Source organism: Myxocyprinus asiaticus, chromosome 16, assembly GCF_019703515.2.
Source record: "Myxocyprinus asiaticus isolate MX2 ecotype Aquarium Trade chromosome 16, UBuf_Myxa_2, whole genome shotgun sequence".
Classification (NCBI taxonomy): Eukaryota; Metazoa; Chordata; class Actinopteri; order Cypriniformes; family Catostomidae; genus Myxocyprinus; species Myxocyprinus asiaticus.
Genome location: NC_059359.1, coordinates 39,368,993 through 39,487,016, shown reverse-complemented (window position 1 = coordinate 39,487,016; position 118,024 = coordinate 39,368,993). Strand labels below are relative to the sequence as shown.

Genomic DNA, 118,024 nt, shown 5'->3' with positions numbered 1-118,024 from the left:
AATTAAAAACCATTTTCTAACCTAGCTCAAAAGACTGACTTATTTGCAAATTGGGCATAGCTAGTTTTGATTCTCAAAAGCCAACAGAAAACACTGGACACATGACTTGACAGTGGAAATACTGAAATAAAATTATCTTCTTTTAACAACGTGTGCTAAATCAAAGCTAACTCTCCAGGTTTTCTTCAATCTGTATTTGCATGTGTGTCCTCTGACTGTTATTAATGCTGATTCTTATTCAACAGCAGAGATGGGTAGAGTAGCCAAAAACTTTACTCTAGTAAGAGTAAGAAAGTATCCAATAAAAGAATACTCAAGTAGTGAGTAACTAGTTATTTTCACATATAACGTAATGGATGTTTGCTATCATATATTCCAGTACATGATACACATGTAACATGCATTACAGATTTTTAATAATAATAAGAATAATACTATTAATATTATTGTAAATAATGGAAATTGTCATCATTCACCACCATGTTGTTCCAAACCCATATGCTTTCTTTCTTCCATGCATCAAATTAAAGCATTAGTTCACCAAAAAGTTAAAATGCACTCATATTCTCACCCTCATGCCATCCCAGATGTGTATGACCTTGTGTCTTCTGCAGAACACAAATTAAGATTTTTAGAAGTATATCTCAGCTCTGTCGGTCCATACAATGTAAGTGAATGGTGACCAGAACTTTGAAGCTCCATAGAGCACATAGAGGCACCCAGTGGCAGACTGGGAAGTCGGCCTGGGATTTTACATAGAAACTGGCCCAAAAGTGTCCTTTTCTGCATATCGCTGCCCCCTTCGGCATATCGCGGCACCATTTTGTGGCCCGTTCTGCATAACGCGGCGGCCCATTTCAGCATATCGCGGCCCATTCGGCCCCGTTTTGTGGCCGGCCATTCGGGAAAAGTCCCGGTTCTCCCGATGGCCAGTCCGCCCCTGGAGGCAGCATAAAATTAATTCATACGACTCCAGTGATTTTCAGAAGCAATATGATAGGTGTGGGTGAGAAAGAGATAAATATCTATAACTTTATAATATATAAAGTCCTTTTTTTCCTATAAATTTTCCTCCCTGCCCAGTAGGTGGCGATATGCACAAAGAATTTAATCGCCAAAAACACATGAAGAAGAATGTGAAAGTGGAGACTTTCACAGTAAAAAAGGATTTAAATATTGATATGTTTCTCACCCATACTTATCAGATCCCTTCTGAAGACAGACTGAACCAGTGTCATTTGAATTCCTTTAATGCTGCCTTTATGTGCTTTCTGAGCTTCAAAGTTTTGGTACCCATTCACTTGCATTCTAGTATAAACTAACAGAGCTGAGATATTCTTCTAAAAATCTTTTTGTTCAGCAGAAGAAAGAAAAAAACAAACAAACAAAAAAAACACATCTTGGATGGCATGAGGTTGAGTAAATGATGTGAGAATTTTCAATTTTGGAAAAATTATTCCTATAAGGAGATGTTAGACAGAATGCTAACCTTAATCATCATTTATGTTCACTGCATGTTTTTTTTTATCCCCCTCCATATTTTGAAAGGGAATGGTGAATGAGACTGTCAGTCCCTAACATTCTGTCTAACATCTTTTGGGTTCCAAAGAATACAGAAAGTTTCATGGGTTAGAAGAACATGAGGGCGGGGAAATGATGATATAATATTAATTAAGGGCCAAACTATCACTTTAATGATGCTTCTCAGATTTGGATGAATCTATCAATTAGAAGAGAAGTTTGAAAACCATTTTCTAGTAATTATTACGGTGAAAAACATAACATTAAAACATTAAACAGTCCCAAGTTATGTTTAATTATACACTGAAGCAAGATCATGCTTTATACATGCCTTCTGTCGTTATTTCACAGCTTTTTACATCCTGCGTGAATTTAGTTCAGTGACGATCCAACATTGTCAGTGTTGAAAAAATTTAGATAATTAGTTCTGTACACTAAGGGTAAATTACACCTTATCTCTGTGTTTGGAAGCTTGTTGTCCATAAGACAAAGCCGCCCGCATCTGTCAAACACTGTGCACGCGCCAACCTTGCACGTGCAGAAATGCTCACAATCACTATAGGCAGGGCAAAACATTTGCACTTAACGCAGATGTTTACAAGGATTTATACAGTTTGCACTGATATGTTGCAGCGCTGATATAAAAATGCAAACTTAGAAACTGAGGTCATTAGAGCCCACAGTTACAGATTCACGCTGAAAATGAATGAGTATCACCATGACACAGACAAGCCCACATTGTCACGATCTCTAAAACTTACCTCACCATGTTTTCATAAGTTAGAGCTGCAATTTAATCTTGAAATACATCCTTGTCTTGGTGTAAAATGAAGGCATTGTGTGGAGTGAAGAAATGTTTGTTTTGTACGCTTGCTGCTGTAGTGTTGAACGTGACTCGAGTGACAGCGTGCAGCTGTGAAGTTCCGCTGTCTTAAGAGTTCCATTCAAAAATCTCAATAAATTACACATTTATTAACACTTATTAAATTAAAACCAGTAGTGTAACAACAGGAACGCAACCCACTGTAACGAAGTAAAAGTCAATTCTTTTCATCAGAAATTTACTTGAGTAAGAGTGAAAAGTACCGACAATAAACCATACTCATAAAAGTACATTTGTTTCAAAAAGTTACTCAAGTAAATGTAACGGAGTAAATGTAGCGTGTTACTAACCACATCTGTTCAACAGATCTCCTTGCTCTTGCATGGGGACCCCTTCTGGATAATCTTTATATTTTTACTCTCTTTTGTCTTGTATAATCATGATCTGTTCTCTTGGATCTGGCTCTTGAGCAACCTCCATTCCTTTTCTGAAGAATATGTGTTCCTGCAATGTCTTGTCTAGGTTCAGGAAACAAGCAATACTTATTCAATTTCTGTTCTGCCCTGCATATGATGTGTCTCTTGTTGTAGTTGTTGAAATTGTTCTTGATGATGTTTGTGATGATGGTATTGCACAAAGCAATCTTTATTTAAGAGTAAGCTCTCTTTGGTGCCATATAACAGTTATTTCTCCAACATGACAAATAGATCATAAGACGAAATACAGTACAGCTTCTGCTATGTACAACTGTCATCATCATTTTTTTTTTTTTTTTTTTTTTCCAGTATGACATTCCCTTCTATCTATTATGTGTTCTAAAATGGCCTATTAAATTTTTACTGCTTGCTCAACCAAGTTCAATAAATGCACGTGTAGGGAAATGTGTAATTTTTTCTATGTTAAAATTATTTCTTGTGTTCCAGTTTAATATGCAGAGACAACTTCAAGTAAGCCATTTGTCAAGTCATTTCGAGTCATTTTTATTTGTATAGCGCTTTTCAGAACACACATCATTTCAAAGCAGCTTTACAGGAAATCATGCATTAACAAAAACAAAAATAAAAAAATTTAATTGTAATATCTATTATGTCTTACAGTGATCATTGTGTAGTTTGATTAAATATGATTGTAAAATGTGTATATAAATTAAATAATTAAATTATAATTGTATTTAGAACCCCTGTGAGCAAGCTGAAGGAGACTGTGGCAAGGAACACAAAACTCCATAAGATGTTGGTTAATGGAGAAAAATAATCTTGGGAGAAACCAGGCTCACTGTGGGGGCCAGTTCCCCTCTGGCTAAACAACATGAATATAATGCCAATATTAGTTATTTGTGTGCAGTGTAAGTCATGGTTTTAAGCTGTAAGGTCCAGTGTTTTAAAAATAAAATAAAATATATATTTTTTATGAACTTTAAGATTAATGACTAATGTCTTTAAAGTCCATCCTGGATTAACTGAAGAAGTTTACATAGATGCAATTGTCCTTTGTTAGTTGGCTGATGAAGGCTTTTGTTGGCAGTTAAATGATAGTCTATGTATTCCATATCAAGAGTGTAGTCCAACAATTGATGAAGTGATGCAGGCAGAGATCAATGATCAGGTACCTCGCAATTTAACCTGCAGGTCATTTTGGTGAGGTTCGGTGGGGTCCATCCTAAATCCAAGATTCAGGCAGTGGCATATGAAGTATCTGATGTCTTATAGTTGGAGTTGGCATCAGTTCATCCTCTGAAGTCAAAAAACTGAAGTGATGTCTGGCTAGCACCGGCTGATGTTTGTCGTCATCTGTCAGTGACACGTAGCAGTGGAGTCTGACACCAAGCTGGTTCTGTCTGGATCTGGTAACCTCGGGATATGAATCCCAATGTTGAGACATGGAAACAAATAGAATAATATTAGCACAGATGCCATTCAATTTTATGCAGAATTATGGATCATGATGAATGTTTCTGGTTCCGGCAGACCTAACTAAAGCAGCCTAATTGTGAGTTGAAGGATAAATTAAGTGTATGCCTGGCTAAATAGATGAGTCTTTAGTCTAGACTTAAACTGAGTGAGTGTGTCTGCATCCCGAACAGTGTTAGGGAGACTATTCCATAGTTTAGGAGCCAAATATGAAAAGGATCTACCTCCTTTTGTGAATTTTGATATTCTTGGAATTATTAACAAGCCAGAATTGTGTGATCAGTAATGAACGTGATGGAATATAATGTGACAGAAGGTCACTTAAGTACTGTGCAGCTAGACCATTCAAAGCTTTGTATGTAGTTAACAGAACTGTAAAATTAATATGAAATTTAACAGGTAGCTAATGTAACGACGATACAATTGGGCTAATATGATCCTATTTCTTGGTTCTAGTCAGCACTCTGGCAGCATTTGTGGGTTGATTTCACCTGAAAATGAGGCTTTCAAAGCATTCCTCTGTTTGTCTGAGCGGCCCATCAAGCGAGAAGTATATAGCTGCATGCGGAGCTCCAAAAAGGGTAGGGAGCTCCAAAACACCAGTAAAGATTTAGGGAGCCCCTAACCTAACCCTTTCCCTAACCCTGTGTGGAAGTGATGCCAACTTTTGGAGTTGGTGCAACCCACTTTTGGATTTACCCCACCCCCTTCATAAGTAACCCCTTTTGGGGATTCCACCCCTATTTGGAGATTTCTAGCCTGCAGCTATACCTACTTGCATCAAGCTGGCACAGCAAAATTGGCTCGACCAATGGTGCGAGTTTAGGGTAGGGCTATCTGTTTGTATAACCAATGGAAGAAAAGGGAGAGTTTTCTGGAATTACATTTTGTAATGCTACCATTTTTACACAATTCAACTTAAAACAAACAGTCTGCTCATCTCAGCTGGTTTTCGTGGATGAATAACTCTGAATAACCTGAGTCTATATGTAAACACTGAGACATTAGTATCCTGCAATTCTTCCTCTAATGTGGGCAAAACGATGACTAATATTCAGTTAATTTGTATATTCTGGATTTGTTTCAGGCTATTTTTGCACAACAATGCTGTATTGCTGACCATTTATTGGCTTCTTAATGTTTCCTATAAGCTAAAGGTGTGGTCACATTTATATTTGCGCTGCAAAATCCGCAGGGATGAAGAAGTCGTAGGCAGATGTTGAGCGCATGTGAATCCAGACAAAAAAGAATTTCCGAGCAGCCTCTTTTTAACGCTGCACTTTATACACTGTGAAAGTGATGTTAAAAAGAAACTCACCACTTAAATAATATTCTTGTCCATTGCAAATATTCAGTGTAGCTGTGTACGAAGCACCGCCCACACAGAGGTCTCTGCCAAACCAAGCAACTTCCTATTGGTCAACATGGCAAATTTGTCTGTCAAAGTTCCCCAAACTTGAACTCCACACAAAATCTGTGAAGAGTAATTCTTCACCACCAGAAGTCTATCGCACGAAATTCACGTTTGCAGGGATTCCCTTCATTGAAATGACTTTGCCCTGTGAAGGTAAATGTGGCCGTTCCTTTAACGGCCATTAATGGCTAAGTTTCCATCCCATGTGTTCAAGAGAACAAAATCGTCACTTCCGGGGAAATGTTTGCCACTGTAGCTTTTTTTAATTATATTTAATAAATTACTTGGTGTGTAGACAAAAACTCTGAAGAGCGTCATGCTTGCTAACGATCGGTTGGTAGATGTCTTATGTCTGAGAGCGACAGCGTTGTTGATGGCAGGAGTAACGAATCGCTAATGTGTGTGCGTTCTGCCATTCTTACGACTTTGGCATGCAGATCTATAAGATAATATTTTCTTTGTGCATCTAATGAAACAAAAGTGTCAATAAACCTGCTCTTAGGCACAGTATAAGTTTGTATTCGACTTATTTGCTCTGCAGACTCTAAGCAATCTTTGGTTTCAGCATTTCAGAATGACCAGACAAACTTTTAGATGCAACACGTTGATTACGCTGGGTAGTCAAGTTACCATGATACCATGAGAGTCAGATATTGTGGATTATAATATTCCACAGTAAGGAACTCATACAAATGAATCTTTTCAATTCATATGCTTTTATAGAAACTAGACTGTGAATCTATACACTGATTGTTGAACACAGAGTCAGTGCCCCTTTTTAAGCATATTTTCTGAGACATTTTGGCAGTCAATAAACCATCCAACCGAAAGGTCAGATTATTACATAACAAATCATCTAACACTTGATGAAAGGTAAAACTAGAGGCCTCTGTGACCTCTTAGGTAAATAATTGTTTTGGCCTTTTTCAAGATTACTTGTGTGCTCCTGAATTCTGCTTGTTCATTATGTATGACAGCCTCAATCTGAAAAACATCTTCACGGCTGAGGATGAACACTGGTGAACCGGCCGGAGACAGACGCAGACGCACACCTGAGCACAGATGGGAAAATGTGATCACTTAGGAGGTGTCATACAGGCAAAACTTCATATTAGGCAAATAAATGAGCTGATTTAAACACGAAAATGACAGACTAACAGTCATTGATTGAAGCTGATCAGCAGCTGCTGACACTTAGGAGATAATTTGGCACAAATGTGACCATCTGGAAAACATAAACAATTTAAACATACTACGGTGGCTAGAGGGGGGTGGGCTTGTTATAAGGCTTGGTAATTTGTGTAATGTATACCTTTGAACTCTGAAATGTAAAAAAACAAAAAACAAAAACAAAAATAATTAAAAAAAACGAGGTAACACTTTACATTAATGTTCCCTTTGTTAAAGGTTTATAAAGAGGTCCATTAATGGCTAATAATTAAATTACAAATGCATTATAAATCATTGATATACAGTTATAACAAGATAAATAAAAAACAACTTTCATGAATACTTGTCAAAAAGTGAGTATTGTTTACTTACATTTTATAAATGCTTAATAAATACTCTTATTCATATGTCTATTGATCAAAAACATAAAATGCCCTAATTCATGATTTATGTCACAATGCAGCAAAAACAGAGATTAAAAATAGGGATTATGTAATTTTGCTACAGTCCGCTGTGTCCACTTTACGTGAAGGTACATTTTCGGAGACTGCTAATGTTCACTAAGTGTTAACAGTTATTTATAACACGTGACTAAACGTGGCAAAATGACACACTATTTGGCTGGTATTAAACCCTTTTTATTCATGTTGTAATAACTGCATATCAATGATTTATAATGCATTTGTAAATTAATTATTATATTCATTACTGAACCCCTTTATAAACTCTTAACAAAGGGAATAGTAATGTAAAGTGTTACCAACAATTAATATGCTTTTGTTGTAATTTAAGGGAGTATTTTCAGAAATACGCTCTGGTCAAGCTCATGTTCTTAAATGCTATTAATTATTATTTGATTATTTACACAATGGCAAGAAAATGAACAGGATGGAAATAAAGAGCTAAAGTTAGCCATTGTTTAGTGAGGTAAATGCAACTATGGACAATAGTTTTGGTTTGTTTGTTTTTACAGACTCTGATGATGTGTTTCCGCCATATTTAGCAGTGTAAATTTAACAAACTTCTTTATATTTTCAAATGAAATGAAATAATATTTATTTTTTGTTTCTTGAGTTATATTACCAAGGTATTAGGCAATTTCTCAGTGAAGGATTAAGAGTTACTGTAGCTTATATTGGGGTGTCAACTTGAAGTTCCTTGTGGTATTTAAACCACTTTTGAAATTTTGATGTCATAATTTCTGAATATATAATAAACAGTATGGGAGATTGTTTTACAGGGAGACAAACTAACTAATACCATACAATGTCAAAGAATTCATAAACACAGTCAATTGCTCATTCTTATGTTTGTGCAGTTGTTTTCCCACTAAAAAATTATTTCACTTCCTGGAGGATGATGTCATTATGGAACTGGCTTTTGTTAGTTAAAAAGATATGTGTTAAAACTGTGTTCATTTTTTGTCCATTTAACAGGTAATTCAGTTGATTGGGTTCATTGTAACACAGTTATGACAAAAGAGTGGATTTGTTGAACATTAAGGTTAGACAGAGCAATCATAAGTAGATTATCAAAATGCTCACCTGTAGGGTAAACACAATAGTAGAGTTTTATGTTATGGAGATTAGCCTTTTCTTGTGAGTGCTAGCACTAGGATAGTGTCGCCTCGGCGCTTGTGTTGTCAAAGAGCTCCAATTATGAAGCACTTTGGGCTACACAAGAACACAGTGTAAATGCAGCCATTACTACAGCCAATAAACCTCCGCAATTACCCGTAATATTATGTCATGTTGCAGTGGTTGAATCTAAAAGCATATTTGCAAAAGACAAAAACAATATATTAATAGAATTACTTTTTATAACATATAGTAAATGTATGATCACATATTCCAGTTTTTTTGAAGAGCTGCTTTTTTTTTTTTTTTTAACCTTGGTTTTAACTCTGCTAAAGCACAGGAAAAACACGGTCCATGTCAAAAAAAAAAAAAAAAAATCATCATACGCTGTGGGGTTGTGTATGCCATCAGACATTAACACACAGAAAGGTAAAAGTTCCCAGACTAGCTAAAAAGGACATTTACTGACAAAATATTATATGAGTAACTTTCTGAAGTATTATATGTGTTTTAAAGAGCTAGCTAGCATAATCTATCTCCCAGATGAAAAAGGCGAGTAGAAAAATAAGGTACTATACTAGTTCAACCATTATCTTAAAATGAACGATACACTAGTGTAACATGAAAATACACTAACGTACACTCAGTTGTTATTAATTTGTATTAACCCAAATTAGGTGTGGGAGGATCGATATCGATACTTCTGATACTGATGTTATATCGAGAGGATCGATACTTAAATAAATAAATAAATAAATATTACACTTAAGGTTTTTAATAAATTAGTGATTTTATTATTTCTATTAATACTATTGTGTTTCATAGGACTCAAAGTGAAATAGAATGATATAAGCAAATGGCATATGATTGGATCTATTTCTCCTGTTCAACTAAATGCACTGTAATGCTGAAGGAAACATGCAGTCACAGACAGCGCTTATTTTATATTGATATATAAAATTTATTTATCTATTTATTTATTTACTTTTATTTGAGTAGGCAGACAAGTTATTATTATTATTATTATTTTTTAGATATAAATAGTATTTTAAAACAAAATTGTTATACAGCTTATTTGTAAAGAAATAATAATACGATTATTCCAAATGACTTAAGCCAACATTTGTTTTTCAATAATTTCAGCATTTGTCTCCAAACAGTCACAGACATATGTGTCTAATAATTTGCAGTTTAGGCCTATAAATGTAAAAAAATAAAAAATAAAAAAAATGCTGGCTTTTAAATATAAAGATAAATGGCTAAAATTACCCATTTTATCCTCACAAATAAAAAAAATCAAAAATACAATTTAATAGAGGTATCAGTATTGGTACTGATATTGGCGAGAATGGCCTTTATAGTTCCAACAATTATCACTCTGAACCATTGATGGTTGGATGGTAGATAGTAGAAAAGCACTAGTGATTTCCTCACTGGAGGTTGGCAGGTCGCTGTACTGTTGGTCGCAGTGAGTGTTCCTACTGCCAATATCAGGTTTCCCTAATTTTATTGGTGGGCTGCAAAACTGACCATAGCTTTTAAAAAATCTGATCACAAATGAGACATATTGCCAGTAATAATAAGTTTTCTTACACTAAAAATTTACATTCTGCAGGGGAAAGAGTTTGTATGTTGCTGTGTATAATCTGTCATGACCAAAATGCTAGATAATTAGAGCATGAATCACACTCACTCAAGATGTTGACAATTTGCAACATTTGTAACATTGCAATGACATTGCTTTCCATGTATCATGTTATTATATAGCTGTATGTGGGGCAAATCATTTAATAAGTAGACAACAGTACTAAAGAGTTCACCACTGCTTTGAGGTCAAATTAATCAAGTCGTGGCAGAATTCAAATACTACACTGCATCTTGTGACCACTGGAAAAAATGTAATGCTTTCTACACTACAACTGATACAACATGAAGGACAATTACAATTGTAATATTTATTAAGAAAACAGAAAATAACACAGTCATTATATCTCCCCGTTCATGGATCTATGTGAAGAAGTGCATGTGAAACATTAGTGAATGTACAGTACCACATCCACTCAAAGAAGACAATCTGAAAGCAGTAGGGTCAGAGGATTACAGTCTGGTGTCTCTGAGGCCCTCTGCTGGCATTAATGGTTTCCCCAAAAATCTTTCAGCAAGAACACTGTGTAAACACTGTACAGAGAGACTTCTGCTATATAGCAGAACACACACTGGGTCATTAGGTTAAAGGGTGATGCTTAGGCTTATGCTAATTGTATTGAGTAATTATGAGCAGTGTTTAATGTACAGTAATGCTTGAGAGCAGTGTGAGCACAACATTTTGGCCACATTCATTCTGTCCTGGATCTGATAAACTGTATATTAGTTCCCAAGGACAGATTATAGACCAGGCCCATTAATATTAATAATTAATTGTAAATTATTAATATTACAATATAATTATTTTTATAATCAGTTCCCTAGATCAATGGGAGATCAGTGAGCACGAGTGAGTGAGAACACCATACAGTAGCTTGGATCGCTGAATTTAATCAATCAGTGGTCATAAAAACTCACATCACAAGTGCATTACTGTGATTGACTTGAAATGTGGCTCAGTTTTTTGGAATTATAGTTTCAAATAGATAAGATAAAGCTTCAGTTAATGCACCAATAACGGTGCACCTTGGGTGACCATATTTTTTTAAGCCTTAAACAACAGTTTGTTTGTGCCTGGTGCCCTCAAACCCTTGTCTGAAATAATGAGAGCAATAACAGTCATTCCATAAGATGTAGTTTATTTGATCAAAATGAGACAAAAGTTTTCATAAGCATATCATATTAGAGTAACACTTTACATTACAGTAAAGACATCACAGTAATTAAACACTGTAGCAAAATGACAGAATCCCTCCTTAATATAAGTGTAATAATAATGTATTTATTAAGCATTTATAACATGTAACAAGTTAAAATACTCACTAATCATCAAGTATTGCACAAAGGTTGCCCTACTTTTCATGTTGCTATAATGACTTATAATGACTTATTAGTGATTAATGAACCCCATTATAAACCCTTAACACAGGGAATGTTTATGTAAAGTGTTACCCATATTAGTGTAATAGGTTTGAGCCAATTGGTTAAAGTGTTTCCGCTCTTTTCTAGGCAACTTCCCCAAATTTTGAACAGACTCAAATGCAAATTTCATAAATAAAAACAATATATTGACTCTGTGGATTTTGACATTTACATGTGAATTTATAGGTAAAGACAATGGGCCCTATTTTAAGAGCGCTAGCGCTAAGCGTAGCACTATGCCATAAGTCATATGCGCAAAGTCAATGGGGATGGTCATTAAGTTTTGGTATTTTCGTTTAAGTATGAGTTACATTGGTGGCCAAAAGTTTGGAATAATGTACAGATTTTGCTCTTAAGGAAAGAAATTGGTACTTTTATTCACCAAAGTGGCATTCAGCTGATCACAGTGTATAGTCAGGACATTAATAACGTGAAAAATTACTATTACAAATTGAAAAAAAAAAATTATTATTTCGAAACTTCTTAAACTACTTCAAAGTGTTCTCATCAAAAAATCCTCCACGTGCAACAATGACAGCTTTACAGATCCTTGGCATTCTAGCTTTCAGTTTGTCCAGATACTCAGGTGACATTTCACCCCACGCTTCCTGTAGAACTTGCCATAGATGTGGCTGTCTTGTCGGGCACTTCTCACGCACCTTACAGTCTAGCTGATCCCACAAAAGCTCAATGGGGTTAAGATCCATAACACTCTTTTCCAATTATCTGTTGTCCAATGTCTGTGTTTCTTTGCCCACACTAACCTTTTCTTTATGTTTTTCTGTTTCAAAAGTGGCTTTTTCTTTGCAATTCTTCCCATAAGGCCTGAACCCCTGAGTCTTCTCTTTACTATTGTACATGAAACTGGTGTTGAGCAGGTAGAATTCAATGAAGCTGTCAGCTGAGAACATGTGAGGCATCTATTTCTCAAACTAGAGACTCTGATGTACTTATCCTCTTGTTTAGTTGTACATCTGGCCTTCCACATCTCTTTCTGTCCTTGTTAGAGTCAGTTGTCCTTTGTCTTTGAAGACTGTAGTATACACCTTTGTATGAAATCTTCAGTTTTTTTGGCAATTTCAAGCATTGTACAGCTATCATTCCTCAAAACAATGACTGACTGATAAGTTTCTAGAGAAAGCTGTTTCTTTTTTGCCATTGTTGACCTAATATTGACCTTAAGACATGCCAGTCTATTGCATACTGTGGTAACTCAAAAACAAACAAAGACAATGTTAAGCTTCATTTAACAAACTAAATAGCTTTCAACTGTGTTTGATATAAGGTAAGTGGGTTTCTAGTACCAAATGATCAATTTAGCATGATGACTCAAGGATAAGGTGCTGGAGTGATGGCTGCTGGAAATGGGGCCTGTCTAGATTTGATCAAAAATGACTTTTTTTCAAATAGTGATGGTGCTGTTTTTTACATCAGTAATGTCCTGACTATACTTTGTGATCAGCTGAATGCCACTTTGGTGAATTAAAGTACCAATTTCCTTCCGAAACAGCAAACTCTGTACATTATTCCAAACTTTTGGCTGCCAGTATAAGTCTATGAGCAAGTGGGTTTGGTGAAATCAAGTGCACAAGGCATTAATTGGGTCAAGTGCAATTTAATTTGGAGGTTCTTCTCCAATTATTGCAGCATTTGCGTCCTATAATATAGTCCATTCCCTCAAGCACCAGCGAAATAAACAAAGACAGCACATTCATAAGAAGTTGGTAGCGTAAATGGACTGTATGCAATGAATTAGAAGAATAGAAATATGGACTTAAAGTGCATTATTTTGTGCATTAACTGCATCTTTTTTAAATGGGACACACTCCTTTTATACGCATGCAAAATGTAGTTCAGGCTCCATTAAATTATAGAAAATGCAAGTATTCTTTATCATTTTCTTCACTGCACACTGCATACTGCAAATAATTTTTACAGGATTTTACCAGATTTAACAGTAATTTCTTACAATAAAATATTGTTTTCAATATTTTATTATAAAACAATGCATATCTGTCACAACACAACAAATTACTGTGAAAAAAAATTGAATATCGCACTGCACTATGGGAAAATTATGTTTCGTTTGAAGTTTCGTTTGGTGTTTAGTGTTCCCTTTGGGTGGGATTTAATCTTATTTATTTCTAATTCATTTACTCCCAGTTGGTGCAATTGTGTTTAAAAACAGTATGGAGAAATTTAGTCAGTTTAGTGGTGACTTTTTGTCTGAATGTGATTTATAAACTACACTACATGATGCATTTGAAAGTAAAGAAATAGTATCATATTAAATGAACAATGAGGAAGGGATGTTGAAAAGCTACTTGATTTTTTCTTGAATTTCTTGATCCGTTTTACTGTGAAGTCACAGTATACACTAGCCTATTAATTTTAATAAATCATAGAAATAATACTGTAAAATATACTGTGAAAGTAATGCAACTAGTAGCCAGGAATTTACTGTAAACTCACACTATTTTTTATTTTTTTACAGTGTAACACACATCATGGCTAGTATTAACAGTGATTGTATCGGCACTTCATTCCACCGGTCATTTTGATTTCGAAAAATTACATTCCTTTATTGAAACATTGAAAAAATTAAACCAAAAATATTTCTAAATTCAAATTGCACTTCAAACTAAACTAAAATATAATAATAATAATAAAAAAGTGGTCAAATATAAAATATAAACATAATACATAATAATAATAATAATAATAATAATTGAAAAATTAACCATGACCTGTAGATAGTTTAACACAAATCTCATAAGCTTTTGTTTCATAAAATGGCTACAACAGTGATTGTCAGGGACATCATATGATGATCCACTATATTTGAACTTTATTACCACCTGCTGGTGGAATCTCCAAACTGAAAATGCAGAAACTGAGATTGGACTTTGCGCTAAAAACAGATGTGGTATTGAAACGTCTTGGCACAATGACCTAATTCACTGCAAAATAGCAAATTGTGCTTTGCACAACTTCATTACCACACAAAGCACATACATTTTGCGCACATACACCCACAGATAGCACAAACACTCCCACCCACAACCACTTGCGCTGACACGAACATTGCATTTAGAATTACCGCTCTCGTGAAAATTGGATTAAACATTTCGAACGGTCATAGCATGTAGTGCTGCGCTTTGCACACTTGCGAAAATAGAGCCCCCTGTCTGATTAACCTCCATGGGTGACGGAAATTAAATCTATAGTGACAGCAAAACACCTCACTTGTATATTTACATCTTTGTTGAGCATTTATCTGTCTTAGCCAGCTAGCTAACTTGAAGAATCTAAGAGGATGGCAGTGAACAGCAGCCAGCATGTGTAGTTAATATTATTACAACCATATTCTGCAAACTGATTTGCTGAAAGCAAAAGCCTTCTAGAATAAAAGTACTGGCTAATCAACTCACGCTGGAAAAGAAACAGATTTTTCTTCTCTGCATCATCATCCTGTTGAAAACTACTACGTCCCAGAGACAGTAAGTGGAAGCATATTAAGGATACTTAATTACTGATTAACAGCTAAAACCAATAAATATTTACATTTTCAGTGAATTATCGGGACACTGGAAAACATCTTGTTTATTCTGGCCAAGAACCATCTGCTTAGACAGGGAGGGGCCATTTGACTGTGTGACCAATGTTATTTTTATACATGATATTGTGTTTACTATTCAATATACATTTTTGATGTAGGTACGTTTCCGTGTAGCTTTAGTGCTAGGCATGGCAAAGCCAAAGTCACGAGTTCAAGTCCCAGGGAGCATACAAACAGACAAAATGTTCCTTCAATGCACTGCAAGCGGTGTGGATGTATCAGAAAATGTCATGCTGTCCTCTGAGGTTTTATTTTGGATTGAAATTCAGTTTTTAATACTCGAAGGGGTAGATTAATAGTTAGGTTTAGGTTAAGGGTTAGGTTTAATCAAATATGTATTAATGATTTTAAAAAAAATACTAGAATGATCTATTTGGAATGGATATACTGTATTCTGGGGTGTTTAACTGCACACATAAGAACTTGTAGTAAAGGAAGAGTAAGTGTCATATTAATCATCCACAACACATAAAGATTACAATAATGTACTGTGTGAGAAAACATCTGCGATTACACATGTAACATCGGTTCCCTCAGATGAAGGGAATGAGACATTGCTGTAAGCAGTATGGGGAAATTCTTTCCTCGATGACCTAGTTGAAACCCTTGTACAATAATGGCAATCTTCTGATTGACAGTGGTGATTTGAGCTCCACCCCTTTAGGCGCAGAGTCTGCCTATATAAACTGGCGCTCAGTCACCATTACATCAGATTTTTCTGACTGAGGGACAGAGGGCATCACTCTTTCCTCAGTTCACTGAAGTAGTAGTGCAGCTAGCTTTCACAATGTCTCATTCCCTTCATTTCAGGAAACCGAGGTTACACATGTAAGCGGAGATGTTCCCTTTCGATTCAGTTCATTCGACATTGCTGTAAGCAGTATGGGGAACAGAATTTCCCATTTCCGCACTATGTGATGCCACACCCCCAGGGGAAAACACTTAATAAGGATATGTATAGTGATATATATATATACATGGTTAAGGACAGGTTTTTTTATTTTGATGGGGAGTGCTTGTGACTTAGAATGGAATTATAATGCAGCTTAGATATAGTGGCTGTATAGAATATAACTGGTAGCCTACCTGTAACAGAGGGTTTTGGCTTATCTGCTGAATATATAAGTGCTCTAAACAGAGAGGACTTGTGAAGAGATGGATGCCACGTCTAGGTTGCAAAAACCTGGTGAACGTGTTTTGTGAAGAAATCCTGCTGCTAAGCATATGTCTTCTAAGGACACCACGTTTTTCCATGCCCATGAGGATGCCATACCTCCAACTGAATGCACTTTGACCCCAATAGGGCAATTTGGCATCCTCCGTAGGCCACTCACCCGTATTCTGAGGCTGCGAGAGACATGCCATCACCCTCATCATCTGAACCACCAAACGTGATGAGGCTGTTTGTTCTCACAGAGGGCCGGAGCTCATCACGCGCATATCGTACTGCTGCGTCGGAAGATTGAGTTGTTTGCAGGGTTTTTGCCCACGCAAGATCCTCCTCAAATCCATCCAGCTCAACCTCACGGCCCCGCCATGCCCCCTCAAGTGGTCTCTCAGGATCTAACAAAGAGGAGGCAGGTAGGAGGGCACAAAACGTTAAATCGTCTCTCAGAACAAGGGTGAATCTTGAGCGAAGCATCCTGACTCTTGTTCTGAAGGTGGGATGTGCCACTCGCATTCGGAACACTTGTGGAATGACATATTTAAAAAGACGCATTACTTGCAAGCGGCTCTTTTTGTGAAAAAGCCTGTAAATAAAATACTATATATACTGTATATGAATGCTGCAAGGAAGCGGGTAAGTGCTCGCTGAGGTGATGTGTGTTCAAAGCGATGAGCGTCTGTAGCGAAGACCTGTTAAACGAGAGCGTTTTTGATGGCGAGGTGGCGAAAACTTCACCGGAGCACACAGGGGAGCAGTAATCCTTTTCGCTGCAGGGGCAAGAGCACAGGCGACAGGGTAATGGTGATTGAGCGCCCGCTTATATAGGCCGACTGTGTACCTAAAAGGGCGGAGCTCAAATCACCATTGCCAATCATAGGATTGGCGTTATTGTACATGGGTTTCAACTAGGTCATCGAGGAAAGAATTTCCCCATACTGCTTACAGCAATGTCGAGTAAACCTAATCGAAAGGGAACCAGGTAAGCCTCAGCAGTTGAGAATTGGAGGTTAAGTATTTCTCTGCAATTGTAATCGCTGTAATTGTAATCAGAGTGCAAGACTGGAATCACACAATTTTGAAAAACAACTCCTACTGAAGTTGACCAAAAAATGTGCATCTTTGTTTAAACATGAATGCAGCAGAATGGTATACTGACAGCCCCTGGTCCGCATTCACTTTCATTGTATGGAAAAGAGCGGCATCAATATTTTATTTAATATAGCAAACATTTAATTTAATTTTTGGGCCAAATGTTTCTTTAAGACTCTCTGAGAAATCCAAAAAATCCATTCTAGTTTTAAGTTGCAGACTCAAGATTCACCCTTTTCAACAATACTTAGAATAACCATGACACATTAACATTTTATTAACATGCAAGTATTTCTAGGTAATGTCTATGTGCAGTGCTTCTTAGTATATCTGCTAGTGTACTAGTTTTCAACATCCGTCACCGAACCTTTGCCTAGAGATTTTCTAATTAACTACATTTCCAGAGTTGCTTTCCCCTGGCAGTAATCTTGCAAATGGTCATGTTAATGTACACGCAACACACAGTTGTTATGCAACACACCAAACAAACATGTTTTTCCAAGAAATATATTGGTTAGAGGAACAAATGGGTTGTCTTGCACATTAATTCCTTGGTGTCCAATTAGACATATAGTGAATGGAGACTCAGACCAGCTTTACTCGATTATGTGCTTTATGCATCCTTATCCTAAAGTGGTCATACATTAATGTTTGGATGTAGTCTGTTTACCTAAAAAATAAATAAATAAAGTTACTTTCTGGGGAACAAAATCAACATTTAATGAAATGAGTCAGTACCAACCCCTAATTGATAGTACAATATCGGCGGGCTTTACTGTAACGTCTCTGTAGAAACCAATGGAAATACACAGGAGTTCCCATGATACCAGCCGGGCGCTCGAAGTGGCTATGTGTTCAGTGCGTAAGGTGCCCGCTTGTCCTCTCCAAGACCGTTTTTCAGCATCTTTTCTATTTAGTCTGCATTTTATAGCATCTTATGACATGAGCATCCCATGTGATGTTCGTTTATTTTCCAGGAGAGGAGATCGCTTGTTTACACACTTCGGTTGACGTATTGTTTTGCAACTGCGTGTTAGTTTCACATAAGTTTGAATATGCATCGATTTTGCTTCGACCATGAGGATAATTTGCACAGTACCGCGTTGGAAATATAGCTGCAGGACTTTCATCGTGCCTCTCACAACTTTTTTCTATTGTTAACTTCCACATTGCGTGGCCATGAATGCGGAGAAGCCACACTTTCTGTCTCAACCTGAAGTCAAAAATATCTATTTCTTTCGGAATGGGGATCCGTATTTCCAGCCCAGGCGTTTGGTGATCAATGCGAAGAGAGTGTCGACATTCGACACACTGTTGCGGGAGGTGACGGGCGGCGTTCAGGCTTCGTTTGGAGCGGTGAGGAACATCTACACGCCGAAAGGAGGACACAGGGTAGACTCACTGGAACACCTGAGGAGCGGAGAACAATATGTGGCTGCTGGACGAGAGAAGTTCAAGAAAATAGAGTAAGATACCTTTAAAGTTGTAGATTTGACCAGAGAATATTTAGACGTGTTATGACATACATCTGTACTGAACTATGTTTGTACTGAATACTGCAGTATCCATCCATCCATCCATCCAATAAAACCTAAATGCACAAACCTGTTGTTGAGGTGCATTTGGTTGCTTTAATGGAAACTACTGTAACAAGAACTTAACAAAATCTGCAACTAATCTTTGAACATGTATTGCAGTCAGAACAGTTAAGGATTTTGTTTGTTTTCTAGTTATTTACAGATAGGAACCAGGAAGAAAAGAACACTTCAGCCCAATGGACTGGTAAGGACAGGCAAATATATACTTGATTCATACAGGTGAAACCTATGTAGATGTTTATCTTCACTTAACATTGTTTATCTTATGTAAAACCCCATGCAATCAAAATTGAAGTTCTGCGGCTTTTAGCTCTTGTCTGTTCACTTTGAGGTCTTCTATATATGCGAGTGTACTCCTACAATTTGACAAAATTAACTTTAATTAGCAGAATATACACATTTAAAATTTAAAGTCTTTCTCTTCCGGGGAAACAGACAAAACATATTGATGACTACACTGGTTTTTGTCCAATCAAATGCTCTCTTGAACAAAGGTGCCCCTCCCCCAATACCACCTGCCTCTAAATCGGAATAGCAAGCAACAAATAATGGCGAATCATGGACTGTTTCTCAGTGCTAAGAACGCAAAGAACGGACTTGTGTTCTCGCAAAAGAACGGACTTGTGTTCTCGCAAAAGACCGGTCTTGCCTAGCTACTTGGAAAGAACGAACTCGGAAGGACAGGTGGACATACCTGTAAAGCGCATCTATGTGAGTTTTGAGATGTGCTGTGATATGTAGATTCAACAACCTCATAACTATTTTCTTTTTCTTTTTTTCTTTTTTTTTTGGCGGAGGATGATGTTCTACGTGAAGAGTCCACAAGAATGTAAGAACACATAAGAATGCACATTGAGAAACAGCTTTGACTTAACAAAAGCCTTTTGGCTATTTAAAAAAGGCGGGATGAGCCCTGCGATATGTTCCGCCCAAACTACCTCTTTGAATAGGAAATAGATATTTCAATACAAGATAGAAAAATTTACTCGTTAAGCCATTTCATGGCGTCTTTTACACAGCCTGATCTCATGAAATTTACGTGACAGTGGCAACATTTTTTAAAACCAAAATTATGTGCTTCATTACACGTTTGGCTGCAGTTTCCCAGTGAAATGTCCAGCGGGGGACACCAAAAGTGAGTGAAATGATGTTGTAATCAGACGAGGGTTTTAATTATTAGATGGAGGTTTTAATGAGTAAAACGTACCTCACTAACCTAAAACTTTAACCTAAACCAATAGTGTTCTAAAAAGATAAGTGAGTGAATAGGTGAATAAAGCAGACATCCCTACCATAAACCAATGCCTAAACCTAACTGATAGTGTTTTAAAAGCAAATCCGACATTAAAAGCACATTTACTGAAGCAACCACGTAATTTCATGTCACTTCTGTGGCACTTTCGCTTCACTTTCACTTTAATTTCGAGTGTCCTTGGCTAAGCTCGAGGCTCTGTCTCCGAGTCCGAAGTCCAACAGTCTATCAGGTGGGTACCGCAGAAGTTAATCTCATTGAAGTATGTGTGTAAATGTAGGTGGGTCTGTAATACAAGTGTTAAAATTTATTGTTTTTCAAATGATGCTATAGAGTAAAAATGTTTGGATATAATAACACTGAGGGTGTGAGTGATAGAGTGAAAAATATCTGTTTATAAAGTCATAAACAGCCATAGTAGCCATGATATTATTAGTTGTTGTGCCATAGTAGTAGTGCCATAGTAGTAGACATAGTAGTTGTTGTAGTGCCTCTAGTGTTAATTTCAACTGGAAACTGCAGCAAAACACAGACAGTGGAACGTAAACTCAGTTTGCAAAAATTTAGTTATAGTATTGTTCATTCTATGAGACTAGGTTGCCTTTACACCTAATTACAACCCTTGTTATCTATTTTATCGAAAAAATAAAATAAAATAAAATAAAGCTTTTGTTCTAAAATTCATTGTAGCTATTCGTGACCATGCCAGGTGGGTTGCTGATGCAGTCATGTACAATGAAATGTCCCAGAGGACCAGGTACCATGAACAGACTGTTGGCTGATAGTCGACCCCAGTGAATAAAAGCATTGGCAAACAAAGTGAAAATCTTAAGAGCGTGTTTTATAACACAGTCTTTTTGCAATGTACAGTATGTTTTCAAGCATAAATAGCATACAGTAAGTTTCCCTTCACACATGCAGTGGGCCCAAAAAGTATTTGGATGCTTAAATACAAGCATCCAAATGACGCTCGTCAAAGAGTATCTGCAAACAAACCAAACTAGACCTTTTCTAAATAAATGAAATTCCCCTCAATATTTACACAGAGGTCTTAGCAGAGGAACATTAATTATGGACATGTTCCGCTAATGTTTGAAATCCAGAAGTGTCCAAATAGTTTGTCCAAAAAGTGTCCAAATAGTTTGAAAATTGAGCTTATGCTATCTTCCTTTAAAATAAATGCCTAAAATCTATTGCAATGACATTCAGACATTTTTAAAGCTTAAGTACGTAATTTCTTCGACACTAGCACCACCAAACAGAATTGCAAAAATCAACAATGTTTTCAAAAACTGCTTTCTGAATACGCCCCTCATCTGCAGTTGTTCAATCAGTCAGACAGTCCCGCCCCAAACTCACAGCATTGGTTAGGTAACGCTGTTGGGGCGGGTCTCAGCGGGTCCTCAAAACAAACACAGGCATTTTTATAGTGCCACAGAGACAGTGTTTACAGTTTTTGAGAAAATTAATCTATGAATGGCTTACTTACTGTATAGTTATCTCTGCTGATTAAGTTACATACTTCAGCTTTAATTGTCAATTAAGTGTCCAAATACATTTTGGGGACAGTGCATGCCCGGATCATTAGTTCATTGGTAGTTGAGCATACGGCACCTGCTTTAGTATTCAAGAAAAACCACCTGAGCGAGGTGTAATGTTTAGATACACAGTCTTTGTTGTTGTCCGGGAAGAATCACTTTGTCGTCGGCTCATTTGGCAATTCATTATTAACCTGTGAATTATTATCCACCTCCTTGGATGGATATTTTAATCAATGGCTTAGTCCCACTTTACAAAAAAAAAAAAAAGCCTGAAATCTGAATGACACTTCATATAGTCACTAGTTACAGCAGAAAAGAATGAAAAGAAGGAGAGAAAGTAAACAAGCACCGGGACTTTACTAGAGTCTTAGAAGTTTATGAACTTTTCAAGTCAAACAAAGTGACCTATTTTATCAAAACACTTTATTTGGAGGCAAACTAAAGGGCTGTTGCCGTGGTTATTGGTAATACAATGGCCTAATCATCATTAGGCAAGCTTTAACAGGCAAGCTTTTTTTTCATGATGAGTGCCACACTTTATTTGTATTGGCTCCTGATTGTCTCAATTACAGAGGCTCTTCAGAGAAAGACGTTCTGCTCTGTGGAAGCTTCTTTGCAGCCTGGCACTGACCCAAAGACACACTGTCCCTCTGCTCTTTACACAAGCGCCCTGCGGGGTTACCAGAGGATACTTCAGGGCCCTGAGAGACACTGAAACTGTAGATGAGAGCAATTGTCTGTCTGTGTTTGGGTTGTGCAAGGCCCTTACTTAAACACAATGGTTAATCTAACTCATGTCTGGCCCGGACAGCAAGTGAGCAGCTCTCAGATTTCACATCTTTAGACGATAATTGGGGTAGTCATGTTTTCTTGTGTCTGCATTGGTAACTGAAAACAATTGTGTTTGAATGCTGCATCTATGCCCCTAGTTGTCAAGTCCAAGACAAAATATATATATATGGCACGAGACACACTAGTGCGTGCTCTATAGATGTATTCAATAACTCACAAGGTGATATCTGACGAAACTGCATATGAACGCACACAACCCGACTGTTGCCAATGGCGACTAGATTTTAAATTATAGTCGAAATAAATTATTTTTGGTCACATTTGCGACCATTTTACTTGCGGTCTGGAGCCCTGCACTAAAGACAGTTACAAGATTAGACTGATGTCACTGTGAATTCGGTGAAATTGTTCAGCTAAATATCGGTCTGTGCTTATTGAAATTCAAAGCACTGCCCCCAGTGGCTGAAGCTGGAAGTGTTGTTGAACGTATGAGCACATATGAGCTCCAGTTTCCAGATGAAATCTCCATAGAGTGGCGCCAAAAGAATGTTGTAAAATAAGCTTCTTTTAGTTGTAAATAGGGATGAGATCGTTAGGAATTTAACGATTCCGATTCCTCTTAACGATTCCGGTTCCTTAACGGTTCCAGTAACGATTACAGTAGTTCTTTTAATATTTTTGAGGAAGAATTACTTGAAAATGAGAAATGCAGTTCTTATTGGATTTACTTTCCTCTGTAGTCTGTTGCCAAATGATGAGATCCTTTAATATTTCTACAGAGCAGATATAACAAATCAGAAGTAAATGTAATACAATTCTTGTAAAAGGTGTGTTTTCTGGATTTTTAGAGACATAAATACAATCCAATAATTGATCCTAACTAGGCTATATCTGGACTGTATCTAAACAAACAAGAAATGTGATGGCATATTTCATTCATTCATTTATATATATATATATATATTGTATTACAAATCTTGGTATCTTTAATTAAACATTGTTATATGAACAACTAGTCAGTATCTGCACAGCTTGATTAAAGTCTCACATGTCTAAAGTCACATGACATAACAGTAACAGTTCCAGAGACAGTTTAGACTGTGTCCTGTTGTCTAATGTTGTACTTCAACAGTTCTTATTTAACTCTGAGTTGGATATTCATAACTTGCACATCAGTGTAAGATTAATACTACACCGGACTAGACCGGAAGCACTATATGTTTCGTGCTCTAGATTCAAAGGACCGGCTCATCTAAATCGTTCTTTCAGGAATCGGACCAAACCAGAAGTGCTGTCTGTTTCACGCTGTAGATTCAACAGAGCCGGCTCATAAGAGATATTTGTCTGTGCGTTTTATGCTTTTGACCCAGTAGAGGGTAAAGCTGCTGCAGAAATGGGCTGCTGGAAACACTGCCAGAGTATTTCAGTATGGGGTTCCAGCCGCATCAGCAGAAAATGAACGCAGGGGAACTGTTAACAGAACCGAAAGTCACGAAGATCATCCGATTCTGATATTTTGTAAAGAATGGAATGAATGGAACCAGTTCTGAAGAAGATCCGGTTCTCGTTTCCCAACCCTAGTTGTAAATGATGTAATACAGTCAACAGGAATGCACCTGACCCCAACCCTAAACCTAACAGTCAGTGAAGTAAAAATTTAATCTTAGAGGGAAAATGAAACCTCTGAATCACGCTCATCATTGCTTATGTAAACGTGATTACTTGCTGGTTTCCATGGGACCCGAACCCAGAACATTCGGTAGCACAATGTTGATTTCCTGTGTGATCATGTTACCAAGATTCAGGATATCATCAATTAATTAGGTTCAGGTTTTTATCTAATCAATTATTCAGGTTGATTCAGTGATGCTAAATAATATTTTTGACTTGAATAAAACCAGTTAATTTAGATGTTACTACATAAAGCAACATTTTCAGGTTAACTTTTTTGTGTGTGTGTGTTTTAGCTACATTTTCCTCTGAGCCTCACTTTTTATTTTTCCCCTCTTCTCTTTGTGTAGTTGAAACCTGTGCCTCAGAGTCGCATAATAGTGTCTGCCAGATTCCTCAAACCCATCAAAGAACCTTGTGCAATATTGTAAGTATTGTTTCCTTTTAACAGCTTTTTTCATAACCCTGAACTTTAGACAATTTCAGTCCATAATTGCTCAGTTTGTATAACTGGAAACCTTGGAGTTAGCTTCGTTTTCAAAAGGCACAATTGAAGCAAAGTCACTTAAAAGCTATTTAGAAGTGTTGTGGTATTTCTGTGGATTTTATTTCAGATTGAATCAAATATCTCAATGGGGTCCCAAGAGGCTTAAGAAACTAAAGAACCCAGCACTTAGAAAACAGCAAAGCCACACAAAAATGTAAAAATGTCAGTGCATAAGACATTTATTTGAAGTACCCCCTGATATTTTAAGTAATGTTAACCTTTCGAAATATAATTAAATGTTACATCTTTGCACTTTATTTTTCATATTATTGTTATATTTGAATGAACATTTATTACATCTATTGTTCTTTTCTTATAATATGTATATATTTCATTTCATTTCATTCACCATTGCCATTTCTATCCCAATCAGAGATTGCACTACATTCCCAGTAGTAGGCTTAAAATTCACACACACACATGCACACGCACACGCACGCACACACACACACACACACGCACACACAATAAAAAACATCTTGTCAAATAGTCTGTTTTTATCTGTCTTTCTATAATGGTCTATTTTATTTCTTTATTTGCTTTAATTTCCCTGAAAATGTTATACATTTATTCCATTCCATTTGTGAATGTAGCCTACATTTGATATCTTGATATGATATAACCATTTTTTTAAAATTTCAATAATTAAAAATGTCTTTTAATTAAAGTAACAAAGCCAGGTCTGTAACAACCATTATAACCTGAGGTAGGGGTACATGTCCCCTTTCTTCTAGAAATATTTTATATTTATAATTTTTAGGAAATTATATATGATTAGCCTATATTTTAAGTTTCGGCTGCCGTGCAAGGAAATAGTATGTGGCCGCCTAATTGACACCTTTAAGACCCATCACAAGCCTCCGTCAACCGGTCGGTTCAGCAGTTAACAGAACCAGCGCACAAGCGGTTAACAGTACAGGCAAGGAGGTACAGCCATCGCCTATTGCTTTTCAGGACTACAGTGCAAACATTGTCAGATTAATAAAGTTTTCTTTTTACATTTATAACATGATTGCATTGCTGATAATGATAGGAATTATGCTACATCATAACTTTGTATGGAGAGTAGCACATAATTTACTTTTGCATTAAAATTTCCATTTCCAAGATTTTCGTGAGAGCGCTAATTCTAAGCACAATTTTCATGCCAGCGCAAAGCGCAAGTGGCCGTTTGTGCTATCTGTGGGTGTATGCACTGTGGGCAAATCACAATTTGCTGTTTTCCTGAGAAATAGGTAATTGCACTTAAGATGTTTTAAAAGCAGGTCGTATCTCAGCGCCAAGTCTAGTTTGGAGATTCCACCAGCAGGTGGTAATAAAATTCATGTCCAAACCCTGTAAATATAGTGGAACATCAAATGATGTCCCTGACAATCACTGTTGTAGATAATTTTTTTAAACAGACATGTATAAGATTTGTGTTAAACTATATATATATATAGGTCATGGTTTATTTTTCAATTATTATGATGTTTATATTTACAATAGTATTTATGATCTAGTTTGTATTGGTATTATTCCAGTTGTTGTCGTAGAGTGATTTTGAAGTCACAGCAAAATGAACTGGTAGGAAAAAGTTTAATTATATTTTTCTTTCGTTTGAAGTGTAATTTGAATTTAGACATATTTTTAGATCAACTTTTTGGTGTTTCAATAAATGAATTTATTTTTTCCAAATCTAAATTGACTGGTAGAAGTGAAGTGCATTCCGAAACAATTACTTTTAATACTAGCCACGATTTGTGTGTCAGTAGATGAAAATGATTAATAATACTCACATTCTCTATAATTTAACGGAGCGTAAATTCAAATCCTGACAAGAAGCACATTTTCCATGCTGATGAAAGGACCATGTCACTGTCAAAGAAAAATGCCTGACATTCAGCAAGGATGCATTTAATGCATAAAAGAAGTTAATTTATATTTTTATTCTTCTAATTCATTGCATACAGTCCATTTACACTACCAACTTCTTATGAATGTGCTGTCCTTGTTTATAACGCTGGTGCTTGACAGGGACTGTACTATATAATAGGATGCAGATGGTGGAATAACCGGAGAAAAAACTCAGAATTAAATTACAAGACCCAGCCCATTAGCGCTTTGCGCCAAACCCAATTGCACATAGACTTAACGCATGTTTGCACGACAATACCAAAACTTCATGACCATGCCCATTGACTTTTTACTTTGTATGACTTAAAGCATAGCGCTGCTCTAGGCGCTGTGTATGTGTGAGTGTGTGTGCGTGCGCGCGTGTGTGTGCGTGTGTATGTGTGAGTGTGTGTGCGTGCGCGTGTGTGTGTGTGTGTATGTGTGAGTGTGTGTGCGTGCGCGTGTGTGTGTGCGTGCGGGTTTGGGTGGTTTACGAGGAAATTTTTGTTAGGTTACAAACTGGTAATTACAAGGGTATTATGCTATAAATGTGGTTTATGAGGACATTTCTAGTGTCCCCATAATTCAAATTGCTTAAAAAACATACTAAATGATGTTTTATTGAAAATGTAAAAATGCAGAAGGTTTTTTTGTGAGGGGTAGGTTTAGGGGATAGAATCTATAGTTTGTACAGTATAAAAATCATTATGTCTATGGAGAGTCCTCATAATGATAGCTGTACCAACATATATTATATGAAAAGAACAATAGATGTAATAAATGTTCATTCAAATATAACAAAAATATGAAAAATAAAGTGCAAAGATGTAACGTTAATTATATTTCGAAAGGTTAACATTACTTAAAATATCAGGGGGTACTTCAAATAAATGTCTTAATATAGGGCCTTAGATCTATGTGATCTTTTTTTATCACTTTAAACCTATATGGTTTTATCTAATGCAATGACATATAATATTTTTTAAGTGTGATTTAAGTGTCCATATAGTTTATAGGGCCACTACATGTGTATATACCCATTTAGAACTGTCCTAAGTGTAATGGTAATGTTTTTGGGTGTGTCTAAGCACCAGCCAGGTCTGACAAATTAAACAATGGAGTTTGTGTGTGTCCTCCTCAGTGTTGTGGCAAATGGAGATGTCCTGAATCCAGCAGTTAGGTTTCTGATTCCGAACTGTGTGATTGGCCAGTTTGAACGTATTCTAGAGATGATCACTGAGAAAATGTGGCTACGAATTGTGGGGGGTGTGAGGAGGTATGCATGCATTAAAAATTAATGATTACCGTGTTTACATTGAGAATGTTGGTAGGTTGCATGATATGTACAGTGTAGTAGTAAAATTTGTTTATATACATAAATATATTTTTTTATATATACTGTGTGTATATATATATATATATATATATATATATATATATATATATATATATATATATATATATTATATTTATAAGAGAGGAAGATTTACTTAATTTTAGATTCACACAATTACTGTATCTTTTATTACAACTCTCCAGGATATTGTTCAGCCGTGCACTGCTCAAATATTTATTTGGATATTAAGTTCCTTTTCCCCATTTGTGCAAAGAATGCATATTATGCAGTATATCACCCTGGCAATATTTACTGAATTTAGCTTCTTAAATCTTGCATTTCAGCCTGTACACTTTTGATGGAACTCTCATTATGGAGGGAAAGAAGTTGGAAAATGGACAGTTTTATGTCGCTGTTGGCAGAGACAAATTTAAAAGACTTCCATACAGTGACCTCCTGTTTAATAAGCCCATTGGCATGAAGAGAGTTAATGGGTAAGGTAAAGCAAGATCAAGTATGGTGGTATTTTAATGCAGATTTAAGTTTTCTTTTTCATTTTATGGTCAATTTAGGTCAAAAGCAGCATCACTACCACCTATATATAAATACAGAAGACAAAATGGAGATGTGAGTGCAAAACATACAAAATACATTTGCGTAGGCTTTTCAGCCATTCAAGGGTTTTAATATTAAATGAACATTAATATAACATTTATATTTGTGTTTGCAGAACCACCTGAGTAAGTCTGTGGTGGGTGGCAGTGGACAGGATAAAACCAGTGCCCCAGCACAGAGCTCCAAAGAACAGTTATCATCCTTTGTCAGAGAGGTCTCTCAGGCCAGACTCATGACCATTCGCAAGAAGAGGAGTGGTCTCACAGCATCTCGTAGCACTCAGGAGAATGGTAAGACATTAAACCAAGAAATACAGGATCTACAGTATCTGCATGGGGTGTTTTTCTTATTCTGGTCAAGAACTACCCGCTTAGATAGGAAGATACCATCTGATTGACATGTAAACAACCACTTTATTTTCTAATGTTATTTAGGTATAAATAAATCTGAAAGTGTTTATACCACAATATATGTGTGGAGTGGAAAAAAAAGAAAGATATATATATATAATTAGAACTCCAAACACAAAAGACATTAGCAGAAATGTGTGCAGGTTTTGTGTTTAGATTTTCTGTCTGTCCAAAAGTAATGATTACTAATTATTTCACAGACATAACTCTGGAAATAAGAATAATTGCAGTTTATAAAAGCAGAATATACAGTTTTACTTATTGTATACATCGAGTCGTGTTTACCTGCTATTAAAGCGATAGTTCAACCCAAAATGAAATTTTTCACATCTTCTCATTCTTATGCCATACCAGACATGTGTGACTTTCTTTCTTGTGCTGAACACAAACAGATATATTTAGAAGAATATTAAAGCTCTGTTGGTCCATACAATGCAAGTGAATGGTGGCCAGAACTTTGAAGCTCCAAAAAGCACAAAGTCTGCATAAAAGTAAGCCATATGACTCCAGACTCCTGGCAAACGTTGGTAAATGCAGCAGCTTGTTTTTTGTTTGTTTTTTTTCTTCAGAAGCGCTCATTGTGGCAGTCTGTTAACCTGACATTGTTTACCAGCTGACTGATACAATCCTGTGCACAGACATTAGGCATGTGTGCTGATTTTTGACAAGTGATAGAATGGTTCACCCTATTCAGTCAGGATCTTCTGGCTGTTTTTGTGTTGTAGTTGTTGGGTCAGTGTTAATAATAATTAATATTCACTGTTAAAATGAAAAGATCGAAACACTGTTGGAACCTTTTGGAAAACCTCCATTGAGAATAATCGGAATTACAAAAAAGTAAAACATCCGGATCCGTTATGGTAATGAGAACATGGAGAGACAAATGTGCTTAATTGTCATGACAATTAATCTCAAACAATGAAAAATCATATGGTCCTTTAATTAGGCTTCACTTTTTTTTTTTATATGCATTAGAAGAAATATTATTTCTTATTTTCTTTGATTTGAGCCTATGGAGTACACACTGTATAATGATGCCTGCATGTAATGAACAGTGCAAGTCTCGGTAATGAGTGGAGAATTTAATTATTAAATAACTCTGAAACTGCAGCAGATCTGACTTTGTGTGTGTGTATGTGTGTGTGTGTATCCGTGTGTTGTAGATTAAAGTTCTTAGCATCCACCATTGTCTGGATAGTGGTGATGTAATTCAAAGATACTTATATAACTCATTCTCCTGTCTGACCAAGAGATGGCAGTGGTGGTCTGCGAGTGGGCTGTTGATAGCCCAGTCTTCATGTGCTTGCTGTGGCATGAGTGGGATTACATCATCATCATGTTTCTTCAGATTGCAGCCGGAGGTGTGAGATCAGTGCCATGCCTGACTGCACACATCTCATTCTTGAACATCCCATACAGTGATGATAATTCTGTACAAAAAGAACTTCAAAGAGAATGGCTGGAAATGATATTAGCTACAGAGCAGGTTAAGAAAAAATAAATCGATTTGTTTGTACAGGGATAGTTCACCCAAAAATGAAAATTCTGTCATTATTTACTCACCTTCATGTTGTTCCAAACCCACATGATTGTTACCGTTTCGTGGAACAGGAGAAATTTTAAATTCAGAATGACAGTTCATAGTACTGTAACTATGGCTGTCAAGGTCCGAAAAGGACAAAAACACCATAATAGCACAATAAGAATAGAAGAAGAAAGAAGAAAGCCTTTATTATTGTCACACATTATACATTTTCATATATACAGTGAAATTTCTTTGTTTTCACATAGACCACACGTCTACATTGGAATTCTAAAACCTTTTAAGTCATTTAAGTCATCTTTTTAACAACGTTAGCTGTGCTTTTTGTTTTTTTGGAGCTTGACAGTCGCTAGTTAGTAGTATATGCTTTCATTGTATGGAAATGAGCAGCATGAACTTGTTTCTCCTCTTGTGTTTCATGTAAGCATAACACTCAGAGGATGAGTAAATAATGACAGAATTAAAAATTTGGAATGAACTATTCCTATATATTGACATAGGAAAAATAAAGATCAGAAATAACAGTTCTGATAGTGAGGGGGTGACACCTAATGAGCTGCATTTGATTTTAAGAAGAGAGTGGTTGTAAGAGATTTTCGTTTATTATGCCGCGTCTGGGTGCATGTGTGCATTTGTGTGCTTGTAGTTAGAGAAGCGTCACTCCCTCATTAGCACTCTGGGGGTCTTGCTGGTACCCAGGTGGCTAATTGAAGCCTATTAAATCACCATGGCGATGAAGCAAACAAAAGCGCATCGCATCCTCTTCCAGCTTTCGGGTGGAGTTTCTGTTTTTAAAAGCTGGTTTCCCAGCCTGACCAGCTGACAAAAGCTTAAACCCTTTCCAAAACCAGTAAACCAAACCAGCCTGACCAGGCTGGGAAACCAGCTATAAACAGCACATCAGTTTAGGCTGGTTTAAGCTGTTTTTCTTTTATCTTTTTATCAGGGTAAGGACTGTTCGTGTGTGGTTTTAATTGCTGTGACTTGCTTGATTTCTAGGAAAATTCCACTAGGATTATTTTAGGTATTGATTTGAGTGGATTAGTGTAGACATAGATTGAGTATGGCAGAATGCGTAAACAAGCCAGCTTTGGTTAAGTTGTATCTGCTCATCTGTCATTTTGTGCACTGACTAGTCTTAAATGTGTTTTAAAGTAGCAGTGGTTTGCTGGAGACTTATTCAGTTGTGTAGAAGCAGCATTCAGCACATTTTGGTTTGCTCTAATTGAGTTTCATTATGGCTGTAGGCCACTGTGTGGGTTCTTCTAATTTAGTAGCGCATAATAGTAGGAGCCAGGGTGAGGAAGCAGGTTTGTGTTATTGTACTTCTCAGGATGTGCAAAATTACATATTTTCAAAATCAACTAGTCATTGGGTTGTCTGATTGATTAGTCGATTAGTTGTTCTTAAGGAAGCCCTGCATAATTAACTCAAACAATATTTCAGTCTGCTTTTAAGACTAACACATTTCAGTTGTATGACAAATTTCCATCAAATTAAACTGAGTAGGCATAATCTTTGAATGATGTACAAATTCAGAATTAATGAGAATTTAAGTTGATTATTGAGGAGATAGAACTTTTAAAAGTTAATAAACAAAATGTATACATATTAAACAGTTCGGTACATTTGTTTTGCCATTAATGAAACGAATTATATACTTGTCAAAGTTCATAATAGATTATATATCAAATTTAAACCATTTGTTTAAATCTGACTTTTTCCAAATACACTGGAAAAAAAAAAAATTTTTGTGGTTAAGTAAAGATAGCAGAAAAGATTAAGTACTTTCTACAGTGAATATGTTAAAGCATGAACTTGACAATATTAAGTACATTCTACGTTCAAACGTAAAAATTAAAGCTCTAGCTTATAAGTAAATATTATTTATGATTGTTTGTTATTTTTACAATTTGTCGTATTAATTCTGAAGTAGAATAGTTTGTCATATTTATTTGCTACTTTGAGTAAATTTCACTGGTAAATAATATAAGTACATTTTACTTACATTTTCAAAGCTGGTGTTCCCAGCATTAACTGGGCTTGAATAATTCATGAGCTTGCATGGCTTCACTGTTTGCAAGTCTATTTACATCATTTTATTGTTAATTTTGTTGTTACGTATTTATTAAAATGTTTGAAGTTACATATACTTCAATCAATATTATGTCATACAGTTAAGTAGGTTTTACTTAGTTTTATACCATTAATTATATAGTGCAAATTATTCAGTTAAACAATAAACATGTAACAAAATATAATAAATGCAATATAATATAATATTTATTGATTAAATACATTGATTTGTTAATTTAAGAAAAAGCTAAAATGTGACCAAAGTGAAGAAAAACTAATGAAATATAATTAATAAAATTAATATTTTCATAATGTACCTCTTAGAAGGTCCCCTGTATAATTAACAGCATTAGCTGTGAGAATGTCTTTCATATGTAAGCAAAATCAATTTGAACTGAAATATACCCATATGAATCAAATAAAAAACTGAATCAAATCTGGAAATCTGTATCAATACCCAGCACTACCATTAAGATTTACGTAGAAAAACTGTGTGCAAAACCTTGCGAAATAAAAATGAATTGATCTTGTAATTTTTTCAGTATATATATATATATATATATTGGGGTGGCCAAAAATGTTGGCACCATTGGTAAATATGAGCAAAGAAGGCTGTGAAAAATGTCTTTGTAAAGAATCTTAGTTCATGGGCAATGGAGGAGTCAGGAGACAGTGAACAGTTGAGGTTAGTATTTATTTCCGTCACACACAAACAGATCAAACATAAAGTAAAACGGCTCTCAGTGGCCAACTCAAATCGGGCTCATGGAACTGTAAGATGCAGTCTATGGCTGCCAGTCCTTCAGACAATAGTTCCTTGACACTCTCTCTCCCAAACTTAACCGTGTTACATTGGTGCCGAAATCCGGGAAGGAGGAGGGATGTGCTGTCGTGGAGTCCTCGTCACTGCCATCCACCCAAAGGAGCAGCCGCAGCCATCCACTGGGGGACGGCCTTGCCCTTTTCCTCTCCTCTTTTTTGTTTTTGTTTAGTTTTTTCCCTCCCCTCGTCCCCCTCCCCAGGGAGGCGGGGAAAAGCCTGAAGGGCAATGCCCCCCCAGAAGGTGGGGGGGGTGTACGTCATGCCGGGGGATCCCTGGCCTGAGGCAAAGGAGGGAGGAGTGTGACGAGGAGGAGAGGGATAAGTGCAGCGGAACGCGGCGTTTTGGGAGAGAGAGAGAGCCACATGCAGCTGCCATGTGTGTGTTTGTATTGTGTCTTTTTGTTTAAATTAAATATTATTTTAACGGTTCAGCCGGTTCCCGCCTCCTCCTTTCCCAACCTTAACCGTGTTACACTCTTTATTGTTTATTCTTTTGATCTTTCATTCAAAATATTCACAAAAGTCTATCCTCTAATGGATATCAAACAACTGCAAACAGAACACAAGTATTTTCTAAAAACTAATATTTTGTCAAATATATTTGTGGCACAATTATTAACACCTTTTATTCAATACTTTGTGCAATCTCCCTTTGCCAAGATAACAGCTCTGAGTCTTCTGCTATAATGCCTAATGAGATTGAACACATGGCAAGTGATCTGAGACCATTCCACCATACAGAATCTCTCCAGATCCTTCAAATTTTGAGGTCCATGCTGGTGGACTCTCTTCTTCAGTTCACACCACATGTTTTCTACGGGGTTCAGTCAGGGGACTGGGATGGCTATGGCAGAACTTTGATTTTGTGGTTAGTGAACCATTTTTGTGTTGATTTTGATGTTTGTTTTGGATCATTGTCCTGCTGGAAGATCCAACATATCTGTTGGTATTTGATAAAGTCTGTGATGCCATGTATCCGATCAAGATGTCCAGGACCTCTGGCATAAAACAACCCCACAACATTAAAGATCTTCCACCATATTTAACCGTGGGCATGAGATACTTTTTCATATTGCTACTTCTCTTTGTGCGCCAAACCCATCCCTGGTGTTAGCTGCCAAAACCTCTATTTTTGCTTTTTTCTGACCATAGAACCCGGTCGTATCTCAAGTTACAGGAGTGTCTGGCAAACTGAAGATGCTTGAGTTTGTTGTTGGGTGAGAGCAGAGGCTTTTTTCTTGAAACCCTCCCAAATTGTGGTGATGTAGGTTATGCCTGATTGTGGTTTTGGAGACTTTCTGACCCCAAGACCTAATTTCTGCAATTCTCCAGCTGTAATCCTTGGCCAAAAAATTTTTGGCCACTCTAACCATCCTCCTCACCATGCTTGTAGACAATCTAGACACACATCCTCTTTTAGGATGATTCTTAACATCTCCATTAGATTGGAACTTGATGGTGGAAATGGGTATTTTCAATGCTTTACCTATTTTCTTTTAGCCACTTTACATTTTGTGAAGCTCAACAACCTTTTTGCCGCACATCATAACTTTATTCTTTGGTCTTACCCATTGCAATGGATGACTATGGAATTTGGCTTGTGTGTTACCTCATATTTGTACCCATGTGAAACAGGAAGTCATGGCTGAACGATTTCATGTTCCTAGTCACCAAGGTGTACTAAAAAATGTAAAATATGAATGGGAATATCCTTCAGATATATTTTACTCATGAGAATTTTTGTGGCAAACGTGTTTTGGAGAAAAAATATTTATTTAATTATGAAATGTTCCCCCCTTTCAATTATTTTACTTCACAGCCTTTCCACAGCCTTCTTTGCTCATTTTTACCAAGGGTGCCAATATTTTTGGCCACCACTGTATATATATATATATATATATATATATATTGTTTGTTTTTTTAGTTTTGTTTTTTTATGATTTACGCATTTCAATTTTATAACAAAATTTTAATCAAATTGAATTGAGTAATCAATTAAATAAAAGAAAATATAAAAAACCTAAATATTTTGATTTGATGAAATTTTGTCATGAAATTGAAATGTGTAAATCTTATATATATACTGTATATATATATATATATATATATATGAAGTAAAATAATTGATGGGGGGGGATCAATTATTTTTAATTATTTTAAATCTTTTTCAAGACTTGTTTTTTAATATGAGTGCTAAACAGCCTTTCAATATGGTAACTTATATACATATATATATATATATATATATATATATATATATATATATATATATATATATATATATATATATATATATATTCAACAAATAAAAATGCTAAATAAATAGAACCCTTTACTGCAAAAAACGATCACAGTCCTTACAAAAAGCAGAAACCTATATGGATACGATATGCATACAGGCACATTGCTCACTTCGGGCAGTTTGAAATCAGACAGTTGTAGGTCAATTAATATAGTCGGTAAATTCAAATTAATCTCACCAAGCAGTGAAAATAGATTTGTGTAAATTCAATACTGATTTAAGTTGAATGCTGTGAAATGATAATGATGTGTCATTAAAGCTAAAATATCTATCATTTCAGAAATATCTCAATGTCTAATGCAAGATAAGTTGTTTACACATCCATTTCAAATTTTAATTAATCATCAAGACATTTATTTTTGTTAAAAAAGAGTAAAGCTCAGTCATAAAACACAGCTCCTCAAGCAGGCAAAACATTCTGTGGCTCTCGCGTTGATTAATATCCCTCTCTGATAAATAAATCGAGTATTACAAGGCAGGCAACTGTGTGCTGGAATATGACACTTCCAAAGCTATGTGCATATATTTGAATATCAATGATTTGCAGAGGAACTGACACCATTAACGAGGGAGTCTAACAGATGGCACAAGTGTTAAGTGAATGTAGGGCAAATTCTCCAATCACTTTGCATAATGAAGTCTAGAGCTACTAGAGGAGAGAAAGAGACAGGATGTGTGGATGTGTAGGAGAGAAAGACGAGAGGAATCAGAGGGAAATTGCTGTGGCTCTGTCCCACTCTAGTAATATCAGAGAGAGATCAGAGGAGTTAGGAGACGTATGAGAGCCGCTGATGGCTTTCACACTTCAGTATCTCAGGGCTCCTAGTGATAATCCATCCACAATACTGTAATACTGCTGAAATAGGCCATTAAGGTGCCTCTCTTTCTGCCTCACTTCACTGATCAGAACTCTCCCAGTGTGTGTATGTGTGAGAGAAAGAACATCTGAACAGACTGAGATGTGACAAGTGCTAAAGTCTGGCTCAGTTGTAATTAGATCATGGCCTGCAATGATGACAGTAATGCAAAATCTAAGCCAGAGACAAAAAACGAGAGAATAAAAGAGGGTTTGGAAGAGGGAGAGAGAGTCACCCATTTTTTTAAATGTTTAATTAGGGCCCGAGCACCGATGGTGCGAGGACCCTATTGTTCTTCTAGGCTTTTATTATTTTTTCCCCAAATGAATCGCATTTTTGAGGGCCTAAACATACTCGAAAACTCATGAAACTTTGCACACGCGTCAGAAGTGGCGAAATTTACATCTGATATGGGTTTCAGAATGAGGTGTGGCAAAATGGCTCAATAGCGCCACCTACAAACATTCAACGATGTGCGCTTACGCTACGTTTCACCTACACGTACGAAAACGGTACACATGTGTAACATGCCAATACCTACAAAAATGTCTCTTGGACCCATGCCCTAAACTCAACAGGAAGTCAGCCATTTTGATTTTTCTCTTCAATTTTTGCTCAGTTTTTGCCATTTCCAGGCCTCGTACTTTAACGAACTCCTCCTAGAGATTTCATCAGATCTACTTCATATTTGGTTTTTCTAATCTAAAGGCCTTGGCGATGCTAAATTGCGAAGCTTTTGAGTTTTCACTGCACGGCGTGGCCGTGACGGTCTGACATGTTTCGATGTTTCGCCGTGAAACAGGAAGTTGTTATAACTCATACATACAAAGTCCAATCTTCACCAATCTTCACATGTTTTATAATAGTCCCGGCCTGAATATATCTATGTGCCAATATTCAGTTATAGTCATAGCGCCACCTACTGGCAACAGCCAATTACAGGTCTTGTACTTTAACAAACCCCTTCCAGAGATTTAATCAGATCAACATTATATTTAGTCAGTCTTAATCTAAAGGCCTTGGTGATGTTAAATTGCGAAGCTTTTGAGTGTTCGTTGAAGGGTGTGTCCTTGGCGGCCTGACAAAGTTCGGTATGAAACAAGTCACATTTTTGAGGCCTAAACATGCTCAAAAACTCATGAAACTTTGCACACATCTCAAAAGTGGGGGAAATTTACATCTGATACTGGTTTTAGAATTAATTGTGGCAAAATGGCTCAATAGCGCCACCTACAATATTTCAACGAAGCAGCCCTCACACCACGTTTCACCTACACGTAAGAAAATTGGTAGGTATATGTAACATGTCAACACAAACAAAAAAGTATCTTAGAACCATATCCTAAACCCAACAGGAAGTCAGCCATTGTGATTTTTCTCTTAAATTTTTGCTCAGTTTTTGCCATTTCCAGGCCTTGTACTTTAACGAACTCCTCCTAGAGATTAAATCAGATCAACATCATATTTGGTCAGTCTAATCTAAAGGCCTAATCTGTGATGCTAAATTGCGAAGCTTTTGAGTTTTCTTTGAACGGCGTGTCTCGATATATATCAGGATTTTTTATAGATATAAATAAGGCTACCAGTAGCACAAAAGTCTTTGTGTTTTCAAACATATTTCTTAACACAACTTTGGTAAAGTGTGAGCGGCAGGGTAAATCAAAGGGGAGTTGCACACCAGATGTGTCTGGTAGATAGCATGTTCTTAAATGTGAAATAATTATTTTCTATGAAGGTCCATATACAGCGCGGTCTCACCATCTCTCGAGGCTGCTCAAAAATCTGTAGTGCCACGGAGCGTAACTCGCATAGTTATCCATTAAATTTGCCCAAATCATTATCAAAAGGACAAAGATTATTTACTCTTGCAAAGCATCTCACTGGATGATATATTGTGTATACAGTATGTACTGTATCTTTAATATAGCTTACATAATGTATTTTCAGTTACAAGTATTTCTTTTTGTGGTTTGACAGCTTGAATGAAATGTCTTCAAAGATACAAACAGAGAAATTGCATAATAATTTCTAATCGTTCAGTCTGTGCACTTGACCCAGTTTTATACACTAACCTGCAAACCCATTAACTTAACTTTCATTCTTTAAGAAGTAGAAAAACCTTCATAACTTTTGTGTGTATGATCCTGTGCAAGGAGCTCTAAAATACCCGTCCTATGTTGTGACACCTGTGCCTTGCAATGGGCTTCAGTAAATGTTATATCACCCCCTTGTGTTCTCCCAACACTATAGTGCCAGTCATTTAACAGAAGCCCAACTGAGTGATTTGAAAAGCATGCAAATTAGGCTTCTAATTAAAATTTTGGCTAATGTTAATATATTGATGCCTCACAAATATATTGATAAAATAACATGCTGATCAATCGATATATCAATATTTTATGACATGCTTAGAGTTAGGGCATGCAGTTGACCTAAACAGTATGAGTATTTTTTTTTTTTTAAATGTAAATTCTATTAATTCAATTAATTAAGGAAAACATTCTGAAACATCATGTAAACGAGAACGCAGATTTCCTTACACTATTTAAGGGATTAGGAGAAAGCAGTTTAAAGGTGCTGTAAGCTATTTATTTTTTTTCATGGAAAGGTATGCAAAGAATTTTCCTACTCCCTGAAAGATATTAAAGAAATAAGTGTCCTGAGATATCTTACTGTGACAACTCTAGACTCTGTAAACAACAAACAAAAATGTGTCTGCGGGCGTGTTCTCATAGTATTGTAGTTGCAGTGACTTATTGAGGCTTAATGCCATTTTTATGCCGTGTTGCTCAACAGTTGTCAGTCAAGGGTGCTATTTTGCTGTTGTTGTTTTTAACAACCATTTCTGCACGAAAGCTCATTTGGTATCTTTGGAGTGCAGTGTTTTGGAAAGAGGGGCGTGGCTAATTCAATGGCTCATTCTCGTGGAAGTAGAATGGTTAAAATTGCTTACAGCACCTTTAACATACCCAGGTTTCTCCTGGAGAAAGCAGCTTAATGTGGCCATGTAAACACATAAGCGGCATTCCATCCCACAGGTTTTTTAAGGAGTGCGCATATGCTTGACCAGACCGGAAAACAAACCTCATAGGATGGAGCCCAACAACAAGTCAACACAGAGGAAAGAATTCAACATTCCTGGAACTACAGTAGGAAAAACTCGTACACAATAAACTATACCCATTTGCACACACACCAATGTAAAATATCGACGGTCCTTCACATTCGCGTAAATGCACTCATATATGGAGAGAATTGAGAGAATCCCAGAGTTTTAGGTAAGAGGGAAACCTCACTATTGCAGTGCAATTCCACTGCATATCGGTATGGAAAGTCAAGAAAGCAAACACAGAAACAACTCTGTAATATCTGGAAATAAAGCGAAGCAATGAAGAATAAATTTGTGATTTTGGATACCATGTTTGTTATTAACACAAGCATTGTGGGGAAATTACTTTGCTTTGGAGAAAAATGCTTACTGACCGAGCCAGTTGTATACGGGAGTAAAGAGCATGTTTCCTATGAAGTGAATGTAAACAGGAGCGCTGCTTTCTGGCAATAACCCACTTTATCGCTATAAGCCGCTTCCTGGTGTCCATGTAAACGTAGTCACTGTTACTTCGATTTTTGCTTTTTCTTTAAGAAAAGGACGGACGAGTTGAAATAATTTTTTTTAGCAATCTGCATTATGCGACAAATGTTGTTGCCTGAGCTTGACATGTAATGAACCCAGAATATTCCTTTAATTAAAAAATCCAAATCCATTAACGCACATGAAAACACAATGCTATGATGTGTCACCCAAGCAAACTCTCTATATCTCTCCTCAGGTCTGAGATGGTTGAAATAAGAAGACAAATCATTAAACACAAGCTGTAGGGTCACGCCAGGCTTGTTCGTCTGTATATCCACCTGAGCCCCTCATACACACACAATCAGACACACACATGCATGCATATGCACACACCAAGGAGGAGCTTTACAGCAGCGGGTGATAGCCCCATTCCTCACTCTCTCCTGACTGACACACACGACATCTGGCCCTCATGTACAGGGCCAAGATAGAGGACAGGGGACGCAGCTGTCCGAGGGATAGATCTAAACAGATTTTTCTTGGATGTATTAAATATTAATGTTCACAATTAATCATAGGGCTGGGTTAACACTTGGTTTAGGATGAAAGTCCTAGCTTTTCCTAGGCCTGGATATATGTATATATATATATATATTTCGAATAAACTTTTTCTGAAAACATTAAATTCTCTCAAAAGAGGTTGACTAACGTGATTGGTCTAGACAGAAAGCATGTATAACAGTTGCTGGGTGGAGCTTGGGCAGTTGCCTTCTTTGGTTTGCCACTAGCTGGTAACAGGACTCTTATAGGAGTCTCCAGTCTGCGTCTGTCAAATCAGCAGTAATGCAAGAAAACATTTCTACCAATGAAAATGAGCCTGCGGTTTCCATACACACTTATACAAGAAGGAGGAGGTAATCAGTTAGATTTTTATACAGTCTTCCCACCAAAAACATGGTCATTTATTTTTGTCAAAAGCTGCTAATTGCTTTCCACCAAAAAGGCACAATGCACTCAGACTGTGGGTTAAAATATCTCCAATTAAACCCATTTTCAGAGTGATTTGTGCTGATTATGCAGTGTTTTGCTTGTAAGGTAAAGTCAAGATGATTAAAGACTCCAAATCCCAGCAATGGGACTTCATTGTGAGACAACTCCACCATAATAGGTGAATGAACTGCTTTTTGAGAGCTCTGCTGTCAACCAAATGGGAATTATTAGTGTTGCATGGGGCATCAAAAATTGTAGCAGAAGAACTAGAGATTGTCAATGTATTGTTCCTTGTACTTAGTTGCTAGGTGGATACAAGTGGATACAATCATGTTTTCATACAAGTTATGAATTTGATTCCATGTGTTTAAGAGAACAAAAGTCACTACTGGGAATTGCCAAAATAGAAATGAAACTGGATGTTGAAGCAACTGTGGCTCTTTTGTTAAAGTCAAAAAACTGTAGCAGAAGAACGAGAGATCACCAATGTATTGCTGTGCCCTTGCACTTTTTAGAGTAGTAACAAAGGACCTCATGTTGAATTGGTCCCTTTCATCGCCAGAATACTTAATCTGTAATCAGCTTGCCAGGAGATTGAAGGCTACATTTTTCTTCTTAATGGCACAATTAAAGCACAATAAAAATTCACACAAATTAAGCTATATTGTTTGTCAAGGAGTATAAATGTACTGTCACACTGTTAGGTTTAAAATGCTTTTTAATGATGTTTCAAAACAATAAAACAGTGTTTATTTGTCATTGTTGCATTTTAGGGCCTTGACCTATGGAAAAAACAAAAAAACATGTTTTTGTTGGTTTTCTGTTTTCTTCTGTTTTCACAGCCTTTTCATAGTTTCTGGGTGCTGTTAAAATGTAAACTAGTTTGTCAAATTTATGCAGTTTTTCTTTTTCCTTTGCTGCCTTTCAAGCACAGGCATTTCCTTTCAATTTCTGAATTACAGTTCATTTTAATGGTTTTTGTAGGGCTCAATAGACCTTATTCACAATAGCACCATCTTTGATTTTTGACAGGATCAGACTTACCGTCTCTTCAATGACATGCACTGTATAAAGTTATTAAAAAGATCCTAGATCACATCTAATTTTCCACAACTCATGTTGTCTACTGAAATTTCTTGGAAATATATTTTTTAATGTTTCATCAGGAGAATGATCCAAAAACACTTTAAACTGCAATACAACCCATTGAAGAGACTGATGTCTTTCCCTCACAGCCCATTGTCATTGCCGTCAAAAATCAAAGATCCTGCTGCTGCTGTGAAAGAGGTCTATAAATTAAAAAATGTTTAGGTGTTGTAAGTGTCCTGAAATCATGATTAGAGGAGTCTAATTAAAAGGCTGAAACTCTTAAATACATATATATATATATATATATATATATATATATATATATATATATATATATATATATACACCGATCAGCCACAACATTAAAAGCACCTGCCTAATATTGTACAGGTCCCCCTCATGCTGCCAAACAGCACCAACCCGCATCACAGAATAGCATTTATTATATTCTTCTCACCACAATTGTACAGATCGGTTATCTGAGTTACCATAGACTTTGTCAGTTCGATCCAGTCTGGCCATTCTCTGTTGATCTCTCTCATCAACAAGGCATTTCCATCCGCAGAACTGCCAATTACTGGATGTTTTTGGCACCATTCGGAGTAAATTCTAGAGACTGTTGTGTGTGAAAATCCCAGGAGATCAGCAGTTACAGCTGTCAAAATTAATGTGTTTACGCATGCAGTTAATAAAAAAAAATTTACGCTATTTTTTTCTTAATCACGATTAACACATTTAACGTTAATAAACCAGCATAAACACTTGTTTGAATGGCAGAATCTTTACGATGTGTCCGCCTTGAGTCATTACACTTACACACACACACACACACACACACACACACACACACCACAAACACATACAGAAGTGATTCAGTGTCAGTGATAAAGTGATGGGGAAAGGAAATCTTAATGCTGTTTGATGTACAAAACAAGCCTAGATGGAGCTTGTGACATAAATCAAGTATTTTTCAGCCTATGTAAGGCACATTTTAATTACCACAGAAGCACGCCAAGTCTTAACTATCACCAAAACGTAGAATGAGACGTTTTTGTTTGCAGCTGCTTTTCATGTGGAGTTCAAAGCATCACTTGACGCTGATGTTGACACTCTGATACAAATCATGAACGCAGCTTCACGATTGCTATAGGAAAGCGTATAGCCACAGTCTACTGGCTGATTAATATTGTGGAGGAGAGTTTAACAGATTTAATTAACATTGCAATGAATATGCAACCTATGAGGTGACTAGTTCTTTTAATTATGCAAACTCCCACTTAGACTTTGGGAAACGTTTAATGTTATTTGAATTGATGCTATTTAGAGCATTTCTATCTTTATACTGTAGAAGGCTTTGTTTGGAAAATGTTAATAAAGCATTATATTGTTACATATTGTTTTGTTTTCTTTCCTAAGAAGGAAATAAATGCATTATTACAGGAAAAGAAGTAAATTTAGAGTCAAATTTCAGCACTTTCAAAACCTACAATTAATCGCACATTGCTACGAAAAATTATGCGATTAATCGCGATTAATTTTTTTATCGACTATCAACAGCACTAATATATGTACAGTATATATATATATATATATATATATATATATATATATATATATATATATATATATATATACAAAATTTCATTCTTAAAAAAAAAAGCAGTGAAGCAGTTTTTGTTTTTAAATATTTAAAACATAATAGAGAGGAAGCCCCTCATGACTGTGTCAAAGTAAGTATGTCTCTTGGAAATATCAGATAATTTTACCTTTCCATGACAGGGCAAGGTTAATTTAGGTTGTCAGGTGATATAAGAAAGCCATGAAATTCATGATTCATTAATTAGTAAAATGAAAATCCCCAACATAGTCTCATGACAATTGTGATAATTCATACAAGATGGCGAAATTGTAAGATATCGTACGACATGCCTCGTACGAAAAGATACAAATTTTATTCCTATAGTGACCAACCAATCGACAAACCGAATTTCAAATTGATACAATACAGGCACCAAATTTTAGCTCGCCTCCTATGCAACACTTTATTTTAAGAAACGAAACATCAGTGAACAAATTTGGTTATTCATTCCACATTTATTTATGCAATACAAATGACTGATATGCAAGTAATCTGTACATTTATGCATTTGGCAAACACTTTTATCCAAAGTGACTTACTGTGCCCTTATTACAGGGACAATCCCCCTGGAGCAACCTGGAGTTAAGTGCCTTGCTCAAGGACACAATGGTGGTGGCTGTGAGAATTGAACCAACAACCGTTTGCTTACCAGTTCAATGCTTTAGTCCACTACGCCACCACCACTCCATAATATGTAATCTGTAATACGCATTTCTCGTCTCATTCCATACCCCGATGTTTTCTTTTTTGGGTGAGAGGTTAGACTTATTAATTAGGTTTAGGTAGGGGTTAGGGGTAAAACGTGGTTTATTTAATTTTTTCAATGGGAGTAAAAGTCGTATGTTTTTGTACAAGCCAATTTATACGATTTCCTTCCATTTCCTTCCATCTCGTACTAATTATTACGATTTGTCATGAGACGTTGTTGAAAGCCTTTATAAATTTCACAAAGCCTTGTGTCAACAAGGTCAGTCACAGTAGAACTCCAGTCATCAATTGTTATGAGAGACAGTGTTACAGCCCTGTCTATTTATGATGATGTGGCTGAGCACAGTCTGTGATTAAATGCACGCTCGTTAATCTAGCTATCAGCGTGCTAAAAGCTGCTTTTATAAGCAAACAACAAGATTTAATATTTCCCCCTGGCTCTGTTAAAAGAAGGTGACACTGCCAAAGTGAATTAGCCAATCAGTGCTTCTCCCTCATGCTTCCAAGCAGTCTTTACTTATGAAGGAAAAACAAATGCTAAGACTGCACAGAAACACATCTGAGCAGACAGGGCTGTCTGTAAGTAAGCTGTGTCTGAGCGTCGCCGGAGACGAGCATGCGATCTGGCTGTCATAAGGCTGTGTCTCCTGTCACTTCCTCGCAAATTGTTGTAACAACACTACATCCTTATCCTGCATGCCACACGTTCTAAAAAATGCCTGTTTTTATGATCCTTTGAAAGAGGCTTATTGGTTTAGGAAAAATAAATAATATTCTGTCTTTTTTAGTCTATAAACCCATGTGGCGCAAAAAAAAAAAAATGCTACATGTTTGGTGCTTTTGAGGGGAATTTGCTTGCCTTTGAGGGGTTGATTTACTGTATGTCCAACATATTTTTTCCTGCTTTTTATTTGTGCTGTTTTATTTCGGTAAAACTACATCAAATCATTTTTGACCCTTAGGAGAAAACAGATTAAACTTGTTTGGGTGATTCCCAGTGCATAAATCACTACGACAATGCTAGGACGTTGTGAGTGGTTGCCAGGGTTTTGCTATGCAGTTGATAAGCTGTTTTTAGTGGTTTTTAGCCTGTTGCTGTGTGGTTGCTTGGGTGTTCTGGGTGGTTGCTAGGGCATTGCTTACTTGCCTAAGTGAAAAGAGCCCACCTGAAGCATTCTGGTCTCTATGGTACCTAGAGTTTAACCCCTTTTTATTGTCTACCCAGCAAAAAGTCTGTGACATTGCTCAGAATAGTAATAGATCACCTCTTTTCAACAAGCTGCACACAAACACTGCAAGACCAGTTACACAGGTCAATGAAGTGACCCTAATTTTATTAAATTTTTTGTCCGGGTTTATTAAGGTAGTCAAAAATACATTAAAAATGCAATTCACACAAAGCAGTTTACTACGTCTGCTATGATGAACATGGTTTGTGGTTTTCAGTTTCTTAGTTCAAGTCAGTTTGATGGGATTTTTCTTTCTTTTTTCTGGGGCTTAAACTCAAAAATATCTAAAGGTTGTTACCACCTTAAGACAGTAAAATAAATAAAAATCTCATTAAAATCTTAATTCTTAAAAAATAGTCTTTGTTTATATTTGCATTTTTTTTTTTAATAACCAGTGAATTTTTTTTAAATTTTTTTTTTAATATTATTAATATTTTAATGCCTTTTTCCTAAAAGTATAACCAAGATGCAGGTCACCATTCTGTCATGTGACAAAAAAACAACAACAAAAAAAAAACAGAGAGGACCCATTTAGACCCTCATGACTGTGTGACATTTAATTATATATACAGTATGTATATATATATATATATATATATATATATATATATGTTTTGACTTTTTTATGACAGTTTGTTCATGACAATTGGAGTATCCCTATGAAAAATTCTTGATATTCGTGACTAAAAAAATTCATGATATTTATAATGTATACAGTATATATATAGTGGTCGACCGATATTACGGATACAGATAACTAAGGGTGTTGAAAAGGACGATAAACTATTAATTGGCTGATTGTTTTTTAAAAAAAAGTCTTTTTTTTTTTTTTTACTGTGTCGGGTACAGACATAGAGGCTACAAGATTCCAAAATAAATAATATCCCAAATGCAGTTTATAAGTCAAGCAAAATCCCAATAATAAATGTGTTTGTGTGTATGTTACAATTTAAAACAGCAAGAAAACATTTCTATGAAATTTGCACATAAACAAAATTCTGAAAGGTTAAAAAGAGGGATAATCTCAGTTCTTTAAAAACTTGCACAATATAAAACTTTTAATAAAACAACCGTTATGTAATGCTACTTCTGTTACTAAATAATAATGGAGTAATAAAAGTGAATCAGTAATAGTTTAATTGAAGAAATATTTTATATTTAACAATATAATAACTCAGGTGAAAAGCAGCCGCAAATTTTAAAACTGATATTTCAGATCATCAGTATTTATGAGTTTATAAATGTCATTGGTTGCTTCTAAAAGCAGCACAAGCTCTATACTCATTTGCATAAGAGCAAAATCATTTAACACTTTTGATGCTAGGTGTAGGCCCATCATTTTATTACCATATTCTCATATTTCTTTGACTTAATCACTCTGATGGTGTACTTTGATTTCCACTGGATTCATTACAAATCACGTTATCTAAAGATTTAAGCAGCTTTTCAAAAACAGTGATGTAAAGCAGACATCACGTATAGGACATGACAGCAGAGCAGTTCTGAACGTTCCAGTCCTAAGATTACTGTACAGTAATCTACTTTGTTTGTAACATTATGTAGATGAACATTCAGAACATTATATACAGAGCCTTGGGTGGTCTTTATTAAAATAATCCATAAATACCTCATGTAGTACCATGTAAACAGCAGGCCTTGTTTTTCTCAAGCCCACGGGAGTTAAAAAGATTGACCAAGCACCTAGCAACCAACGACTGCCTTAACAGCTTCACATGTCTGCGATTCACATCTCCACTGGAGTTCTTAAGCCCTTTGTGTAAAATTGGCTGAGAAGTGTCTTTTAAACACAGATCTCACTTCATACTGTAAGTGACTTCATTGAGGAGTTTTTCCACATGCACAACATTTTTTTTACTTGTTTCAATTGATGTTTTATGTGCTTAGAAAGTGTTTAATTCTAGAAAGGAATTAAATTTATTACAAGACAGGACTGTATTTTTCAAACTTTCTGATTAGTGGTTGTTATAAACTCCAGCCATATGTATTAAAATTATGCAATGAATTCAACCTGAACAGCTTTTTTTTTTAACACCTATTTGCATATAGAATTGCAATTTTTCTTGGCATATTTAACCATGATTTTCTACTTGCTGGTCCATTGATGGTGGTATTAGGGGGAGGGACGTTCTCAATCTAGAGATAATTTGATTGGACAAAACTCTGTGTAGTGCAAGATAAGTCATCATTTTGGTCCACTTTCCCGATAGAGAAACACTGTAAATTTCAAGTGAGTTTTGTAAACATTTAGCAGTACACTAACATATAGATGGCCTAGTTGAAAGACAGCCACAATACTCTCATTTTGATTTAATGGGGCCTTTACCACTATTCTTTTGTTGCCTTGCAAACACTGGTATTTTCTATCAGGAAATGCAAATCTTGTTTTATTTTACAACTTGTGTATGGAGTGCAAGTCATTTACATAAAAAGCAGCATCAAAACTGCACTGAACAGGTAATGATACTGGCAAACTAACATCCAACAGCAGTTGTGTTGAAAATTAAGGCTTACAAACAGGTGGTAAAACTTATGTCATTCAAGTCAGGCTTTATGACATCGCACCATATCCCCCTCCCAGCCGGCGAGCTTTAATAAATGCAAGTTTTAAAATGTAATATTTAATTTGATTTAGCATTTTTATGAGACAAGCCCTTCTCTCAATCACATTTAAATGTTTATTGTTACATTAGCTGTCCTGCTTACAGTCAGGGTTTTGGACTACAGTTAATAAATGTGAGCAATTACCATAAAATATTCAAAGAAGCCCATTATTGCCACAGTAGCTCATCTCCGCTGCTAAACTTCAATCAGTTTTGCATTTGAAATACATTAAATGCCTGGGTAAAATGCTATAATCTGCATAGCAATATTTTTAATGCTGCTATTGGGGTAAACGTGAATTTATATGAGGCACATTAATTCTGCTGTTTAATTATTTAGAGTGTATGGATTTTTTCACACATTGTTTGGATTTATTACTCATTAAGTATTTAAAACACTCATGTAATTTTCTTGTTTACTAGAGAGTACAATGGTGTAACTGTAAATCTTACAAAAATAATTACACAGTACCATTGAAAGCTAATGGTCATTTTAATAGCTCTGCTTTAATTACAGGCATTATAATGTAAGTATTTAATGAGAGAGTACCTACTACTGTCACATGATTTCATATACACTACCGGTCAAAAGTTTTGAAACACTTACTCATTCTTTATTATAATTTCTTTTTTTTTTTTTTATAGTATTAAATAATTAGAATAATAGTAAAGTCATTGAAACTCTGGAATAACATAAATGGAACTATGGGAATTATGTTGTGACTAAACAAAATCCAAAATAAATCAAAACTGTGTTATATTTTAGCATCTTCAAAGTAGTCACCCTTTGCCTAGAATTTGCAGACATGTACTCTTGACATTTTCTCAACCAATTTCTTGAGGTATCACCCTGGGATGCTTTTTAAACAGTATCTATGTTGGGCACTTATTGACTGCTTTTCTTTATTATTTGGTCCAAGTCATCAATTTCAAAAACATTTTTTATTTTTATTGCATTTTAGTTTTATAATGAAATAAATTAATATGGTGGCACAATTATATTTTTGTCTACAAAACTAATTTCAAACATTTAAGCATATGCCTTCAGATCAAAAGATTTTTAAGATCATGAGAAACATTTCAGTCAAGTGTTTCAAAACTTTTGACCGGTAGTGTATATATATACACTGGCGGCCAAAAGTTTAGAATAATGTACAGATTTTGCTCTTATGGAAATAAATTGGTACTTTTATTCACCAAATTGGCATTCAACTAATCTCAATGTATAGTCAGGCATTAATAATGTGAAAAATTACTATTACAATTTGGAAAAAATGTTCAGAACTTCTTAAACTACTTCAAAGAGTTCTCATTAAAAAATCCTCCACATGCAACAATGACAGCTTTTCAGATCCTTGGCATTCTAGCTGTCAGTTTGTCCAGATACTCAAGTGACATTTCACCCCACACTTCCTGTAGCACTTGCCATAGATGTGGCTGGCTTGTCGGGCACTTCTCACGCACCTTACAGTCTAGCTGATCCCACAAAAGCTCAATGGGGTTAAGATCCATAACACTCTTTTCCAATTATCTGTTGTCCAATGTCTGTGTTTCTTTGCCACTCTAACCTTTTCTTTTTGTTTTTCTGTTTCAAAATTGGCAGTTCTTCCCATAAGGCCTGCACCCCTGAGTCCTCTCTTTACTCTTATACATGAAACTGGTGTTGAGCGGGTAGAATTCAGTGAAGTTGTCAGCTGAGAACATGTGAGGCATCTATTTCTCAAACTAGAGACTCTGATGTACTTATCCTCTTGTTTAGTTGTACATCTGGCCTTCCACATCTCTTTCTGTCCTTGTTAGAGCCAGTTGTCCTTTGTCTTTGAAGACTGTAGTGTACACCTTTGTATGAAATCTTCAGTTTTTTGGCAATTTCAAGCATTGTATAGCCTTCATTCCTCAAAACAATGATTGACTGATGAGTTTCTAGAGAAAGCTGTTTCTTTTTTGCCATTTTTGACCTAATATTGACCATAAGACATGCCATTCTATTGCATACTGTGGCAACTCAAAAACAAACAAAGACAATATTAAGCTTCATTTAACAAGCAAAATAGCTTTCAACTGTGTTTGATATAATGGCAAGTAATTTTCTAGTACCAAATGATCAATTTAGCATGATTACTCAAGGATAAGGTGTTGGAGTGATGGCTGCTGGAAATGGGGCCTGTCTAGATTTTATCAAAAATGACTTTTTTCAAATAGTGATGAAATGACCTATTTCCTCATATTCTTCTCTTAGTCAAGTCAATTTTATTTGTATAGAACTTTTCACAACACATTTTCAAACATTCATTTCAAAGCAACTTTACAGGAAATCATGCATTAACAAAATGAAACTGTAATATATATAAAGTCTTAGAGTCATCATTGTGTAATTGTAAATTGTGTATAAAAATAAGTAATTAAATAATAACTGTATTTAGAACCCCAGTGAGCAAGCCGAAGGCGACTGTGGCAAGGAACACAAAACTCCATAAGATGTTGGTTAATGGAGAAAAATAACCTTGGGAGAAACCAGGCTCACTGTTGGGGCCAGTTCCCCTCTGGTTGACAGCATGAATATAATGCCAATATTACTTATTAATGTGCAATGCAAGTCATGGTTTAAAATTAGTAAACTAAGTAAGTGTAAAGGGCCAGTGTTTAAACAAACATTTTGTATGAACTGTAAGATTAATGACTAATGTCTTTGAAGTCCATTCTGGATTGGCTGCAGAAATTTAAATAGATCCAGTGTTCTTTGTTAGTTGGTTGATAAAGGCTATTGTTATCAATTAATTGATAGCCTATGTATTCCATTACAGGAGTGTAGTCCATTATTAGACCAAGGTGATGCAGCCAGAGATAAGTGAGGTGCATAGCAGTTCAACCGGCTGGTCATTTCAGTGTGGTCTATTCTAAGTCCAAGGTTCAGGCAGTGCATATGAAGTATCCCATGTCTTATGGTTGGAGTTGGCATCAGTTCATCCTCTGAAGTCCATTGTAATAAACTGAAGTGATGTCTGGCTGGCACCAGCTGCATTTAAGACATCACTGATACATGTAGCAGTGGAGTCCTACACCAAGCAGGAACAGAGCTGGATCTGGTGACCTCGGGATAGGGATACAAATGCTAAAGCAGCCTAATTGTGAGTTAATGGATAAATTAGGTGTATGCCTGGCTAAATAGATGAGTCTTTAGTTTAGACTTAAACTCAGTGATTGTGTCTGCATCCCAAACAGTGCTAGGGAGTCAAATAGTTTAGGAACCAAATAGGAAAAGGGTCTACCACCTTTTGTGGATTTTGATATTCTAGGAACTATTAACAGGCCAGAATTGTGTGATCGTAATGAATGTGATAGAATATAACGTGGTAGAAGGTCACTTAAGTACTGCGGAGCTAGACCATTCAAAGCTTTGTATGTAGTTAACAAAATTTGAAAATCAATACGAAATTTAACAGGTAGCTAATATAACGATGATAAAATTTGCCTAATATGATCATATTTCTTGGTTCTAGTCAGCACACTGGCTGCTGCATTTTGAACAAATTGAAGTGCATTTATTGAACTTGCTGGACATCCTCCCAGTAATGCATTACAATAATCTAGTTTTGAGGTCATGAACGCATTAATTAGTTTTGAGGTATCAGCAACAGAGAGCATGTGTCATAACTTAGCAATATTTCTGAGGTAGAAGAATGCTGTTCTACAAACATTGGAAATTTGATTTTCAAAGGACAGATTGGTATCAAATATAACACCTATGTTCTTCGCTGTAGAAGACAGAAGACTATTGCTCTGGAGAAATGAAAATTTTTGGGAGGACACTACCTTTTCTAGTATTTTTGAAATAGGAGATTTGAAATCGGTCTATAATTAGCCAATTCTCCATGATCAAGCTGTGGCTTCTTAATAAGTGGTTTGATAACTGCCATCAAGAGTCAAATTATATTTTAGCGGATTATTTTTAGACGTTTTTGGTTCAATAATTAGTACCTCTGTTTTGTTGGAATTGAGTAGAAGGACATTTCTGGCCATCCAATCTTTTTTTTTTTTTTTTATCCCCTTTTCTTCCAATTTGGAATGCCCAATTTCCACTACTTAGTAGGTCCTCATGGTGGCATGGTTACTCACCTCAATCTGGGTGGCGGAGGACAAGTCTCAGTTGCCTCCGCTTCTGAGACCGTCAATCCACGCATTTTATCACGTGGCTCGTTGTGCATGACACTACGGAGACTTCGCATGTGGAGGCTCATGCTACTCTCCACGATCAACACACAACTTACCACGCACCCTGTTGAGAGCGAGAACCACTAATCATGACCATGAAGAAGTTACCCCATGTGACTCTACCCTCCCTAGCAACCAGGACAATTTGGTTGCTTAGGAGACCTGGCTGGAGTCACTCAGCACCCCCCTGGATTCGAACTCGCGAACTCATGTCAATACTTGCTGAGCTACCCAGGCCCCTGGCCATCCAATCTTTGATTTAATCGATACACTGCTAATTTGGAGAATCGTGAAATTTCGTCGGGTTTTGAAGAAATATAAAGTTGGGTATCATCAGCATAACAGTGGAAACTTATTCCACGATTCCTGATAATATCGTCCAGGGGAAGCATATATAAGGAGAAAAGCAGAGGCCTTAAAACTGCTCCCTGTTGCACTCCATACTTAACTTTTGTTTAATTTGACAATTCCTCATTTACATAGACAAAGTGGTAGCGGTCTGTTTAATAACCTAAACTATTCTAAGGCAAGTCCACAAATGCCAACATAAAGAGAATGTCATGATCTATGGTGTCGAAGGCAGCACTAATATCTAAAAGCACTAGAAGAGAAATGCAGCAGCGATCAGATGATATGACATATATAACTCTGATAAGTGCAGACTCTGTACAGTGATGGGGCCTAAATCCTGACTGAATTTTCTCTGTAGAAATGAACATTTTTGGGAGGACACTACCTTTTCTAGTATTTTTGACATAAATAGGAGTTTTGAAATCGGTCTATAATTAGCCAATTCTCCAGGATCAAGCTGTGGCTTCTTAATAAGCAGTTTGATAACTGCCATTTTTAATTTTCTTGGGACATGTCCTAAGGATAGCGAGGAGTTAATAATATTAAGAAGAGGTTCTGAGATTACAGGGAATACTTCTTTTAAGAGTTTAGTTGGTATTGGATCTAACATACATGTTGTGGCTTTTGATCTTTCGATACATGTTACGATGACAGCGAAGGATTGAAGCTGCTTGTGAGGAAAATTATGAGACACTGTTTTCTGAGGTACTGTGACAGATGATTTCATGATTCCAATTGTATTTCTGATTATCTCAATTTTATCAGTCAAGAAATCATGAAGTAATTACTATTGTTCTGCGATGGAGTATCTTCTTCAGTTGAGGCTTTATTCCTAACCAATTTAGCCACAGTATTGAATAAACACCTAGGATTGTTGTGGGTCTATATGTGGGGAGTTTGCTAAAATATGCTGACCTGACAGCTTTTAGTGCCTGTCTGTAGCTACAGACACTGTCCTTCCATGCAGCGCGAAATGCCTCTAATTTTTTATTCTTCCACTTCGCTCCATTTCTCTTTTGAGAGCATGAGTGTGATCATTGTGCCATGGTTCGGGGCTTTTTTCTTTATTTTTCTTTAATCGAAGGGGGGCAACACTATCAAGAGTGCTAGAGAAAACTGTATTTAAATCTTCTGTTATTACATCAAGTTCCTCTAGACTTTGTGGCTTACTGAGAATATGAGATAGATGTGGAAGATTATTAGTGAAGCTATCTTTATTGGTTGAAAGAATAGTTCTACCTGAACGATAGCGTGTTGTAGATAGAGTAACATTAGCTGATCGCAGCATACAAGAGATGAGGTAATGATCTGAGATGTCATCGCTCTGTGGCAGAATTTCTATAGTATCAACATCAACTCCATATGATGGAAGTGAGGATACATTTACACGACAATGATGCACTAAAAACGGAAACGTTTTTCCTTTGCGTTTTTGAAAAGTTTCGCGTACAGATGACAACGTTGTCAAAACGATCCCCGTTCACACGTATCTGTGAAAACGACTAAAAACGCTGTATTATGTGTGCCAGGCCAGTAGTTGTTGATGTCACTTTGTAAAGAAACACTACGCGCTTGCGCACATAACGGTGAATACAAACAATGAAGATGGCGAAAGCATCGAGCAATTTTGTCTGGAAGGACGATGAGGTTGCTTTATTACTACAATTACTTTGCTGGGAAGCGTCAATAAACTCAAAATCTTGAGCAGCACAAACACAGTCCTGTTGTCCGCCATTGTAGTTTTGAATGTACTCGCGCACATGCCTATAGACTGAGCACTTAATACGCTTGAGCATGCCTATAGACTGAACTCTTAAGATTATTCAATAAACTCTGCTCATTTTTACCATCAGTTCATCTCCTGCCTTCTTCTGTATTCTGTATTGCTGACTCTTGGGCTGGTAGGAGAGTAAGTTAACATAATAAGCTGTTGATGTTGACTGGTTTGGGATATCAAACAGAACTCTGATATATGGATATCTTCTGACGGAGAGAGAGGTCTTGTGTACATTGGATCTAACATGCATTTTCACTGCCTCATGTTTTCATATTCTAAGCATATCATTGAATACTGTACACGGCATCACATCTCTGTCTACAGGCTGTATACATAAGCAGTGGGTGAATGAATTGCAGGATAAAGGTACATCAAATAAAATTAAAGAAATAAATAACATTTAAAATACAAATACATTTTTCCCATCTGAATCCATACATTAATTTCAAGATTTTCAAATTGCAGGTTCTGCCTACTGTACAATGTTCACACTCCATACAAAACACTCCAAATGAATAAATTGTTGATTATTGTTATTTGTACAGACACCAGTATTCATATTGATAATTATACATCTCAAATTGATGCCTATCAATCCATCATTCTTTATATAACACGTAATACGCGTGTGCATGATGTCATCGTTTTCACAAATTCACGTTTTTGTATGTTTACAAGGAGACGATAAGGGCATCGTTTTCAAAAGTTTGCGTTTTCAGGCCCCAAAACGCCATTGTTGTGTAAATGAACAGCCAAAATGCATAAAAAGTTTTCCGTTTTTAGTTGAAAACGTTGTCGTGTAAACGGCCCCTAAATCTAGTGTATGATTATGGTGATGAGTTGGTCCTGTCACATTTTGTCTGACTCCAAGAGAGTTGAGAATATCGATAAATGCTGATTCCAATGTGTCATATTCATTATCTATGTGAATGCTGAACCTACAATTAAAGCTCTATCCACAGTAACTACTAGATCTGATAGAAAATTTGCTAAATCACCAAGGAAATCAGAATACGGCCCGGGTGATCTATATACTGTAGCAAGGGCAAAAGATGAGATTTTTTATTTGTATCTGATGGTGTCACATTAAGCATTATTAGTTCAAAAGACTTAAACTTATATCCTGTCCTCTGAGTAACACCAAAAACTTCACTGTAAATTGTAGCAACACCTCCTCCTTGACCCTTCAGACGAGGTTCATGTTTATAACAATAACATGGGGGAGTAGATTCATTTAAACTAAAAATATTCATCTGGTTTAAGCCAGGTTTCAGTCAAACAGAGCACATCCAAACTATGATCTGTAATAATTTAATTTACAATTAGTGCTTTGGTTGAAAGAGATCTAATGTTTAGAAGTCCTACCTTTATATGATGTTTATCTTCAATTTTTTTGTTATTTTCAAGTTTTACCTTAATACATTTTTTTTCTAAATAATTTAGTGAGAGTTTTGTGTTTGGTAGTTCGGGGAACAGACACAGTCTCTATATGATATCTAGGTGATACAGTCTCTAGGTGTTGTAGTTTATGTGACCTGTGTGACATCTCAAGGCAGCTAGCAGGATTAGCCTGTTTGTCTGCTTCCTGACCTGGGCCCCAGTTATTCAAATACTATCACTATTAAGTCTATTAACCAAATTACGAGAGAGGAGATCGGCACCTTCCCTGGAGGGATGGAGTCCGTCTCTCTTTAGCAGGTCAGGTCTACCACAAAAACTCTTCCAATTGTTTATAAATCCTATGCTATTCTCCAGACAGCACTCAGACATCCAGCCATTCAGTGACACTAATCTACTATAAACCTCATCACCATGACAATTAGCATTTTACAGTGTCTGACATCATTTTTGCAAGTTCACACACCTCTTTATCATTATCTCTAGTGATTTCCAACTGGCAAAGCTGGACATTGTTATATGAATAACATGAATAACAATTTTAGAAAATCTACATTTAGCATTAGCCAGCGCTTGTAAATTTGATCTGATGTCAGATGCCTGATCCCCCAAAATGCATTTAACAATAGTGACTGGAGTCTCTATTTCCACGTTACTTACAGTAGAATCACCTATTACTAAGGCTCTAAGGCACATGATTCTCAGTGAGTGCATCACTTTGTGGGGAGATCGATTGGAAACCCTAACAGGAATGGGAGAGTGGTGTCACTTTGCACTACGAGTATGCCGCCGAGACGTCACCCTAACGCCCTTCTGCAGGGGCTCTACAGCCGGAACCAAAGTGTGTGTGTTGCTCGCTGTACTACCCACATCCAAAACAGTACAGTATCTACCGGCTTCTCTTTCTCACTGACCTCCACTAGCATTCAGATGTGTGTCTCTAACTCATTAATCTTCTCCGTCTGCCTGACTAATTCCTTACATTTAGCACATGTAAATCCCTCACTGCTGATGGAAGAAGCTATAGTAAACTGTGGCATGTAATGCAAGAAGCAATAACGTGAGCCGAAACCATGACATACCGCAATTGTTTGTTGTTGTTGGTTGTTCCCGAGCGGCAAGGGTTTGAGATCGATGTGATTCCCTCACACAATTGTTGTTATGGTTGTTCTTGATAAGTAGTATTTTGAGACTGATGCAATAATCTGTATCACAGAGGAGAAAACGTGTGCGCACGGTAAAATGCATGCAGTTTAATCGCGCTAAAAATAGAAAGCCCATCAGTTTTTCCAGCTTCGTTTTAACACATAACAAATTATTATTATAAATATTTTTTTAGATATTTAGATACCAGTCTGCCAGTTCATCAAAGATATTTTATAATTAATTTATGGCATTTTTGATGTCATTAATACTATAGTTGGTGGGTGGGGGGTCTGATTAATTGCCCCATATTTGGCCATATTGAGGTTATTGCCATTGCACAATAACTGTTCCTGACTGGCTGATCTACAGAAATAAATTACTGGATAGTGCATAATGTTTTTTAGTGAATTTTGTCTTTTAAATTCAGCATCTGTGTGTACATTTTTGCCATTATCATTAAATTGTATTATAGATAGCAGCATCAACCATTTAAAAACAAAAAAACAAAAACATATTAGTCAACCAGTATTGCTAACCACTAGGCCACGGCTCTGAAATTAAATGTTTTTTTTATTTTTTATTAAAGAATTGAATGTAACTGAACTATTCATAGAAGCATCAGAATCAGGATTAAGATACAGAATAAAATGTATCACTGAATGCAAAAAAGCCCCATAGAACCCAGTGATCTAAAATCAGAGTACTATTTGCCTGATTACAGCCTAAAACAGACGCCAGAGCTGCCCAAACTGTAGGCCTGAAACATTAGCTTGTAGTTTTAATCCTCACCAATGGATGGCACTGCTGTTTCATTTGTTTCCTCCATGTGTGTTTACCTACAGATGATGAAGAGGACATGGGTGGAGATGATGACAAGTCTTCACCAGAGGAGGGTTCAGGAGTTGAACAGGTTAGGACTACTAACTTGATCATGGTTGCAAACACTTTTACAAAGCCATCATAAACTCAGTTTACCCATATATGATACAGTAATGGGTTTTAAGGAGTGTTTCAGTATCAGCATTTGCAAGATTACCCCAACTTTCCATATACAAATTTATATTTAGTGCTTTAAAAAAAAAAAAAAAAAGGTCCCGATTAGAACCAGGTGGAGAAACCAAAAGGTTTTACATCCTGTATGCCACAGTGGAACACTTTTTAAGAGGTGATTTAATGATGAATCAAGTTGTCCTTTATTTTTTTGACCAACACATGCATGATTATGCAGGACTATGAAAATACACTGTAACTTTTATAACTCAAAACTTCCTTGCCAGTCTAAAAATACAATTTATTGAAAACAAGCTGCAAAAATAATTACTTATTTGCACAACTTAGTTACATCTCAGAGATACTGCATCAACATATTTTCTGGGTCAAAATGTTCTTCGGTGGTGGCGTACATGATCATCCATATACGTGATACAGTTGTTGTTTTTTTGTATTTTCTATATATATGTATTTTTAAAATAATTTAAATTCATTAAAATTTAAGATATGTAGTGGTACAGTTTTTTTGTGTGTGTGTGTGTGTGTGTGTGTGTGTATATATATATATATATATATATATATATATATATATATATATATATATATATATATATATAATTGTACAGAGCGGTTATCTGAGTTACCGTAGACTTTGTCAGTTTGAACCAGTCTGGCCATTCTCTGTTGACCTCTCTCATCAAGAAGGTGTTTCCGTCCACAGAACTGCCCCTCACTGGATGTTTTTTTGTTTGTTTTTGGCACCATTATGAGTAAATTCTAGAGACTGTTGTGTGTGAAAATCCCAGGAGATCAGCAGTTACAGAAATACTCAAACCAACCTGTCTGGCACCAACAATCATCCATGCAATGATCTAATCAGCCAATCGTGTGGCAGCAGTGTAGTGCATAAAATCATGCAGATACGGATCAGGAGCTTCAGTTAATGTTCACATCAACCATCAGAATGGGGAAAAAAATGTGATCTCAGTGGTTTGGACCATGGCATGATTGTTGGTGCCAGATGAGCTGGTTTGAGTGTATATATATATATACACACACTACCGGTCAAAAGTTTTGAAACACTTGACTGAAATGTTTCTCATGATCTTAAAAACCTTTTGATCTGAAGGCGTATGCTTAAATGTTTGAAATTAGTTTTGTAGACAAAAATATAATTGTGCCACCATATTAATTTATTTCATTATAAAACTAAAATTTAATAATAAAAAAAAGGTTTTTGAAATTGATGACTTGGACCAAATAATAAAGAAAAGCAGCCAATAAGTGCCCAACATAGATGGGAACTCCTTCAATACTGTTTAAAAAGCATCCCAGGGTGATACCTCAAGAAGTTGGTTGAGAAAATGTCAAGAGTACATGTCTGCAAATTCTAGGCAAAGGGTGACTACTTTGAAAATGCTAAAATATAACACAGTTTTGATTTATTTTGGATTTTGTTTAGTCACAACATGATTCCCATAGTTCCATTTCTATTATTCCATAGTTTTGATGACTTTACTATTATTCTAAAATGTGAAAAAAAAAAATATATATATATATAATAAAGAATGAGTAAGTGTTTCAAAACTTTTGACCGGTAGTGTGTGTATATATATATATATATATATATATATATATATATATATATATATATATATATATATATATATATATATATATATATATATATATATATATATATATATATATATATACACACTACCGGTCAAAAGTTTTGAAACACTTACTCATTCTTTATTATAATTTTTTTTTTTCAAACTTTTCAGACTTTATTCTAAATTGTACTTGCACTTATGTTTACCATAGTCCTTCCATTATTTAACAGTGGCATTTGTAATGCCATAAAAAAATAAACACATTTAAAAACGTTACTTTTTTTACTTTTTTTACTACAATTGCCACAATTGTAATGAAAACATATTTCACAGTTTACTGTGATAAATGTTAGTAAGGGTGTTGATGTGTAGATGTGAAAATTCTGTGAAAATGCTTCATAGCGCTTTAAAATAGAAATTTTGTATGTAGAATTCCAATGGGTCGCATGTGATCCGCTCTGCACGATCCTGTCAACACTGCTTGAGCCCGATGGGGTTATCAGAAACTATTAAGGACTGTTGATTTAATGTTTTAATTCAGTGTGATTAATTATATAAAAATAATGTGTTAAAAAATATTTACACAATTAATCATGTCCCTGGACCGTAATCAGAAATATTCCTACCATCGGAACAATTCAAGCTTGAAGTATCAGCTGTGTATATGATGCGACATAATAAATTGAGAAAAGCCTGTAGGCTAATGATAGGCTTATGTTAATATATATATATATATATATATATATATATATATATATATATATATATATATATATATATATATATATATATAATCTTAAAACCTACATTTTATATATAATTTAATATATGAAAATGTATATTATCAATAACTTTTTTAATGTCCAAACTAAGAACCACATAGCCAATTCAAGAACCCTATACAGTGAAAAAATGCTCATTGTAGGAAGAGGATTGTTTGCCGAACCTCAGGTGCTGAAAAGAGCCACTAAAGAACCTTAATTTTTAAGAGTGAATACCTTATAGATGACATAAAATAGTATTCTCATTTGTAATTTTATCTTAAAAGGAGGCAGAAGAGTCAAGTCCAGACCCTGAGCAAGAGGATAACTCTCAAGAACATACTACTGATATAGACGGCTCATCCAAAACAGATACCACAGAAGAGCCGGCTCACTCTGAACCAGCTGATCCAGACCAAAGCATTGAGGAATCACCATTCAACAGAGAAGAAGAGAAGAAACCAGAGGATGAGAACACAGAAGATGATGAGAATAAAGATATGGAAGAGGAAGAAAAGATAGAAGATGATGAAGAGATAAAAGAGGAGGGAGAGACATCAGAACTAGAGGCAAATGATACTGAGAATAAAGAGATGGAAGAGGAAGAAAATAAAGAAGATGATGAAGAGATAAAAGAGGAGGGAGAGACATTAGAACTAGAGGGAAATGATACTAATGAAGAGAAGCAGGAAGAGGAAACAAAAGCTGATGGAGAGGAGACACAGAATGAAGAGACTGCGGAAGAATCTGAAGAGCAGCAAGTGGAAGGAGAAGAGGAGATAAATGAGGAGAATGAAGGAAATCAGACGGAAGAGACTCCAGATCAGACTGAGGAGGTATCGGCAAATAATGAATGAGAGGACGATGAAACTTATACTGTGTCCTTACCAGGCGTGATGAGAAAAGTTTACAGCGACAAACAATTTGTCCACACTGAAGTTGAAACTGTTGACGTGACGTGAAACAATCACAGCCAATCAGAAAATATTTGTCTAATGTCTAATGTACGGTTATGTGGAGCGGGATTTAGAACAATGAGATTTCATAGTTGGTGGGGCTATCTAGTGTGACACCGTAGAAATAGAAACCAGGTGATCTACAAAATGTTGCAGCTGGTTTGGACAAAAACTCTTGAACTCTTTAATAACATGTTGCTTTGTCTTGTCTGGTTAGGAAACGATGTTTAGATGAAAGACTAATTACTTTGAGTACTACTAATGTATTCATATTAATAACTTATTTAAAGAGCACCTATTATGGTTTTTCAAATATTACCTTTCATGTAGTGTGTTATATAGCTGTTTGTGAATGTAAAAAAGTCCGCCAAGTTTCAAAAATCAAAGGGCATGACAAATGGAGTTATTGATTCCCTAAAGAAAGAACCAATTCTGAACACCTAAAACGAGTCGTTAGTAATTCCAGACTTACTTCCTGTACTAACCTACGTAATTTGGTAACAAAAAACCCACCTCTGGTCTTCATTGGCTGCTCGCGAACAGCTTTGACCCACCCTCAAACACTACACTAAGCAGTAGACCAATCACAACAGACTGGGACATCTGACCAATCAGAGCAGAGTAGGCTTTCTGAAAGGAGGAGTTCAGAATGAATCCTTTAGAACGGATCATTGAACGAGTTGTTTTTGACACTGGGAAAATAAGGTAATGCTGCAATTTAAATTATGAGCAAATTAAAGTGTTTTTTGACATTGGATGCATGTAAATCTATTGTATGAGACCTTTAAAACAAAATTAGGCACATTTAAAAACAATAATAGGTGCTTTTTAATTGAGATTATAATACGAACACATTTAATAACAGCTAAAATAGCTAGTTAGGATTTAAGAAAATATCTATTCTCCATATTGTAATAATACAAGCTCCAATACTAATATCTGCTTAAGCTAGATGTAATGATGTAATGTTAAAACATCAGTCCTAAATGATTAGCTACATGTATTCTCATCTGGATACAGTTGACTGGTTCTGTCCTTCCGTCCATCCATCCATCCATCCATCCATCCATCCATCCATCCATCTATTTACATACCTTCAGTCACAGACAGCTGTGCAAGTCACTCTAGATTTTTCAAAGGATGTTCAGTGTAAAATTTGTCTGGGAACAGTTTTTCAAGGTGATGGTACAGGGGGAATATGGCTGAAAACAGAGAATTAGGAGAGCCACTTGAATTGTTATACAACAATGGTATTAGGTATAGCTATAACAGGAATAGTTCACCCAAAAATTTAAATGAATTTTAAATCGTTTACTGGTACTCACCCTTATGTTCCACACTGGACACTCTTCCTTGTAACACAAACTATTCTGAGGAATATTGATGCTGCTCATTTCCATTAAAGGTTTAGTTCACCAAAAAAAATGAAATTCTGTCATTATTTACTCACCCTAATGTTGCTCCAAATCCACATGCTGTGGAACAAAAAAGATGAATTTTTAAAAAGTCTTCATACTGTTTATTTGCCGTAATGACAGTGAATAGTGACCCCACTCTGTCAATTTCAAAAAATAAAACTCTGTAAAACCAATAGTAAACCAAAGTAAAATCAATGTGACTCATGACGCACTATATTCCAAGTCTTCTGAAGAAATACAGTCACTTTGTGTGGATCATATTGAAGTCATTATTTAATCTCAAATCATATTTCTAAAGTAAAATGTTTATATCAAATATGGCTGCTATGTCAGTAACATCAAACTTCATTGGGGTCACGAGACATGAGTCGAATCGATTATTTTACTGTGGTTTTATGGTGATTTTTATTTTTTTTATTTTTTTTGAGCTTGACAGACCGACGTGAAGACCATGTGAAGACTTTTTTTTTTTTTTAAATCACTAAACCATTGTGACCAGCAGAAGTCAAGAATTTCATTGAAAATTGACTTAACGGTGCACTTAGTAACTTTTATCTTCGTGTCATATTGGACTTACACTGACACCTAGTGGCTTGGATGCAGCATCAATTTAAAATCAATAGTTTTTAGTTGCAGATGCCATTGTAGAAATGTAGTATTCACAGTCAGCCATGATTACTTTAATCAATGAGTGAAAGTGTCAAATAACAGGACGGTTACTGAAATTAAGCGAGTAGTATTCGGCTGGTCATGTGATTCTAACATGGCAGCCCCCATGTGTGGACCCTCTCCATGTAGAATAAAACAGCTTTCATAAGGTTACTGATATGACTGGAGTCTTCTTTTTAATGTGAGTGGTCATGATTCCCTACATATATTGCAAAATTACAGTTCATGTCTTTTATGAGTTAAACTTTGTTTAATGAGGACAAAATTATTGAGTACACCTTTAAATATCAATCTGGTCCTCATATCAATCGATTGTATGGCATAGACAACCTGTTATGTAGCACACAAGTGGTAAAGACTACTTTTGTTATACATTTATGGTAATTTTTTTCCCTTTTTGGAGCTTGTTAGCCCTTGGTATGATTGCAGTATTTTCATTTTTGGGTAATATTACCAAACTACACTAGTCCTTTTTGTACCACTGTCTTTTCTCTGATCGATTACTGATATTAACTCTCAAATGTTTATCTGTCCTTTATTTAATTTGGTCATAAACTATGGTAACCAGACACGATCAAGTTTTTTTTTTTTCATATATGGGACCATCCCGGGAAAATTGGAATGACTTGTTACCCTATTATTGACATTTCTGTCAGTGTTAAGCTACATTATTGGGTAGATTGTAGCTCATATAGGCTTTTTGTTGACCAAAACTGAATCTGTCTTGATATAAAAAGATACATACTGGATTCCTAGTGAGAAATAAAGTAGATTGTGCTGTATTTTTGGCGCTAAATACTGCAATGTTTTAGGTTGACTGTGTCAATGAGTCATCCCCAGCAATGGATCCCTTAACCATGACTCATTTAACATCGCATCTATTCCTAGCCCACTGACTCCCTCCCTACAGATTCGGGGGTGGAACGGAAAAGGGAAAACATTGCAGACATAACTCATTTGCATATATTTCATAATGTGGGTTGTAATATGTAATAAATCTGTTGTACTTGAAATTTTGTCAAACTTATTTACTATCAAATATTTGATTTGAAAGGTTTGCAGTAGATAGCATTGACGTTTGTCAGTCAAGGAGTATATTTCACATATAACATACAAACAAAGAGACTAAAAGGAACCAATTAAGTAGGTATCATGTTATCATGTTAATTATTCATGTAAATATTCTCAATTTTTCATAAGTGTGTTCATTTTTGTATTCCATTGGTCAGTATACTTATTATCATGGCAATGAGCCATAGGCATACATGAAATCAATCAATACTAATGACTTACTTATAGCTGACTACGGAAAACAAGAAAGTATTTTAGCAGAAATAAAAAACAAAACAAATTGCACTTTAGTTTGAACTATTAATGTACATTGATGGTTTCCAAGCTATAAAAACAGTTATTGAAATGCAAACTTGGTTCAATTTGCAAATTCATAGCAAACAAGCAAGACAAAAACACTCAATAACAGACAATGGTGGTAACAAACAGTTATATTTATTCTGTTTTCTGAAAAACAGACATGTTCCAAGAGTACAAACTGCTACATAACATTTTTAATACTTTATCTTTCCTTTCCAAAATTTGACTGCCCAAAAAAAAGCTTCTATAGTTTGAGAGAATTACAGACATTGCGAATGACACACTTCTGTAAAGTCACAATCGATGTCCATTTAAGTCATTTTAAACAATTGGCTCTAAATTAATGCACATTATTGTAACAGCTCGTGATTTTTATATATTTTAGGCTTAATTTGCTCCAGTATACCTTGATGAGAGATTAAATTAACTATTAAATAGTTTATACTACCCTGTGTTCAGTGTGAGCGGTTCATAAAATTAGCAAGCCTTTACTTTTCCAAACATTTGAATGCACTGCTCAATATGCAATAAACTTACAAATCTTAATTCATAGTCAATGAATGACAAAAATAATTATAATTACAGGAATATGAAAGTTTTTCACCAATTTGTCATTTTAATTAACTTTCCTGAAAGTAGTGTATAATGCTTTTGAACTGTGTGATCATGCAGTATTTGCTCTAATCAAAGTGAATAATATGACTCAAATACAGTACCTACACAAAATACATTTTCTAAGGATTTAACTTTTTATGAATTGATGACAAAAATATTTGTAACAAAACCTTTGGGGAAAAAATGCAGGGTTGAAACAGGCATGGAATGTGATAGCGTACCACAGCAGTGGAGCTACCATGAAGCCAGACATCAACACAAGAAAGCCATACAAACCAAACACAGAAAGAAATAAAAAGTGCCATTATTTTCAAGCACATGGAAACTCTTAATAGGCTCTGCTCCAATGAGTGTAATTACCCACAGACAGTGACTGGGCTTAATGCCCTCTTGAGAAAATGGAGGCTGAAGCAAGAATTATGTGCTACACAATGAGATGATATTACAGAATCCCACAGGCCTCTCTTGACGTTAATCTATTTTTGCCCTTGATATTGCAAGTGATGATGTATTTGAGTAGGAAGGAGAGATGCTTGGTATTGAGATGATGCCGCAGTGTGAAATTGTAGCTTCAGCTGTCTGGAACACATTGTATTCTGTCAAGTAACTAATGATTGACTGTAGCAATAGACAGTGCAGCGTTTGGTTGGGAGAGAATTTGAGAAAATGTGTGCCTTAGGTGATGGCAATGAGCCAATGTGAAGGTTTTTGAACAAGCAGTGAAAAATTGTTGTAGTTTCCATTGACAGATGTTGGTAAGGTAGAGATGATGAATCAGCTAGTAACACACAAGGTCTTAGTATAATTTTTGCTTGTTTTATGAATTTTACCAAGTTACTTTCAATGTGTAATATAACTCATTGTCATATATCAAGATAGGAATTATGATTGTAAATCTACATAACTTTTCCCTTTACTGGGGAAGTTGTAAAGCATCATAAACTACAAAGATTATTCTGGTTAATTTTTAAGATTGAAGGTTGAGTGTAATTGAGAAACCATTCTTGCTCAATTGATAATGTTTGCATTGGTATGCATAATTAATATCAGCCACATGCTTTAATGCCTCTTAAGAATATGTCAGAAGTTGCTCTTTAGAACAGCTGCCCAATGATCATAGATTTTTTTGTTTCCTAGCAGTTGTTATTAGTGATCAGCATAGCACGTGAGTATATTTGTGCTGTATATCTTTATTTAGGATCACCAGTTACCAGTGTTGTAGCTTGATAATCTACAGGTTACAGTTACGTTAAAGCCTTATCACCATAAATACTCTCGGTACTCTTGGTCAATATAGACAAATGATATGCATCAGAGAAAGTGCAGTGTTATCTATCTACTGTTCCTGGAACTGTCATTTGGTTTGAAACCATTTGAAACCCAGTTAGCTGATGTTTAACAGAGGTTGTTTCAGTGGTAAGGGCGGGGGGGGGAGTGGGGGGGGGGGGGGCAGAGGTCAGGTCTCTGCCCCGGGTTGGACATTCTGCACCTTAGAGAGAGTGACGGGCACTTTGCCCTCTCCTGGGGTAGGAGCGCGAGTGACTGGTTGAACGGAAGCCTGGATCTCGGCTAAACGCTCTTTGAAACGTTGTTGCAGTTGGAGCTCTTCTTTTGAGGTACCCTGAGAGCAAGCGGCCAGCAGCAGCCCCACTGCCATACCGCTGCCACCCACGCAGAAAAGCACGGCTCCAGCCAGCTTACAGGCGTCCAGTGCCCGGTTAAAGCGCACAGCACGGCCATCCACAAACAGTAGCTCATCTTCACCAAATGCTTCTAGCCGAGGGGGAGTAGCATAGCCCACCAGCAGCACTGATAACCCGGCTACAAGAATCAGAGCTCCCAACGCGAGACAGACCTGAGATATACATGTCAAGAGAAAGAAAGAGAAAAATAACCTTATTATTTTTAATACCAAGTACAAGTTTTGAGTTTAGTATGATTAGAATTTTATGACACCTTGTTATATTCATGTACACATTAATACTGTTGTCACTTGTTTGTACAGACATAAATCTCTTTTCCACCATTGGGCCGAACGGTTCTGAGCACGGTGTGTAACGGTTCCAGTAGCATTTACACTTGAGCACGGTTCGGTATGGTTTGATTACAAACCATTCCCGGCTCGGAATTCTGAGCACTGTTAGATAACCATGCTCAGGACTGAGAACCATGCTGATGGATGCCTAAAGTGACATGGCGACTCATGATTAGTCACTTGCCCAGCCAGTCCATGCTGATTTCACAACACCACAGTGGAAAAAAGAAACCGTAGCCATGCCAACGTGCCTGGATTAGTATGGAACACCACTTATGTACAACCTACATATGCTGTGAAACATTCTTGTGTCAAAAAAATACAATAAAATAGACACAGCACAACAAAATGGACAGAATGCAGGTGGCTCGAGGCACACATTTAAAAGTTAAAGTTCTTTTAACTTTACACGGCACTCCTAGGTGAGATGCTGAAAAAAACTGTGGTGCAGGGGTCAAAGATGCAAAATGTGTTCGGTGTGAATGGGAGAAACTAATGCAAAATGGAATTTCATCAGTAAATGAGATCAAGCTGAACTCACTGTTGATTCTAATAAAGTTTGCTGTTAGCACACTGTTAAGTGAATGCTATACTATAATAAGCACAAACATTCATATATTGGGTAAGATAATAACACTTAAATTAAATTAAATTATTTCTACTTATAATTCCAGTATGTATAATCTTTATATATTAATAAAGTATATTTAAAAAAATAAATCTTGGATGATTTTTTTTATTTTTTTATTACTAAGCTTGACAAAATGAGGCATAATCGAACATACTCTATGCAAGTACTGTACATGACTGCAGACACTTCTACCAAGGTAAGCTCAATTTTGTGTTCACCAAATTTTCTAAAAAAAAAGTAAAGTCTCACCTGATTATAAGTCACACTTGATCAAAATCGTGTTGTTGAGAAAAAAACAAAACAAACATAAAATGCATCTGTATAGTCACACTGACAGAGGTTGCATATGGCAGACATTAGGACCAGGGAGCGGCCGTCTGACTTCCCTTTAGCCGCTTAAGGGACAGGCACACTACACTTGTTTCATTTATGAACGAATCTGTCTTTTTGAAAAAAGTCTTTAAAGTGAATGAATCATTCTCGTTCACCTCCATACACTGACTCATATTTCTATTTTGAAGCGTGACATTGTACAGGGGTGGGTTCCTGTGCCAGTGCAAATTTTCAAACTGTTTCTCGCATTTCCACTGCAGAAAAGGCCATTCCAGGGTGGAAAATCTGGTTCTGCACCGGCCCCAAAAGCTTGCTGAAACCGATTATGTCAGGGGTCCGAGGGCAGGATAATGTTTCATCACCAGGTAAAGTTTTCCAATCAACAACAGTAGCTACCGTCTGCAGCATGGAGTACATTTTCACTCTATAATAACAATAAAAAACCCACAAAAATGTCAGACATCAAAAGCATTTAGGAAACGAGCGCTCTGCTTGCGATATGGTCTTCTATGGAGATCCAATATAAACTAAAGAGATTGCAAAGGAAAAAAGTCCACAATGAGAAATGGCAAGAAATGATGCAGTCTTCAATCAGACAACTGACCAAATCATAAATAAACTGAAAATTTTAAAGAGAGTACAGGAAGCATAAGAGACCCAAGCAAAAGCAGCAGTTGAGGAAGCAGCGATGTCTCAGACTCTGTGCTCAGACACCGACAAGCCTGCTAACTAACCAGGGCATTGAATTCAGTCAGTCTCGCTTGAGATAAACACATAATTGCCGGTGTCCTCTGTAGCTGATCTCTGTAAGTAATTATATTTGTCAACTTTGTTAGCTTTCCTAACACTTTTCTCATCTTATTTTGTGCATTGTTTTGTTAAGTTACGGAACTACGCACTTTTTAGGAAGATTGCAGCTATCTGTTATGTAAACTGGTGGGATTCTCAATCAAGATGTAAATACAATATTATACACAATGGAAAAATTCCAAATATAACAATCTGCTACATCAATGATAATAACGATTGCACTGTTATATTTTATAGTACTGTAAGGCTGGCACCAGGATGTCTACACCCAAAAGGCGCCATTTCCGGTAAAAGTCAAAGAACTCTGCGAGAATCAGTGTCATAGAACTCTCTCACAAAAGCTGAAATCTTCACCTGAATATCACCACAGTGTGATAAATTGCAAATCACCTTGCTGCCCCCTCTTCTCTCTCCCCCTTCTCCCCTTCAACAGCTCAGGACCAATACAAAGACACAAGATTTATATGTAAAAATATAACAAATACCATGAAAACAAAGAATGCAACTGTATGTGTTTGATATCATTTAAGAGGTCTCTGTGTGACTGGTATAGTGGTCTCTTTCCCATGTTGATAAAACTAATGGTAACAAAGTTATAAGGTCTTTGCCAAATACTGCATAATTCTGGAGGTGGCTCCCCCTCCTTGACCTACAATTGAATTATCTCCTGTATGTTAACAAGGTTAAACCCCAGGAAGTCAAGAACCCATTCACCCCCAAATTCTCATTGTTCAAAGGATAATACAATTTGGTACACAATGTTTATTCTGTCTGGGCATTTAAGGAAAGTTAGCAAGAAGCTCAGGGAGTCTGTATTCAGATCTCCCATACTGTCGCTGTATGTAGTTTCTATTTGCCAAGTATGTTTCTCTGACTTATATCTTATTTTTAGGAATGTTTGTTTATTCTGATCATATGTGAAATTGGGATTGATTGAATTCTTGTAACAATGTTTTATATCCTACCTGGCAAATAAATTGTTATTATTTGATTTATTCTGAATTTCTCTAGAATCACTGTGAGAAACCACCTAGGAAAACCGGGTAGGATTTTCATTAGACCAGGGTAGACCATACTGGAGCTTTAATATAGGAGAAACCACCCAGGACAACCGGGTAGGAGAAACCCATATAAAGACTCTCAGTCACTGCTCACTGCCCATCTTAGCAAGTTGTATGTACGTGACTAAGTGGCAATATTGTCTGGTTATGAGACAAGCCAAACCAGACGATATTAGTTAACCCTACAACCGCTGACTAAGAACGGAACTGGCTATCTTTTCGGGAGGTTTACGTAATTGAATAACGGCCGGCGTAAGACTCCAAAGATCGAAAGGACAAAAAATAGAAGAGGATTTAGAGTAATCAATAACTTAAAAAGATCAAATTAAAAGAATGATCAGAAGTTAATTAGAGCTGTAATCTAAATTAGAGGTCAACTTAAAATTGGTGTCAGAGTAATATAAAATTGGAGTCAGATAAAATAAATAACAGAATCAATTTGTAAAGTGTAAATTAACAATAATTGCTTTACTTCAGCACTCAGAAAAGACAGAACAACGCAGAGACCTTCAAGGGGTCATTCTACTGGAATCCGACATCGGAACAAATAGTTGTTTTTTTTTTACCCTTTTACAGTACTTAGCAAGTTAAGCCACATTAAAAAGTGTATACATATCTTGTTTAGCAATATCATAACGTTGGACTGTATTTTTCTGTATGTTTAAATATGTCTTCAAAAAACAGGAGTAAAAGCTGTACATAAACATCTTGACGTGACACGTTTTTTATGGGAAGGTGAGGTAGTCACGTAAAACTACCACATAGCAACGTAACCCGTTATGTCACTCTTTGGCTCCCAAGTCAGTGGAAAAGCGAGGCCGGTTTACGATAGACACCAGATTGAAACAGGCTCAGCATGAGAACCATCACCATTTCGGTGGAAAAGTCATCTCGTTCGTAAACGAGGATTTGCTGACTGATCGAACAAGAGAGGGCATGTCGTTCATTCCGTTCATTCAGATGTGAGTCAATCGCGTTCAATAATAAGAGAATGGGGTGAAATGCACTAAGACAAGTTTATATTTATAAACAAAACATAATGCCCAATTTATGAATGTTTAAAAATGATTGAAGGCCATGCAGTTAAAATAACATGCATTAAGAATGAAAATGTTGTGCTTTGGTAAACAGTGTAAGATATTTAGGCTTTTCTTGAAGTTTCTCTCTGTCTTGGTAAAAATTAAGCCCAGAATTTGACAAAATATTCGAAAAATAAGGTGTTTACTACCAGTGTGATGAGACGTTATTTTGTGGGCAAGTAAGGAGTTGTGTTTGACAGCAGTCTAGAGTTAGAACAAAATTTGTATGATGTGACAGAACATTTAAACTGGTTGCAAAGTACTTTGTAAAGGCTACATATTCTGTATAGTCTATAATAAAACATGTATACTATCTCTATGAGTGATGTTTTCATCTCTTTGTGTGTGTAATCATATGTGTTTTGGTGTGCAGTATATTTGACCACACAACATCACTTACGTATAAATCATGTAAATAAGTCACTTCAGACTATAAGTCGCAGGACTATGCAAAGGATGCTTAGTCATTAATCTTACAGTTCATACACAATTTTTTTCATTTAAACACTGACCCCTAATACTTACTTAGTTAATTAGTTTAAGCCATGACTTGTACTATACATAAATACTGTAACTAATATTTGCGTTATATTCTTGCTGTTTAGCCAGAGAGGAACTGGCCCCCACAGTGAGCCTGGTTTCCCCCAAGGTTATTTTTCTCCATTAACCAACATTCATCTTATGGAGTTTTGTGTTCCTTGCCACAGTCGCCTTTAGTTTGCTCACTTGTAATCTAAATACAAAAAAGATTTACTTATTTATTTAATTATTTAAAGCACAATTTACAATCACATTTTTATCAAACTGCACAACGATGACTAAGATATTACAAAAATTACAGCTTTATTTTCTGTTATAGCATAATTTTCTGTAAAGCTGCTTTGAAATGATGTGTGTTGTGTAAAGTGCTTTGCAAATAAAAAATTGACTTGACCTTTCCAATGATAACCCAACACAAGTACGCATTGCATTCACAACGTTGCCAGAAGGGGCACTATAGCCATCCACAGTGTGAACTGTCCACTTCTACGGTGAGTTTTCTCTTTCAAGTCAACTACTGTCATGGCGAAGCAACAATTTAGAGATAATATTGCTGAGCAAGTAATGTAAATTCAATACATTTATAGCAGTTTACCTGAATATTAACAAATCCAATTTCATTGCACATACTTTTGAAGGTACAATAACTCTTTCGCCCCCTTCAGTACACACGTTATGTATCTTCAGCTGGACCGTGTGTTTGCCTAATTCTCACATCTGCATACACATACTTGCGTAAAGTATTTGTTTGGTCTTATCCCTGAAGGTTACATGCTGCCTTGAAATTAGGCCAAAATTAGGTATCTTAAATGGCAGCTAAATTTTCCTGCCAAATGCCAAATGTTTGGGACAGTCTTCGTGTTAGGATCATGCTTTTAATACCTTAAAATGCTGACTAGGTAGGAAGCTCACTAGGTTTTGGAGCAGATCCATAGCCTCTCTGTTTATACTGTATATTAAGATAAAGAACCATATCCAAATGCTTTACATAAACAGTTGAGTGTGTCAGTGAAGCGGACTGCTAACCTTCCAGAGGACAGAGCTCCAGCGACTAGGTGATCTCTGTGTCTGAAAATCTTCATCGCGCTCCCAGATGGATGCGGTACACTCCTCGTAAAACTGGTGCAGATAGGAACGCACCCCGTAACCTTGGTAATCACTGCTGAGCACACCATGGCCCTGCTCAGCATAATCCGACCCACAAATCTCTGAGCAAGAAGTCATCCTTCACATCTGCACACACACATAGACACAGACACGAAACATTTTGTTATGCAACATCCAAATATACACTAATAACTGTAAGTCCTATTACAACATGTTTTATCTCAAATTATGATATTATTGTAGATGAATATGAACCTTTTTATTCAAAGTAAATGAAGGGAATTTCAACCTGCATTGAAATAAAATGAGGTCTCTTCAACAACAAAAATGTTTAGTGACTGATTGTATCTGAATTGTAATTGTAAATCTAATTTGTTAGGTTAATGAAAGTTATGTATGTAAATCAATTAGATGTTGAGCTGTTGCAGCAATACTGTTGCAAACTGAAAGTTTCTGCATCTTTAAACAGATTTTCGATTTTCAGAAGTGTTCAAATGTTCAATGTTTAGGAAATTCTTATATTTAAGCATTTGGCAGACACTAACAGTAACTTACATTCAAGGTCTCCATTTAAACAGTATGTGTGTTTCCAGGCAATCGAACCTATGACCTTGATGTAGCTAGTGCCATTGCTGCTGTAGCACTGCAATGTCAACGAAGTCAGCTTTTGCTGAGACGTCTTTTAGGTTCATTTGGCTTCACTGAAGAGTGAATATGTTCCTTTCCTGTTGTGCATGCTTATTAGATTTAACTTGTGCATTATTGCTCAGAAAATATAGCCTACATGTTTGTGCTTAAAGGTGCACTCAAAGGTGTAATTTTTACCTCAATATAAAAGTTTAACTCATAAAAACATGAATTGTAATTTTGCAGTATATGTAGGAAATCATGAACACTCACATTAAAATGAAGACTGCAGTCATATCAGTAACCTTATAAAAGCTGTTTTATTCTACATGGAGAGGGTCCGCACATGGGGGTTGCCATGTTAGAATCACATGACCAGCCGAATACTACTCGCTTAATCTCAGAAATCGTCCTGTTATTTGACATTTTCACTCATTGATTAAAGTAATCGTGGCTGACTGTGAATACTACGTTTACACAATGGCATCAGAAACTGAAAACTATTGATTTAAATCTAGGTGTCAGTGTAAGTCCAATATGACACAAAGACAAAAGTTACTGAGTGCACTTTTAAGTAGAGAGGTTAGATCTGCACAGTAATTATACTGAACTAAATGTAATCTTATTAGTTTAGTTAAAATTACATTAAGTGAATGATGAAACCCATTTTCGTATTTTGGGACACTTTTTAAATATGCTAAATATTGCAAACATTTCATTCTTATTTTCCAGAACATTAATTGTTAAAAGTGTATTCATTTTGACATAACAGACCTTTTGCAATCATAAAAAGGACAATTCAGCCACTGTTCATAAAATACTGCAAAGAGTTCAAAACAAGACCATAAAACATAAACTGTGCTCAAATTAGAAGACGATGATAACGTAGACTGAGTAATCCAATCGTGATGATAAACACAATTGCCGTACTAACGTCCTAAGTCTCTGTCATTTTGCACTAGGACAGGCACGTGCAGCAGAACATCTGTCGGGGTCTAACTTTGGCATTGTGCCTCAGTCTCTATGACACATCATACATCAGCACTAAATGATATCAGCACGCTGAGAGCTATCTGATTGCTCTCTTCTATTCTCTCATCGTCTTTTTCAAATTTCTCTGCTAATGTCATTGTGGAGCTGTAGATATGTTGAAATGCTGCAAGCTTTACAGTGTGAGTTATTGCAGCTGCTGAGGTTCAGATATTAATATCTCTAAAAGCGGGTTTGTATGATGAGAGCACAGAGCTTAAGCAGCAGGAAATGAGGTGGTTAGCTTCCTGCAGAACACTGTAATTAAATCACGGCTCAGTGTGTACCTGCTGAAACTGATTAGGAAATGACTCAGCTTTCCCTTAGCATATGAATGAGCCTCACTCACTCACTCTCTCACTCACACTCTCTCTTTCTCTCTCTCTCTCTCTCTCTCTCTCTCTGTGTGTGTGTGTGTGTGTGTCTCACTCTCTCCTTCTTTCCACTTTATTTGTTTTTTAGACTTTAATGTCAAGTCATTTTATATTTAAAGTGATTTTATATTTACAGAGATACTGAGTACACAGAAAATGAATCCACATTGGTATAGTTTTAACAGCATCGCTTAAATACTACCAAACTGCCACAATCCAGTTAATGTCATAATGTACAGTACATATTTAGTATTTCGTTAATTTTGCTCCATGAATGTCTTTTATGGATGAATATTTTGAGGAACGTAATTACATGATCGTGTGCAAGTACTGATGAATAAACTGTAAATTAACTGTTGTAGAAAATATATTTAATTCAAAAAATATGTAAGACTATACATAGTGACATCCAAAAGAGGTAATTAGTGAAAATGCTTCTGTTTAGCATAATTTCATATTTTAATAAAACATTTTCCAGTATAAATGATGTTATCAGCATAACAATTTGACTGAAAAATTGCACCCAAGCTGGCATTTACTCCACAAGTTTGTGCAAAACCTGTTGATCCATGTTATTCCAGTATGATTTAAGAATATTCCATAGAGCATATATACAGTATGTATATTTTGTTTTGTCCACTCTTAGTTTATGTGAAGAGCAAGGGTTTTCCTCTAAACTGATGTGGCTGTCCTTGGTGCTGAATCCTTCCAGCTGTATAACGTCATACCTTTCGCCACCCTGAGATCTTCATGTCATTCTCTGATGTTCCTGAACATCTGAGACACTCTGTTCCCTAGAGACTACACTGTCTTGAGTGCTCTTTCATCTCGTTATAGACCTCTAATTATATGATGGCAGTCTATTAATGGCTGTTTCCTTGTCTTATGTACCCACAAAGGTTGTATCTATCTATCTATCTATCTATCTATCTATCTATCTATATATAGTATCGTTATGATCCGACATAACAGCACCAAAAAATAGATATGAAAACCGATATTAATGATCCAAATAGATGCATATTGAACCAGCGGTGACAGTCTAGCCATCAAATGACACCTTAATTACAGATAACGCATAACTCTCACATTTAGAACAAGATGTTCTCTGTAATAACAGTTATCGCAGTGACTTTGAGAGGCTGCGATAAAGCAGCGTTTTTCAACGAAAATGAATAAACGTGAATACCTGTCATAACCTGTCGGGAGAGTGATCGCAGGCTGCTGTTCTTCACTCTGCTCCCATCACTCTGCGCTCTAGCCGTCGATGAGTCTGAGTCAAACCAGCGCACTGCGCATGCGTCACACCCACACTGAGAGAAGCGAGAGGTTGCGTTCTTGACTAACGTGTTAAAAAAAAAAAAAAAAAAAAAAAAGAAAGCGTTTCTGAGGCTCCTGGAAACGTATGTTTGTGTGGGACAGTCGCCCTCAGATTTTCAAGAGGTACAAATTATTTATTAAATGATTTAAGTTAAACTGTCATTCCAGAGATTTTAAACTGCTGAAAAAAAAATAAAAAATAAAACCTGTGGCACACCCAAATAGTGAAGAATGACACTAGTTGTCACACACACTGAGTCAAAATTTAAATAGTAGTTTAGTTAGTTAGCCATTTATCAGACACTGTTTTTCTAGTTTGTTATCAGCCATTTTTTCAGACTCTGTTTTTTTTTTTTTTTTTTTTAAACATTTTTTTTATAACATACAGGTCTTTAATTGCAAATTGGAACAGTCTCCATGAAGCAACCTGTCGTTAAATACCTTCTTCAAATGAAGAATTATGTTCTCATTAACTCTTCAGCTCCACGGTGAGCCCTTCTTGGGATAAAACTTGCAACATTTGCATTAATTGCAAAGATCCTTAACCATTAGGCCACCACCACATTAAGAGATTGCATAAACATATATAAAAAAGCAAGAAATAAAGGTATGAAAATATTCCTTTGCAGTAACTGATTTTAGATAAATATCAATGGGCCAAAAGCTAGATCTAGGTTAATGTGTATGCCTTTGTACATATAGCCTTAGTGTTTACTCTAAGAGGGCAGGGCTTGTATGCAACATTGCTATCATTTGTGCAGTTTTTTTTTTTTTCTGTATACCCTTAGGAAAGAAAAATCTCAAATAAGAGCAAGAGCAAAATCGAGAGCAAATGGGGACTTTTGCTGAAGTCTCCTGATTCTCAGATTCTTCTTCTGACAAAAAGATCCCAGTAATCCCACATTAGCACTCTAGAGATTCAGGATGGATCCCAACAGTGTCACAGACTGTGCTCAGATTTGCCAAAATCTGCAATCAAAGGTCAAAGATTTCAATAGAAACACAAACATTTCAGATCCAACTATTCCCAGACCAGTTATCAGAGCTTGGTTATCCACGTCAATTGTATAGCTCTATTCTCTTGCTCAAGAGTCAAGAAGTGTCTCATTTGTGTCCATTTTTATTTCTTTTAAGGAATTTTAGGAGAAATAACTGAGACAAAGTTTATCCTGAAATGAAACCGAGTACTCTATTAGTGTCCTGAGCTATGAAAGAGCAACATCTGAGCAATACAATTTTCCTCTAGCTACATGTGGAAAGACTGTGACTTGCATGTGACTCATCATCGTTAAAATATTCAAAAAACCTCCTTGTGCGTGTCACAGCATTTCATGTAAAAACATATTTACATATTAATAAACATTAATCACAGCTTCCTGTTAGAAATAAAATTGGCCAAATAGATAAAAGTAAAAGCCAGTGCCCAGGTGCAATAAACACCTTTAAGAAAATCTTGAGGTATATTTGTATGGGTTTTATCACAACTGGCTTCAGCCCATTAGTCTAGTTTAGATTAGATTCTATGCAATTTGTTATATTTACACTGTTAAATACACAAGCTGCTAATCAATATTAAATAAGGGCTGCCTACATTTTTCTTATATGGAGCTTAACCTCTTAAAATACTTATCTGACCACAGTATTCCCTACAGATTGGTTTTATTCCAACTTTAGTATTTCATCCTTTCTACTGATTCATTTATTATGTGCTTTAGGCCAAAAGCGTGCCACACAAAATGCAGTCTTTATATGTTTACAAATGACTAATCAATAGGCCCCTTTTCAATCAAATTGTCATACACATTGTACCATGCCAAGCTTTACGCTGTTGTCAGGTCCAGATTGAGTTTGGCTGCAATCAGCACTGTGGTAAGCAGTTTGTCTGCTACTGGCACACATTTATCTTGCTCTGATCTTCTTTCTGCGCTATTTTGTATTATGCCTGATTTCTTAAAAATTGATGTCCACATAAGATGACAGTGGGACTAAGTTCTAAAATTGTAAATAATACCAAGCTATAGAAAGTCAGATTTTTTTTCATCAAATTGTTTATTATGTTTCCAGGAGTGTTGATTATTCATGTTTTTTTTGTTTTGTTTTTTCTCCCAATTTGGAATGCCCAATTCACAATGTGCTCTAAGTCCTCGTGGTGGCGTAGTAACTCGCCTCAATCCAGGTGGCGGAGGACGAATCTCAGCTGCCTCCGTGTCTGAGACCATCAACCCACGAATCTTATCACGTGGCTTGTTGAGTGCGTTACCACGGAGATATAGCACGTGTGGAGGCTTCACGGCATCCATCGTGGCATCCACACACAACTCACCATGAGCCCCACCGAGAGCGAACCACATTATAGCGATCACGAGGAGGTTACCCCATGTTACTCTACCCTCCCTAGCAACCGGGCCAATTTGGTTGCTTAGGAGACCCGGCTGGAGTCACTCAGCACGCCCTGGGATCTCCAGGGGTGGTAGCTAGCGTCTTTACCACTGAGCAACCCAGGCCCCCGATTACTCATGTTTTTTAATCATTACAGACATTACAGCTGATTTTCTGTAAAGCTGAATAAATAATTCTTATTCAAAATAATGGCCAGCATCATCCAATCATTGCCAACCACGTTAAAATAATATTATACATTATAAATTCTGAATCTATGTACTGATTATCACTGTCCCATGTCTACCAAACATGTTGAGTGGTCCAAACATCATCTGCAGCCTGAAACTGAACTTTTGGTCAGATTTTAGGATTGAATGCACTTAGCTGCATAGAGAGCTATAGGGTGTCCCCTTGCTCCCTGTTTAGTGAATGACTTATCCTCCAGTATGCTGTCTCTCTGCACTGGTCTCAGATCAGTTCGAAATGCACCTTATTTTCATCCTAACTCCATATAAAGCCTCTGAAAGCAACATTTTCAGCTTTTGGATGAACCCATTTATTCTCAATGTGAAAATGCACAGTGAATATAGGAATGCATTTAGTAATGTTATTAATAGAACCAAATTGTACAGTGATAACCAAATAAAATCTAACAAAGATTTTTAATACAGATTTGTTAAAGGTGCTCTCAGTATTTTTTTCCTCACTAAAAAAACTTTTACTGCAAAATAAATGAATTGTCATTTTGAAACATTTATAAAATCATGAATACTCACACGAGATGAGGACTGTAATCATATCAGAAACCTTATAAAAGCTGTTTAAATCTACATGAAGAGGGTCCCCTAAAGGGGGCTGCCATGTTATGATCACATGACCAGCCAAATACTACTCGCTTAATCTCAGTAATCGTCCAGTTATTGGACACTTTCACTCATGGATTAAAGTAATCATGGATGACTGTGAATTGTGAATTTCTACAATGGCATCTGAAACTGAAAACTATTGATTTTGAACTGATGCTGCATCCAAGCCGCTAGGTGTCAGTGTAAGTCCAAATGAAACAAACAAAAAAGTTTCACAGAGTTCACCTTTATTGCTGAATGTTATTCAAAATAACTAACATGTTTTGTTTTGTTTTTTTCAACTTTTGAGGGAATAATGTCCTAATATCCTTGTATGTGGACATCATGAATGGATGGCTGGCTGGCTAGCTGGCTGGCTGGCTGGCTGGCTGGATGGATGTAGTAATGGGTTCGAGTTCACCTTAGTCGAGTCCGAGTCAAGTCCGAGTCTTTAAACAATTGAGTCCGAGTCGAATCTGAGTCCAAAAGGTGCAGAGTCTAACTCAAGTCCGAGTCCAGAACAGGCCGAGTCGAGTCCGAGTGAATCTGTTCATGAATCCAAATTTAAATTGTAACCGTAAACTCAACATCAATCTTTTAAGCTTATTTTAAACTCCACAACTAAGAAAAACAGTCTGTCAATATAAATGTAACAAAGACACCTCTGTTGCATTTCATATTCACATTTTATGATTAGTATCCTGCTGAACAAACTTCAAAGTGGTTTCAGAATGAAAGCATATGTTTTAGGTGTATGAAGACAAAACTGTCCTTCAACACACTTCTTACTGTGTTCTGTTGACATTTCAATTATTTGTTGATTTTTCCCCTCCACTCAAACATAGACTAAAGAAAGTGAAAGCTGTGTTAGTCATTACAACCAGAGTTATTATTGTTTCAAATTTTAATTTAGTTGAATATAAAATTAACCCTATCTAAAGAAATAATATTCTATACTGAGATTTCTTTCTGAGTCTTTTTTCTCTATCTGCCGACTGATTTGGGAAAATACAGTACATAAAAATTAGTCAACACAGTAGTAATTAGCACTCGCTGAGAAGTTACGTCTCACGATTCGACTGCAAATGCAACATCCAAAAACACTGGAAAAGCCCACTGATAATATTAGGGCCATTTCGTCACGGACATGATTTTATAGTTAATTCGCAGGAATCTACACAATGCAGGACAGTTCTGCATGCTGTTCTCGTGCACCCACTCCATAGGGACGCGAGCGAGCATCGACCAAAACAATGACGTAACGTACAAAGAGACTGAACGTGATCCACTGGCATCATGCTGACAGATGAGGTAGCATAATTAAAATTACACAGTTATGATTGTTTTACTACAAACTTTGAGACTAAACTAAAACTACTTATCAGCTAACATAGCATACTGATACACACATACAGCTACATACTACCGAACTATACCAGTCAGTTTACTGTTGCACTATTGTATGTTTTGCATGTTTTGTACTACGATCAAGAAACCAGCGTATTTGCTTAAATTTATCCTGTATGCCTGACTTTTAGTATAAAGAGAAGATCGTTGAAATTATTTGAAAGTTACGAAGCAAGGTAGCTTGCAATTCGTCAGCGTTAGCAGGCAAGATCAAGTTAGCTAAAATTACACAGATCAGTCTTTATGGCACTATATTTCACATGCTTTGCAGTTATGTAAGCTTACCTGTCCAATAAGAAGAACACCAATTCAGGGTCGGTCTTGACCCCCAAAACCGAATGAAGGTCCCTCCAGGAATCAAATGCCCTGCCGATGTTCACTCTAGTTTTCGCTCGACCACAATCATGTTCCCGCTTAGTCAGACGGGATTCAGTAGAAGGCTCTCGGGAGAGTGCATAAATGTCACACAGGGTTGGGGAGTAACTAAATACATGTAACTGGATTACGTATATCAAATACAAAATATAAGTAACTGTTTTCCACTACAGTTACAAATTAAATAATTGGTAATTAGAATACAGTTACATTCAAGAAGTTTTTTGATTACTGAAGAGATTACTTTGCATTTTATTGTCATTTGTTTCATTTAATATTTAGTCCTTTCAGATAGAAAACATTTATACATATAAATGATGCGATCCAAAGTGCATTTGAACAGTGGTGAAACACTTTCTTATGATGTGTTACATTCATACGAGCAGACAGAGAAGTACGTTTGAAGTAAGTTTGGAGCACAAGAAATAGAAATAAACCTTGTGTAAATTGTCAGCTTAACGCTAAACTAAAATGCTATTTCTAGCCATTTTACATGCACATGTTACCAGGCACGATCATATTTTTTTTATCAAGAAAATTCATGTTAGATCATAATTTCTTTTTTTCTAGTAAGACCTTTGATATTAGGGCAAAAATCATATTCTTGATAATAATGTTTGTATTGTTTTCCTGTAAAAATATCTAAAAATCCTTAAAACAAGATCAGTTTGATTTATCTTGTTTTAGAAACAACACTGCATAAGATATTTAGGTTCCCTATCTGTCACTCACTCGATGTAGTCAATGTCGATGTAGTGACAATAGGGGTCACTCTTGGGACCCCGAAACACCTCTGGTCTTTGAGAAAATGCCAATGAAAATTGTACGGGTATAAAAGGAGCTGGTATGCAAACACTCATTCAGATTTTCTCTTTGGAGCCGAACGGTCGATGCTCACTGAGCTGAATTCCCACGGCTGTTCATTCACCTCTGCTGGATCTGATGGTGCATTTCAGCGCCTTCTCGCCCCTCTGCACTGGTGCACTGCAGAGAACGCCCCTGGGCGCTTCGGCAGAAATAAAAGAGTATATTCTAAAAAAGAGTATATTTCTCTAAAAGAGCGGCACACACGGAACGACTTTTTAAAGACGCGTCTTTTTAAAGATGCCTTTCCGTTTGTGTGTTATTCCTGGTTGCAGTTGTTATCTCTCGCCTTCTGACGGTCACGATCGCTGTCTTTTGTGTCTGGGCGCTGCCCACACGGAGACAGTGTTCGTGGATGGGTCATGTACTCATTATGAGAACATGACCGTGGCAACGATGCGGTCGCGGCTTGCCTTCATAAGAAAGCAAGCCACCCCAGCGGCTCCCCGCCCTGGTCCTTCTACCTACGGGTATGAGGCCAGCGCGGCTAGCACTGGGGGTGATTTGGGGACCCCAATGGGACCACCTTCGCTGGGTATCCCCCCATGGACCTCCCATTCCCCAGCATGCTCGTCTGCCCCAATCGGGCTTCCGGATGAGTCCGTCGGCTCGTCTCACGGCGAGTTCAACCTCTTGTTCAGAGCCCGCGAAGGTGATGAGCTCTCGAGCACAGCATCGGAGAGCGGGCTCGTCCAGTCAGACGCAGAAGCCTCAGCTGGGCTCCCCCCCTCGGGTACGGTCGCCCAGTCACAGGCTGACGCGGAGATGACAGACATGCTTTCCCAGGCAGCCGCGAGCGTCGGGCTAGAGTGGAACCCTCACGGCTCGATGATTGGTTCCCACTCACAGCCACGCCCCACCCCAGTTCCTTTCTTCCCGGAAGTGCACGAGAAGCTGACAAGGTCGTGGGAGGCACCTTTTACTGCCCGGTCCCGATCTTTCAGCTCCTCCACCTTCACTACCCGCGATGGTGGGGCGGCCAAGGGCTATTCGGCGATCCCCACGGTAGATAAGGCGCTCGCACCTATGCCCGCAGAGCGCCACCACCTGGCACGGGCGCCCAAAGATCCCGTCCAAGGCCTATAGGTTTACGTCGTCCCTGATGGCCAAAGCCTACAGTGCCCTGCATGCCATGGCTCTCCTGCAAGTTCACCAAGCCAAGGCGCTAAGGGAACTGAACAAGGGTAGTTCCGCCCAGGGATTTATGCAGGACCTGCGCTCAGCGATTTATGCAGGAGCTGTGCCGGTCTCTCGGGCGGGCGATGTCCACCTTGGTGGTCCAGGAGCACCACCTTTGGCTCAACCTGATTGAGATGGGAGAGGCCAACAAGGCACGGTTCCTTGGCACCCCCATTTCCCAGGTTGGCCTGTTCGGTGACACCGTCGAGGACTTTGCCCAGCAGTTCTCGGCAGTGAAGCAGCAGACGGAAGCTATCTGGCACATCCTGCCTGGCACAGCTCAAGATCCCGCACCCCGTCTGCTCGTCGCCAAGGGCGTCCCCCTGCGGTGACTGCACCGGCTCCGCTGCAGCCTGCCCCTGCGGCCCGGTCCTTGCGTGGAGCCCACCGTAGGAAGCAGACGCCACCCGTCTCATGGCCAGCCGCCAAGAACCCGAGGAAGGCTTTGAAGCACCCCTGAGACGGGTGACCCAGGGACGAGGAAACCTGCTGCTCTGGAGCTGGTAAGCAGACCACTCCATCCCCCAGTGGAGGTCCAGGAGGAGAATCTTTTGTTACCTTTTCATTTAATTTTGCCGCATGCCCAAGTGGCTGCGATACCCAAGAGTTCAGCAAAAGAGCGGTTTCCTTGTTCTCTGGGTCACATACCCGGTGCGCACGGCCACCATCACGACCACCATCCACCATTCCATTTTGGCAGGTTTGGCGCTCCAGCGGCGGTCTTCCCACCCCTGCGCGCCCAGCTGTGGCACAAATCCACCCCCGATGTAACGGTCTCCATGGGTCACGAGGACAGGCCTCTTCCTCCTCCGTCCCAAGCTGTTCCAGGGTTGGTCACAAGAAGCCAGGTAAGTGCTTCGATGTCCCTGAACTCAGCACGGCCACGACACAACGTGGCACCTCAGGCTCCGCCCCGCCGCGAGGCCCCACCCACCGGTACGTCCGACAAGATTGTCCCCTTGGTCCCCCTCGCCCGGAGCTTGGATGCGTGGCTTGCGCTTTCCAACCCGTCGCGATGGCTTGTCCGGACCGTCCGACTCGGCTACGCGATTCAGTTCGCCAGGCATTCACCCAGGTTCAGCGGCATCCACTTCACCTCGGTGAAGGGCGAGAACGGCGCTACCTTGCGCGCGGAATTCGCTACCCTCTTACGGAAGGGTGCGATAGAGCCTGTCCCTCCGACCGAGATGAAGAAGGGGTTTTACAGCCCCTACTTCATTGTACCGAAGAAAGGCGGTGGGTTGCAGCCAATTTTGGACCTGCGAGTACTGAATCGGGCTTTACACAGACTCCCGTTCAAGATGCTGACGCAAAAACGCATTCTAGCGAGCGTCCGGCATCAAGATTGGTTCGCGGTGGTAGACCTGAAGGACGCATACTTCCACATCTTGATTCTACCTCGACACAGACCCTTCCTGCAGTTTGCATTCGAGGGTCGGGCATATCAGTACAAGGTCCTCCCTTTCGACCTGTCCTTGTCCCCTCGCGTCTTCACGAAGGTCGCAGAGGCAGCCCTTGCCCCGTTAAGGGAAGTATTCAGTAGTCTCTGTAGTAACATACAAGCGTAGTGGTTGACTGATGAGTGTGCCTGTGTGCATGCGTATGTGTGTGTGTTTGCTTAAACACAGTGAAACAACTCTGGCTATGTCTAAGACTTCAGGGGCTAATACAGCTGCATTCAGACAGAGATGTGTTCATTAATTAATTAATTATTTAATTTGTATTTATTTTTTTCATTGCATCACAAATGTAATGGACTCTGCTGGACTCGGAAAAAAATCCAGAGTCCCAAAGGCTCGAGTTCGAGTCCAAGTCAAGTCCGAGTAAAAATGCATCCGAGTTGGACTCATGACACGGACTCGAGTACCCCAACTCTAGATGGATGGATAAATAAATAAATAAATAAATATCTTGAATGCAAGATACATTGATACCCTTTAAATACAAATGATAACCAAATGCACAAAATGTTACTATTTTTTCTTAGCATCCATTTAATTTGGCAGTCCAAAATGGGTTTATGCACCAAATATTTCCAATTTCATGGCATCTGTTATGTCATGTTTCCTCCTCCCCTGCAGGCTCCACCCACTGACAAGCACATTCACACCACTGACTTAATACACAGCGACTCGTTTTTATAGTGGGAGCCTCTATAGCAACCACTTAAAGATCTGTTGCTCCAGTGAAGCTAATCCATCGTTAAGTGTACACAATGTATTCATGGAAGAAGAATCAAACTTTTATATAGCAGGTTATATATTTTGGTTAGGTACACAACGCACAGTAGAAATCCTACTGATAAGTTGCATTTGAGTAGATTCTGTTTCAATCCCAATATTTACCTGTAAATGAACATACTGATTATCACAAATGTGTGGCCGTGGACCAGTGTGCAATCTGAGTTACATAAAGAATTTTCTTTTTGATGTGGGGATTTCTGTCATGTTCTTCTAACCACATTTCATTTCACAATAACATCGCCTTTAAGTACGGTGTCAGTAAAGTTGAAAATTTTTGGTGCTTAACTCTGAATGACTACCTGGCAATGAGGTTTGATTACAGGGTACAGTATGTACCTTACCAAGTGTACTATTGAAGATAAGTCACAATGTATTGTTCCTGTATCTGTAAGGAAATATTTTAATTTACATGCATCATTATATCGCAGAAATGCTTAGATCTGAAGTCAGTCTTTATTTCCTAGATTTGTGCTCACTTGTGTTTTTCTGCACATGAGAAAATCTCTCTCTTTCTCTCGCTCTGTCTCTATCTGTGAGTGGACAAGCTGTGCCTCTCTCATACCGTTGCTATGGTTACAATCACAGAAAGGTCACCTTCTGGAAGTTGCTCATGAGCATGCGCCATAGGATGGCAGTTTGATAATCACACTTGCAATAATGCCTGATAAAAGCAGAATTCATTAGTGTAAGTTTGTGTGTGTGTGTGTGTGTGTGTGTGTGTGTGCACGCACATCACTCAGATGTGTTAAAAGACCCACGACACTTCATTATAAAATCATATCTACTCTCATAATCGGTTGGAATGTATATTAGCAGTACATAATGATTTAAAAATTGACTAATCTGTTTAGCAAGCATATGTAAACATAAATGTAATATAGATTTTTTCACAGAAGGAAAAATCAGAGCAAATCTTTGAGAATAATACCCGTTGTATTTATTTCCTCCTTGATTATAATGTTGCGATAAATGCAGTAATTTATAACAGTTAAACTGTGTGATTGGCATTTACTGTAGAATCATATTCCTTTAGGCTGTGCCAAAATGCACTATAATTGCATAATGGACATGTGGGCATATAGTTCACCATTACATAACCCACATTACATAACCCATTCAATCCCTGAACAATGGCTTCTTAACATTACTAATAGTAAAAAAATAAAAAAATAAAAATAATAATAATAATAATAATAATAATAATAATAATAATAATAATAGAGGTAAGAAGGTCTGTGGGCACTGAGACAACAGTGTGACATGTTCTGCCACCTAGTGGTTAATAGTGGCATGCCAACACATTTCAGATTTCATCATACTTCATAAGTTAAAAGCAACACCGGTGTTCACAAGCATCTATATTTCAGCATATGTGTATTTGTGGTGAAGAAAATATGAGTCACGCAGGGAAAGTGATTATTCAAGATTCCTGAAAGTGCCATCAGTCAAAGAGACAAACAAAAGGATCTTTATGTAAATGCACATATAATATGAGCCGATCTCTTTGTCTAATACTTGTAGCTAGAGGCCATTTTTCCCCACCCTTCATATGACAAATTATAAGATTCCTCACTTGAGCTGTTGTAATGGTAGAGTAATCATTTAATAACTAACCCCTGGATACCCAGTAATCAGGTTACCGCCACAGAAACCTCATCTTAATTTCAAAAACTCTAATGATAGTTTTGATTGGTCATCTGTCACCTCTCCATACTGATATATGGAGTTTTGATTCATTAGCCTTTGCCTCCCAGGGAGAGCATTACATATGGTCTGACCGTACAATTAATCATAACTTCTCAGTCTGAGCCTGCATTCTTTAAAGCAAAAGATATATATATATATATATATATATATATATATATATATATATATATATATATATATATATATATATATAGGTGGGAAAAGTCAGTGTGGCTTCAAAATATCACAGAGAAAGTGCTTTTATAGGAGGTATTTTATATACTGTAGAAAATAAGGATTTCCAGGATGATGAAAAGGAGAATAATAAAAAAGAAAATGTGATAAAAAAATTAATTCTTATAGATATTATCTTTGTATTTGTGTTGTTTTCATATTTTTTTTTAAAACTTGTATAACATTTATTAAAAAAATATATATATATATTTAATGACACTTTAGTAGCTTCAATAAAAAAATGTGAAGTAAAAAGTAAACATATTTTAGACCTTAAATGAGTATAAATCTTAATCGAGATAATAATACTATTACTAATATATATATATATATATATATATATATATATATATATATATATATATATATATATATAGTAGTAATAGTATTATTTTATAACAGAACTACTTCACTACTTCACAAATAAATAATAATAAAAAAAATAAATGACTGAATAAAGTATTTTTTTTTTGTTCGAGGATTCCAGCCTTTAAACGACACTTTTTTTTCGTTCATTTTTTTATTATTTATTTTAGAATTGCTGAGTAGCTGGTAGATTTATTACTTTAAGCCTCTCATGTTTTTGAACTTGAGAACATACTCATATTTCAAGCCATTGTCTATATGAATTGCATTTTTAATGTATTTTTTAATTGCTTCATTAATCCAGACCCCTCAAAGACGCAGCAGATTATAGACCCAAGAGCTTGAATTGTTGTGAATGGTAAAATTTGAGCTGCTAATCTTCACAGCGCTGTTTTATGTGCTGTTCATATTCATATAGTTTCATGGTGGTACCCAAGAATACATCACTTCTGGCTTCCCCCAACATACAGCAGTGTGCTTAGTGCTCTGTTCTATTTTCAGATAAAGGATCAATAAAGAAATCTGATAACTGTTCATATCTACACTACTGGTCAAAAGTTTTGAAACACTTGATGAAATGTTTCTCATGATCTTAAAATTCTTTTGATCTGAAGGTGTATGCTTAAATGTTTGAAATTAGTTTTGTAGACAAAAATATATTTGTGCCACCATATTAATTTATTTCATTATAAAACTAAAATTTAATAAAAAAATAAAAAATAAAAAAGTTTTTGAAATTGATGACTTGGACCAAATAATAAAGAAAATCAGTCAGTAAGTGCTCAACACAGATGGGAACTCCTTCAATACTGTTTAAAAAGCATCCAAGGGTGATACCTCAAGAAGTTGGTTGAGAAAATGTCAAGAGTACATGTCTGCAAATTCTAGGCAAAGGGTGACTACTTTGAAGATGCTAAAATATAACACAGTTTTGATTTAATTTGGATTTTGTTTAGTCACAACACAATTCCCATAGTTCCATTTATGTTATTCCATAGTTTTGATGACTTTACTATTATTCTAAAATGTGAAGGAAAAAAAAAAAACAAACAAACAAAAAAAAATTATAATAAAGAATGAGTAAGTGTTTCAAAATTTTTGACCGGTAGTGTAGTTTGAATACTTTTCCTCACACTACCCCACTTTCATTGGAAACGTGATTTGATCTATATTGTTTTGCCTATACTGAGTTAAGTCACTCCAGTATTTCCATAAACATATTTTATTGCCTTCTCAAGAAGCAACATAAAAAAACTGTCTAGACCCCTTACTTACTGTTCTAACCACATTTTTGTCCAATAACCTGCTTACAGTTTAGGATAGTACATAATTTACCCACTGACTTAGTCCATGCTCACAGTGTGATCATGCCATATTTGTTAATATTCAAAATAAATGTATTGTTAGAGGAAGCTGCAGTGGGTGAGAAATACAGTGAGTGATACAGTTCTACAGGCCATGCACCTGCCTCGGATTGGCCTTTCTGCATGGACAACCACACCAGCATGGCGCGCTTCATTTATCATGCAAAACAGTTCACGCTGCTCCATCAAAAGATCTCAGTGCAGCACTAATGCAGTGAAGTCTGAGCAAGTGGGGATGTTTTTTTATTTATTTTTTATTTTTTTTAAGTCTTAATTGCACAAAATCCTATTCTTAATCAGTATTTTTGTCTTGCTTTCCAATAAAAATATGCAAACATCCTGAAAACGATATAAATGTACTTTAGAAGCAAAAGTCTGTCATAAGACTTGCATTTGTGACATAATGTTGATTACACATCAATAACTGAATCATACTTTGTTTATTTAAAACAAAAAATCAAAAAGCAATGTCAGAGTAAGGCACTTACAATGGCGATGAATGGGATCAGTCCATAAACCTTAAAACCCACATTGTTTAAAAAGTAACCATTTTTACTCAAAAACAAATTAAAAATATGATTTTCTGCAGTGTTTGTGTTTTGGATAAATCTTGTTCTGTGTTTGTTATTTTTTGCCTCGCTGCCTCCCTTTTAATTTCATCCTTTTTTTTGCTCCCTCTTTCATTGTCTCCTATATCCTATCTCTCTCTCTCTCTCTCTCTCTCTCTCTCTCTCTCTATCTTCCTCCCTCCCTCCTGGTTTTTCTCCATCTCTTTTTCCTCTGCCACCTTTATTCCTTCCATAATTGCATATTTGTTTGAAAAGGCCTCAGATTGGGGATTAAGGATCCCAGACCCATCTTGCTAAGAGAAAGGGACAAGAGAGCAGCGCTCAGGCTCCTGCACATAACAAAAGGACACTGGTGCAAGTCACTGCACCGTTACCTAGACAGCGGGTGCTCGGCGACAGCCACTCGTGGTTTAAGCTGAGCTCTCTAATTATGCCAGTGGCTGTTGCTGCCAGGAGCCTGTGCTGGGATGAATAGAAGCAGCTATTTGCCGCTGCACTGCTGTTTTCACAAAGCCAAAGAGCCTGCGACCATGGGTGAATAATTCTGCACCTGCCTCGTCCTCCCTCCACAGCTTCTTTGATTTGAGCCCTCTTTGGTTTCTACTGCATGTCTGATCTCTGCTCCACCTGTCTGTGGATTTAAAGCAGAGCACGAGTTTTTGTTGGGAAAAAGTGATTCAGAATGAAATTAATTATTTGAAACCAGTGTAGTTTTTACTGTCCCTTCATAAAAACATTATATATATATATATATTATATATATATTGAGTAATTTTTTTGTACTATGCAGTATCATCTTACTATGCAGTATCACAGTATGTCTCAATTTCATCATGCAATTTTGAGCAGAAAGTGGAAATATTGCTTTCAATAGTATATCCACAATGATGAATAGAAAATAAGTCATAATAAATCATATTAAATTAAAATATATTTTTAATTTATTATTTTTAATAAAATCAAATAAATAGGCAGTGCTGGGTAGATAACTTCTAATATGTAATCTGGTACTGATTACAAATTATCAACTAAATTGTAATCAGTAATGTAATTTTTTAGATTACACTTATTAGGTAATCTAATATTATTATTACTTAGATTTGTACCTAATTTTGGTTTACTTTTGGATTTCTAATTTAAAAATTAGATTACATGTAGTCCATTACTATCCAACACTGTAAATAGGCATCTGGTGTTATTCAGTGGGGGTCTGTAATACTCTGGTACATTTTTGGGCTGCCGCCAGCAATTTTTCACACTCAAATTTAAAAGCTCACCATTCAAACATACTGTGGACAAATTGCAAAATAAATAAATAAATGGTCTCATTTTACGCAATATAGTGCCCCCCCTTGGACCCACCAGCAGATCCATAAAGTTTAAGGGGTTAAAGATGACACCTGTTGAAATATATATATTTTTCTATTTAATCGAAAAACAAAATATGTTTGTAAAGTATCTTTGACTCAGAGACAGGCAATTTTGAGGCACACCTAAAGAGCTTGGCTTGGGACCAAAGCCGAAAAGTTCAGGACAATCTTGAGAAGAACTTTCTTTAGATGCTGTTTTGCCTCTCATTCTATATATATATATATATATATATATATATATATATATATATATATATATATATATAAAACAGTCTTAATCTTAAATTAATCATTAAAGGTATTTTTTTATTTTTTTGTATTGTCTCACGTTGGGACACTCTTATATATATACACACTTTATCCATGGACACGATATGCGACAACTACACAATATACACTTTACAACAGCTCTGGTATAGTTATATTGTTTAAAATTGGAGGCAATTTATAGAAATAGGGATGTAAATTAATATAACTGGCTATGGTAGGTACTGTATTTCAGCAGGAGGACTGCAGACTACATCATAATAGTATACTGTGATACACAGTATATCATCACATACAAATATGCATCATGTTATCAGTAATACCTTTATCAGCCACAAGCTCCTTTGTGTGATGAGTCTCAGCAGGTTATTAATATACATTTTCTGACTAATTGTTTATTTGTAAGTATTTGAAATATCAGAATGACCTTCTGCTGGGGCCTGTTGTTGCCTGACACTGCAGCAGCGAAATGTCTGTGTTTCAGAATAACGTTCAGAATGATTTCAAAGTAATGTCTCATTAAGAAATTGTTTCATTGATATTCAGAGTAATGTTTCATTTTATGCTATATATTATATGTTGAACCTCAATAATAGATCTTCTGTTCTATATCTAGGTTACCTAAACCATAATTATTGTTTGTGATATTGACAATATTTGATTAATTTAAAGTATTGAAGAAAATGTATATCATACTAGTGAGAAGGAATTGAAAGTGCTGATGGTGAATCATGAAATTGTCTGGAGAGATGCATGAGGTGGGGATTTATAAGAAAGACCATCAGCTAGTGTTTCACCATCCTGCAGAGTGCCACAGGTGCCAAATGGAGTTGAATTTTAACAATACAATTCCATGTTCTAAAGGCAGTTATGTTGTATCCCCTTACCTGTTCATCCATGACCCGACCACAAAATATCTATCCTGGATCTGCATTACCATGCGATGCCCTTGCACAGTGGTGCATTGTGAAGCATAAATCTTGCCTGAAACCAAAGGGTTTTGTGTGGGTTGATATCCTTTGCCCTGGCCATCCATTGCAGAAGAATATCTTCAATAAACTGGCTTCCTTCAGGAGCCCCTTGAAACCCAAACTGCAACATCTAATACTGATAATGACCACTTAAAAGGCAAAGGTATCGTCTCATATGTTGTGGCTGAGAGAGAGGCACCTGCTAATAATCTTAAGCATGTAAAATTATTCTTAATCTCTACAAAATATTTTTTGAACATACTTGTCAGAGCAAAACTAGAAGGCACCACCTGATTTTGGTTTTGATGATCAGGCTACACAATAGATGCTTAAGGGCAGATTTCATGTGCCTAAGACAATCTGTTGTATTCTAGTTTCTATATGACTTTAAAGAATTCTGACTGTAGGACAATAATCCCTCAAGTGTAGTCTAAAGGCATTATGAACTGCAAACTCTTTTACTTTTCCTGTGTCATTTCTTGGATTTGTGTGTAAAAGGGGGGTGCAGACTAACAGGTTAAACATGTGCTCCCAGGTCAGTAGCTTCACACAATTTACTCAGTGTCAAATGTGATACCAATGTGGGGAGAGCTATTGTTCCCAAGCCTCTTTAACCTGAGAAGACCTCAGGGCTGGCTTCTTTAGAGCAACTTGGTGAAATATAAATCCAAAATTTCTCCCACAGCAGGCTTGCCAAGCTGGCTTGTGTAGGCTTCCTCCTCATTAGAGTCTGTCTCGAATGGGTCTTATTTTGCTTGTGTCCCACAGCCTATCAAATTTGGGCCATCCTAAGAGTAACAGGGAAGCTCTTAAATAGCTCTTTGATTCATAATTATATTGGAGCAGCTGCTAAGAACAGGAGGAAGGCTCGAACCTCATATGTGTCCCCATGATTACAGGTAATGGGAGGCTCATCATGGGTGGGTACTAGAATTATGCCTGGCTACACCTGAGCAACAGTATTAGCTGAAGTCAAGGGCTGTTGCACATGACCTGTATAATATGTAGATTGAGTTTCTTATACTCTGAACCTTGTCAGTTAACATTTTCTGTGCCAGCTGCAGAATCTAGACCAGCACAGTTGCCTAGGGGTCATATATTTAGATGTAAAACTGCTGGGTGCCTTTGACCGTTGTACTGTTTCTCACTGTTTATTTTTATGTCATGCATGGAAATGCCACATTTTTAAGATCGTGTTTTTAACCCCATTCTGCTCTATTCATTGCGTTACATCTAGGTTTTTTTTCTCCATAGGGCCCCATAGGTTTCAAAATAATTGTTGAATTAGATGACAAATTAATAGCGAGGTAAGTGGACTCTGTGTGGGTATTTCTTTTTAAACCATCACTTTTTGGGTCATTTTTGATTTGTCAAATAAAAATAAAAAATAAGTAACAACACAGAACACACACACACACACACACACACACACACACACAAACAAAGGGGTGAGACTATAAAACATCCACAATGCAGAACACACACACATTTGTGCACACACACACACACACACACACACACAGAAATGAATAGATGAGACAAAAACATTTTTAGGGGAATTTTGTCCAATAAAAATCAATTAGACACAATGCAGAACACACATAAGGGCATACACACACACATACATATTTCACACAAACTTTAGGTGTAGAAGAGGCACACCATGGTCAGGTTTGACTGTAATCATTTTGTGGCATCATTGCAAAATCTCAACCTTCAACAGAAGTGGTTTTAAAAAATGCTAATATTTTATGAATAATTGACTTGTCTAAAGTCTAAATATAATATATTCAATGCATAACTTGTGATACTATCTAGAAATTCTTTGTTATAACATTGGCTTGCATGGAGCACTGAAGACATGCATAACTTTAGTATTTTCACTTAAGTGAAGATAGTGTTATTAAATTTCTTTAAATAAATAAATGAGCATTCCACATTTGATGTTTTGGATCAAATTTGACCCAAACAAATGGAATGGGGGTTCTCTATTGATAAGTGTACAAGGATTAAACTCATGAAACAAAACAGAGTATAAAAATGTTCTTCAGCAGGAGTGGCAGTCAGCATGCCTATGGAAAGCTGTTGAAGGTCCCTCTGAGGACTTCCAGTAGGTACTGTTGATGTATAGAGATCACAGTGAGCTGGGTTGTCCATTTTAGTCACTATCTGAAAGAGAAAAGGAGAACTGACATGAGATACTTCCGTAACTCATTAATCACCTGACTGGGACACTCTTTATGTGTTCAGTACTCAGAAACACTAAGTAAAAATTGGTCTATTTACTTTTTTCTATGCCGCTGTCCATGGTTCTGGAACACAAGATGCCGAGGAACCTGGTGTGATGCTAAAATACTCATAATCCTTATGTCCTGTGTTGGCTTGAGAAATTGTTTACATGATGCTTGGTGTATTTTAATGTCAAGGAAAATTATTTGTGTGTCCCTATTTTTATTTAGATCTCTCCCTTTACCTTATTTATACTAAAGCTGTGCTTTAACTGCCCAGCATTTTGCTTGTTTTTTTTTTTTTTTTTAAATGTCTATCATATGTGAACACAGTGAGACAAATGAGAAACATTTCCAAAAACTCAGTGCCTCCTTTTTGCTCAAATCACCCAAAAACCCCTGCTTGCCCTTGTTTGCAATTCCACCAGTAACTGGAATGAAGGATAGGTGGAATTTAATAAAAGAGCATTGCTCTAATCTTTTGAAGATGTAGTTGAGCTGCAGGCTTTCTCTTAAATTGGAAATGGAGGGCAGTCTGGACTGAGTGGAAGGGGTAGGGAAAGGGGTGAGGGACGAAATCACAGATTGTGTGTTTCCATGCACAGAGCACAATGAAGCCACACAGATTTAGGGGGAGTGTGTTGGAGACCACTAATAGATATTTTATTAATCCAGAGCAGCAATGTTTGAAATAGCCTTTTTATAGCCCAGTTTCAGAGCCCACTATGTGTAAAGAAAACTTTATCACTGCTTCTGGAACTTCAAAAGGGCCCCACTCAAGTGACAGGTCACGGAACATTTAAAGCAAGTGAACTGAGCTCCAAGAGATTGTAGATAAAAAAATAATCAGGTGCCACTGAGTGACTTGGTTTAATCTTGGGAGACACTACTTGGCTAAAAAACAGCAGGTTACTGCAAGTTTAAACACATGATTATTGATTAGATTAGACATGCTCTGCATGTTACATGTGCAGAGAGAGAGAGTCTGATAAGGATATTAAAGGCCTATGGGGCTGGACAACATTAATTGGATCCCTGCATGGCTAAAACCACTTGCTTAGACCAGCATGAATTTCCTGGTCTAGGCTGGTTTTATGCTGGTTTGATGGAGGTGTCTGTGTATGTATACCTATCTTACACAGCATCCAAAACAATATATGCTGACCTTTTCAGGAGGGATGTCAAAATAATCTCATGATTAATAAGGGAACTCGATAAATAAAGTCATCCACAACCAACAGCAACTGTTCTGACGGAAGCTGTTCATAAAACTTAAATTATGTTAGGTGGGGGATATTTTTCTACTGTAAAAAAAAAAACAAAAAAAAAAACTCTGAAATAAACTTAAAATGACTGCGGTGGAGGCTGAGCAATAACCGCTTCACCAGGTTCTGAGCTTCTCAGCCAATTTCTCCACACCTACTATGATGATGAGATTACAGCAGTGCCAATCTGTGCTGACAGACACAGTTAGACCTGTGAGCACATGACGGACAGAACAGAGCGTGGGGGGACTTTTTTTTTACAGATTTGTATGTGAGTTTTGTTGATTTTCTGCATTTCAAATGGCTTTCCAGGCCCAAGCTAAATATGTAAAGGGAAACAATGAAGGAATGTGTAACACTACTTAGTGGAAAGGAAGAGGCGAGAAGCAGATTTCCTGGTTCAGGTAGAAGTTTTAATCTTGCACTCTGACTCTTACAGTTCACACTCGTCGGATTTACAGGCAAACATTTACTTAAACACTTCCAGTTCAATACACTAGTCATATAACAGAATGACACGTCGTGGCCTTTCTTGCGCCAGTCTCTCTCTCACCGCGTCTACTGGCGGTGTGGCTCTTTTATGCCGCTCTCCCCATGCTCACTGAAATTAGAGACAGGTGTTAGACATAATTTAGCTCAGGTGTAAGCGCCCTTACCACTTTCTCTCTCTCCGGAGAGATGCTTGATCACGCCCCCGCTGCCACATATCCCCACCGCCCGACTCAGGCTGGGGAGGCATCTGGCCTGCCTACCACTCCCCCCCCATTCCTGGAAAGGAAGTCGGCGACAGCCATCTGCGCTCCCGGTCTGTGGACCACCTTGAACTTAAACGGCTGAAGAGCCAGGTACCAATGGGTGATCCGCGCGTTGGTATCTTTCATGCGGTGGAGACACTGGAGCAGGGCGTGATCGGAACAGAGGGTGAAGGCCCGCCCCAACAGGTAGTATCGGAGAGTGAGGACCACCCACTTGATGGCGAGACACTCCTTTTCCACGGTGCTGTACTTAGTTTCCCTCAACGAGAGCTTACGGCTAATGTACAGCACCGAGCGCTCCTCCCCCTCCACCAGCTGCGAGAGTACGGCCCCCAGCCCCCTGTCTGAAGCATCTGTCTGTAAAACAAAAGGGAGAGAGAAGTCAGGTGAATGTAAAAGCGGCCCTCCGCAAAGTGCGGCTTTAACATGCGTGAACGCCCGCTGACACTGCTCCGTCCACTGGACCGGGTCTGGAGCTCCCTTTTTAGTGAGATCAGTCAGCGGGCTGGTGATGTCCGAATAATTACGCACGAACCTTCTATAATAGCCAGCCAGCCCCAGGAACTGTCTCACCCCCTTTTTGGTCTTGGGCCTCGGGCAAGTCGCAATCACTGCTGTCTTGTCTATTTGGGGACGCACCTACCCGTGGCCCAAGTGGAACCCCAGATACCGTACCTCCACCCACCCAATCGTGCACTTCTTTGGGTATGCTGTGAGTCCCGCTCGGCGCAGCGATCTCAGAACCGCCCTCAGATGTTGTATGTGCCGCTGCCAATCATTGCTGTAAATGATGATGTCATCTAAATAGGCAGCGGTGTAAGCTGAATGTGGTCTGAGGATTCGGTCCATGAGACGCTGAAACGTAGCTGGGGCTCCAAACAAACCGAACGGAAGTGTCACAAACTGGTGTAATCCAAACAGTGTGGAGAAGGTGGTTTTTTCATGGGAAATTGGTGTCAAGGGGATCTGCCAATAACCCTTCGTCAAATCCAATGTCGAATAAAATCGAGCAGTGCCCAACCGATCGAGCAACTCATCAATGCGAGGCATTGGATACGCATCAAATTTAGACACCGCGTTGACTTTCCTATAATCCACACTGAACCGTACAGACCCGTCGCTCTTAGGCACTAGAACAACTGGGCTGGACCAATCGCTGTGGGATTCTTCTATTACCCCCATATCGAGCATTGCATCCAATTCTTCCTGAATTATTTTCTTCTTGTGTTTGGATAATCGGTAGGGGCGGCTACGTACCACGACACCTGGCTCGGTCTCGATGTGGTGGTGAATGAGGTTTGTACGCCCCGGTAGAGGGGAGAACACATCCGCAAACTCCTGTTGCAACCTAGCAACCTCCGCGAGTTGACTCGGTGAGAGGTGGTCTCCGCAAGTGACTGGGGTGAACTGTTTATGTTTTGAACTCACCTCCATTCCGAGCTCCGCCTTCTCGGGAACTACTGTAGCCAACGTCACAGGGACCACCTCCCTCCACAATTTCAGGAGATTGAGGTGGTATATTTGACGTGCACCCCCTCTATTGGTTCGTTTAACCTCATAATCGAGATCTCCCACTCGTCGTGTGACCACTTGGCGAGTAATTTAGAGCTTGATGTGGGAAGCAATACAAGCACTTTATCTCCCAGTGCAAATTCCCTTAGCTGAGTTCCCCTGTCATACAGTCGCCGCTGTTGTTCTTGAGCTTGGAGCAAATTCTCCTGTGTTAGCTGCCCCAAAGTGTGGAGTTTTGCTCTAAGATCAAGAACGTATTGAATTTCATTTTTACTGTTTGAAGGTCCCTCCTCCCAGGCCTCTCGCAATACATCAAGCACACCGTGTGGGCGTCGCCCATACAGCAGTTCAAATGGGGAGAAGCCAGTGGAGGCTTGCGGGACCTCCCGTACTGTGAATAACAGGGGGTCGAGCCATTTATCCCAATTTCTATCATCGTCGTGCACGAACTTACGAATCATGTTTTTGAGGGTTTTATTAAATCGTTCCACCAGGCCATCCGTTTGAGGATGGTACACGCTGGTGCGAATTGATTTAATACTCAACAATTCGTACAGCTCGCGTAGTGTCCGTGACATAAACGTTGTGCCCTGATCGGTGAGGATTTCTTTCGGAATCCCCACCCGGGAGATTATTTTACACTGCGTGCTGAGATGTTGCGAAGAGGCACTGCTTCCGGATACCACGTTGCATAGTCCACTAGGACCAATACAAAGCGATGTCTGCGTGCTGACCGTTCTACTGGCCCGACGAGGTCCATTCCAATTCTCTCAAAGGGGACCTCGATCAAGGGAAGAGGGTGCAATGGCGCTTTTGGGGTGGCCGGTGGGTTAACCAGCTGGCATTCGCACACCACCTGCGGACATCGCCGCCAATGCCCGGCCAATAGAAGCGGGCTATTAGATGGTTCAGTGTTTTCCTTTCTCCTAAGTGACCCGCCATGGGATTATAATGAGCTGCCTGGAATACCATTTCCCGACAGCTCCGTGGAATCAAAAGTTGGGTTGTACCCTCTTTAGTCTGAGTGTCCTGTGTCACTCTATACAACCACTCATTTATAATCACAAAATGGGGGTATGAAAGGGCAATGTCAGGCTGGAGTCACTGACCATCGATGACTCTCACTTGGTCGAAGACGTGTTTGAGGGTTTCGTCTCAAGACTGCTCCAAAGGGAAATCCCCCTCAGGGAATTCCCTGAGAAGGGGAGGGGCTGCAGCCTCTCCCCCTCTCTCGTCATTATGACGTGGAGCTGTCAAGGATAGCCCCGGCTCCGCCTCCCCTGCCAGTGCATCGCACATTGCACATCTCCCTAATTTCACACAGGACCCATCCGCACAAATTCCCTTTAATAAAATTCTAAAGTCAGGCCAATCAGTCCCCAAAATCAGCGGATGGGTGAGGTGGGAACTAACCGTGGCCTCCACTCTATGCTTTTTCCCCTGGAATTTAATCGTCAGGGTCACAACCGGATACTTCTGAATATCCCCGTGCACACATTTCTCCCTCACCATTTTAGTTGTGCCCAAAGCCTCAGGTTGAACCAAGCGTTGGTTGATTGTGGTTTGATTACACCCGGTGTCCACCAACACTTGGTGAGTACCCCCCTTGACACTTACCGGTATCTGGTACGCTCCGGCCCGGTCGGGGGCAGCCTGCGGGAGGTCAGAGACCCGCACCACCGTCCCCAGCTCCATCAGAGGGCACTGATCCCGGAAGTGGTCCGGATCCCCGCACCTCCAGCAGGCTGGCCCAGGCGCTATGCCCGCACTTGCATCGGCGGGCACCCCCCCCCAAGGGGGAGAGTGGTGGGGCATCGGGGTAGGGGAAAGTGTCGCCTCCCAAGCCCGGGGAACTGGTCTCGGTGTCTGAAGTCCTCCTCGTCTGCGTGGGGCAGGAACGGGCCCTGGGGAGAGAGCAGAACGAGAGGAGAGAGGGGAGGGGAATGAGACAGGGGGAGGAGAGAGAGAGTAGGAGGGCTCTTCCGCCCTTAGGATCGCCGCCATGTGGTCCTCCGCAAGCCAGACGGCTTCCTCCAGCAACGCTGGGTGGTGGCACTGGACCCACTCAGCCGCCCCTTTCAGCAGTCGATGTTTTAATTGCTCCAGTACCACCTGGTCGATGATCCTGTCGACGCCGCGGTCCCCCGCTAGCAACCATCTTCGGCAGGCGTCGTGGAGCTGTTGGGCAAAGGCAAATGGGCAGTCGGAGCTCTCCAGCTTCAGGCTCCGGAAGAGTTGACGACTTTCTTCCGGACTCCGACCAACCCGTTGCAGGATGGCTTACTTTAAGTCTCTGTAAGCCAGGAGGCTCGTCGCTGGCAGTTGTTGAGCGGCGAGCTGGGCTTCCCTGGACAGTAGCTCTCCCTGTGCTCACTGAAATTAGAGACAGGTGTTAGACATAATTTAGCTCAGGTGTAAGCGCCCTTACCGCTTTCTCTCTCTCCGGAGAGATGCTTGACCATGTCCCCACTGCCACAGGAAGTTTTTTTTTTTTTATCAAATTCTTTTTTTATTTTTATTTTTATTACTACGTGATATGGCCATCATTGCAGATTGGTATGTCACAGGAGAAAGGAAATGATTTTAAAAAGTAGATTCAGCAGCTCTCCTTCATAGTGAGAAAATACTTCTGACTACACTCTTAGAAGAAAAGGTTCCATATAGAACCCTAAAGGGTTCTATCGCTCGCTTAACAATGTTAATCGCAAAACAAATGTTATGGCTGCATTTTGGGAACCCCTAAAAGGTTCTATATACAACCTTTCCACCTGGCTCAAAGAACCCTTTAACCCTTTAAAAGGGTTCTATATAGAACCTTTTAGGGGTTCCCAAAATGCAGCCGTAACATTTGTTTTTTGTTTAGTTTTTACATTTATTTTTTGTTTTATTACTAGAAGAACATTGAATGGATAAGTAAATGAAATAGTTCATATAGTTTATTACTAAAAAAGTAAAATAACCATATAAAAGACATTTAAGTATTATTAAGTAAGCATTTTTATTACAACACAAGCAATAAATAGCACAATTCATAATGCAATAGTTATGATAAGTGATTTAATAAATCCACAGGTTTGTAATAATAAGCTAAAAGTTAATTAGTATTAATATTATTTATATAAAAATTATAAACATTATTGTTTAACATTAACTATAAGTTAACATATAACCATAATTAAGATAAATAAATAAGCAAAAAACTAAATAAAAATAAATCAAATCAAATGACCAATGAAAAGCTGTTAAACAATTTTAGCACTGGGGCAGATACAGAATCAGTTTTTTGCCACTGGTCTGACAAACTGAGTGAAATATTTTGGATACAACAAATTAAGCTGAGTAAAGAACTCTAGGGTTCTATATAGAATCCCAAAGAACCTTTTTTTTTTCTAAGAGTGTACATGAAATCTTGAAATTAAAAAACGTAAAACATGTATCACGTCATAAATAAAATCAAGGCCTCGTTTCACAATAACGATCGATCTCAGCAGTTAAGAGCGTTTTCTACAAGCGATTCTACGAACGTTCATTATTTTTTTACTTGCGTTTCCCAACACTGCACTTAACATGAATGTGCGAGTATGCGCTTTAAGCAGGGCCATAGGAATGTATTCTGGGCTCCCTGACTGTATATTGGTCAAGGCCTCTTTCCTATTAAAAAAAAAAATACAGTTTAGAATTTGTTGCGGGACCCCCCTGGACCTGTGGGCCCCTAGAATTGTTACCACCTTTCACCCCACTAGCTATGGCCCTGGCTTTAATTGATACTTAAGAGAGTCGCTGTCCATGTGACCATATAGTGCTGCTCGTCATTGTAACTTCATTATATTTGTGAGTAACTTTACAATCATTTGAGCGCAAAATAAGGAGACGTTTAGAAGATACGCTTTAAGGACATTCACCAATAAAGCGGAGGTCTATTCTTTACTCCCATAATTGATAACGGTGACAGTAATACTGCATGTGCAGTGCTACACAACTTGTAGTGCTGGCGAGAGAGCCTTTGAGTCTCAGATAGGAAGAGGAGATGAGGATGATGAGTCAATATACCATATACTGATGATTTTCATGCAGTTATTAACTTTTTCTTCTCTCTCTGATTTTAATTTAGACAGTTGTCTGTATCAATCATGCCACTGCTTTGCTGTTACCAACTACACCAACTAGTCCACACAAATAACTTTATTTGTTTACTAATTAATCCATTTATCCATTTATATAGACTATCTATTTTATGCATTTAGTTATTTTTATTATTATTAGACTTGTCTGTTAAAATAAAAATAAATAATATCCTGATATTACATTTTTTGCATAAAATTTAGCTATTTAAAGTGTAGCTTTTTAAATTGGATTGGGTGTAATTTTGCGATTGTCCTGCAGGTGTCTGTGTCCTTACGATGCTCTTAGCGCTGTACGATTACTCCAGCACACTAGTTAATCTACAAGCATTTTCAAGTACTAGTTAAGTTACGATGCTTTTGGAAAATGGGCCGCAAAACTAAGATGAATCGTAACTTGGATTCGTCGATCTAGTTAGGTTTATGATGCTTTTGGGAAACAGGCCCTGATCATGGTCTTGATCAACCTTTAAATGGATTTTGGTGCAACACGTGATGGTGTGGATTTATGTTAAAGGTGCAATATGTAACAATTTTCATGTAATATTCACCTTTTTTTTTTTTTTGCCAATGTGTGAACGTCTTGAACAACTTAAAAAATGAGCCCTTCCCGGACTTCCTAGGTTGCCTATTAAAGCCTGTAGACTGATTTTCATGCGAAGGGAGCGGGTCACTTTTGCCAGGAAAATCCAAAGGATGTGACATTTATGTGCGCTCCCGAGAGCCTTGTCTCAGACAGCAGCGTCTCTTCTGCTATTCAACAGCGACAAAAAAACTGCAACACTAGGTAACATTATCTTAGAGATGGAATCCAGCAAACGTCCAGCTCCCAGCACAACACTGACTCCTACACAAACTAAGAGTAAGCCAAAAAAAAAAAAAACTTTTATCTACTGAATCCCATCTGGCTAAGAGGGAACGTGATCGTGGTCGAGTGAAAACTAGAGTGAACATCGGCAGGGCATTTGATTCCTGGAGGGATCTTCATTCGGTTTTGGGGATCAAAACCGACCCTGAATTGGCATTCTTCTTATTGGACAGGTAAGCTTACATAACTGCAAAGCATGTGAAATATAGTGCCATAAGGATTGATCTGTGTAATTTTAGCTAAACTACAATAACACATGAAATGAATGCTAGACAATGTTCAAGGTAATGCAGAAAGCTCCATTCATTAATGTAACGTATTATACAGAAAATATATACATTCTATTATTATAAAACAATAGCGCATCGATATATCAAAATGACAGTTGTGATGGAATCACATCAATACTGAATTGTGTCAACATATTTATAATATACAGTCAATTTTATAAACAGCTACTGTCATTATCCACCGAATTTAACTAACAGCTATTGATAAAGCTGGCTAGCTAGCTAACGCTGACATAGGCTATCGTATAAATGCAGTCAATGTATCATGCAAAGAAAAGTGATTACTTCAAACTACAGTCTTGCATAGACAGACCTATATACACACTTTGTTTTAGCCCTGTTCCAGCACTGGAGAGTCAAATATAATATACAGTCTCAAAGTTTGTAGTAAAACAATCATAACTGTGTAATTTTAATTGTGCTACCTCATCTGTCAGCATGATGCCAGTGAATCACGTTCAGTCTCTTTGTACGTTACGTCATTGTTTTGGTCAACGCTCGCTCACTCACGTCCCTATGGAGTGTGTGCACAAGCGCGAGCACGAGCAACAGGTAGCTGGCTGCAGTTCATTTAATGACCACAGGTGTCATTAATAACAAGGGTTTCTGAATCTTACATACTGCACCTTTAAATATAGTGTGATGATAATGGAATGTGGTGATAAAAATGTTGTATTCAGTTTTTCATTTTTTAACAGTGGTTAAGCCTTGGACTTGTCAATGAACTCTGAATTTATAAAAAATAGTGAACTTCTTAATGTATATATATATATATATATATATATATATATATATATATATATATATATATATATATATATATTTTTTTTTTTTTTTTTACTTTCAGAATATGACAAGGGAAGTCTGAAATCATTATAACCAGTAAAATAATTTCCACATTTCTGAAAACATTTTAAGGAGCATGTCTGAGAAACTAAAAAATAAATAAAAATGATTCGAACTTGTCCACATTTAGTAGAGGCCTCAAACAAATGAATCATTACTAACAAACTGTGTTAGAAAATTAAACAATTGTATCTTATTACCAAAACACACCAACCAAATTCTGATTCCCCCAGAAAAAAATAAAATTAAAAAATAAAATTAATAAAAATAATACAATTAGTTTTTAATAATTATATGTATAATGTCAATTTATGTATAATTTATCCAAGGATAAATGATCAGATTTGGCATTTAATAATTGTTAAAATATTTTGTTATACATCTAAATTATTACGGTAATATTACATATTTCAGTTGTGGTAAAGAGAATTATTTCAAAATTATAGTTAAAAACAACTAAAACAACTTATACTACCTCTATCCCTTTCTTTCAAACACATAATTTAAAAACAATCTATCACACACAAGAATATTAAAAAAGTGTTACAGTAGAGATAAATGGCTTGATTGACACATTTATTTTGTATTTATTTTGTATTTATTTATTTTTTCAGATGATGTTTGGGACATCAAGAAAAAAACTTTCATTTATTATTGGATCATGGGTACAACATACATTGTTAAAAAAAAAAAAAAAAAAAAAGTTTATTTTCTTTGTGTTACATTTAATGGTCCTTATTTTTAATCTGGAAATTCTTTAAAAATCTAAAATAAAACAAATGAAATGAAATAATGAAATAAAATGAAATCCTTTGTAAACTTCATGTGCAAGATGAAGGATGTGCACTATATCTATTGTGTTCAAGAAAATAGTTTCATACTGATTTTTATATAGAAAACCTCAATGATGGCTATGAGAGCATTATTGAGGACCAAGATTGTTTGTTATTTCTTCTTTGTAAAAAAATTAAAATAATAATAAATAAAACGTACAAATTGTTTTGAACTTCCCCTCTACACATTATTATAGAGGGGAAGTTAAAAAGTCTGCAAGCCTAAAAAATAGAGATTCTGGCAAATTCAACATTTAGAATAAACACTTAGAACTGAGGAAAAATAATTAAAGAGACAAAATAGTTCAAAACCATTATAATCTACCCTTTAAAATGAGAATGAAAGTTTTCAATGAAAAAACAGTTTTCTTTAGAATCACACTAGGAGAAAGAGTTCCCTTAATTGAAGAATCACCCATAAATACAAACCATCTGACATTTTGAAGGTTGACAGTAGGTTGATCTATGCTGCCCTACAGCACAGTTGCTCACCATACTGATACTTGTCATAATAGGGTGGTGCCACTATTGATACATAATCACAACTAAGACCAGTAGGTGGTCCAAATTAGATACAGTGGCGAGAGCTCAGCCCGACACAATCCCTGCAGCACAGCACAGGTGACCCCTCTCATTTAGCCTGGTGATAGATTCTCTCACACTTTTAGATAATAAGGAGCTTGTGGCCCTGTGAGCTTCATCTCCTCTGAATTTATCATACGCTAGTCACATTACAGGCCTTTACCAGTGGAGATGGGGGGGGGGGGGGGGGGGGGGTCTACTTTAATTGTGAACTGGCCCCCTCCCATGTAACAAATAGCCCATCTCTTGAAGGATCATTTTTTCAGACCCACAAAGAAAGCAGGGGTTTCAGCGAGAAAGAGTAATAAGGCTGTTTTTTTTTTTTTTTTTTTTAAAGAATGCTTCTACACAGGGGAACACATGTCAAGCCATCCACCAAGGCATCAGTGGACACACCAGGTAGGCAAGGTGGCTTGTCAGATAGAAATATTCCCCAGGTAGGAATAATGGTATAATTTCAGCATCAACAAAGCTGCTTAGTTCAACCCGTGGGTGACAAATGATTCATAAGAACCATTGGAGAAGTGAATGTGCAGAACATTACACAAGGTGGCAGTATTAGTCCAGAGAGCTCACTATCACCGGACTGACTGTAGTACAACTTGCAGTGTACCGAAAGTGAGTGTAATCCACTAAAAGAAAATGTAAATACTCAGAAACAATACTTCTTGTTTGGCTAAGGTATTTTTTGAAGTCACTATTGGCTGTTAAAAAACAAAACAAAACTCATATTAGCTAGCTGCTGGCTATATTTTGGAACACTTGGTGTGTTGAATGAGAGTTCAGGACATGAGTTGTAAACATAATTACTTCAATAACCAATGCTAAATTGGTTAATGTGGATAAAATGTAATTATTTGGTATTTATTATTAAAATTGGTATTAAATCTGTAGACTTGTTATTCTTTATGAATGGGATTTTGGAGCATTCATTCATCACTATGAATTATCCACAGTTTTGCTGAATGTGGAAGTGTTACTAAAGCCATTCTCTGTGTTTTTACTTGCATCGCCAACAACTGCACAAATGGATGGCTCATTTTGGTAGTTTTTCCATTGCTTCTTATGAAGACCGAAACCAAAAAACAGTCCAGCAGCAATCAGAATCATAATGGCAGTGCCCAGTGTTTGGACAGGACAAATGTGGATAGTGGAGCCGGGGCTAGTTGTCACACTTTTTACTCTAGTGAACATTTGTCAGAGTGCTTTTTTTTTTTTTTTTTTTTTACATTTTGAACATTTGCACTGTTGTAGACCATGAAAAAAGCTACATTTCATTTAACACATTGGCAGGGCATGTTGTCACACTAAATTGGGTAATTTGTCACAGTGGAAAATTCAGCTAAATTTAAACAGTAGAACAATCTTGAAACAAAAATGGTAACTCAAAAATATCAAACCATTGAATTGGCACACTGAATAAAGCAATAATTTGAGAGTCCGAAGTTACATTAAAGTGATTTTACCATGGATAAAGGGCACAATACAGAGTACAATAATTATAAAACAGCAGCAACAGCAATTTGACTAAAGATACTAATGGGTTTTTTTTATTAAATTTTTTTTTAATTATTATTATTACTAATGTAAATGTACCATCAATAAAATAAAATAATTAAATAAATAAAAAAAATAATAATAAAAATAAATAAATAAATTATTCCACCAAGTAATATAGTTCATTATCCTAAATGTAAGAGTTTTACAGTTGACAAGCAACGCAGCAACCTGGTGCATTAATATAGATGTGCAGGTTTCAGGTGTGGGTTTTATAGTAATTTTACAACTTTAAAAATTGATTGGATGAGCCTTGTTTTAGAGTCGGAAATATCTGTTTTTATACATATTAATGAAAATTAGTATTGTATATAACATATAAAATAGTATAAAATTACAACATATAATAAACATGTGACTTCTTGCCCCAATAAAAATATGTCTACTTGTCCTGACCTGACATTCTGAATTTATGCCAGTATAGTTTTATTGTGTTAATTTGTTTACCCAACAGCTGTTACAAAGATATAATGAAAGTAGAATTTTACTTTAGAAGGTAGAATTCACATTCACATTCTAATTTAACCCTTGGGCGGTGTTTGTTTGTGAGTCACACTTGTGGCGTTTGCGGGTCAAAAATGACCCGAACATACATGTGTAATATTTTCAGCAAAAATAACAACTATGTCCAGTAGATGGCTTCAGTGCTCTATGCATTGGTTGATCTCTATAAGCCAATGTTGTAACAAACTTAATTTTTAGATATTATCACAAGACATTATAAAAAACGATTATTTGTCAAATTGTAGCATTTTTTTCTACACCACTTTGGTTGAAGTGTCAGATTTTGCAATGATGCTTCAATATGCTGTCAAACCTGACCATGCTGCCACAGTCAAATATGATTGTGTTACACAGAAAAGACACAGGTTATTTTGTTACCTGTCATTTATTTCAAACATCAAACATCAAAATTCCACCATAAACTTTGTCACACAGGGGTCAGACTCAGGCTTCGACCTGTGTGGTATATTTAGTATATATAGAAACAGGTTTGTCTAAACCTGTGAGAGCCAAATGTCCTCATCAGTAAACAACAACAACAACAACAACAACAACAACAAAAAACTTTTAAATAGGTCAGATGATGTTGATCTTCAAATCTAGTGACGTGCACATGTTTGTGTGATGTTTAGGATAAGGGGTAGAGTTTGGAAATAGAAAATATAATTAGCCTGATATGAAATCAATGGAAGTCAATGAGAGATCACTAATATAATAATAATAATAAAATAAATAAATAAAAAAAATAAAAAAAAATAAAAAAACAACAACAAACAAACAAAACAAAAACTCTGTATTTTATTATTTCCCATTCATTTCCTATGGCAAGTCAATTTTGACCCGAAACACCACAAGTGTCACTTTAAAAAAAAAAATTTTTTACAACCACTTACACTTATCGAGTCAAGTCCAGATTCACACACACACACACACACACACACACACACACACACACACAAACACACACATGTTGGAGCGGCTATCCTTGTGAGGACTCTCCATAGACATGATTTTTATACTGTACAAACTATCTATTCTATCCCCTAACCCTAACCCACCCCTAAACCTAACCCTCACAAAAAACTTTCTGCATTACATTTTAAAAAAGTTAGAATTAGTATGTTTTTTAAGCGATTTGAATAGTGGGGACACTAGAAATGTCCTCATAAACCACATATAGCATAATACCCTTGCAATTACCAGTTTGTAACCTAAGATAAAGTCCTCGTAAACCAGCCAAACCCGCCCACACACACACACACACACACATACACACACACATGTTGGTGCAGCTATTATTATGAGGACCCTCCATAGACATAATGATTTTTATACTGTACAAACTATCTATTCTATCCCCTAACCCTACCCCTAAACCTAGCCCTCACAAAAAACTTTAAACATTTTTACATTTTCAAAAAAAAAAAAAAAAAAAAAACATTGTTTAGTATGTTTTTGTAGCGATTTGAATTATGGGGACACTAGGGATGTCCTCATAAACCACATTTATAGCATAATACCCTTGTAACTACTAGTGTATAACCTAAAAAATGTCCTCTTAAACCACCAAAAACCAAACCACACACATGCACCATGAGTGGCAGGGGAACATATGCAGGGCTGCAAATGCATTGCTTACAACCAGCTGTCTCCTCAAAATAGATTGTTTGTGAATAGCAGGTTTAGCTGCCTTCTCCTGGACTTGCACATCTGCTGAATTAAGGCATGCAACAAACTGATAAACAAGTCTCATTTACATTGGGGTGCATAATGGGACACAATTAATACAAAAAACACACATATATAGTGGTGTTGTGTTCTCCTTCGTGTGCAATGTGCTCGTTAATGATGGCATAAGTTGCAAATGCACTGGGGTTCGACAGAATCAGAAGTGAATCCGAAACCAGACCAATGGGGGGGGGGGGGGCACAGGAAACAATCGTATTTGCTGCAAACTTACCCAGTATAATAAAAAAAGCCCACCTAAAATTAACATACAGACCCCCTGCTAGAGAAATCACTGATTTCCTTTGTCATTTTAAGTTTGATATACCCCGTGATATACCCCATGTGACTAGCCCTGGTCTCTCCTATAATAAATGTTCATCAACACATGCAGTCAATACATCTGTTTTTAAAATATTTTTTTTTCTGCTTTATAAATGTAAAAAAAAAAAAAAAAGTACTATCCAGTGACGCAATGAAACCCAAAAGAAACAGCTTTTCTGAATGTAATCATAGCAGTCAACGCAAAGGTGGAGGCAAAATGGTTTTCAGAGGAAAATTTTTCCCACATTTGGAGACTTTCCATCTACTTCCAGCATGTTGGAAAGCGGGGGGGCTACACAGTCAATTTACGGAGTAACATGTACAGGGACAAGAAAATAATTACCACAAGATTCATATCGATAGCTGTTCTTTTAATGCTCAGAAACCAGTTTAGCCTTAAAGTCCTGCAGCTAAAGACTCAAGGATAGATCAATGTCAACAAACTGGCAATGGCAGTCTGACCCACATGGAATGAGCAGAGCTTCAGGCATGTAAAGTCCTATCGTGATGTCTGGCTGGTTTGGTTTCATTTCATGAATTCTTTAATGTGCTAAGTCCAAATGGTCCCAAATGTCCCCTATTGCTTGTCAGTATAAAATAATTGAGAAAATTACATCCTCTCTTTCTGGGCTCTCATGGCTTTTAGGCCAAAAAGTTCCGGTCTGATGATGGAGCTGTGAATGGCCGTAATCTACAGATGTAGTGGAAAATGGCCCCCCGGAGAACACCTCCTGCCTCCGACATCATTTATCCCGCTGTCCAATCACCATGCTCATAGATCAATATTACCACCTAACAGAATGAGAAAGTAGAAAAAGTGAACAGATAAATGTGCAGTAAAAAGAAGTTAAAATTTTATTTAGAATAGCCTAGAAAAGCATGATTGGCCTCTTGGTCTTAAGGTTCAAAGATTGAAATAAAGCCGCCTTGCAAGTTACTTATAGGGCTGTTGATTTAATGTATTCATTTAGTGTGAATAAATACATAAAAAAAATAACAGGTTAACAAATTAACGTAATTTATCATGCCTCCTGACCCGTACGTAAATTCAGTAAGAAAAGTATGTTTTTTTCTACTTATTGGAGCAATCCAAGCTTGAAGTACATGTAACTTCATTCGTTTTCGAGTCACATAAGCAGGGAGCAGTCAGCGCACCTCAACAAAATTCACAAGCAGCGCAGCCACACAATGAGAGCAGTCACACGTAGAGGACTCATTCATGACAGCTGAAGGAATCAAAATAGAATGCATCTCGAGATGTGATTTTCAAAAGCTCAGCATTTCTGATGCTGAAAACCAGTGAGATGCTCTTAAAGCACACGTCTGATGCCCATGTACATATCTAACAGGAGCCAGCTGGTATGTGATAGCTGTGCGGTATGTGTAAACCTCATTCCCCTGGCTTCAAGAGGCATACTAGCAACTGACGCTAGAGGCTGTTGCCTTTAGCCTCCTTGTTAGCATGCCCACCTCCCATGCCGGCTGATGCCAGTTCGAATCCCACTCGGAGCGGGTTGAGCAGGACCGATGATTAAAAATAGCACAGATGCAAGAGCGCGTTTTGTGAAAACAGGGCAGATTGACATTCAATTGCAAAATGGATTGCTGTAGACTGTAGGGTTGCTCAATGACATTAGACCAAAATTAAATATTTTGACTTCTAAAGCCACTTTTTGTACTGTCTAATCAATGCTTTACTCGTTCGCCACAATTATCTTATACTGTATATTTAAACCAGAATATCTGAATTATTATATTTATTATAGGCCCTATATATTGAAAATTGTTTGAATTATTATGTATTGCTTATAGTGAATTACCTTTATTTGGGGCCTTTCTTAGCAAATATTGATATAAGGATTAATTTGATTAACTGATCAGCATGGCATGTAATTAATTTGATTAAAAATGTTAATCAATTGACAGCCCTAGTTTTTTGTCAAAATATTTTCCAAAACCTAGTGGGCTGCCTACATAAAAGCTGCCTCCTAACTTAAATGGAACCTTATAAGTGACTGATTTGGATTTTGGCAACAACTCCATGGATCATACAAATAGCCCTCTCCACATGAAGCACACAGGAGACTTGACTGACAATTGATTTCAATTTTTTTTGCATTAGCATGTTGTTAAGCTAATGGCGCAATACTCTGATAAGTATACAAGCGACATAGCACAGAATAATATGATTAAATAGTTAATTTTATATTGAACTATTTATCTATATTTTTCAGTGCTGAATGAAATGTACAGTATAATCGACAGTTCTCTTGCTTCGTCTGTCGCAATGTTTAATGAATTATAATTTGGCCAACAGATGCCATCTTAAGGCCTTTTAAAACTGGAGGCAATATAATTATGCGAAGCGATTCACAGATCCACGTCGAAAGTGGCGTGAATGTTCGCAGTTAGCACATTCACACCTTTACAACAGGTGGCGCTAATCGACAATCAATTTTACCCCGTTACGGTAGGTTGCTCTATCCGCCTATGATGGAGGAGGAGAGGAAGAACTGCTTAAAAGTTTGCAAAACAACCATGGAATCACAATACGAGAGTCTAGCAAGTGTGCAAGCGAGTTCTCCAACAAGCTGAAAAAGATTAATTTCTCTTCAAGCAGCAGCAATGATGAGTTTATTGTTATTTTGCTCAATGAGGAACAGAGAATAAAAAGGCACTGATACTGGGTTCACCCCTTTCTTGACAGAAGAGAGGAACACGGGGAATTCCACAGTATTGTGACCATTTTCATCAATACTTCAGAATGTCTGTTGATGAATTTGTGACTTTGCTTCAGCTGGTGGTACCCTTGTTGATCTGTTCTTGAACGAACTACCACAAACCCATTGGCCCTAAACAGCATTTGACCGTGTGTTTACGGTGAGTTTACATCTTTTATGGGCTTGTATGTGGGTCATACCTACTATTCGGTTACATTTAGGTTCTCAGTGCAAGTTGTGGTGTTTCTATTTATTATTTCCTGTGATGTCATGATATTGTGACATTTATTTGAAGATATATGTTATGAAATTACATCACACACAAAGGAGGTGACATTAGCCTTTCAGCAAAATTATTTTTATTTATTTGAAGTACATAACTCTTTTGCTTTATATTACTTTCTTCTTCGGTGTATAATGTCGGTCGTCGAAACAGCTTTCTGTGCTTTAGCGCCACCAAATGCGCTGGTTTTGATAACTGCAGCAGCTCCTGACAGGTGATCCACAGCTAAAATTTTATTGGTTGGGGTGTTTTATTGTCGGGCAAGAAAAAAAATAATCGACACACTCACTGTAGAATAATAGCTTTACACTGTCGGTGCAGAAATGTTCACTCCAGGTGTAAATGCCTCATTAGGAATACATTGTTTCTATTCAAACTATTAATTAAAGCAAGTAATCGCGGCGAATAATTTGCATTTGGTGTGAAAAGCCCGTTACGATGCCTTAAAATGCTACCTACATAGACAGCCCAATAGATTTTGGAACAGAGCCCACTCTCCAAAGGTTCTGAAAAATATCATGAAGATTGCTACATTTGGGCATATACTTCATAAAACAACATGCAATTCACTACTGGCTGACAGCAAAACTCTTAAGAATGTTTTTACAATTTTTCTAAAATGACTCTGTTATAACACATTTATAAACTATTTCGGATGCACCTCATTGACCAACCCATCACATTCTTGAACAACAAATCATCATGATGACGGTTATAATGCATTCAAAATAAATAAACATTGCCACATTCTTCATCACTGATAGAAAAAGAAAGACCTGAATCTAAATTAACCAAAGTGGAACCAGTTGTGTATGTTAAAGGCTTTCTGGTCCCTGCTATGAAGTTATTCGTGGCCTGTGTGTTCCAGAGAACAGGATGAATGGCCCAGACAGTCACTATGCCCACAAGGGTTGAGAGAGATGGTGTTATTTTCAAGACAAATGGGCATCAGAGCTTTTAGGTACACAACAGAAATCCAATGAAAGGGAACATTGCATCATTTGATGAGGCATTCCGGGCGTCCCTGGGGAAATTGAGCCCCATGGCTATTTGACAAATGTATGTTAGCTGTAGTGATTTTAGAGTGGCCCACAACGCACATTGCCTGCAGTCCTGCAGACTGACATATGTGTTTATTATTTATTTATTTATTATTATATCACAAATTTATCATTTTGCAAATGGTGCATTATGTGATATTTAGTGAAATGAAGTAGTGAATGCCGACAAGTACATTGACATTTACTTTCAGAAGTGTGGTATTTCAGTGCAAAACCTGTGTCTTATTCACTGTAGCAAATTATCTCAAAAGGGAAATATGAATAATGAATCATAACTCGTTATAATTAATTATAAATATTTGGATAAGTTAATAGAATTAACTTGATGTAGCTGAATTAATATTACAATCAATTAAACTGTTCGTCCAGCGAACACTCAGTATTGATCGTCTATCAACTCTCAGAAAGGATATTTTTCATGGCCACAGAAAAATAACTCTTTCTTAGCATGTAGCTGTGATCAAATTGTTAAATTGACATTGATTTACAAGCAGACCAGAATCAACTCGCAAGAATGTACACAAAAGCTTTATTTAACTAAATCATGAACACATAACTAATCTAAACAAACACATACACACAAGTCACGCATACATGGGAAATGGAAAAGTGAAAGTGAATGAAACCGGAACAGAACAGGGGAATGAAGCTATAAAAAGAGTCATTTAGCCATCTGAAAGAACCATCAGTTTCTTACTTCAAAGCATCTTTGTTAACAAAGGGGTTCACAGCTTATACTAAACCTCTGTTTAGTTAGTTAATTGTACGATACTTACAATGCCTTGGCTGTTGAGAGAGCACCCGGATGCAGTCTCAGGAGAAAGTCTTGATGGTTCCTTGAGTCGATGGTGTTGAAGTTGCAATCAATTTCTTCCACGTTTAATGAAGAAATTATGAGGAACTTGCAGTGTTAATTTGACTCCGTTATGGTTGAAGAAGTTACACATGGCTTGATGTGTTTGAGGCCTGCCGGCCCGTGACCCCACACGAACAGCAACCAGGAGAAGAAGGGAGAGAGAAGAGAAGGAAGAGAGAGGGAGGTCACTCCGACAGTGCCCTTTAACTCCTGAGGGAGGTCACTCCTCTCGAATTCGGTTTGACCAAAGAGAAAGGTGCAATTGTCCAGCCGGAAAAGTTCCTTTGTTTGGAAGCTGACTCATTTGCATGATTGGAGTAAGCCAGCAGTTTGTGCCCCTTTATGCTCTGATTAATATAACAAGCATACAATGCATGCTATAAGGCGGTGAGATACACCAATGTGCAGAGCGTCACACATGGATTAATTTGATAGGAAGCATGATACCAATAATTTTACATTATCTAATGGTTCTGTCATAAAGCATGCATAAAACGGTATACAGTACAAAAGACAATATACAAGACAGTGATAATCATACACACAATGTCCTGGGGATATGCATGTTCATTTATAGAACAGTTTGTCTATAAATTAATGAAGAAAATCTGTTTTATGGGCTTTATGTGCCTTTCCTATGGGGGAATGGAGTGAGTTTACCTTCCCCACATTCTTTTGCTTTTGCATGTGGCTACCTTCCCCCACCTGGAATGTCTCTGAGGTCCACTAGTTGCTGGACCAATGTCAGCAAAGGGGGAGCAAAAGCTGATAATGATCAGTGGGAGAGCAGACATCTCAGAGTCTGCTTGGACCTACTTGGACCTTTGCTTGTTACGGGCTTGAGACGTCTGATGGATTATTCATTAAATAATGAATAATTGTGTGTCAGATTGGTCCAGATGCTACATCACTAACCACCACAATCCAGTTGAACAAGGTGCTAAATGCGATGAAATAGCACTGTGCTAAAAGTTTATAAATCAATGTATTAAATGCGATTAGTGGGATTTTTTATCTCCGGAACCCATTCCAATTTTGTGGGCGTATTTGCAGCAATATCTCATTGCGCAATTACTTCAGTGATTTGGGTGCAAAAACAATGCAGACAGCGTGTGCAAATGAACAACGCTATCAGTGAGCACAATTCATTCTTAGTTAAATCCTCTCTCAGTATGTATCTAAATCCAAATAAACAAAATCTATGGACAATAATTTCCCATGTTACCCTAGAAGAACTGTGTTATTTCCTTTATCTTAAGGAAAATTCCATGTTTGATCCTTGTAAGAAGTTCCAGGACCCACAAATCTTGTGTCCTTGATAAACCTCAACACTTTAAATTTGCACTTTCTTGACTTGTTTTGCAGTTTGGTCCAGTGCTTTGCTCCAGCTTACAGTGTCAGTCTATTTCATTTCAAAGCTGGTTTTCAACCATTTACGAGAGACTGACACCACATCCATTTTAACTGACAGCCAGCAAATAGCCCTCCAGTCTCCATTAACTTCCACTGGGACTTCAACTCAAAATAGCAGCATAGGCTCCATGCGGGACTTTCCTATGACTGAAGTTTATATAACTTGATAAATGCTCCATATGAGCTTGTTGAAATTAGTTTAGTCTTTTTTCTGCCTCTCTTTTTGGAAAGAGAGAATTTAGAAAGCCCTACCTGTAAAACCTGTGCTTTCACTGCCTTAATGTTGCGGTAAACTGCGTGAGTTCAATACATAATGGATGAGGGCAGGATGGCAGTTGAATTTTCAGAATTGTGCTCTCTGAGTTGTCTATGTCAGCTCCAATAGAATGTAGTTACATTGTCTTGCTTGGGTCTGTAATCAAATACACTTTGTTTTTTATGAGACTGAGGAAAGTAATATACCCCAAAAGCAGGCCTTGGTTGGTTCATATCAAATTTATAGACCTTATGAGTGAAGGCAAACATGATATTCATTGCTGTTCCTCATGGATGCAAGTAACATCACTTTCTCTTTTTTATTCTTTTTTTTTATTTTTTATTTTTTTTTGGCACTTTGTCTTTATTTTATACTCAGTTGGTTGCCCCTTTCATCTGCATTGTACTGTAATGAATTTGCTTGAGGGGGCCTCACTAAAAATGAATTATTTCCACTGATAGCATTGTTCATTTGCACATGCTGTATGCTTTGTTTTCAACTCCTGATTCACTAAAGTAATTATGCAAACCAGGAATCTGCACAATGCAATTCCCCATTTTGTAGGACGGTTCTGACTGCTAGGTTGTGGAAGATACAACAGACTACTGCGATCTGGCATACTACGCTTCCCCATTATTTGATGAATTACTGTTGCCATGATTCCAAGAAAATGTACACAACATCTATTTAATTTTTTTTTTGTGCTTTCTGTGGGCACTAACATCACAACGTTAATTACGGCACTTAGCAAATAGCACTGACTTTTGTGAATAAGGCACATTATAAGCCTAATTTAAAGGGATAGTTCACTCAAAAATTATAATTCTTTCATGATATGATTCTCCCTTATGCCGTCTGAAACTTGTATGATTTGTTTCTTAGGCGGAACACAAACAAAGATTTTTTTGATGGTTTTTGTCCATACAATACAAGTCAATGGGATCCAAAACTTTTAAGCTCCAAAAAGGACATAAAGGCAACAAGTGGTTTAATCCATGACTTTTGAAGAGATATGTTCGGTTTTGGGTGAAAAATCAACCAACATTTAAGCTCAGCGCATACATCAAGTGTGAGGAAGTATAATCAAGCTTCTCTCATGACACTGCCAAGAAGACTCCAGATGTCAAGATTCATAGTTAAAAAGAAGTTACATGGTCTACAATTGTATTGTGGGGACAAAAACACCTCATACAGTACATCCTTCAAAAAATATTCTCTTGTGTTCTGCAGAAG

At 37.1% G+C, this 118,024-nt stretch overlaps 2 protein-coding genes across 2 annotated transcripts; one reads left to right on the top strand and one right to left on the bottom strand.

The window, feature by feature from the left end:
• The first annotated feature begins 18,401 nt into the window (after positions 1 to 18,401).
• LOC127454390 (doublecortin domain-containing protein 2-like) lies at positions 18,402 to 63,805 on the top strand. The gene is made up of 9 exons (XM_051721571.1): positions 18,402 to 18,823; positions 19,088 to 19,139; positions 24,562 to 24,638; positions 27,775 to 27,909; positions 28,314 to 28,463; positions 28,542 to 28,596; positions 28,700 to 28,874; positions 58,171 to 58,238; positions 60,983 to 63,805. The coding sequence occupies exons 1-9, from the start codon at positions 18,537 to 18,539 to the stop codon at positions 61,550 to 61,552; spliced, it is 1,569 nt and encodes a 522-aa protein (XP_051577531.1). The 5' UTR covers positions 18,402 to 18,536; the 3' UTR covers positions 61,553 to 63,805.
• Positions 63,806 to 65,228: 1,423 nt separating this feature from the next.
• Positions 65,229 to 76,652, bottom strand: LOC127454426 (neurensin-1-like). The gene is made up of 3 exons (XM_051721619.1): positions 76,540 to 76,652; positions 73,240 to 73,446; positions 65,229 to 67,579 (listed from the first exon to the last, which is right to left on the bottom strand). The coding sequence occupies exons 2-3, from the start codon at positions 73,435 to 73,437 to the stop codon at positions 67,181 to 67,183; spliced, it is 597 nt and encodes a 198-aa protein (XP_051577579.1). The 5' UTR covers positions 73,438 to 73,446; positions 76,540 to 76,652; the 3' UTR covers positions 65,229 to 67,180.
• Between the last annotated feature and the right edge of the window lie 41,372 nt (positions 76,653 to 118,024).

What these genes read in the sequence shown, in the direction of transcription:
- LOC127454390 (XM_051721571.1), top strand. Translation starts at nt 18,537, where the DNA reads ATGAATGCGGAGAAGCCACACTTTCTGTCTCAACCTGAAGTCAAAAAT. An exon ending in CACTTCAGCCCAATGGACTG is followed by an intron (nt 19,140 to 24,561) that starts GTAAGGACAGGC and finishes CTCTTTGTGTAG; the next exon opens with TTGAAACCTGTGCCTCAGAG. An exon ending in TCGTAGCACTCAGGAGAATG is followed by an intron (nt 28,875 to 58,170) that starts GTAAGACATTAA and finishes GTTTACCTACAG; the next exon opens with ATGATGAAGAGGACATGGGT.
- LOC127454426 (XM_051721619.1), bottom strand. Translation starts at nt 73,437, where the DNA reads ATGACTTCTTGCTCAGAGATTTGTGGGTCGGATTATGCTGAGCAGGGC. An exon ending in GGAGCTCTGTCCTCTGGAAG is followed by an intron (nt 67,580 to 73,239) that starts GTTAGCAGTCCG and finishes TGTATATCTCAG; the next exon opens with GTCTGTCTCGCGTTGGGAGC.